This window comes from Diadema antillarum, unplaced genomic scaffold, assembly GCF_040938485.1.
Source record: "Diadema antillarum isolate AM-2024a unplaced genomic scaffold, OU_Dant_1.0 scf00000143, whole genome shotgun sequence".
NCBI classification, from domain to species: domain Eukaryota; kingdom Metazoa; phylum Echinodermata; class Echinoidea; order Diadematoida; family Diadematidae; genus Diadema; species Diadema antillarum.
In genome coordinates, this window is record NW_027271032.1 from 1340291 (window position 1) to 1462186 (window position 121896).

The 121896-nt window shown below is 38.1% G+C and overlaps 2 protein-coding genes across 2 annotated transcripts; both read right to left on the reverse strand.

Annotated features, from left to right (window-relative positions):
- Positions 1-19692: 19692 nt before the first annotated feature.
- LOC139721417 (hyalin-like) lies at positions 19693-45678 on the reverse strand. Its single transcript, XM_071632732.1, has 19 exons — positions 45510-45678; positions 41908-42156; positions 39662-39910; positions 37665-37913; positions 37050-37298; positions 34697-34945; positions 33698-33946; positions 30280-30528; positions 28915-29169; positions 27802-28053; positions 27004-27252; positions 26166-26279; positions 24764-24886; positions 24178-24300; positions 23609-23731; positions 22008-22136; positions 20825-20950; positions 20301-20435; positions 19693-19880 (listed from the first exon to the last, which is right to left on the reverse strand). Exons 1-19 carry the CDS (start codon positions 45676-45678, stop codon positions 19693-19695), a joined length of 3729 nt encoding a protein of 1242 aa, XP_071488833.1.
- A 15891-nt stretch (positions 45679-61569) lies between these two features.
- LOC139721418 (hyalin-like) lies at positions 61570-112395 on the reverse strand. Its single transcript, XM_071632733.1, has 19 exons — positions 112371-112395; positions 110300-110548; positions 107679-107927; positions 104380-104628; positions 101592-101840; positions 99032-99280; positions 96845-97093; positions 94639-94887; positions 93054-93302; positions 92050-92298; positions 85480-85728; positions 79013-79261; positions 75856-75969; positions 72614-72862; positions 68678-68926; positions 66661-66909; positions 64301-64549; positions 62988-63226; positions 61570-61593 (listed from the first exon to the last, which is right to left on the reverse strand). The coding sequence occupies exons 1-19, from the start codon at positions 112393-112395 to the stop codon at positions 61570-61572; spliced, it is 4137 nt and encodes a 1378-aa protein (XP_071488834.1).
- Positions 112396-121896: the final 9501 nt, after the last annotated feature.

Genomic DNA, 121896 nt, shown 5'->3' on the forward strand with positions numbered 1-121896 from the left:
ACTAGCTAGCTTGGATCGAATAACAGAATTAGAATTTCGAAGCAATCTTTCTCAAAACTGTGTTGGACTAGATGCTGTCATTTTATCCACTCCTGTCATACTTTATTTATCAATTCTTTTGAGGGAGGTGTAGGGCTAGAATAAAGTGGAACTTGGTACACTATTGGGGAAAACAATTGAGAGTTTGTATATAAAAAATGCCAAAATCAATGAAAAAAAATATTTGTCAACTTTTTCAGTGTTTTGCTGTGTCATATATTAATTTTGAATAAAAAGTCAGCTCACACCTGTCAATCCACACGAACCTGCGAAGAAAAGAGGAGCTTTCAAGACATGACAAATATATAAAATACATCAACTCACGAGTGGTTCCCGAGCCGACAACAACCACATTGAAATTGCATTCTACCGCGTTGCCCTGCTCATCTAGGATGCTATAGCTGACCGGGGTTGTGCCAATACCAAAGCTGTCTCCAGGATTGTAGGTTGAGGTAAATATCAGATCACCACCAAAATTATCTGAGGCTGTTGGGACGGCCCAGGTGGCAGTTGCTGAGGATGCACCTGCAGCAGCAGTCACAGTGACGTCGCTCGGACACGTAAGAAGCGTCGGTGGAGTTGTGTCCTGGTTGTTTGGATCTAGAGGTAAGGAAAACAGGAATTTAAACGTGTTGCTCTTGCAGAGACATACACAGTACATCAAACAATGTTTAAGTTTTACATCAAAAGAACGAAGCGTCGGTGGAGTTGTGTCCTGGTTGTCTGCAGCTGAAGGTAAGGAAAATTGGAACTTAAACATGTTTTTCTTGCAGAGACGTGATAATTGCTTCTAGACAACAATGCATCAAATGATTCTTATGCTTTACATAAAAATTAACTTTGTATCAATCTGATGTGCATTTGTTGGACATGTGCTCAAGTCAGGAATTGTACATTTGAGAATAGTGCACGTATGCAACAAAGTCACTTAAATACTGATATTAATACATATATAGTGATTCAACATCAGTGTACCATGTAGCTTCATACATAGGATAATCAAGTGTCTTTTTCTAAGTGCCATTACATGTCCTTCATTAGACATATTTTTATCAGTATCAAAAACTTATACCAGTAACATGCCAATATTTATGATGGTAATGACAAATTGCAAAGGGTATTATATTCAATGAGTATACTAACCTATGACAAATACATATAATGTACATGTAGCAGCATTGTTGTTTGCATCAGTGAAGGTGTATGTGAATGGTCCTGTCACTCCCAGAGGAAATAAACCCTGAGTGAGTCCTACACTTGGTGTTACTACCACTCCATTGTCATCTGCTGTGGGCAAGTCCCACGAGACAAGGGTGAATTGTGCATTGGGATCGGCTGTACGGACGACTGATGGACACGACAAGACGATTGGTGGCATTCTGTCTTCGACTGGTCCAGTGTCTGTGCCATGAGATTAACAGAAATGATAGAGAAGATGTTTTAAGAGTTTTATGATTTTCTGTCAGCATATATGACACAATTTGAAGAAAAAAAAGTAAAATAGTGTTCCCTTCAACTTGAAATGATACCAGCAAACTTTGGCTAACATATTGGACAATAAGCTTTTAAGAGAGAGAAATGCAATTTAAAAACTGAAAAACAGTAAAAATAATGTCACCTGAAGTGCAGTGAAGTATAAAAGACATCAAAGTTTGCATAAAAGCTAGACTAAAGATATGGATGAGTAATATGAAAGAACTACAACAAAAGAAAAATTAGAGCAAGTCATACATTACATCCCATATTGTGTGACAGTATGCAAGACAAATCTAATATTCTTTTACATTATATAAATCGATTGAGCCATAATGTGGTTCAGCATGTTAGATGTATCAAACACACCTGAAGACGTCACAATGATGTTGAAGACACAGGTCTCTTGTAGACCAGCTTGGTCAGTAGCTGTGTAAACTACAACAGTGGTTCCCAGGGGGAAAGTATTGCCAGGGCTGTGGCCACTAGTTGCTGTGACAGAGGCTTGTCCCTGTGTGTCTGTTGCAGTTGGTATCTGCCACGTTGCAGCGGATGAGGTCACACCTGCAGCTACAGTTATTACCTGGGTCGACGGACAGTTCACAAACGTCGGTGGAGTTACATCTGTGATAGGGAAAAGTTATGTGGCAAAAATATGAGGATGGCAGCCTGTACATGATGAATGCCAGACAGTTTTAAGAGCCCACTTCCATTGTGGCCATATCTTTGGTTTGGTATAATCACTACTAAGAACATTAGAGATTATCAGTGCTCTTAATGTGCACCAGTCAAAAAATTTTCCAAGGATGGAGATGTTATTCCCAGTCCTTGTAATAAAAATACAACCGTATATTGCACGGTTCAATGACATTTGCTCCTGCAACTATTGCTCCCATGCAATATCTGCATGCACAGCCAAACAAAAATTCTACTCACAAACATAATTCTCCAGCCCTTATCCTAATCCTTACATCAAACTAAACCTAAAACCCTATCACAACCCTAACCCTAAGTCATCATAGAAAATAAGACCGCAGTATTTGTTGCAGGAGCAAATGCCATGTCACTGTATTGCACAGTTCACATTGCATTGCACAACTGCACAATGCACATTGCCTTCACTCTTAATGTGCCAGGCCCAAAACCCCTAACGTGCCAGAGGTTTTTACCTAACGCCAGAACGTTTCGAAACTGGACCGACAATGAAATTTAAAACTGCCATATCTCTGAAACTATTGACTGTTTTGAATTGAGTTCTACACAACATATATCAAGAAATGTTTGCTCTTTGGTGTCATGCAGTCAGTTTGCCACAATATCTATCTGAATCTGAAATATTGCAGAAATATCTGATACATCAAAAAAATTATTAGAAATTTTTGTGTAGTATGGAAAAAAAGAGTCAGTCTTGTTTTTTCTTCAATGGAACACTCCCTTGACTCTGTGAGAAAGTTTTAGAGCAACATTTCCTCTTTCAAATGATAACAAAATTGCCTTCTAGAATTGTATGATTCCAAAGATACTAGCAGTTTATTTTGTCTTAGCAATTTCTCTTTCTGCCTCAGTAATTCATTCCCAAATCTGAGTCCTTTAGTCCCAGATAATGTATTTGAAACTAAAGTAATTGTCCCGGGCCCTGGAATAGTGTCTTTTGTCCACCTGAGAAGGAAGAACCTGCTAATCCTCCTTTTGTCTACGCGGACCACGGGCGGGCGTACTCTATTGAAATCGGCAGGCCTTTGTCCACGTGCAATTCCTATGCTAGCGTGGGGACGATTAGTGACGTTCACCAAAACAAAAGGATGAAAGACTTGACCGACGAACGAAAGCTGACCCTCTTTGAGGGACAAAATCAAAGCAGCTTCCCGCAGGACAGCGTCCAAGCGGAACAATGCGAGTGGAACCGCATAGACAATACACGCAGAGTCAATAGCATACACACGCGTGGTTTACCTATGAGACTTTTGATCCATACACATCTCGCAGAGGGTGCGCCCGCTGCGGATTTTCCCGATGTGAAAAAAATACATCTAGCTGAAAAATCATGTATTTACTCAAAATTTTCCTATGTAAGCATGCTCATATTTTTAGTGGAAGCGATGGCTATGCTAATCAGCTACCAGTACATATCATTGGCAGTTGCTTGGTGTAACACATTACGGTACCACAAGAACTTAAATGATCAATGCTTTTCTCGCTGTTCTTAGTCGCCGATCGGCGACCATGGCACGTCAGGACTAAGGTCGCCGTTCGGCGACCATGGCACGTTAAGAGTTAAATTGCATACATATGATGCTGTGCTACCTAATTTCATATTTTTACTTCAGCATACATTATGCAACAGTAAGAAGATTGACAAAAATAAGAGAAAAGAAAAGAAACTGATAGAGAGACCCATCCCTATTGAGCTCTTAATTAAGCCCCCTATCAAAGCCAAGCATGTGCTGTATATGCCATAAATACACATCTGTGTATTGTTAAGACACAGTTCCAAGTTTAATTTAGTTCAGTTAAGTTCAATACAAGTTCAGTATGCATGACTATATTCTGTGATGAGAAAATGGCAATTCCAACCACAATGTTTGTACTTCAGTGGGCTTATAAACCCATGTTGAAACTTTGGAAGTATTCAATAGCTGTGCATGATCCTCAAGTGTCTTGTTCAAGAATCCTGTTTAAGGAGAATAGTGGACTATACAGATCCTCATGAACATCACTGACAATAAAATTTCAGCTGGCAATAGGAACAGTATTCACTCATTGAGGATGGGTTGATTTTGCTAAAACATGCATTTTTTTCCCACAGACACTTGCCCACGGATACTCAGGGATTAGTCTTCAACATGTTAAGACGAAGATGATAGGGGGTCAATACCTGTCACTGTCGAGGCTGTAACAGTCACTGTGAAAGAGCAAGTGGTCTGCAGACCAGCTCCATTAGTGGCAGTGTAGGTCACCACTGTTTGTCCGAGTGGAAACTGGGATCCAGGGAAGATGTTTGGAATAAGAGTGACCTGACCACTGTTGTCTGTTGCCGTGGGAACAGTCCAGCTGACTGGCACTGTGCTGGATCCCGCTGGCAACACCGCAGTCTGGTCACTTGGGCAGTTGTTGATGACCGGTGCTGCAGTGTCCCCTGTAGGATACAAAAATTACAAGTGAAACACAGATTTGATAAATCATAGCGATATCCTGTGGATATCAAAAGCTGAAGTGGTTGGTTGGGAGATCTGATTGTGGTGCGTCATTATAAGTAGGATTAAAGGTGATGAGCAACAGAATATTCCCTTCAGCTAGCATACATCTATTCACAATCAAAGCATGAGAGTATGTTAAAATTCAGCAATTTCTTCTTTTGTCAGTATCCTTTACCTTCCTTTGTTCATATGATCGTTTTCTCTTTTGCTTTATCAATATTTTCTAATTTGCTTACAAATATCTATGCTTGTCTTTGACATTGTGTCTTTTGATGATTTCCCTATATGTCAATGATGTGGGATTGTGTGTGTGCATGTAAGCATGTGTGTGTGTCTGTGAAAAAGTGTCTTAACACATACTGAGTAATCCTTGTTACGACATGGAACAGCTAACAAACTGCTTGGCAAAAATGATAAACCCTGCTATTGTGAGCCACAGCCTTCATCAGACTTCCTTCCTTTAACCTGGTCTTAATTGTACTTTCTTATTGTCATACACTAAATTAGTCATTGTTTTTGCTACTATCTGGTTTCACACTCAGAAAGCATACTCATAACTGTGGTGCTCATTGCATTGACCCCTTCTAAAATGCTGAAGAAAGTAAACAAACCTGTAACGATCACGTTAAAGGAACAAGTAGAGGTTGCTCCCAGGTTGTCCGTTGCCGTGTAAGTAACTAGGGTCGTGCCCACTCCAAACAGACTGCCAGGTTGACGAGAACCTGTGACTGTTGGCGTTATTCCAGAATCATCCGTAGCTGTCGGTGCAGTCCATGGTACAGAAATGGTTGTAGAAGTTGCTGGCAGAGTTACAGAGATGTCATTTGGGCAGTTCACTAGCTGAGGAGGTTGGTTGGTAGTTGTCCCTGAAGATATGGACACAAAAAAGAAACAAATAGAAACACAGGATGTTGAGGAAAATGAATTTCATTTTTTTTGTTTGACATTGTATAGAAAGCAGATGATACCATATTGTACATTTATATCTCTGCAAGTAGGACTATAGGACAATAAGAAATACGGCCAGCCACATCATCAAATTTTTTACCCCCACCTGTAAGGTGATCAACACACATGCACAGACACAGACAAACACACTGACACACAAACACATTTTCTTTCTCTCACACAAGCACATACACACACATGCACATACAGAGAGAGAGAGAGAGAGAGAGAGACAGAGAGAGAGAGAGATATGTCAATATGGAAACTGACCTAGTGCTATAATGTTGAAAGTGCAGAGGCTCAGCAGCCCACTGGTGTCAGTAGCAGTGTAGGTGACCACTAGCACTTGACCAGCTGTGAGGGTAACTGGAGGGGTGCTGTCCCCAGTCACAGTCGCCATGCCCTCTGCGTCTACTGCTGTGGGCACTGTCCAGGTTGCAGTGGCCACGTTGCTTCCAGCAGGGACAGTTACAGTAAAGGAGCTAGGACAGCCATTGATGGTTGGTGGATTCTGGTCCACAGCTGCATTGAAAAATCAGACAAAACCAAATTGAGTTTGATTGCCTATAATCTCCTGTGTGCTTTAGAGCATCAAAAGTCCAAAGCCATTTTAATTCGAATCTGTGTTTGGCTAAAGCTTGTCCTCCTAACAGTTTCTGCATCTTTGTGTGTGTGTGTGTGGGGGGGGGGGGGGAGGAATGGAAGGGAACAAAATCTATGTTTGATAACATCATTGGGGTTTTACTTCGCCAGGTTACATATTTTCATTTTGTTGTAGAACTGGAATATTTACAGGTTATTAATTCCCCATTAATGACAGCAATGCCATCTTTGTCATATCCCCAGTATTCTTCTGAAAATACTTGAAAAGCTCTGCATTGTACGACATCTCATTAGATCACCTATACTATTTAACACCTACATATCAGCAAAAACGATTCTTCAATCATAACAGCTAGTTTTTCATGATTGATCAGGCCACAACTGCCATTCCCAATGGAATTGCCAAGGAAAGAGAAGCTTCAAGATATGACAAACATCACAATAAAAAACAACAACTCACGAGTGGTTCCTGAGCCAACGACAATCACATTAAAGTTGCACTCTACCGCGTTGCCCTGCTCATCTAGGATGCTATAGCTGACCGGGGTTGTGCCAATACCAAAGATGTCTCCAGGATCGTAGGTCGAGGTAAATATCAGATTACCACCAGAATTATCTGTGGCTGTTGGGACGGCCCAGGTGGCAGTTGCTGAGGATGCACCTGCAGCAGCAGTCACAGTGACGTCGCTCGGACACGTAAGAAGCGTTGGTGGAGTTGTGTCCTGGTTGTTTGGATCTAGAGGTAAGGAAAACAGGAATTTAAACGTGTTGCTCTTGCAGAGACATACACAGTGCATCAAACAATGTTTAAGTTTTACATCAAAATTGACTTTTAGAATGTGATATGCATTTGGTGGACAATAGGTTACAATGCATTATATGTTTACGGTAGGAATTGTATAATAAAAAATAGTTCATGCATGCAACAAAGTTACTGAACTCTTTATGCACCACGGTGTAACCTCCTGTGTGCCACACTATTGTGAGACTATAGCACAGGCATGATTTGGGAAAACATTTCGTTTTTCAGATTCATGTAACTTTTTATAGCTGTTTGTTACACTGAGCACGCAATGTGTGAAGTTGTAGAGAAAATGTCAAGATTTGCTGTGATGTAAATTTCATCACAAATCTATGAATATCTTTCTTTCAAAATTCTGACCCATATTTTGTCCAGGCATGACTTTTATCCACAAAAGCAGTGACAGAAACTTTACTTGCAAATCCATTCAGGAACATGGCTTGATTGTAAATCACCACATAAAATGTAAGCCACACGTGACATGAATGGAATCTTGTGAAACGCTTCCATTGTACTGCAGTACTTGGTGATTTATTGATCTGCAAATGAGGCACATAAAAAGTTGAATACTGATATAAAACAAAGTATGGCAATTCAACATACTAAGTATGTGTGCAATGTACATTGTAGCTTCATACATGGGATAGCCAAGTGTCCTCCAGTGCCATATATGTCCTTAACCCATTTACGATGGACCCCGAGAATATTCGGGAAGGTGTCTATGGGAAATGCGTACGTGTTATAGTAAAATCAGTCCATCCTCAATGGGTTGCTTGGACATATATCATCATCATGGTAAGGTGCCACTCTTTATGATGATAATGAGAAATTGTAAAGGGCATTTATTCAATGAGTATACTTACCTATCACAAATACATATAATGTACATGTAGCAACATTGTTGTTTGCATCAGTAAAGGTGTATGTGAATGGTCCTGTCTCTCCCAGAGGAAAGAAACCCTGAGTGAGTCCTACACTTGGTGTTACTACAACTCCATTGTCGTCTGCTGTGGGCAAGTCCCACGAGACAAAGGTGAATTGTGAATTGGGATCGGCTGTTTGGACGACTGATGGACACGACAAGACAATTGGTGGCATTCTGTCTTCGACTGGTCCAGTGTCTGTGCCATGAGATTAACAAGAACGATAATTTTCTGTCAATCACGGTGCCTCAGTGGAATATATTCATGCATCACAATGGTCTAATCCATGGTTTTCTATTACTGTTTACGCAGAATATTTCGCAAGGTTTTTATTTTCGCTAATTTCGCGAGTCAGGTGCTATTCACAAAATTAAAGACACACGAAAATAATGACTCTGATCCCGATATGAATGTGACATATACACATGTACACTTCTCCATTCAGTCCAAGACTCCAGGATCGCAAACTTAACCACTCGCAATATCTTCGGGAATTCCTGATTCGCGAAAATTTAGACTCACAAAATATATGGCATATACAGTATGTGACACAATCAAGTTTAGTTCAAACTTGACTGTATCTTCAGAGACTCCAACCCTAAGCACCTTCTGATCTGGAGATTCTCTCGCCTGAAACCCCTAGCAAACGGGAGACTCCAACTTGATGTGCGCGAAGCGCATATCACGAGCGCAAAGTACCTTGCGGCCGGGGTCCAGGGCCCACTTGGGCCCTGCAGAAGCTCTAATAATTATGGTTTTTGACGGTCTCTCGTGCTATCTAAGGCTTACTTTTCAACATACAGGAGATTTTGCAAAAGTGGGCTTTCGGCGGGAGATCTCCCGTCGAAAGTGGGAGAGTTGGAGTCTCTGTATCTTTTAAAGGGAGAAGTTAAAATGAGAACATATGAAAATGGTGCAGTATAGGTGCCTGATAAAAAGTGATCACAATAGATTAATTAATTCCTACCCTTGGGAAAAGGCAAAACAGGCAACAAACGCGTACACTGCATATGACCACCCAAAAAATCAAATAAAATGACACCCAAACAGCAGTGCAGTAAAGACATTAAGGTTCACATAAAAGACAAGAGATATGCATGTACAATATCAGAGAAGAAAAAAGAAAAAAGAAAAAGAGGATTTTTACACATGTAACAGTAAATATCAAATTGTGTGACAATCCCTATGCAGGAGAATGTTGCGGTTCAGCATTAAAGTACATAAATCTAGAATGAGGTCTAAGATTGTACCTATTAGAAAGCCATGAAACACACCTGAAGTTGTGACAAGGATATTGAAGACACAGGTCTCTTGTAGACCAGCTTGGTCAGTAGCTGTGTAAACTACAGCAGTGGTTCCCAGGGGGAAAGCATCGCCAGGGTTGTGGCCACTGGTTGCTGCGACAGAGGCTTGTCCCTGTGTGTCTGTGGCAGTTGGTACCTGCCACGTTGCAATGGAGGAGGTCACACCTGCAGCTACAATTAATACCTGCGTCGTCGGACAGCTCACAAACGTAGGTGGAGTTACGTCTGAAATAAGGGAATGTTGTGAGGCAAAAATGTGAAGGAAGAGTATGTGATGATTGACTGCCAATAAGGTAAGAACTCATTCTGTTGTGTCTTCATCTTTGATTTAGTATCAGAAATAAACACATCACATTCCAGCACTGATGACTTGCCACACGTCTGCTTTAACTATCACACACATGACTGATTATCAGTGCTCTTAATGTGATAGGTGGTGTGATTTCACCATGGACATACCCATATTAATCCCAACATTTGTTCTAAGCTCAATTTGCATTAACACATCCAGCATGCATGATTAGTCCCCTCCAGTGTAAACATGCTACTTCCAACTACAACTTATTTCATGGTTTGGCAGAAGTGCTGTGATCTTGTTCAAGTGTCTTGCTCAATTGTCCTACCATGTAAATGAAGCGGGTGATTAAGGGTACAGTCATGCAACCTCGCTAACCTTAACTCAGTGTTGAAAATTATTTTTGTAATACCAATTGTGTGAATACATCTCACAGATGCAGATTCATCACAAATTGAATAAATAGAATGAAAATAGACCAACCATTTCTGTTCATGCATACATTATTTTTCAGGGGGAAAACTTGGAATTCCTTGGCAAACACAAGATCAGAAGAAGCTAAATACAAGAGTTACAGGCTAAGCAAGCTGCTGGATTCTGTGGGACTTCCGACTGACTAAAACAGGTGGGATATGGTTTTGAACTGGCGGAGATGGACCAAAAACTAGAAAAGCACTCTGAGAGTGCAGATCTCCGCCAAGCAGCAACTTTCCAACGATGATGTTACTCTTCCATAGAAGTCAGTGATTTTCCACCCATATGTATGCATGCTGAAAAATCGCCCGATTTCCCAGTATAGAAGTCTTTGTTACATCATAAACCCTCAGCTGCGCGGCTTGATTCGCCCTAGCAGAAACCAGAGTCCGCATTTTAGTGTGCGTATGAAAACATAAAAAATGTGCAGCTTGAACTCCAAATTCATTGACCCTACTTGCCAAAATATTGAAAATCCTTCATAAAATCCACACAAATTTCTGGATCACTACCAAAATTTAATCATCTGTTTCTTGAGTCATTCTCAACCTTTCCTGTAAGTTTCATCTGAATCTGCGCACAAGCTTTTGTGTTATTTTGCACATGGACAAACAAACAAACAAACAGTAATGAAAACATAACCTCCTACCTTGGCGGAGGTAACAAAGCTTACAAAGACGTCTTAACAACAGGTGAGACCCACGTTTTATTAGGACCACTTTGTTTTGCTTATATCTCAGTCATATCAAACGTGATTTTCATCAAATAAACTTTTAATTCCTCTTGAATTGTATGCACTTTAATAGTTCATATAAGTGATTTTTAATTATCTCACCAAAAATATATCAAGAAAACCTGAATACCCATATCGACCAAAACTTTACCGCCCCCTTTTGATGTAGATTTGACAGAGAATATCCTATTTAATTCATGTATGTCTTAAGTAGAGTTAAGTTTCAAGATAAGTGATTATTTGGCTAGTATCTCATCTCGAGAAATCTTTGACGAAAATGATGTCATGTCTGAACAAAGTGCAGTAACCAAAGAAGGCCTACAATGATAATACCTGTCACTGTCGTTGATGAGACAGTCACTGTGAAAGAGCAAGTGGTCTGCAGGCCAGCACCATCGGTGGCAGTGTAGATCACCTCAGTGGTTCCGAGTGTAAACGGTGATCCAGGGAAGATGTTTGGGATGAGAGTGACCTGTCCACTGTTGTCTGTTGCCGTGGGAGCAGTCCAGCTGACTGTCACTGCGTTGGTTCCCAAGGGAAGTATTGCAGGCCGGTCACTTGGGCAGTTGTTAATGACAGGTGGCACAGTGTCCCCTGTAGAAGGTTACAAACAATCACATTAATTGCAGACTGTGGAATTAAGACTGGATGGATGAAAAAAAAAAAATGGAGATGGATTTTATTTGGTCCAACTTTATATCAATAGTACATCACAAGGTATCAATGCTAAATGAGGCTACATTATCTTTTACGTTATTCTTGCTGCCATACACTTATGCATTTCTTTCTCAAACAACTGCACTTCCCCCTAAAATAAACACAAATGTATCTGCTAATCATTTAAAGAACAGAAGTAGAAACATCTACAACTGGGCTGGTGTTATGTTGTGGATGGTGTGTGTCATAAGGGGGAGCTTTAGATTTTCGCGGTGGGGACATTCAGAGGAAAAAAAAAATGTTCCAAGCAAGCGAGCATGCACACGAGCACGATCTATTTATAGCTTGGTCGTCCGAGTTTTTCACTACGTGTTCTGGTCTATCTTTATGTCCGCTCAATTCACGACGCAGAGAGCTACTTCATGCGGCCATCAAATGGGGGCGCCATTTTTTTTTATAGGTTGCGTCTCAGCGTAATCTAAAGCTACTTTCCAGCATGATGCAGGGAGAGAGGAGAACGTCCAATGCACTCGTCGTCTCAAACATCCGCGCCGCAAATCTAACGCTCCCTCATATTAACAATGAGGGAACCTAGGTACATTTAACCCGTTGACGACGAACTGATTTTGCTATCACACATTTCCCATCAACACCTGCAAGAGTATTCTCGGGACTCGTCCTCAACGGGTTAAATAGCTCCTGGAGACTTTATCAACCCGGTCATCTTTGTTGGGTTCTCTATACCTTTATGTACAACTACTTGTCTCACTTGTAGGTTAGTCTTTGTTCGAGTACCCAAGCGACATAGAAGGGGCAGAGGACTGTTTATGGTGGGTCACATTGAGGATTGTAGTGCATAGCTATTGCAAGCCACAGTATATGTATCAAAGATTCTAGAACTATACCTATAATGCGTGCACATGTTCCACAATCCATTTTTGTGCTGTCAATGGCATGCAGTGACATGTTTTGCTTCTCCGAGGGTGAAAAATAAATGAAGAAGGGAAAAAAAAAAGATGAAATGCAAGAAAACCATACCTCCATCAGTAACCACGAGGACATTAAATGTGCACACCGACTGCAGCCCCACTGCGTCTGTTGCCGTGTATGTGACCATGGTTGTCCCCGCAGGGAAGACAGATCCTGGTGGGAGGTTGACTGTCAGAGTAACTGGAGGACTGGCATCGGTGGCCTGTGGTGGAGTCCAGGTGACCGCCACGGTAGAGGAACCAGATGGCAGGGTGGCAGTCTGCGTACCGGGGCATCCAGTGATCACCGGTGGGGTGACATCACCTATGTATAATGACAGCAATAATTATGTACAACATGCACTAGTGGTCCAAACAAAACTGCACAGTCATAATTCTTTTAGTTTGTTTCTTTGGATCTAATCCACTCTTATTGTTGAGGATTCAGCCAGTTTTTCTCTAGCATAATAGACATTTACATAATATCCAGACTAAAATCCTACAAATTTTTAAAAGCACATGCTGAAAATAAATTAAAAATATAGAAAAAAACCTGTTCAAAGACTCGCCTCATATTGGCATTTGATTGACAAAAAATAAAAGTTAGCGGATGAACAAAACCTTTAAGTGAAATATTTTCAAAACAAATGCCACCTGATAATGTCACTTTAAAGGGTCCTACCAGCAACGTACTGCTTGATATGACAATCAAATCCAACTTTTGAAGCGAAAATGTTTTGGGAGAATACAAAGGTACTAGGTACCTGTTGACAGTATACTCTGGCAGTCATTAACCGAAAAATTTGTTAATCTGAACAGTGTCTTTAATTCTGTCCATCGAGTGACAAGAAACTTCCTTATCATGCACTTGATAAATCTTAAACTACTTTCACTAATATCATGAAGTATAATGACAGTGAGGATGATGTAGAGCATTGTGTTATTACAAAATCAAATAGTCTTGAACAGATTTTTTCCCCTTTTTCTCAATCCTAACAGTCCCTATATACTGTAAAACTAGAAACATTTGTAGCATGATTTTTTTTTTTCCTTTGCGATTTGGAGCCGACAGGCTTTTCGTGGCATGAAACTTGTATATGAATTGCCATCACTGGCTTTCAATGTATTGTGTAGACACATATTTTCATGTGCATTATACTTTGGGAAATCTTGACTCCTGGGTCCTGTTTCATAAAACATGTTATCAGTGACAACTGCCACATTTCTGTGACAAATTTGTTCTTAGCCAATCAGATACAATTCATTTTAATTCAAATGAATTTATTAGGAATTTTCTGCATCGAATATATATTACAAATGAAATACAGTCATTTCTTTTGTTTACAAGACAATAGAACATACAGTGTGTACATCCAAATATAAAACTGAGATAAAAACAAAACAAAACAAAACTAAGTGTACAGCTTAAAGAAAAGAATAAGAGAACACGTCAATTGGAAACCACTTGGGATAAAGTGAATCAAATAATCTGACTGAATTATGGCACATGTATTGGGAGTGTGAATGCAGAAGACTGTCGTCAAATAAGCATATAGCCTGAAAATATGACAGCCTTGAAAGAGAATGAAAAAAAAAATGGGCAAAACATAGATCCTGTTTACTTATCGAAAAGAACAGAAAAAGAAAGAAAGAAAAAAAACCACAGTGACATTCTGGCATGACATTGCAACAACAAAAATTGTGTAGACACTATTGAGGTGAGCGAGGTGAGAGCTGGTGCAAGTGAAAGAGCCCAGCAGGGGTGCCATACAAGGTGCCTTTTAAAATAGGAAAACTTCGATATGTTTATTGAACAGTTTGATGTAACGAGACTGGGGGGGTTGCCAAGAATTTCTGTAGCTTATAACAACTGTGACAACTTGTCACTGATAACAAGTTTTATGAAAAGGGACCCCAGTGAAATTCCCAAAAGTTTCATGTAGGCAAAATTTCTGGTTTTACAATAGATATAGATAAGATGAATACAGAAGGACCTGTGAGAACATCTCATAAATGGGAGCAAGGAGTTCACATCTTCACCTGATGTCGCGACAAAGACGCTGAATGTGCAAGTGGTCTCGAGTCCAGAGTTATCAGTGGCGGTGTACACAACTGATGTTTGTCCAGGGGGAAATTGGGCCCCAGGATTGAAGTTTGACTCCAGGTTTACGATACCACTGTTGTCTGTAGCCACCGGAGGAGTCCAAGTGATGCTGAGTGATGGTGAACCACTTGGCAAAGTTTCAAATATGTCATCAGGGCAGCCATTAATCACAGGCGGCACTGTGTCAACTGCAAAAATATACATGAGAGACAAAAAGGAATGCAGAGAAATGGATTTGTGAGGAATCCCTATGTAAATGGAGAACTAATGAAAGAAAAAAAATGCACTGTTACTGTAACATTTGTGACACTCTTCAGAAGAGTACTTGTGTTTTAACCCGTTGAGGACATACTGATTTTGCTACAACACGCATTTCCCACAGACATCTGCTTGAGTATACTCGGGACTCGTCCTCAACGGGTTAATAAAAATATTCTAATAGAAATATCAGATCACCTCTGCACTTTAAAAATGATAAATGTAAAATTGTATGTAAAATCTCACATGAGATGAAAAGACATTAAGAACATCATGGTTAGCTGAAGCATTTATGTTTTGCTGTATGCAAAAATCAGCAGCTGCATCCTTTATCAAAAAATGTTTCTACTTGCATCAATGAGGTATCCTTAAGTCAGCTTATACTTAATATCAACAAAGTTTTGAACTTTTTGGCATGAATTGCAAATTATTATAACATGACACCATTTGAACGCAAGTTTTGATTCAGCTTATGGTGGTGATTGTAGGGCCTGCTGCAAAAAGAACAAGCAAAATTCTCAAAAGCAAAATTTTACCTTTAAAAAAAAAAACCTTTTGAAAACTGAATGGAGCAAACATTACACAGAAGAATACACTTAGTCTCTTAAAAGGCACTCACTTGTTGATGTCACAATGACATCGAATGTACACGTAGTTGTCAGGCCTGCCTCATTGGTAGCCACATAGACAACTGGTGTCGTTCCGGTAGTGAACAGATCACCGGGTGACAGGCTGCTCTCTAGGGTTACAGTGCCTCCAGCATCTGCGTCAAAGGCCTGTGGTGGAGTCCAAGTGACGGGCAGGGAGTTGGAACCAGTCGGGAGGTTCAGAGTGATGTCCGACGGGCAGCCTGTGATGGTAGGGGGGTGTGTCGTCAACTCCCGCACCTATACGTAGGAGTTAAATAATACAAAGTCCAGACGATAGAATGTACCATGCAAACTTTCTCATGACTACTCACAAGGTTTCATCAAGGTCTCTTCTGGGTGATTTTTCTTTTTTGTTGGCTATTTTGATATGCCTTTGGTATACAACCTAATTTTAATGTTATTGCTTTGCTATAGAATCTTTGCCTAATTTTGCATGTACACATGGTATTGTTCTATGTCTGAAGTCAGCTTAGCATACATCATTTGCAATGTTGTATTATTTTTTAATCAAAATATTGCAAAATATATTATATATCATCTAAGCTACTACTCTCTGTTGAATTGCACTGATAAGACTTCGTGAATGGAAAGAAAGGAAACAAATGGAAGTGTCAGACTTTCACTCTTAAAGGAACATGAGATGGACAAGACTTGTGGTCCAAAGGAGTTAACACAAACAAACACATTTCTGGAACAGAATGGAGGTATGATTGACAGTGGATTCTGAATAACTGCATCTTCTCTTTATTACCATTGACAATAACATTGAAGGTACATGTGGCCCAGTTCTGAGCAGTATCCTCAAAGACATATGTCACTAGGGTGGTGCCCACATTGAAGAGTGTGTTTGGAACGTTAGACCGGTAGGTAAGGACGCCATCAGGTGAGGTCGGTTCTATCCAGGTCGCCAGGGCCTGTGTCTGACCGAACTGGACGTTGACGGTGACGTCATCAGGGCAGTTCAAAACAGTTGGAGGGGTGAAGTCAGCTATGGGATTAAAAAAAAAAAGCACAAGTTTTAGAGCACAGCAGACATTTTTTTTTTTTTTATTGTGGATGCAGGGAAAAAAAAAGAAAAGGAATTAAAAGGCAAACAATAGAGGCTACAGAACTACAAATATATATTCCCCCCTAGGAACTGGGCACAATTAATCACATTTTTTTTTTTTTTTTTGGGGGGGGTGCATATTGCTAACGAACTAGCTTGGCGAGGTATAATGAAGCACTGTTCCACATAATTGTTCATTGAGTGCTTTTACTGACTACATGTATGTTCATTTAATGCCCTGAAATCCAAATTAAACATACATTTTGCATTTTAATCCTGACTACAATGAAAGCAAAAAAGCAAAAAACAAAAACAAAAACAAAACACACACACACACACACACACACACACACACACACAAAAACACATGCCACCCTCCTCCAACCATCTCCCCCACACACATGCCCTAACTCATATCACACTATCATCCTCTGTCATGGCACATTGAGAAAAAAAAATAATGACACAGATCATTTGACTTACTGACAGTCTGACAGCGATCACCGCTAAAGCCCGTCTGACACTGACAGGTGTAGTAGGTGTCGAAGGAAGTGCAAATGCCGTTGTTCTCACAAGGATCACTGGTGCATGGGTCTGGCACTGAAATGTGGTTTGAAAAGTGGCATAAGACATGACAGCATGACGAATTGCCAATTTTACAACTTTAAACTCATGGGCATTCTACTCTAAAGTATTATCCTTTGTTACTGGGCAACTAAAATCAAATGTGATGTTGCCAATTTTTTACTGCACAACTGGAATAGTGCATAGTAACGCAGAAGAAACTAGAACAGTTTGGCACTAGCTCTTTGAAGTGCCTTTGAAAACAATTGACCATTCTCATAGTTCTTTCTCATCTTTCTTCAGAAAACCAGGAGTTACAGGCCTTGTGTCATATTTTGTTTTTGTTACTCACAAAGGTAGAGCTTACATACATCACCTTTAATAACTTCAAAGCAATTTAAAATGGAAATTTTATATTTCTGTCAAAGAACTGAACAACATAACTTCACAAAGAAAAATGAGATTCCATCTTGTCTGCTGCGATATAGTCAGGCGATTGTTCACCTTAAGAAAAATAAAAGACCCAAAATGACTGATTCATATAATTGTCTGAGATGGTAAAGACTTTTATTTCTCATTTCATTGATTTCATTTCCAACAATGAAATAATCATTTACATACACAAAATGACACAATATCAATACAATGTAGTAACGACTGTCAATAGAACAACCGGTGACTTGAAGCAGCAACAATTACAGGTAGGCCCTATACTTACTGATTGTCTCGCAGTTGTGTCCAATGAACGTTGGCAGGCAATCACAGATGTAATCCACATCGCCAGTTATACTCTCATACGAGTTGTGACAAGTGCCACCGTTCTGGCAGTCGGGTCTGTTGGGGTTGGTTGCCTGACAGATATCCAGGTTTGGGGCATTGGCTGTGACGTAGGGTAAGAGATGGGTACATGATACTAGGCATAGGAAACACAGGGCATTATGAGTTCGTAGTCCCACTAAGTCATCTCTATAAAGTGCTCTCTTCACAGAAGTAGTGATGAAGCACATAGGATGCAAGCAATGCACTGTCTGGTTTGTTTCACAGGAAATCTGTACCAAGTTTGTGATGGAAAACTGGATAATAATTAAGGCTTAGAACCATCTTACATACATTTATTGATGAATGCATGAGGAAGGTGACTTATGCTTATCTGATTAATCGTATAGGCTACTCTGTTATGGAATTTTACCTAAAATCCAAGCATGATAAACTAGATATATCGCTACGGCTACTGATATGCCTCCGCCATAATGCATGGTTCTCCTAATAGGTCTATAGTACAATGTCTTGACAATGTGTGATGACAGTTTCACACAATTGGCAAAATATTAAAATGACAGGTTTGACACAAATGTGCTGAATGGTCACTTTCCTAGAACTAGGTTCAATTGGATGAATGATTAAAATGTCAGAGTGCAGGTATTTGGGGAACTGATGATTTTTACTTGACTTTTGACCCTTTTATAAGTTTATGCATTGAGTAATTTTCAAGGTATTGAGAAAAAGTATAATTTCAGTATCAAATGGGAAAATAGCATCATCTAAACCTGGCCTTTGACTTTTGACCTCACAGTTCCAAAGAGAATCACTGTTAGGTTGAACATGCATAAATATGTAAGTTTCATGATGATACCTTGAGTTACTTTCAAGATATGGAGGAAAAAGTGCAATTTAGCACTTTCACTTGACCTTTTACCTTTTGACCTTTGACCTTTTGGCAAGAAACTTCCCCAAAAATATATATTGGGTAATACATGCCATACATCAAGTAAAAAAAAAAAACAACCTTCAGGCATATTGCATTTTAAGGAAAGTAGTGATATTTTGAGGAGTTGACCTTGACCTTTGACCCCCTGACCTTTGACCCATGACCCCCAATATCCCTAGATAATCACTGCCCATCCGTATAAGCATATATACTAAGTTCCATGAAGATACCTTGAACCATTTGCGAGATATGGAGAAAAACATGAAATTTCAAATTTTTTTTCACAAAATAACCTGTGACCTTTGACCTTTGACCCTGTGACCCTAAAATCCACACAAAGTATTATCCCCGAGGATATACCCTCATACCAAGTTTGATGTAAAACCACCACACGGTTCTTGAGATATCGACAAAAACAAAACGGGAACGACGTACGACGGGACGGACGGACGGACGGACGGATGACCCGAAAACATAATGCCTCCGGCCACTTTGTTGCGGAGGCATAAAAATAATACCTTTCATTTGATACTTGTTTGTCTATTATATTTATTCATCCATGTATCTATCTGTCTTTCTGTCTATTTATCTTGATATCTATCAATCTATCTATAAATTTGCGATCTATCTATATATGTCAATCTATCTATCTATCAATCTATCTATCTATCTATCTATCTATCTATCTATCTATCTATCTATCTATCTATCTATCTATCTATCTGTCTGTCTGTCTGTCTGTCTGTCTGTCTGTCTGTCTGTCTGTCTGTCTGTCTGTCTGTCTATATCTCTCTATTTTCCACCTACCTGCCCATCTATCAGTCCCTAACGTAAGTATTTTTCTTTCACTGAAATTCATCACAACAGATTACAATACGAGACAAGCACCATCTCACCAAAAGTTACTTAATATGATTCAAAGCTTTGATACAAAAGTATATATTCTACTCTGAGATCAGTCTCTTACCAGTAGGCAGCTGGCAATTTGCGCCAGTAAATCCTTGAGCACACATGCAGTAGTACTGAGGAGTGTACGAGGTAGGAGTGGGATCATTGCTGTGGTAGCTGTTGTAACAGGTAGCGCCATTCTGGCATGGATTAGCATTGCAGGAGTCGAAGCCTGGAACGGCAGCTGCAAGACGGAAATAGAATGTATAAAGATTCTTGTCAGGTCAAAGTAGTGTTATCTCCTATAATGACATCATCAGCGGTTTAATATTATTGATTGGTCATTTTCTACCTTAACTCTGAGAGTAAAATTTGTCTTAAAGGTTGGTAACAATTGGTTGCACGGCGACCCTACCCCCGGGGTCACCCATCCAAGCTTCATCGATTTTGTACGCATGAACAGTTTTGTGATTCAGGGCACTTCAATTGCAGCCAAGTTATCATTTTTTTTTGTGTGTGTATTTTTTATTATTTGGCTGTGTGTAAATGGTGCCAAAAAACAAACAAATTTGAGTTTTGCATCGTGATGCAAAAAATAATTTCTTCTGGAGGTGAACATGGCCACTGTAAAGAATGGGACATCCTGGATGGGAAGGACACTCACCCGTCAACTGCTGGCAGTTTACTCCAGCATAGCCGTCTCGGCAAAGACAAGTGTAGAATTGGCTGTCCAGGGTAAGGCACTCTCCACCATTGGCACACGGGAAAGAGTTGCAGGGATTTGCATTTTCCGAGATCACTGGAAAAATGAGACATAATCATATCAACGACGTCAAAATTTTCACATGGCTGACAAGATTTGATTGCATTAATTGCCTTCCAACATTTGTTGGGAAACTGATTAATAAAGAGCAAAACTTTTGCACCAGAACAGAACAGAGAGATGGATGAAAAAAATATATTCCAACTTTACAGGAATAATACATTAGAATCACTTGAAAAGCATCCAATCTTAACATTCACTATTTGATCATTCTGTGGTAATACACACCACACAGCAGACCATAATTATATTCACTGTACTTTGCTTTAATAGCATTGACAATCATATGAAAAAAAACAACAAAAACAGAAACAGAATAACCACAACAACACAAAGATGTAAAGATCTAGAGTTCCTTCACTCACCAATTTCACAGTTGACTCCCCCGAAGCCTGCGGGGCACACACACTGGTAGGCAGAGCACAAGCCGCTGATTTCTTGACAGACTCCCTGATTCTGGCATGGGTTCTGCAGACACGGTGATGGATCGGCTGCACATCCAAAATGCAAAGGTAATACAATGTCAAAAGGCTATACATGATAGAGATGTCGTGGATCAGAACACTCATCTTTGAATGACATAAACGTGGTATATGGTTTGTGAGTTTGAGCCCATGCCAAACCCGACACATTTGCTCTTCAGCAAGGCACTTTGTCCACATTGCTGCTCTCCACCCAGGAGTATAAATGGATACCCAGTAGGATGAGAAGGTTTACGTTGGTACGTTGATCAGCAAGTGTACACATGTATTTAAATTGGCTGCGACTGGATGGAATGCTCCCCAGGGAGTGTAGAGTGAGCACTGTCAGTGCTGGTTTGAAATAATGTATCCAGTGACCAGGGTAATAATAATTTGTAAAGTGCATTATATAAAGCTAGCTATGATTATATACATACAAGTAGTATTGTGGGAAACATGTTTTAAAAAGAATGTGGTGTTTTTGTTGCTACTTTATTTCTTTTCTTTTTTTTATGGCACTTCATAGGACCCAGAACAATATGTTATACTCATGATTGATCATTTTGATTTGCCACTATTGTAACTTCTCCATGGGAACTGTCATGGGAACTGTTATTACAAAAGAACTAAGATAGCAGAGCACTTCTGCATGCATGCAGAGAAATCCATAAGGAAGAATGGGTATCAAAATATAATTATGTAAAATGATGACTTGCACACACAAACATTTCCCTCTAGCAATGCTTGGTTTACATATCATTAGCTGAGAACAAGAAGGGCTTTACTACAATTTTGGAATGTATCAAGTTATTTGTATCATGTTGTTGAGCTTGCTCTCTACTACGTTATGGTGTCAATTTTAGATTATTTTCATTTGTACTAAAATATAACAATTTAAACCACAGGGGCACTGCATAACAATACTTATGAATCTACCCCATTTCATTACACAAACTTTTTATCACATCACAATTGATATCAGGGTTTTTTTTAATGCTCAAAATGCAATAGCACCCTTTTGATCTCAGTTGACGATATGTGAATGCAACATCAGGAAGGTCAAAACAATGTCACTGTAGCATCTCACCTATTTCACAGTTGTAGCCGGTGAAGCATCCCACACAATCACAGGTGTAGGAGAAGCAATTTGCGTCTGTCGTTATGGCAGAGCACTGGCCGTTGTTCTGACAGGGTGATCCAATGCACGGGTCTCGAGCTGCATGGAGAACACATTTATAGATGTAGTGAGGCTTTGAGGAGGGGCGAGGGAGGTGGGGGGGGGGGGTGGTTGGGATAGGAGGGAACAGTTGGGGAAAAAATCATGGCCTTTGCTAATCTCAGGGAAATGCAACTATGGTTGAATTCTAGGTGTCTACAATGCTGAAAGTAACATGACTGGTGGCAATTCCATAGAACTGATATTCTATCTTTACACCCCATCCCTTATCTCTCCAGTGCCCTCATAAAAAAAAAATATATATAAAAATATAAAAAGGAATGCAACGACGAATATTCAACTTCCCTTCGGTGTCTGCTTAACAGATACCACATATCACATGAGGGTGAAGATTGGTCTTGGCAAACAGGAAAAAAACAGGTTGGGATAAACCAAAAAAAAAACACCAAACATTGTATGCTTGACATCAGACTTATTTAATTCTCTATTTGTAATACTGCAGATGTAGAATATTTCACTATGTGGAAATCTTGCATAAAACTTAATAACAACACACAACTATTCTTTTCTTAACAGTAAAATATATAGTTCCCTCCATGACAAACTAAGAGTGAACTTCACTGATAATCACTTTTTTTTTTGCCCCGAGCAAAAAGAAAAAAAAAATACCACAAAAATGTCCACTTTCACAGTAGGTATGTCAATAATCTATGTAAGAATTCAAATTGTACCTTATTGCTATGTTCCTGTCTACAATGACTGCTCAAAGGACAAACAAAATGTGGTCATCATAGACAAGTGGTTATTAAAGGGACGCAGTCCTCACGAAATTAAAAAAAATATGTTGTTGTTGGTACCTCCAATGATCTACTTTCATCAAAAACAAACTTTCAAATCACCAAATAAGCTCGTACATTTCGGTTAAAAAAGTGTGACTCTGCAAATGAGCAAGTCTTGGCGGAGAGTCATACGTCATCGATGCATAACTCTTTCCAGCGGTGTTCTGCTCGTCATCCCTAGTTATTTATAAATACATGTTTACTATTTATTTTTATATTAATTGTATATATAAATAAGCTTGAAATATTTTGTTTGAAATAATAAAACCACATATTGTCACATTTTATGAAAAAATCAGATATGATCATTTTGAACACTTAAATTGGTTTTCTGAGGCACGGCTGTCAACTTGAGAGTAGGGCATCAATGACGTTGCACCTTTTGGCAGGCTCTTACACAATTGCTTGCAGGAATTATTTTTTAAAAATCGTGTATGGAGACAATTTTTGATGTCCACGCGTATAAATTGGTGAAAGGTTATATTTTTTACTCTTATTTATCAGTACAGTGAAAATCTCAGGACTGCTTCCCTTTAAAGAGAGATGGCTTAAAAAGAGCAGATTTGACTGGGTTTTTTTTATTGGGGGACAATATCCTCTTGCTTGCTATTCTGTGTCTAAAACAAAAGTCTGATCCTAGATGAGGTCCTAGATCCTAGATGAATAATTTACCGTCCTCGCAGTAAGCCCCTGTGAAGCAACCTGAGCAAGCACACTGGTACTCGGTGCAGACGGGGCCAACAGGGATGCACTGGGCACCATTTTGACACAGGTGATTGTCGCATGGATTGATGACTGTGAAAGAAAACAGCTCATTGTTAGAAGAAAGAAATATTGCATCGGCTGCATCAATCCAACAGAGTTTTGCTCCATGATAGGAAGTCAAGAATTCTTTTCTTTTCTTTTTTTTGCCAATCAAGTTTGTTAAATTTATCTATTTTTTCTCTCTCATTAGGATTCTTCTCAGTCTATATCATACATAAATATACATCTTAATATCTATATTATAACAAGGTGTTTTGGAAACATACAATGAACTACTGTATTATGTCTTCAATAGAACATTACATATCTCTATCTCTATCTCTATCTATCTATCTATCTATCTATATGTATATATAAATGTCCATCAAGGTTGACGGCATCTTTCTGAAACGCTTGAAGCGTACAATTATCCCTTGCAATAAATTTTGCATGGTTAAAACATTCCCTCATGCTGTCTTGCCACACATTGTACTTACAGACTTCACAGAATTGTCCGGTATAGCAGAGTGGACATGTGCAGGTGTAGGTTTCGCAGTCATTGGGGTCGATGGTACAGGCACCGCCGTTCTGGCACTGGTGGTTCTCGCAGGAGTCAATGGCTGAATGCGAAGAGGAATATTAATTATGCCACAAAGAGATGTACAAACAGAACAATACATATGATATTGCATGAAGAGTTTGATTGCAAAATGACTTAACTCCATTCTTGTCAATTTGAGGTATTTGCAATTAAACTTGCTATTAATGAACAAAAAGTGGTAAAACATAGAACATAATGAACTGATATGGGATATACAATTGTAGGCATATTCTGTTTTGGGGTTTTGTTTTGTTTTTTGTCTTTTGAAACTTTCCCAAAGACTCTGGATTTTATGTAATGATACTTAGTAGTTGATTTCTAATTCATTTCTCTTGATGAAGAATTTATTAAGAATGTGATTAAGTGTATATATGTCGGAATACATGTATCATGTTTCCCTTTCACTTCATCTACCAAGACTAGATAAAGTGTTGTAATATGATAATAAGGATAGATATTGTGAAATCATCAGTGTTGTATACCTTCAGTGCAGTATGGGCCAGTGAAGCATGCAGGGCACTGGCATGTATACGACACACAGGAGCCTGGTACTGGGATGCATGCGGCACCGTTTTCACACAGATCCTGAGCACAAGGATCAATTGCTGCAGAGGGTAAGAGATAATGATAATAAATATAGATTATCATTTATAAAGCGCTTATTACAATGTTTCTATGCGCTGAGCGTCTCAAAGAAACAATTAGAAGAAAGAAATCAAGTCATGGAGTAGATACAAATTGTAGTACGATGAAATGCAATACAAAATACATAGAATACACATTGTAAATTATAACTTATAGAACAAACGTAACATAAATATATAATAAATCCATACGAATTACATGTCATGTGAGAACAGATGAGTTTTCAGTAATGTTTTGAAGGAGTCTACTGTAGGAGCTTCACAGACGTGGATGGGTATTTGTTGTTCCATAGTGTGGGTGCAATAACACTGAAGGCACGATTGCCATAATGAGTACGGGTGCGCAGTGCCGATGTGAGTTGAAGATGTGCAGTGGAGTGAGAACGAAGGATTAAAGTAACCAGTGACACATGGGAATGAGATTTCCCAAATTTACATCCAGGCAGTGTGTTGATGGAGAAGATGTAGGGGCCGTGTCAAATTTAAACCATCCTCACAAGGTTAAATGATTTCATCACATCTTTCACTGTTTTTCTACGTAGTCTTCATTTCATCCTAATAACTGGCTTGGATACTGTAAAATGAGGAATAATCGTATATATTTTAATTTTGCGCATTTCGCATGAGCCAAGATTTGTGAATTTTATAAATGCATGCGAAAGTTCTTATCTTCACCATATGCAGCCAATGTTAGAGGCAACTCACAAAGATTTCTTGCCACAAAAAGATTGTCAGTTCCTATTCGCAAAAATTTCATGCTGCGAAAATACTGTGGTTTACAGTAACTCATGTCAGCTTGATATCCAATGTTCACAACCCGGCAGTGTGTTTATGGAGAAGATTTATGGGCTGTGTCAAATCAGGAGAAGATTTCTCTTTAGTTTGTGTGTTGTCTTCATTCTTATAATCCTAACAACTAATCATCATTATGCCTGGGAAATTGTTCACTGCATTTTAATTCTAATATAATTTTTAAAGAGGAGGGTGGGGCATGGAAAAGCCACAATGGGATGCTTTAAACATTTACAAGCGAGCAATTTTTCACGCTTGGCTGGGTAAGATGAATCTGGCATGTTATTACTTCCATGGAATCAGGACATCAAGTAATGAATCATATGACATGCAAAAATATTTGCATGCTTTCATATCTGCGCATACTAGCTTCTGGTTGCATGAAATACCGGTACGTGAAAATTTCTACACTGCGAAAATTTCCACTCTTACAGTAGCGATTACTTACGTGTGCCACAGGTCTGTCCTGTGAAGCAGTCAGTACATATACAGCGGAAACTATCCAGGCCCTCTCTCACACATTGTCCTCCATTCAGGCAGGGGTCGGGACTGCATGGATCACCTATTATGTACAGTGAAGACAAAATTATTTATTAAAGTGTTTATATGTGTGCGTGTTTGTGTGTCTGTGTGGGAATGTCATTGTGTGTATGTTATTGTGTGTAAGCGTGCAAGTAAGCATGTAATGTTTTGAAATTGGTACAAATGTCAGCCAGTTTATCCGTCATTGTCTAATTTTTGCTAAAAAACAACAAAAGTGTTTAATTATCTTGTCAAGATTCCTGGGGCCTGCTTCAATAAGCTCTAAAATCAATCCTATAAGTTCAGTGCAACTGATCTTTCCAAGGAACAATTTTGGGATCAATCAATCCTCAAAAGTTTTGTAGGAACTGTATCACCATTAAGGTAGTTGGGAACAATACAATGTATTTTGCACCCAGTGCTCTGTTCTCGAATACACCTTGAATGCCTATGGATCCTTCCCAACTAAACCTGACCTGAATCTGTCCTAACTTTGGTTCATTGTTTGACTGGATATAATTCTCATGTTTAATAGTGAAACAGGGCCCTGGACTTTGTATAACTCAAATAGACTCTCCGACCCTTTTTTTTTTACCTTTCTCTTGATAGAAAAACAAAACAAAACAGACATAGAAACAATAACAGCAACAGCAACAGCAACAGCGGCAGCAGCAACAGCAACAACAACAACTAGAAGCAACAACTACCTACAAGTAGTTCCTTTTTTTGTATAGGTGGAACCACTGGGCCTGACCAATGCTTACCGACATTGATAGTGACGGTGAAGGAGCACGAGTTTGCATTTCCTGATGGGTCTTGATAGTTGTAAATGACGGTGGTCCCTCCGATGGGGAAAAAGTCTCCAGGGTTTGCCGTCGATGAAACAAAGATGACTACCCCTGAATTATCCGAGACAGTTGGCAAATTCCATGTCACCACCTCACCGGCAGTTCCAGCAAGAACAATCGAGGTGATATCATTGGGGCACTGCACTTGTGGTGGAACATTGTCCTCTGAAGGGAAGAAAAAAAAAATACATTAGAAACACCTCAGCTCAACTCACTTGATTACTAAAAATGGTGCTTGCTTGTATAGATCAATGAAAAGAATCTCATAATCTCACAGAATCCTGGTATTATTTAAACCCTTTGTCCAATAGTGAAAGAGAAAGTGATGCAGTTGAATGCACATTAAATGGATTTTGAGATAAAATTATAATCTTTTCCACATATCATATACATTTGATTCTGTGTAAGACTAATCTTAGAGGTTTAAGCAATAAAACCGCAAAACAACATTTTGTTGCAGAACTAGACTATTCAAGAGAAATAAACCTTTAAATCAAAGTAGTGATGTTTCCAGAACTTGGTAACAATTGATTTAATGATATTACAGACTACTACTGCAATGCAACTCCAAAGAGCACTACCCTTGATAAAAACATTAGCTGACACTGTACTTCGAATGTTTATACTTCACACAATCAACTTATCACTGTAATTAATTATTAAAGGTAAATTACTGCCTGCTTTTTCGGGCATTTTTCATCTATACATCCACACCTCTTATCACGGTGATAGTGAACGTGCATTGCACAGAGTTGCCCGCCTCGTCTGCAACTGTGTAGACAACCCGCCACTCGCCGAGTCCAAAGCTATCACCCGGTGCGAAGTTGCTGGTTATGGTCGGGGTATTTCCGGAGTTGTCTGATGCCGTTGGGGCTGTCCAGAACACTTGGACGGTGTTCTGTTCCAGGGTCAGGGTCCTCGTAATGTCCGCTGGACAGCCAATGATCTCAGGTGCCGTGGAGTCCACTGAATGTCAGAAGAGCCAATAAATGATTCACCCTCAAAGTATATACAGAGATTTGTACACATAATCCAGAGGGATTTGAGGCACATGCAAAAGTACACAGACACTCAACTTGGGTCAGAAGCTGCATTCACCAGTCTGAAGAAAACTTAGAAGAATTTAAAAAGTGCAACACATTGACTATTTTTGTGCTAGCTACATATTGCGCTAAATGCGAAAAAAAGAAATACCGCACGACATGAATTTCCATCTTTAGATAAGAACACTGCGGTAGCATGATAAACGTGTATAGGATTATTCTGTTATTCTGAATACTTTTCGCAAATTTCACAAGAGCCAATTAACAACGACTCATATAAGTGAATTGAATTGTATGGAGGCTATCAAAGTCCTTTGGTAAAATGTGATAAAAGTCAGGAATATTTTCTTCCCTGCATTTCATATTGAAAACAAAAAATCAAAGCAGATATCTCACAACTCTGTCCTCTCATCATTACATGGGTAAACACTAGTTTATCTATCCAAAGCCCAAGTGGTACATGTGCTGCAATTGTTATGCTTGTTTTTGTTAGCTCCATACGAGATTTAGTATGCATTCAAGTACCAGACTGCGTCCTTGCTTTTACCCTTCACTTAACTTCTGCATCCAGCTTCCTATTTCTTGTCATGACGATGATTACAATGATGATGATTACTATGCCAATAATTATGATGATAATCTCAATAAGTACACAAGTAAAGACCCTCTTGAGTTCAAAATTAGCAGGAGGTTTCCAAATAGTGTTTTCTTCAATACCTAAGTATTCTCACCAATTTTCAAAAAAAAAAATCATGCAAAAGGGATTGGCTGTCTTTAAATTTACCTTGGTACACAACAACTTCAAAGACACACTGAGCAGTGTTGCCAGAAGAGTCAGCAAATGTGATGGTGACTGTTGTCGTGCCCACCGCGAAGACATCTCCACTACTGTGAGTCCTCTGTATCACACTCTGCGTGTTGGAGTTGTCAGTGGCCATTACGACTGGCCAGTTGACCACTGCTTGACCCTGGTTGAAGCTTACTGCCACGGCAATGGCCTCTTGCGGACAGTTGAGAATGGTTGGCGGTACGGTGTCAACTATACCAACAGACAGAGTGCAGGGGGGGGGGGGGAGGCGGAAATAAAGAATGAGAGAATGTACAAGTATTTCACAACAGAACCTCTGAACTATTGAAGGAAATGGGGTGTAAACTTCAAGGATATATAATCTGATGACGCTCTCAAAGCCCTCTGATCACATTTGGCAATTGATAGGTCCAAGAAACTGTGTAGGTTTTTTTTGTGTGTGTGGTTTAGTGCAAGCTGTAGTAGTCTTCTGATCCCGCAGTGACTGCACAGAAACTTTAAAATTTCACAACTTTTGAACAGATGCAATTGTCTGGTTTTCCTGAAACTTTGGCCGATGTGTTTTACGGTTATTATGACATTCACTCAATCCATATATATATATATATATATATACATTTGTATATATATATATTTATATCAAGGTGAATTTGTCTGTTAAAGGGGCAAACTTAACACACTATAAACAGAACTATCAATAAAAAATAAACACTTCATTCTTGCAATACAGAAGTATATGCAAAAAAACAAAGGAAGGCAAATAAAAACAATTCACAGTAATAAAATCCATCATGCTAATTAAAGGCACAAAAGCCTGTCTTTAAGAATTCATGTCTTTTCATTCCCAGTCTTATCCTTAATATCAATCAACACTTCTAATGTATACATTCTACCGCCACAGTAGTGTTGAGTCTTATGCAAGGCGGGAAACATTCATATCGACACAATACTGATGTTTTGGAGCAATAATGAACTGCACAGCAAACTGTGATATTGTAAAAGTCGTACTATTGCCATATACAACATAATTTTAGTGACGTGATATGTTTCAGTATACTTTATTTCATTGATTGCCTTCATGCTTTCATGTTTCATAGACAATCATCTACGGTAACTGAAAGTAGAACAGGAAAGTAAATTGCACTATCACATTGTACCTGTGCCAATTAATGTCATAGGAGTTGACCCTGATGGGATAGCATATTGCAGGGGAGCAAACCATCTTCCCATCAATTACACCATACCTCCCCTCCCCCTCTCCCCAAAGGAAATAAAGTGGCAAGAAAAGAACTTCAGTGATGCGTGAATGGATTCCCAGAATGTCACCAATGGATCCCATACCCTCCATGATGGTGACAGTGAAGGAACACTGGACCGAGTTGCTAGAGGCGTCGGTAGCTGTATACGTCACCACTGTGTCCCCCACAGGGAACGTATCACCGGACGCAAAGTTGGAGGTCACAACCACATTGTTGGAAACATCGGTTACAGTTGGCTCCACCCACGTGACAGTTATTCCAGCTGTGTTCCCCAGGAATGTAGTGTCTGTGATGCTGTTGGGGCAGACCAGCACGGGCGGAGTGGTGTCCACTGTAGGCAAACCATAATAAATTTATATTTTTAATAGAAAAAGAAGGACCAAGTTTCAGTTACTTGCCTCATCAGACGCTAATGGCCCATGAGAGAGAGAGAGAGAAAAAAAAGAGAGAGAGAGAGATCCGAGAGGGAGAGAGAGAGAGGAGAGTACATATAGTTGGGTGTATGGACAAATACTCTTCCCCTGAGGTATGCTGAGATGCAGAAATTGAAACTGCGGACCATTTTTCTATCAAAGTCAGATAAGTCAATCTGCATGTACATAGTGTAATTTGTGTTCATAAATACACTGTTTATGTGTGCATGACTATTCCAGATGTACAATGTAATACTGGCACTGTACGTGCATGTGCATGTGTTTGTGTATAAGATAAATGATCAGTGGAAGTACGATGTACACCATGAATATTCATGAACACAGTTACATAAATTAAGTGTTATATATACACTTGTACGCTCAATCTAAATCAGTGGTTTAATTACTTGTGATGTTGTGATCCCTAGAATATTAGGATAGGTATGCTGGCAAATCTTAAAGTTCTTCAAATATTTGCAAGGGTATTTTTGCATTTCAGTGTGGTACTGTGGACATCAACATCACATATTTCTAGGTAGAAGTATGACTAAAATCTGAGAACAAAACATTGTTCAACAGAATGCATCTTTACACTCTGAGATTCTGCAGTATACATATCAGTTTCCTGTTTTGGTAGCATATTCTATGCATGCGTAGCATCGCAAAGCTGGTTCTCAGATTCAATAATTGTGCTGTTTGACATTTCTTGAAAATCCTGCATCACAAAAAAAATCGAGAAAACTTCTCATCAAAAAGAGTACATATCATATGCCATTATATCTATCCAGAAAACTGTAATATTGACATACAAAATAACCATTTCTGATGTATAACAAAACATTCTTTAACAGTAATCATGAATAGTTCAACAGCATCGAAGTGATAACCTGTTGATTTTGAAAACTATGATCTGCACTTAACCCTTCAGCAACTGACAATTCCTTACATATTGGACTATTATTTCCAGGAAGACTGCTGTACATGTACAACAATATTACTCTTATTTCGACAACTTTTTGAATTATGCAAAATAGATCACTGCATGTTTATTTTTGTCTACTATAGAGAGTTATGTTTCTTTGAAAGCCAATTTAGACTCATATAAAAAGACTTGTGTGCCACAGAAATGATTCTGATATACTTTTGTTGACTTTTTACCTCTTTAAATTACATAAATATACATTATATATGAAAGCAATAAAAATAGTCAGGCATAAAACTAATAAAAAAAGTAGATGGGCGGTTTCAGGCGGTTCAGGGAGTAATCTGACAGGTGGTTTCGGGCAGTTCAGTTACCAATGGGTTGATATACAATGCATAGCCTTGGACTCTGTCCAACATTGTTTAAAAGACATGTTAGATATTATACAAGATAAATGTCAGAAAATAAAACCTGGAGCCCACATGACCCCATCCAAGAAAGCAATCCAAATTGAGTGTGGCAAAATGCCACCTGACCTTTGTCAACAATACTGGCAAACGAGGAATGTTCGCGTGCATTTTAATTTTGCGAATTTCACGAGAGCCAAGATTTGCGAAATTAAAATGCATATGAAAGTTCTTGTGTACACTATATGCATTGAATATTAGAAGCAACTCGCGAAAATGTTATGCCTCGAAAAAGGCCGTCAGCTCCAATTTGTAAAAATGTAAATGTTGTGTTTTACAGCACTCGATCAATTGATACAGTTCTCAAAACCCACATTATTGCTCACAGAACTACCAATCCATTGCCCTCAGCAGGCACTATTACATCCCTGCCAGCTATACCTGACAATTCAAAGTCCTCCCACATAGACATACAATTGTACAGATAAAGACAAACATATGGAGGCAAACAATAACAACAAACATAGAAGAAAAAGACAACATAGGTAAATGGAGGCAAACAATTGTACAGATAGAGGCAAAGAAACATTATATTACTGAATTGTACAGATAGATGCAAAGAAACATTATATTATTGAATTGTCGGGGCAATAGCTTTTCGCCATAGCGATACATCGCGCGGAACGTCGAGGGGGGGGGGGGGGGGGGGGGCTCGGAGACCGATTTTGACGGACTGATTTTGCTACAACATGCACTTCCCATAGACATTTTATTGCCAAGTATACTCGGGACTCGTCTTCAATGGGTTAACATGACGGCAAGGGAAACGAACTTCGAGTACAATAACAGTGATAAAAGAAGAATTACTATTTGAATTTTGAAGTTGAATGCAATATCCCTCACATAGTATACAATTCTTCAGGTGATACATGATAGTCCCATTCATGCACTTTGCAGTGCAAGTTCTAATTCATGATGCTTTACACCAGGGCCACACCTAGCTACATTTCCTAAGACATATATAAAATGCATATTGTACATGAAGAATCTCTGTTGAAGAAAGGAGCTCCAAAAGATTAACAAGCAGATGTCTTGTCATCTTCTTGTGATGTAAGCGTTTTTAAAATGGCCGGTAGCTCCCCTCCCCCCTCCACCCCTCTCCCCCCCCTCCCCCCCTCCCCCCCCCCTCCCCCCCCCCCCCCCCCCCTCATGCTGGCACAGACCCATAACATGAGTGTTTATGAATTAATTGTATGTCATCAGTCTAATTGTTATAATACACGGCTGCAACTCTAGGAAAATACAATTGTAGCTGACAAATAATAATATTCCACAGGATGAAAAGCATTCTGTTTTTTGTTTTCCTTTCTCTCTCTCCATTTTTTCCGTCTTTTTTGTCAAGTCGTGTCATGTCTTTTGTATTTCTCCTGTCTTGTTCCGTTCTGTCGTAAATTGTAGCTGAGATAAGTATTTGTAAATATGTAATTCATAAGTTTGTTCATTTTTTGAGTGGTTCACAACATACAAGCTTGCTTTTTAGTGGACCTCTCAGTTTTTTTTTTCTAACTAAAGCATAACTTTGTACTTTTTTGCCAGTATGCATTCTTTTGTTTATCTGTATCATTTATCTTTTGCAAAGTCGAATGTTTATGTTCATGATGTAATTCCAAACTCATTATGCGTTATGTTTTGTTGGAAAAAGAAGAATGAAAAGTAAATGAATTAAATTGAAAAAAAAACAAACAACTGAATTAATACCTGTATTAACTGTAACCGTGAAGGTACAGCTGGCACTGTTTTGGCTACCGTCAACGAAGGTGTAGATCACATCGGTTGTTCCCACAAAGAAAAAATCACCAGAATTACTGGTGCGTGACTGGATGCTAACCACACCAGAGATATCAGTAGCAGTTGGCTCAGTCCATGACACTTGGACCCCTGAAACCCCCAGCTCAACAGTTCTGGTTATATCTGGTGGACAAGTTGGCACTGGTGGTGTTGTATCGACTAAAAAGAGAGAAATGAAAATAAGAGCCATGATACAGTGTATATTATGATATATTTTATTACATGTATGCTCTCTCTTATCAGTGACTAATCTGTTTAAAAGTTGCGAGAATCACATTTGCACGAGATTTGGCATGCAAATCAGAAAACAAAATGCATTTCTGTCTATATCCCATGGACAAGTCTGCATTGATGGCATAGTATAAACTAGAAAAACACAAAATTTCACCCTGTTTTATTCAACTGTTGTAAGAATTGATTTTCAGTCAGTGTTTTCAATCCTGTCATCACATGTTTCCTGGTAGCATACATGACATACACATCTTGGAAGAGTCAATAGAAATATATTTCACTTCTTCATTTTTTTGTATGAGCAATTATAATGGAGGGATTTAACATTTGCTGGTTATAAAAACTATATAAAAAATTGAAGTAATGTTCTGTTTTCTTTCTTTTCCCTATTAATATATTTGCATATAACTTCTTGAGTTTGTGCAATGGAAGAAAATGACACCCCAGTGAAAACATAAAAAAACAAACAAAAATACAAACAAACAAACAACAGCAACAAAAAAAGGGCCCAACCTAGGGTGGTGACTGTTACCATATACATAACTGATCATAACACAGAATATAAAAATCAAGTAAAGTTCTTGACTAAAATATAATATGAAAGAGTATACATGTGTATGAATATCACATGTAGTTTGAAGGTAATTCTGATAGATGAACGAACAACATGTACTTTACCTGTACCAACTGTAACTGTGAAGGTGCAAGTGGCAGTGTTTCCGCTGCCATCAACAAAAGTGTAGATCACATTGGTTGCTCCTGGAGAAAAACTATCACCAGAATTACTGGTACGTGACTGGACAGTGGCCACACCAGAATTATCAGTAGCAGTTGGCTCAGTCCATGTCACTATGATGGATGGTGTACCCAGCTCAATAGTTCTGGTTATATCTGCTGGACAAGTTGGTACTGGTGGTATTGTATCCTCTGAAAGAAGAAAAATGAAATCTTATGATATCTCACCTGTTTTTTATCATGTTTGTCTGGAATGAACCCTTGTAACTCCTGTAGACAAAACATCAACGTTTATCAGTGTTTACAAAGCACTTACAACATAACCACACAATGCATAGAAATGGCCTTGAATGATACCTGACACATTATATACCAATGGAGACATGTACACCCAAATGGGACATACTCACATGAAGTGTTCTAGTTAATACCCCCATTTCACAGAATTTTCTTCTCATCTGCCACTCATTGGAAGCAAAGTTTGGTGCTTCTAGCCACCACATGTCTCAACCGAAGTAGAAAAATGTTTGGCTCTCTCTTTTAGTATTTCCTTATTATAAACATACAGCTGTAAATGGCACTTATCTGGGGGAAAAAAATTAATATGCATTTCTGCCTGAAAAATAGATAATGGAATGTTCTATGGCAAAATAGAAATGTCATTGTGACTGTATCTTCCTATGATGAATATAAAGAGTGCTTGTATTAACTGTATGTAATACTGAAAAGCAGAAATAAAAAGTGTGCCTGACTTCATTAGTTATCTCTGACAGTGACATTTTCTTAGTGCTATTCTGATCACATATAGGGTAAAACTGCATACAATGGTATGTAATACTGGCTTTGATCTTTGACTGTATTCTTTTATTAAAGTAATTATAACAATTTTGTGTTTTGCTTTGATAACAATTGATTTTCATGAAGGCAATCTTAAGCATTTCCATGGAAACACAGCAGATGTACTTGTAAATATCTTATTATGCACCTTTAGCCAAGTTTGACAGTTCACAGGCTGGAATCTTATTGCTTTTGAAAGTAACATTTAGAGTGCATGAAAAATGTGAGACATTCATAGAGTGAAGCATAAATACTTGTGGAAAATCAAGTGCAAAGTATGTAGACGTTATTATTTCCTATCTGGCATAAAGTACACGGTCGATCATTTCTGTCACAGCATGAACACTGCTGAATATTCATGAATAATGAATAATCAATTCATCACATTGATGCACAAACCTAATGCTGCGTTTATACATGTACTTTTTTCCCCAGCAGCCACAGCAGTCATGTTTCAGACCACCTTGGGCAATTAAAACGAAATGGACGCAACACAATACAATAAGACGGGATAAGCAACCATAACAAGCCGCGATCGCCATGGAAGCCGTGTCAGATTTTTAAACTGTCAAAAAATTGGCCAAGGCAGTCCCGGTACTAATGAGAAACTTTGTATGACGTAACAAAACAGGGTGAACTCAACAAAACATGGCGGCATGATAATAATAGGCATTAACAAAACTTGGAGGCATTAATAGTCTAGCCTGACCAGACGCAATGAGGATAGCATCTGGTAGATATGTGCTAACCCAGACGAGGACTGGAAGATGACAAGACTAGGAAAATGAACAGGACAGGAGAATGTACCATCTACCCACAGCACATGATGTTGCAGTCTAATGGGACTGCTGTGGCCATCGGGAACATATGGTGTAAATGCAGTAGAATACTACCTGCACAAATTCACAATAAACACTTTTGTACAGATTGGTGATGTATCTGTTGCAAATAAAATGTTGAAAATGAGGGCAGATTTCAAAAGTTGAAAAAAGAGCAGGAATATTCAGACTGCATACACTTGATAAAGTCTATCCTATGCCTATCATTATATATATATATATATATATATATGTATAGTTTATTTCCAGGCAATAGGAATGGTAAATAAACTATATATGAGATTAAAACCTAAAATGGCATTAAGCGTTTTAATGCCATTTTAGGTTTTAATCTCATATATAGTTTATTTCCAGGCAATAGGAATGGTACTAAAAATGAGATTTTGGTGTCACTCTTCATCTTGAATGATGATCAGAGTTGACATAAATAGAAACAGGTAATTTGATGTGAAAGCTTACTGTAAAAGTGGTCTCTTTCGCGGTGGTTTTATTTTCGCGCTTTGAGGTTGAACTGCGAATTTAAACACACGCGAAAAAGTCGGCAACGATGGAAACCACAAAAGTTTCTGTATGCGAAAGAAACCACTTTTACAGTATTAGCAAAATTGATGAATACATACGTGTCTGTACTGTAACTGTGAAGGTGCAGCTGGCAGTATTCCCACTGCCGTCAGCAAAAGTGTAGATGACATCGGTTGTTCCTGGAGAAAAACTATCACCAGAATTACTGGTACGTGACACGATATTGGCCACACCAGAAATATCAGTAGCAGTTGGCTCAGTCCATGTCACTACGATGGATGGTGTACCCAGCTCAATAGTTCTGGTTATATCTGCTGGACAAGTTGGTACTGGTGGTATTGTATCCTCTGAAAGAAGAAAAAATGAGACGTTATGATATCTCACCTGTTTTTTATCATGTTTGTCTGGAATGAACCCATGTAGGCATATTTCAAAAGTTGAAAAAGAAGCAGGAATATTCAGGCTGCATGCACTTGAGAAAGTCTATCCTACAGTTATCATTATAATATTTATATATATATATATATATATATATATATATATATATATATATATATATATATATGTACATAGTTTATTTCCAGGCAATAAGAATGGTACTAAAAATCAGATTTTGGTGTTACTCTACATCTACAATGAGTGATCAGAGTTGACATGAATAGAAACAGGTAATTTGATATGAAAGCTTATTAGCAAAATCAATGCATACATACGTGTCTGGACTGTAACTGTGAAGGTGCAGGTGGCAGTATTCCCACTACCATCAACAAAGGTGTAGATGACATCAGTTGTTCCAATAGTGAATACATCACCAGAATTTCTGGTGCTTGACAGAATATTGGCCACACCAGAAATATCAGTAGCAGTTGGCTGAGTCCATGACACTTGGACCCCTGAATTACCCAGCTCAATAGTTCTGGTTATATCTGCTGGACAAGTTGGCACTGGTGGTGTTGTATCCTCTGAGAGAAGAAAAAAATAGAAATCTGTGTTTTTGTCTCATCTGTTGTATTTGTTTTAAATGTCACATAACAGTAACATTTAGATACACTATATGTAGTCCCTTCTCATCACCACTCACAAAGCACCTGCAAAATGCACATATCATGCATATGGCAAGTACACATACCCTTGAATCATGAGTGATGCATTATGAGACCTCCCAACCTTTTGAACTGGAAAAAATAATAATTTGGCTCAAAAGAAAGAAAGAGTAGTAAAATCATCAAGAAAAATAAGAAACTCCTATTTTCATAAACAAGACCTACATGTAGGAATGTTAGAAATTCAAATTTTTTCTTGCAAATTTAGCATGGCTGGGAGGTCTATATTTTACACTGAAATGCTAAAAAGGTATACATTGCCAGTTGAAAACCAAAACGGCACTATCTGGTTCTAAGATATGAATGTGAATACAAATGAAACAATACATTTTCATGAAATAAAAAGATTATTTACTCTAAGGTGGGTAGATTTATATATAAAGCATTGTTATGAATATGAGGTACAAGTCTGTATAGGTTTTTGATTTTTGACATATCAATGAAAAGGAAATAATTTTGAATTGACACCATGGAGGAGATTGAGCTCTTCAACATGATACCAATAATTTAGTACCCCTAAAAATTATGATAATGGACTTGTGGTTCTACATCTATGAAATTATGTGTGTGATACAAGAGTGCATTCTGGCTGTTTCTTTGATTATTGCTTGATCATTATACACACATTAACCTGTTCCCGTAATCATTACTAGTATGCTAATGTCAACAGTTTCTCTTCTTCCAAGCAGTAAATTTCTTGTGGTGTACCTCAAGGCAGCTTACATGTATACTTGGGACTCTCCTCATTTACATTCCTCATTTACATCAACAATATTTATATGTCCTCTGATATACTGCTGTTTATGCTATTTGCAGATGATTCCAATCTAAAACTCTTGTTCTGACCCTTTTGAACTTGTTACCAAATAAACAATGATCTTATTCATATTATTGATTGGATGAAAGTTAAAAAGTCATCCCTTAATTTTGAAAAAAGGTTGCATATACAAATGGTTTTCAGTAATACACGTACCTTTAACAACTGATCTTTCTACAGTGCAATCCAATATTATTAGATTGTATCCCCATAACAAATTAAGCTACTTCCACCAGTTTTTTTTAATGATTCTTTTCAAAACACATTTTCTCAGATTGTTCATATCGATAACATTTGTAAAGTGATTATTCGTAATATAGGGACAAAAATAGATTAAATGAAATGATCATATTTCATCAACAGAAAATCTATGAATGCTTTATTGTACTTTGATTTCTCTGTACTTAAACTATGGTATGGTATGGTATGGCAACGTTCAGTGATCGTCATCGCTGCATTCATCACTCATTCAGTCATAATAATGCACTAGTGTAAAGCTTTCTTCACTGTACACATGACTGTACACATTTGCAACAACGTGATAAACAGCAGCATATTGCTCAATGCATGAAGCACACGTGTGCATATATACACGTACATGTACAATGTAAGTACAACTGTACATTGTACTTATAGATGTATACAACAATGATGCTTGTACATGTAGGCAATGCATACAAAAGTTGGATAACCTGTCTATAGTGGCCACCTGTCTATAATGACCACTCTTTTCGTCTCCCTTGGTTGGCCACTATAAACAGGTTTGACTGTATAAATCATGATAACATACGTGTCTGTACTGTAACCGTGAAGGTGCAACTGCCAGTGTTTCCACTACCATCAGCATAGACATATGTCACATCAGTTACTCCAACGTTGAAAGTACTTCCAGGGGTATGGGTGGATGATTGAAAAACGGCCACACCAGAGAGATCAGTAGCAGTTGGCAGAGCCCATGTCACTGCAGTGGATGTTACACCCAGCTCAACAGTGCTGACTATATTTGGTGGACAAGTCACCACAGGTCCTGTTGTATCCTCTGAAATGATACAATATATGAAACCAGTTATCTTTCCTGTTTTATATTACAATAAAATCTAACATTCATATATATGCACATGCAAAGTACTAGGTGTTTCAAAAAAATTTCCCACTTTTGATTCTTGATAATTCAAAAACTATATATCAGATAACGCTGTCATTGAAATGAGTGATAGCTGAATAGTGTACAATTTTGTTGGAGGTGGTTTAAATATGAAAGCATAAATCAGTTTCATGAAATCCATGATTAATTTCACAGTTAGGTTCCAGATTTTGCTCTATTTTCAACCCTCTGTACAAAACTTTCACTTTGCACACGGGTCAGTGGGTGTGTATGGGAGTGTGTGGCTAACACCCTGACAATGGTCCTGAACAATGGCTAGGGTTTGAATGCTTCATTTATTCATGAAAAATTCCACGATCACAACTAGTCTTTATTCAGCCTCTAGCAGTGCTGTGTAAAGTCAAACGCGTGCCGTTACTGTCGTTGAGTCGTTGACAGAGTTCTCCCTACTTCTGAAAAACGAAATTACAATGAATACCATCTGTTCTGTCGTATGAACATGGTGACAGGAAGCAAAGAAAATCAATTATAGTATACACTTGTGTATATGGAGCCTTGAATAAATCTACTGTGAAACAAATGGCCCCAATGAAAAATGCTGCTGAACTCTTTACAAAAAATGATCTCTTTTTATCGAAAAAGCAACAAATTTGTCAGGCTATTAGTAGACAGTTGTATTAAAATGAAGAACTTTAGATCATTTATGAATATTCATATCCCAAATTTAGTGATATGTGAAGCGAAATTTGAAAATGATTGCCAGCTGGAATGAAATGTGGTGTTTGCAAGCACATGGAAACATGTGCTTACTTTTTCCATGTGCATGCATGTTATCCTTTACTGTGCATGAATTCAGACTAGCAGTGCCCAGGGCAATCCACATGAATTATTGATTAAGCATTCATGTGTCTGGGAGCGCCAGACTGACACCTAGTCAACAGGTGGTTCAGGCATGTCCATTGTTCAGGGCCATTGTCAGCACACACTCACATACACATCATTGGTTCCTGTGCAAAGTTTAATTTTTGTACAGAGGGTTAAAATTTGACTAAAATCTGAAACCTTACTTCAAAATCAATCTTAGATTTAATGAAACTGATTTATGCTTTCACATTCAAATTACCTTCAACAAAATTGTACGCTATTCAGCTATTACTCATATCAATGACAGTTTTATCGAATGAATAGTTTTTGAACTATTAATGATCAAAAGTGGGAAATGTTTTTTGAAACACCTAGTACCATCAGTGGCAACTGGCAGAGCCCATGACACTGCAGTGGATGTTACACCCAGCTCAACAGTGCTGACTATATTCTCTGGACAATTCACCACTGGTCCTGTTGAATCCCTGAAATTAATAAAAAGGATATGATCTGATTGAATTATCTTGCCTGTTGTACGCGAGTCAAGTATAGGGGTCATTTCACTAAAATTTACAATTTTGGCACTTTCAGCTTGTACGACACATCAGGCATGCACAGATGCTACTGAATCATACCTGACTCATCTTTCATGTACATTATAGTAAAGAAGACATGTAACACTTACAGGTATATCCATCCACTTGTTTCAGTGATTTTTATACATTATGTAAACTCTATCTACATGTTTGTATATTTTTTCAAATAAAGACATGTCATCCAGTTTGTATATTTAGGTGAGCTGAAAACATTGGCTCCCAGTTGAGATAGATTAATGGAACTAATTTTCTATACAATTTTAGTATTGACACAGAAAAAGAAGAGTTACTATTTTTATTACAATTTGGACAGCTTCTTTGCATTTACTATATTCTCATTTTCAGCAAAACCCATTTGTAATGAAAACAAAAACATGGTGCTATTCTAAAATTCCATGAGAATCATTTTCAAAGTGAATGGAAATGGCTGATATGATTTGAAGATAAGTAAAGTCATGATAATTCACATACGTGTCTGTACTGTGACTGTGAAGGTGCAGCTGCCGGTGTTTCCGCTACCATCAGCATAGACATATGTCACATCAGTTACTCCAACATTGAAAGTACTTCCAGGGGAATGGGTGGATGATTGAAAAATGGCCACACCAGAGACATCAGTAGCAGTTGGCAGGGCCCATGTCACTGCAGTGGATGTTACACCCAGCTCAACAGTGCTGACAATATTTGGTGGACAAGTCACCACAGGTCCTGTTGTATCCTCTGAAAGGATACAATATATGAAACCAGTTATCTTTCCTGCTTTATATTACAATATAATCTAACATTCACATACAGTGTATATGCACATGCAAAGTACCATTTACGTAGGGGCCATATCATTAGCGCTTACGACCAAGGCATACCTGCAACTATTGATCAGGCATGTACCAATTTCATATTGAATCACACCTGACACATTTCACATGTACACAGCAAAGATGACATGTGACACTTTCGTCGTATGGCCGATAAGACCTCGTATCTACAAAATGTCAAATGTTCAGGAGAGTTAAAAAAAAATAAAAATAAAATAAAATATGGTAGTCAAAGCACTTTATTAGATAGGATGGCCTTTCCTTTGACATGCCATGATGGCTTCATTTTGGGGATTAAACAGCTAGAGGATATGGACAGGACATGATTTTATTGATCTTCTAGACATGAATGAATAACATCTTAAAATTTGAGATACATATACAAGGCATGTCACCCCAGTGATATTATGGGAATTCCATTTTTTTTAATTTTTTTTTTGGTGGGGGGGGGGGGGGGGAGATACATGTATGAATGAATAACATCTTAAAATTTGAGATATGAGGCATGTCACCCCAGTGATATTATGGGAATTCCATTTCTTTTTTTTTTTTTTGGGGTGTGGGGGGGGGGGGGGGAAGGAGAGCATTATGGAAAATCCCTCTTTCTACTTTCATGATTTCCCAATTAAAGGGTCAGCTTAACCCATATCCGCCGGTTGTGTAATGCAGTTTAAAGACTGTTAATAGCATGCTGCTGGAGGCTACACTGTATTTCACATATGTTCACTAAACTGTGCCGTGTCAAATTCATGGTGATGTCACTGACACTTTCGAAAATAAAATTATGCAAAACTATATATCAATCAAAAAAGAAAGAAATGGTCTTTCAGATAAGATGTATATCAGTGTCATATGTCATGAGTTATGTGACATCATAAGATTTTAGTATTTTCACATGATTTACAGATTCACATATGAACAATCACATTGCTTATTTAAAAGAAACCACTAATGAAAAATATCCATAGCCTTTATGCAGGAAAACAACTCTCAATTTTGAAATCTTCATAATGTAAGCTTTCCGATGGTATGTAACTCATATGGTTTAATGCTTACAAATATGAAGAAATAGCGAATAATAACTCAAAGATCTGCACTCTGCAGACTAGTGTGCATGGTATATAAACTCATAGACTCTATGGGTGGGACTACAGTAAAGTAGGCCTATACGTACACATATTCAATCTCACATAGATGTAGACCTATTCTGTCAGCAGCCTACTGTAAATCTTTGAAGTGAATACAAATCCAAATGAAATCAATAACAGGAAGTGGTGCAATGGAATGTGGGATATCAGGTCAGAGTTTACAGGCTATAATGAGCTATATGACATCATCGTACAAGTCATTTCTGCTATGTATTATCCCATAGATCGGTGTTCACAGCATTTGGGCGAAGTACAGAATATCCAGTAAATCGGCGGATATGGGTTAATAATGTCAGTTTGTGTATTAAGATAGAGCTGAACACAATGGGTCTCTTTTCAGCTGAGACAGATTCAACCTCAAAATACAGAACTCACGAGGGCTCATAATTCATCTACCACCATGTGAAATGTATTTGCATTATCACCATGAGGTGAATATAGTTCTTGGATAATCTCCCACTGGTGATGTTGAATCAACTGAAAGAATACAAAATAAGACTTAGCCTGTCTTTCTTGTTTAAACAGTACAAAGTGTACATCACATTCTGACAAGTGCCTTAGTTTGTAGATCTACTTCCAAGGTGCAGCATATGTTTCACTGTGAAAAAAGAGACTTTGAAATGAGAATGTATTTTAATAACTGCATGATATTCAGTTGATAATTGTGTGTGTTACATCAGATTGTTATCAGATAATGATAACTACACAGATCATGGTTGATTGTCCTTCCTGATACGTTTTGCATGTACATGTAAAAATCAAAGACGACATGTGACAGTAATGCACATTCTCTTGTTTATTTGAATTCAATATGATATACATTGTAGAATCTCCCTCTATATCCTTGTATGTTTTCTCAAATATAAAGAAATGTCAGGTGGTGTACTGTAGTAAGAGAGAGCTAAACTTACTGGTTCTTCTTTCAGTTAAGATACATGACTAGTTGGAAAAACTTACTCGCTGGAGATTTCTAATTTTCAGTATTAAAACATACAACACAAGTTACAATTCTGTCTGCCAACTTGAGAGCTGTATATGATATACATAATTTTTTTTTTTCATTTTAAGGAAACACATTTTGAACTGGAAACAAGGCAAGTGCCCAATTGTGTCTCGCCCATTCGCGTAGAAGAAATTAAAGTTTTTCTAACTCCCGGAGGTTCATGCATTGACCCCGCCTATGACCATTGACCTTGTGGTGACCTTCAACTCCCCAAGGGACATTTGTCATCAAAGTTTGGTCACAAACGGACATAGGGATCAAAAGTTATGAGAAATAATCGAAATGCAACGTAAAACCTTAACATTGGGCCCTAAAAGTTTGTTGACCCCTGTCTGTGACCTTTGACCTTGTGATGAACTTCAACTCCCAAAGGGACATTTACTGTCCAAGTTTAGTCACAAATGGAGATAGTGATCAAAAGTTATGAGCCATAATCGAAACGCGCCGTAAAAACTCAACATTGGGCCCTAAAAGTTCATTGACCCTGTCTGTGACCTTTGACCTTATGATGACCGTCAAATCCCCAAGAGACATCTACCATCCAAGTTTGATCACAAATAGACATGTGGATCAAAAGTTTTGAGTCATAATCAAAATGTGCCATAAAAACTTATCATTGGCCCTAAAAGTTTGTTGACTCCTGTCTGTGACCTTTGACCTTGTGGAGACCTTCAACTCCCCAAAGGACATCTACCATCCAAGTTTTGTTACAAAGGGACTTATACATCAAAAGTTAAGAACCATAATCGAAATGCGCAGTAAAAACTTGACATTGGGCCTTAAAGTTCGTTGACCCCTGCCTGTGACCTTTGAACTTGAGGTAACCTTCAATTTGGTAAAATGTGTAACTTTGTATAACCACCCTCCCTCCAAGTTTGATTAAAATTGAAGTCCTCAGTAGAGAGTTATTCAAGTATTTGCAGCGTTGCGGACGGACGACTGACGGACAGACGCCGTAGGCAATCCCTAAGTCTCCCCACTGTACTCCTCCGGTGGGCTCCACAAAAATGGCACCATTCTCAAATTTCTCAATCAATGTTTAAGTAAATGGAAATACAAGCTTATAATAATCAAAGATGAGTGTACAAAATATATAAGAAGTCATACGTGTCTGTACTGTAACTGTGAAGGTGCAGCTGCCAGTGTTTCCGCTACCATCAGCATAGACATATGTCACATCAGTTACTCCAGCGTTGAAAGTACTTCCAGGGGAATGGGTGGATGACTGAAAAATGGTCACACCAGAGACATCAGTAGCAGTTGGCAGAGTCCACATCACTGCAGTGGATGTTACACCCAGCTCAACAGTGCTGACAATATTCGGTGGACAAGTCACCACAGGTCCTATTGTATCCTCTGAAAGGAGACAATATATGAAACCAGTTATCTTTCCTGCTTTATATTACAATAAAATCTAACATTCATATACATGCACATGCAAAGTACCATTTATATAGGGGCCATATCATCAGCACTTACGACTAAGGCATATCTGCAGCTATTGGTCAGGCATGTACCAATTTCATATTGATTCACACCTGACACATTTCACATGTACACAACAAAGATGACATGTGACACTTTCGTTGCTGGGGCGATGAGACCTCATACAGTATCTACAAAATGTCAAATGTTCAGGAGAGCACAAAAATAAAAAACTAGAAATGTTGCTATGGCGACTGGTATGCCTCCGCCATAATGTATGATTCTCCTAGTACGTGTAGGTTTATAGTACATAATGTGTGATAACAGCTTCATCTAATAATGTGTCGAGTGTTCACTTTCCTTGAACTACTGTTTAATTGGATGAATGACTACATTTTCTAAGAGATCATGCATTTGGGGATCTGAGGATTTATACTTGAATTTTGACCCTTTTATAAGTCTATGCACTAATTTTCAAGGTATGCCCTACAGAGAATAAGGGTAATTTATGTATTAAATAGTACGTAGTTAGCATTTTGACCTGGCCTTTAACACTTGACCTTTGACCCTATGACCTTAAGATTCCCAAGAGAATCACTGTCAGGGAGAACATGAATGAATATTAGTGTCGCGATGATACCTTGAGCCACTTCCAAGATATGGAGGAAGAAGTGAAATTTAGCACCTTCACTTGACAATTGACCTTTTGACCTCTGACCTTTTTGGCCCAAAAACTTCCCAGAGAATCTCTATTGGGTAATACATGTATCCACCAAGTTTCAAGAAAAATCCTGCAGGCATTGCATAAGTATGATTGAAAAGTGAAATTTAGGCAGTTGACCTTGACCTTTGACCCCCTGATCTTTGACCTCATCTCCCCAAAATTTCCTAGATAATCACTGCCAGTCAAGACATGCATATGTACTATGTTCCATGAAGATACAATGTACCTTGAAAAATTACTGAGATATGGAGAAAAAAGTTAGATTTTAACATTTTCACTTGACCTTTGACCTTTGAACTTTGACCTCATGACCCCAAACTCTCACTTGAGAATCCTCATTGGGTAATACCTGTATAGGCTAAGTTTCAAGAAAACACCTTTAGGAATGGCATAGTGTAGATATAGGGGAAATAGTGAAATTTTGAACATTTGACCTTGACCTTCGACCTTGAGCATCTGCACCCAAAAGTTAGTAGGCACAACTTTACCCCCTAATACATATACCTGCCAAGTTACATCAGGATACCTCATTGTTTAGTTATGCTGTCCACAAAATTGACTACGGACTGACGGACGGAAGGACGGACAATTAGAAAATATAATGCCTCCGGCAACACTTCGTTGTAGATCGTATTGAGGCATAAAAAAATATGGCAGTCAAAGCACTTTATTTGATGGGCTGGCCTTTCCTTCGACATGCCTCGATGACTTCATTCTGGGGGATTACACAGATAGAGGATTATCATGGGCATTCCATCATTAATTTTTTTATTTTTTGTTTGTTTTTGGTGGGGGGGGGGGGAAGGATAATGCAAAATCCCTCTTTCTGCTTTCATGATTTCCCAAATGAAAGTGTCAGCTTAACACATATCCGCCGCTTGTGTAATGCATTTTAAAGACTGTTAATAGCCTGCTGCTAGAGGTTATTTCACGTATGTTCACTAAACTGTGCCGTGTCAAATTCAAGGGGATGTCATAGACACTTTCGAAAAGAAAATTATGGAAAATCATATATCAATTGAAAGAGAAAAAAATGGTCTTTCAGATAAGATGTAAATCAGTGTCATATGTCATGAGTTATGTAACATCATAGGATTTTAGTATTTTCATATGATTTACAGATTTACATATGAATAATCACATTGCTCATTTAAAAGAAACCACTAACGAAAAGTATCCATAGCCTTTATGCAGGAAAACAACTATCAATTTTGAAATCTTCATAATGTAACCTTTCCGAAGGTATACAACTCATTTTGGTTTATTGCTTACAAATATGAAGAAATAGTGAATAATAACTCAAAGATCATGGGACTAGTGTGCATGGTATATAAACTCATAGACTCTATGGGTGGAGTAAAGTAGGCCTATACGTACACAACAGATGTACAACATTGTTTGATCTCAAATACATGTAGACCTATTCTGTCAGCAGCTTACTGGAAACCGCCAAAGTGAATACAAATCGAAATTAAATCAGTAATAGGAAGTGATGCATTGGAATGTGGGATATCAGGTCAGAGTTTACAGGCTATAATGAGCTATATGACATCATACTCCAAACCATTTCTGCTACGGACAATCCCGTATCTCGGCATTCACAGCACTTAGGCGATGTATGGGATATCCAGTAGATCGGCGGATATGGGTTAATAATGTCAGTTTCTGTATTAAGATAGAGCTGAACACAATGGGACTCTTTTCAGTTGAGACTGATTCAACCTCAAAATACAGAACTCATAAGGGCTCACAATTCATCTACAACCATGTGAAATTTATTTGCATTATCACCATGAGGTGAATATAGTTCGTGGACAATCTCCCACTGGTGCTGTTGAATCAACTGAAAGAATACAAAATAAGACCTTATATAGCCTGTCTTTCTCGTTAAACAGTACATCACATTCTGACAAGTGCCTTAGTTTGTAGATCTACTTCCAAGGTGTAGCATAATTATGTTTCACTTTGAAAAACAGAATTTCAAATGAGAATGTACATTAATAACTAGATGTTATTCAGTTGATAATTGTGTGTGTTACATCAGATTGTTTTCAGACAATGATAACTATACAGATCACGGTTGATAGTCCTTTTTTATACCTCCCTTCCTGATACCTGATACATTTTGCATGTACATGTACAAATCAAAGCTGACATGTGACAACAATGCACATTCCCTTGTTTATTTGAATTCAATATGATATACATTGTAGAATCTCCCTCTATATCCTTGTATGTTTTCTCAAATATAAAGAAATGTCAGGTGGTGTACTGTAGTAAGAGATACCTATACTTACTGGTTCTTCTTTCAGTTAAGATACAGTGTACATGACTAGTTGGGAAAACTTACTCGCTGGAGATTTCTAATTTTCAGTATTAAAACATACAACACAAGTTACAATTCTGTCCACAAACTTGAAAGCTATATTTAATATACATAACATTTTTTTCATTTTATGGAAACACATTTTGAACTGGAAAAAATGGCACCATTCTCAAATTTCTATGACCAATGTTGAAGTAAATAGAAATAGCCTATGATAATCAAAGATGAGCATAAGTATTGAAATCATACGTGTCTGGACTGTAACTGTGAAGGTGCAGCTGCCAGTGTTTCCGCTACTATCAGCATAGACATATGTCACATCAGTTACTCCAACATTGAAAGTACTTCCAGGGGTATGGGTGGATGATTGAAAAACGGCCACGCCAGAGACATCAGTAGCAGTTGGCAGGGTCCATGTCACTGCAGTGGATGTTACACCCAGCTCAACAGTGCTGACAATATTCGGTGGACAAGTCACCACAGGTCCTGTTGTATCCTCTGAAAGGATACAATATATGAAACTAGTTATCTTTCCTGCTTTATATTTCAATATAATCTAACATTCTTATCTATGCACATGCAAAGTACCATTTACAAAGGGGCCATGTCATCAGCACGTACGACTAAGGCTTGTCTGCAACTATTGATCAGGCATGTACCAATTTTATTCAATTACACCTGACACATTTCACATGTACACAGTAAGATGGCATGAGACACTTTCGTCGCTGGGGCGATAAGACCTTGTATTTAAAAAATGTTAAGTGTTCAGGAGAGGAAAAAATAAAGAAAATATGGCAGTCAAAGCACTTTACTAGATGGGATAACCTTTCCTTTGACATGCCTTGATGGCTTCATTTTAGGGGATTACACAGCTAGAGGATTTGGAGAGGACATGATTCTACTGATCTTCTGAATATCAATAAATAATAATTTTTCACCAAAATTTGAGATATGAGGCATGCCACCCCAGTGATATTATGGGAATTCCATTTTGTTTTTGTTGGGGGGGGGGGGGGGAGGGGGAGGATAGTGTAACAGACCAGTTATGTTAATCTCTGCAACTAAGCAATGTACAATTTGAATTGGCAATAGTGCCTTACTTGAGTCTAGTTTTGAGACTAATCTTGTGAGTCTGAGAGGTGTAGACTACGCTCTCACTTCTTCTTCTTTTTGCTGAGGTACAAAACCCTATTGTGTGTGTGGCTCACACACCCTATTGTTTTAGTGAAAGCATGCAGCATTGACCATACTGTGTTCAGGGTTGTGTGCAGTCATCAAAATGTGGCTGGGGGACCAGTGAAACATTCTGGAGCAGGATGATGGATGAAAGCTAGCATGTCTTAGCTCAAAGGTTCCAGAAGTTTCAACAAAGTTGTGGAGAAACAAGAGGCCTGAACTTGGTGAGAAACCTGGGTTACAATGCCTGGACTATGAAAATGACAACTTTGTTATTATATAGTTGTACAATAAGTGACAAGTGTGAGTTTGAAGCATGATTTGTCAAGTTGTGTAAAGAAAGGTTGTAGTCAGTGCTGCTGAGGGCAGCTGCATTACGCAGAGTTACTGCATAAGCTAAGGTATGGTACCGATGGTGCAGATAAATGTGTGTGTTATACCTGGCAAACTAGAGAGTAACTTGTCACAATGCTATGTCATATATGAAGAATACTGGTTGGCTTCATGATATTAGAGGGAGCTTGTGTGATTACTTTTGGGTGACACAGTAATGTATGCTCCAATGCAGGCAAGCCGTTCATGTTTATGCATAGTGTTTCCATTGGAAGTTTGATGCTATGCAAGTATAAATAGTCACTGTGTAATCACTGAAACTTTGAAAGGTGACTGATTATAGGTGATAAGTGATCCGGAGTGATTGTGTAGTAAGAAATAAGGGAGATGAAGGAAGACAGGGTATGCTGTTTCATTCCTTTCCCTAGGAATAAGGTTGTAGTTTTATGGCATAGGTTGCAGTGTGAGTGAGAATGCCATATTTCAAGAGTCACTTCATGCTGTGTTCATAGTTTAATGAGAATGATGGAAATAGAAGGTATGACAAGTATCCTGTATGAGGTACACCGTACGATGGAAACGGTATTAGCTTTACCATTCAGGCATTGAATGATGGTACGTCATAGCACTCTACATGGGGTATAAGGTAGCCTTAGATACATGGTATCGATCCATCACCCAGAGAGATGATGAACTAGTTGTATCTAGGTGTAGTGGTGCAGTGTACTAAAATTCGAGAAGTATGCTGTATCGGCTATAACATACACCTATGTTACTGTAGCATCAATGTGTTGTATATTCTTCTCTATGGAGAGTGTGCCAGATGGGATATGTTACCATACTCGCTGGAATGTATAATACGGATGACACTGGCTAGGTGTTTGATAGGAGTTATCTGTTATGACAAATAGAGTCTGTGACTCAAATTATAGTGCCGTTAGGTACAACAAGACACTAAGACATTCATGTTATTTTCATGTAATGTTGATACTACAGAGTTCAAGTTCACTGAGTGGCTTGGAAGTCACTGCACGGAGTCGAGTCTCGAGAGAGCTCAAGAGGGGTGAGTTGTAGTAGGGCAGTGATAAGAATATAGGCTAGCAAGCTCAACACTGCTTAATTTGTACATAGGTTGTTGTTGAAAGGAAACTTGTTTCAGGAAGTTTTTGGTCAGTTGAAATGTGCTTTGTTTAATACATTTCAGAGTTGATGTTGTACGATACAGTATATTGGTGTTGATAGTCCTACAAGCCTGTTTGCTGACAAGGTAATATCATTAAATTTGTGCTGTTTGTAGTACATATAGCAGGCTGTGAGTTATTTTGCATATTATGAAAGCAGATGTTGGGACATATACACTGAGTCCAAAACAATACAAAGCAAAATAAACAACAAAAAGGGGGGGGGGGGCAACTATATGCATGTGGTGGAAATAAATCAGAAGGGAGTACATTGTATATTGTGAACTTAAAGAATAAAGATGATTATCAGTGTAGATAATCTTCAGTGACAATGGTATAAAATCATATTTGTACAATGGTGTATGGTAATGAAAACGATATGGATGGAAAATCATAAAACGTGATATTGATGTTTCCATTACAGTTCACATGGATTGGAATGCTGAAAAGCATGAATGAACAAAACTTAAGCATCAGTTGTGAAGTATGTTACAACAATATGCAGTTTGTAGGTATGTTACATGGCCATTGTGTAAGTCATGGTTTGTTCTTTGTTGTTGTCGTTCTTTTCAGGGTTAAGCCACCCTCAATTAAAGTCTGCCACTATACTGAACAAATGATGGAGTCCAGTGTCATTTGTCTCAAACCTGCTGTGTTACATTTGGCGTAGTCGGCAGGATAGTGGTTTTGAGGGTGGATACCTGGTTTGTGCATTAGAACCCCCTCTTGAGGATGTTCGGCAGGAGACTGGAGGAGACTACCAAGGAGTGGAGCGTGGTGCCTGAACTGGACTAAGGGGAGTGTCAACTGCTGCCTGGGTTCTACTACTGGACCACGGGGATGAGCAGACTGTAGAGAACAGGACAACGGAGACAAAGCCTCTAACTTTGTGTTGATGTATCAGAACTGTCTCATTTTGCTAGGTTGTTGTTGTTTGAAGAAATAAAGCAATTACATGTGATTGTTGTTTCATTGCTATCAATAATTATCTTGGTAGGGGTCAGTATTGCTTTGTTTGTGTACCCTTAGCTATTGGTAGGCCATGTCTACAGAAAAGAAAGATGCAGGGAATGGAGAAGGAGATGGTGTGGATTCAGTGGAGACACTGAAAGGAGAACTACAGAAGCTCCAAGCTGAGCTTCAAAAGATGAAATGTGAAGATGGGTTCTCGGGCGCGAAGGAAAAAAGGGCCGCCAGTCGTGTATGTCGCAACAGACAGACAAATCCGACGCTTTAGTGGCGATGGTGGTCTAGAGGAGTGGATGTCAGATGTGCAAAGTCTTTTGGCAGATAGACCACACCAGAGTCCTAAGGAGAAACTGCAAACCGTTCTCAGGTACACAAATGGAGCGGCACGAATGGAGTTGACAAGTCGGGAGGATGTCACAACCGCAGCAGAAGCCTTCCAGGTCCTAAAAGCAGTGTTTGGTGATGTGGGGACGGAAGCGTCACAAAAGAGGAAATTCTTCAGCAGAGTGCAAAGGGGAGGAGAGAACCTCATTGAATACTCACATGAGTTAATCCGACTTCTGCAGACATGGAAAGGACTGGGTAGTCGAGATAAGGATGAGACTCTCATCTCCCAGTTCATTGAGGGAGTCAGTGATCCGGATCTGCGTAGAGAACTCCTCTGCCGATCAAATGAGCAGCCCTCCACCTTTGTCCAGCTGCGAGACTGGTCCGTGCAGTGGGAAAAGCAAGGAGGAAGTGTAAGGAGGAACGTCGCTGCCCAGAAAGCCGAAGTCAACGCCCAGGAAGCTGGAGCAGATAGCCTGACGAGGGTTTTGGAGGTTCTCCAGAAGCAAAGTCAGTTGGTATCAAACCTCCTGTGCCAACAAGAAGAGCACAACAGAGCACTCCATCAGCTCCTGGGGCAACAGAAACCACAGCAACAGCAAAGCCGCCCACGCTGGCCCCCAGGATGTTTTCATTGTGGAGAGATGGACCATATCAAGAAAAACTGCCCACACCTACAACAGCGTGATTTAAAAGGGTAGAGCCCGCTACTCACCAGGAAGTAGCGGGCAGAGTTTCAAACAGCAACCCAGAACACATCTTGAGCAAGACCATAGGAAAATGTCCTCAGACAAAGGTACACGTACAAGGTGTAGCAATGTTGTGCTTGTTGGATTCAGGGTCTGAAGTTTCAACTATCACAGAGAGTTTCTTTTGTCAGAATTTCCATGGACACACACTCCAAGATATCCCTTTCTTGAAGTTGACGGCAGCCAATGGATTGGCCATCCCATACTGTGGTTATGTGGAACTGGATGTCACAATAGGTGAACATACTCTACATGATATGGGATGGCTAGTTGTTAGAGACTCTGAGAACAATGAAACGCGCAATAGAAAGGCACAGCGTCCGGGAGTCATAGGAAGCAATATCCTCCGGATAATTCGCTCTTCCATCCCCTCAAAGGTCTTGGACGAGAACTTGGTTTCCACCCTGTCCTTGTATGCGGAAGCTAATGACATGTCAGCAACTACAGAGAGCGACCAACCACACGGATACACTAGAGTATTGGGGAAACAGCCGCTCCTTATTCCAGCAGAGAGTGTGAGAACAATCACAGCTTCAGCCCGAGGACATGGTGAGACAATGCTCATCGAAGAAGTAGAGGAGAGTTACTCCCATCTCCCACGTGGAATTAGTGTTCCCCCATCAGTTGTTCGCTCCTTGCATGGACAAATTCCAGTGACAGTTTACAATTTCTCCAGAGAGGACCAATACCTACATCCCCGCACACTTCTCGCAAAAGTGAGCTACCCTCAGGTAATCCAGAGCTACCCCAAACACAGAGTGGTGACAGTATCTGCAGAAGAAGTCCTTGTTCAACCAGGTCCCATGCCAGAAACTGGAAACTTGGAGGAGTCAGAAACTGATGTTTTCGCTAAACTGGATGTTGGAGACATCAGCCCAGAGGAGAGAGATAGGTTAAAGACTCTCATTGCTCAACATGATAAAGTGTTCAGTAGGGGAGATCATGATATGGGCTATTGTGACAAGGTGAAGCATTCCATCAAGACAGTAGATGACACACCAGTCAAGCTTCCATACAGACGTGTTCCACCCAGTCAATGGGAAGAGGCCAGGGAGTTTCTCGAAACACAGTGTTCCATTGGTGTGATTCGTCCCAGCACCTCCCCTTATGCTGCTGCAATGGTACTGGTTAGGAAACCGAATGGAAAGCTAAGAGTCTGTGGGGATTTTCGCATGCTGAATGCAAAGACAGTCAAGGATGCCCACCCCCTTCCAAGGGTAGATGAGGCTCTGGAGGTGCTGAAGGGAGCCAAGTACTTCGCAACCCTCGATCTGGCCCATGGATTCTGGCAGTGTGCAATTGAAGAGGACGACATACCCAAAACGGCATTTCGAGCTGGTCCTTGGGGCCTATACGAGTACACAAGAATGCCCATGGGCTTGTGTAATGCCCCAGCAACCTTTTCACGGTTGATGCAAGCTTGCCTAGGAGACGTTAACCTACAGAGCGTAGTTGTCTACCTTGATGATGTACTGGTATTTGGCAAATCCTTCGAAGAAACCCTGGAAAGGCTTGACATGGTTCTACACCGCTTACAGGAGTTTGGTTTGAAGATCAAGCCAGAAAAATGCCATCTCATGAAGAAGAAAGTCAAGTACCTAGGCCACATTGTTTCAGAAGCTGGAATCAGCACTGATCCCGACAAGGTAGCTGCTGTACAGTCATGGAAGATCCCAGAAACGGAGACAGAGCTGAGATCATTTCTGGGATTAGCCAGTTACTACAGGCGATTTATCCAGGGCTTTGCCTTGATTGCCAGACCTCTGCATGCCATCCTGGGTCCCACAACCAAGCAAAAGGCAAAGCGAAAGAAGTCTAGCACAACTCATGACAGCCGGCCTTTCAAGGAAAAGTGGACCAACGAATGTACTGCATCCTTTGCCAAATTGAAGCACTGCCTCACGTCCAGTCCTCTGCTAGGATATCCTGATTTCCAATCTCCCTTCATTGTTGAGACCGATGCCAGTTTCGAAGGACTGGGTGCCATACTGTCACAGAAACAGGATGAACGAACAGTAGTCATAGCGTACGCCAGCCGTACCCTCCGTCCAACTGAACGCAATGATGCCAATTACAGTGCCATGAAATTGGAACTGTTAGCGCTTAAATGGTCGATCACAGAAAAGTTTCGGGACTACCTTCTGGGAAATGCGTTCACAGTACTAACAGACAACAACCCCCTTGCCTACCTAGACACAGCCAAACTGGGAGCCACGGAAATGCGCTGGGTTGCACAACTGGCCCAGTTCAACTTCAAGGTGAAGTACCGGTCTGGGAAAACCAATCGCCATGCTGACGCTTTGAGTCGTAACCCGATCCCATTGGAGGACGATGTCACAGAAATGGACCAGACAGACGTCTTATCTGCCCTGACCATGACCAGTCGAGTCTCGAATGAATTGAAGTCTAGAGTCGAAGAGTTGATGACTGAAGCTACATCAGCCCAATTGGTATCAACAGTGACAATAGATGAGGTGAAGACGAGGTCAAGCATCATCAACCCTGTGGGATGTTCATCCTCTCTTCCAGGTTACAGTCAAGATGATATCCGGCGATTGCAGGAAACAGACCCCGATATCAGTCAGTTTCTTCAACTCAGGGGGTCTGGACACATGCAGAGTGCACATACCATGAAGTCCCTACAGAAGAATGTTAGGTGCTATGCTCGGGAAACTGACCGCATTGTTTCCGTTGGTGACGTGTGGTTCCGTGAAGTCACATTCCAAGGACGATTTGTTCGACAACTGCTGCTCCCGACTTCTCTTAAGGGCAGAGTCCTCGAGGAGTTACATGACAATCTCGGCCACCAAGGAGTAGACCGTACCCTGTCCCTGTGTAGGAGCCGCTTCTTCTGGCCAGGCATGCCGGTGGATGTGGAGCAGTACTGCAAACAATGCCATCGTTGTCTGGTTGCCAAAACCAAGCCAAAGATTCGCCCAGCCATGCAGAGCATCCTAGCCCGGAGACCTCAAGAAGTGATAGCCATCGACTTCACGGTCTTGGAAAAGTCATCAAGTGGACTTGAGAATATACTGGTGATAACCGATGTGTTCACTAAGTTCTCGCAGGCTCTACCTACCCGAGATCAGAAAGCACGGACAGTAGCAGAGGTCCTAGTCAAGGAGTGGTTTGTACGCTATGGGGTTCCAAGACGCATCCATAGTGATCAGGGGCGTTGCTTTGAGGCGGACATCATAAAGGAACTGAGCCACATGTACAGCATCAAGCGGAGCCGAACCACCCCATACCACCCAACTGGAAACGGGCAAGCCGAACGATTCAATAGGACAATGCACAATCTGCTCAGAACCCTGGGAGACGACCAGAAACGGAAGTGGCACCAGCATTTGCCTGAACTGGTCTTTGCATACAATGCGACACCCCATGCCACAACAGGATACACACCCTACTTTCTGTTCTTTGGTCGAGAACCTCAACTACCGATTGACCAGCTTTTCAGACCACATGAGGAAGATGTTACTGCCTCCAACCTAGATGACTGGGTATGTACTCATCAGAGACAACTAGAGGATGCCTTCGAACGTGCCTCTAAGAACTTTGAGAAGGAAGCACATCGCCGACAAGAGGCCCAAAAGACAAGTGGATCTGATGTTGACTTGGAAGTAGGCCAAAGAGTGTTGTTGCGTCAACAGGCCTGGAAAGGAAGGCACAAAATCCAGGATATCTGGCAAGGCAAGCCATATCGTATCAGAACTAGACTGGATCCAAGTGGACATGTATATGAAATTGAACGTGTTGATGGATCAGATGGCATCAAAGTGGTGAATCGCACTGACCTGCTGATGATACCAGAGTCCATGGAAATATTGCCGGGGTCCAAGGAAGGAACTCCTCCTGATGTTGCCCAAGAGCCGGTGCAACCTCCAGATCAGATCCCGAATGGGCAACCGAGTGACTATGACGTTGCCCAAGCTCTGAACAATTTAGGAGCTCAAGTTGTGTCTTGCCCACACACACAGAGAAACCCAGCACAAGATCTGGCCCAATCTACTGATGGACTTGCGGAGGACTTCAACTTCCGTCACCAAGGTGGCCAGACCAGGGACCAACCCCAGACGGATGGTGGGATTGAGGGTGAGACTGACTTCGAGACTGATGTTGTGACTGATGGTGAAACTGATAATTCAGATGTGGAATGCATGCATCAGCTTCCTATGCCCCGGAGATCATCACGATCCACAGCCGGAAAGAATCCCAATCCATACAATTTACCGAGATCGGTAATGAGTGAAGAAGTTGATATTTCCATGTTAAGTCCTCGAATCCTGAATGTATTCTGGTAATCATTCAGAGTAAATACCTGGAAATTTTTGTTGTCTTCCCTAGGCAATATATGGATTGTCTATTTAGCATGATGACCTTGTGTATATTCTGTGAAGATTGATTGGTTGCTGGGACAGCAACAGTTTAGCTGGGGAGAATGTAACAGACCAGTTATGTTAATCTCTGCAACTAAGCAATGTACAATTTGAATTGGCAATAGTGCCTTACTTGAGTCTAGTTTTGAGACTAATCTTGTGAGTCTGAGAGGTGTAGACTACGCTCTCACTTCTTCTTCTTTTTGTTGAGGTACAAAACCCTATTGTGTGTGTGGCTCACACACCCTATTGTTTTAGTGAAAGCATGCAGCATTGACCATACTGTGTTCAGGGTTGTGTGCAGTCATCAAAATGTGGCTGGGGGACCAGTGAAACATTCTGGAGCAGGATGATGGATGAAAGCTAGCATGTCTTAGCTCAAAGGTTCCAGAAGTTTCAACAAAGTTGTGGAGAAACAAGAGGCCTGAACTTGGTGAGAAACCTGGGTTACAATGCCTGGACTATGAAAATGACAACTTTGTTATTATATAGTTGTACAATAAGTGACAAGTGTGAGTTTGAAGCATGATTTGTCAAGTTGTGTAAAGAAAGGTTGTAGTCAGTGCTGCTGAGGGCAGCTGCATTACGCAGAGTTACTGCATAAGCTAAGGTATGGTACCGATGGTGCAGATAAATGTGTGTGTTATACCTGGCAAACTAGAGAGTAACTTGTCACAATGCTATGTCATATATGAAGAATACTGGTTGGCTTCATGATATTAGAGGGAGCTTGTGTGATTACTTTTGGGTGACACAGTAATGTATGCTCCAATGCAGGCAAGCCGTTCATGTTTATGCATAGTGTTTCCATTGGAAGTTTGATGCTATGCAAGTATAAATAGTCACTGTGTAATCACTGAAACTTTGAAAGGTGACTGATTATAGGTGATAAGTGATCCGGAGTGATTGTGTAGTAAGAAATAAGGGAGATGAAGGAAGACAGGGTATGCTGTTTCATTCCTTTCCCTAGGAATAAGGTTGTAGTTTTATGGCATAGGTTGCAGTGTGAGTGAGAATGCCATATTTCAAGAGTCACTTCATGCTGTGTTCATAGTTTAATGAGAATGATGGAAATAGAAGGTATGACAAGTATCCTGTATGAGGTACACCGTACGATGGAAACGGTATTAGCTTTACCATTCAGGCATTGAATGATGGTACGTCATAGCACTCTACATGGGGTATAAGGTAGCCTTAGATACATGGTATCGATCCATCACCCAGAGAGATGATGAACTAGTTGTATCTAGGTGTAGTGGTGCAGTGTACTAAAATTCGAGAAGTATGCTGTATCGGCTATAACATACACCTATGTTACTGTAGCATCAATGTGTTGTATATTCTTCTCTATGGAGAGTGTGCCAGATGGGATATGTTACCATACTCGCTGGAATGTATAATACGGATGACACTGGCTAGGTGTTTGATAGGAGTTATCTGTTATGACAAATAGAGTCTGTGACTCAAATTATAGTGCCGTTAGGTACAACAAGACACTAAGACATTCATGTTATTTTCATGTAATGTTGATACTACAGAGTTCAAGTTCACTGAGTGGCTTGGAAGTCACTGCACGGAGTCGAGTCTCGAGAGAGCTCAAGAGGGGTGAGTTGTAGTAGGGCAGTGATAAGAATATAGGCTAGCAAGCTCAACACTGCTTAATTTGTACATAGGTTGTTGTTGAAAGGAAACTTGTTTCAGGAAGTTTTTGGTCAGTTGAAATGTGCTTTGTTTAATACATTTCAGAGTTGATGTTGTACGATACAGTATATTGGTGTTGATAGTCCTACAAGCCTGTTTGCTGACAAGGTAATATCATTAAATTTGTGCTGTTTGTAGTACATATAGCAGGCTGTGAGTTATTTTGCATATTATGAAAGCAGATGTTGGGACATATACACTGAGTCCAAAACAATACAAAGCAAAATAAACAACAAAAAGGGGGGGGGGGCAACTATATGCATGTGGTGGAAATAAATCAGAAGGGAGTACATTGTATATTGTGAACTTAAAGAATAAAGATGATTATCAGTGTAGATAATCTTCAGTGACAATGGTATAAAATCATATTTGTACAATGGTGTATGGTAATGAAAACGATATGGATGGAAAATCATAAAACGTGATATTGATGTTTCCATTACAGTTCACATGGATTGGAATGCTGAAAAGCATGAATGAACAAAACTTAAGCATCAGTTGTGAAGTATGTTACAACAATATGCAGTTTGTAGGTATGTTACATGGCCATTGTGTAAGTCATGGTTTGTTCTTTGTTGTTGTCGTTCTTTTCAGGGTTAAGCCACCCTCAATTAAAGTCTGCCACTATACTGAACAAATGATGGAGTCCAGTGTCATTTGTCTCAAACCTGCTGTGTTACAATAGGATAATATAAAATCCCTCTTTATGCTTTCATGATTTCCCAAATGAAAGTGTCAGCTTAACCCATATCTGCTGGTTGTGTAATGCCGTTTAAAGACTGTCAATAGCCTGCTGCTGGAGGCTATTTCACGTATGTTCACTAAACTGTGCCATGTCAAATTCAAGGTGATGTCACAGACACTTTCAAAGAGAAAATTATGGAAAACTATATATCAATCGAAAGAGAGAGAAATAGTCGTTCAGATAAGATGTAAATCAGTGTCACAGATGTATGTCATGACTTATGTGATATCATATGATTTTAGTATTTTCACGTGATTTACAGATTTACTTCCAAGGTGTAGCATAATTATGTTTCACTGTGAAAAAAAGAGACTTTGACATGAGAATGTACATTAATAACTGCATGTTATTCAGTTGATAATTGTGTGCGTTATATCAGATTGTTTTCAGATAATGATAACTATACAGATCACTGTTGATAGTCATTTTTTAAACCTCCCTTCCTGATACCTGATACATTTTGCACATACATGTACAAATCAAAGACGACATGTGACAATAAGGCACATTCCATTTGTATATTTGAATTCCAAATTTCCCTCTATATCCTTGCATGTTTTCTCAAATATAAAGAAATGTCAGGTGGTGTACTTTAGTAAGAAAGAGCTAAACTCACTGGTTCTCGTTTCAGTTAAGATACATGACTAGTTGGGAAAACTTACATCCGTACTCGGTGGAGATTTCTAATTTCCAGGATTAAATCATAAAACACAAGTTATAATTCTGTCCACCAACTCAACAGCTATATACAATATACATAATATTTTTTCATTTTAACGAAACACATTTTGAACCGGAAAAAATGGCACCATTTCAAAATTTCTATGATCAATATTTAAGTAAATGGAAATAATTTATAATAATCAAAGATGAGTATACAAAATATAAAGTAATGAAATCATACGTGTCTGTACTGTAACTCTGAAGGTGCAGCTGCCAGTGTTTCCACTACCATCAGCATAGACATATGTCACATCAGTTACTCCAACATTGAAAGTACTTCCAAGGGAATGGGTGGATGATTGAAAAACGGCCACGCCAGAGACATCAGTAGCAGTTGGCAGGGCCCATGTCACTGCAGTGGATGTTACACCCAGCTCAACAGTGCTGACAATATTCGGTGGACAAGTCACCACAGGTCCTGTTGTATCCTCTGAAAGGACACAATATATATCAAACCAGTTATCTTTTCTGCTTTAGTATATTACAATAGAATCTAACATTCTTATATATATGCACATGCAACTTACCATTTACATAGGGGCCATATATTCAGCACTTACGACTAAGGCATTACCTGTAATTATTGATCGGGCATTTACCCATTTCATTCAATCAAGCCTGACACATTTCACATGTACACAGCAAAGTTGACATGTGACACTTTCGTCGCTGGGGCGATAAGACCTCGTTTCTAAAAAAATGTCAAATGTTCAGGAGAGCAAAAAAATCATGGTTGATAGTCCTTTTTTATGCCTCCCTTCCAGCTATACAGCGTGTCCCACAAAAAATGGTAATGGCACTCTAAAAGAATATGATTTCAAAATTACCAAATCATATTGTACGTAATTTTATAATCGTAAACTAGCATTCATTTTATACTACTGGTTTAAATTTTATGCAATATATGGTTCACTGAACACAGAGATATGAGCCTTTTTTCAGCACTCATCAGAAAACCTCTGAATCCAAGTTTCGTTATTACATTGAATAAAGTACGTAGTCCAATTATGTGTGGAACGTTGTTTCTCCTGCAACTTTGTTGGGTTCTTGAATGAGGCTTTACCTCACGTGGACCATGTCAATGTTTTCTTGTGTTCGAACTGTTACTCTTCTCCCTGATCCTGCCCTTGTTCAAGTTTCTGCTTATACCCATTTCCCTGTATTTAAGCACATTTCTGAGTATTGTCGCCTTGCATGGTGCTCATTGACTGAATTCTGCCTCGAATTCATCTTAATTGTACCCTGTTCAAATTTTGATCAGATTTCGTCTTGTTTCGCTGGACGCATCAGGGAGGGATGAATGAATAGGTCATCCCCAAGTCCTGAACAAAAGAAAATCCTTGCAGATTTACACCCGTGGCTGAACGTGAATAGATATTATTTGCCTCACTTGAATAGATAACAAATTTTGTTAGCTGAACCTGACTACACATACTACTTAATACAAAACTTTATAGATGGAGCAGTTTCCTGATGTGTAATGAAAAAATACTCATATCTTTGTGATTATTAGACCATATCTCATAAAATTTCATCCGTTTGCAAAAAATGAACTGTAGTTTACAGTTATGAAGATATAAACAATATCATGTTGAAATATTAATATTATACTAATCTAGAATGACATTAGCATTTTTTGTGGGACACGCTGTATGTAATATATATAATATTTTTTCATTTTACGAAAACACATTTTCAACTGGAAAAAATAGCACCATTCAAAAATTTCTCCATCAACCTTTAAGTAAATGGAAAAACAAGCTTATGATAATCAAAGATGAGTAAAACAAAATATGTAAGTAATGAGATCATACGTGTCTGTACTGTAACTGTGAAGGTGCAGCTGCCAGTGTTTCCACTACCATCAGCATAGACATATGTCACATCAGTTACTCCAACATTGAAAGTACTTCCAGGGGAATGGGTGGATGATTGAAAAACGGCCACACCAGAGACATCACTAGCAGTTGGCAGGCTCCACGTCACTGCAGTGGATGATACACCCAGCTCAACAGTGCTGACAATATTCGGTGGACAAGTCACCACAGGTCCTGTTGTATCCTCTGAAAGGAGACAATATATGAAACCAGTTATCTTTCCTGCTTTATATTACAATATAATCTAACATTCATATATATGCATATGGTACCATTTGTACATAGGGGACATGTCATCAGTACTTACAACTAAGGCTTGTCTACAACTGTTGATCAGGCATGTACCAATTTCATATTCAATCACACCTGACACATTTCACCATGTACACAGCAAAGATGATAAATGACCACTTTCCTCGCTGGGGCGATAAGACCTCGTATCTACAAAATATCAAATGTTCAGGAGAGCAAAACAATAAAAAAGAATATGGCAGTCAAAGCACTTTATCAGAATTTCTATGATCAATGTTTAAGTAAATGGAAATAGCCGAGATTAATCAAAGATGAGTATACAAAATATGTAAGTAATGAGATCATACGTGTCTGTACTGTAACTGTGAAGGTGCAGCTGCCAGTGTTTCCGCTACTATCAGCATAGACATATGTCACATCAGTTACTCCAACATTGAATGTACTTCCAGGGGAATGGGTGGATGATTGAAAAACGGTCACACCAGATGTATCAGTAGCAGTTGGCAGGCTCCATGTCACTGCAGTGGATGCTACACCCAGCTCAACAGTGCTGACAATATTCGGTGGACAAGTCACCACAGGTCCTATTGTATCCTCTGAAAGTATACAATATATGAAACCAGTTATCTTTCCTGCTTTATATTACAATATAATCTAACATTCATATACACGCATATGGAAAGTACCATTTAGATAGGGGCCATATATTCAGCACTTACGACTAAGGCTTATCTGCAACTATTGATCAGGCATGTACCAATTTCATTCAATCACACCTGACACATTTCACATGTACACAGCAAAGATGATACATGACCACTTTCGTCGCTGGGGCGATAAGACATCGTATCTACAAAATATCAAAGGTTCAGCAGAGGAAAACAATAAAAAAGAATATGGCAGTCAAAGCACTTTATCAGAATTTCTATGATCAATGTTTAAGTAAATGGAAATAGCCGAGATTAATCAAAGATGAGTATACAAGATATGTAAGTAATGAAATCATACGTGTCTGGACTGTAACTGTGAAGGTGCAGCTGCCAGTGTTTCCGCTACTATCAGCATAGACATATGTCACATCAGTTACTCCAACGTTGAAAGTACTTCCAGGGGTATGGGTGGATGATTGAATAACTGCCACACCAGAGACATCACTAGCAGTTGGCAGATTCCATGTCACTGCAGTGGATGCTACACCCAGTTCAACGGTGCTGACTATATTCGGTGGGCAAGTCACCACAGGTCCTGTTGTATCCTCTGAAAGGAGACAATATATGAAACTAGTTATCTTTCCTGCTTTATATTACAATAGAGGCTAACATTCATTTATGCACATGCAACTTACCATTTACTTAGGGGCCATATCATCAGCACTTGCAACTAAGGCTTATCTGCAACTATTGATCAGGTATGTATCAATTTCATTTAATCACATCTGACACATTTCACATGTACACAGCAAAGTTGACATGTGACACTTTCGTCGCTGGGGCGATAAGACCTCGTTTCTAAAAAAAATGTCAAATGTTCAGTAGAGCAAAAAAATCATGGTTGATAGTCCTTTTTTATACCTCCCTTCCAGCTATACGGCGTGTCCCACAAAAAATGGTAATAGCACTCTAAATGAATATGATTTCAAAGTAACCAAATCATATTGTACATAATTTCATAATCGTAAACTAGCATTCATTTCATACTACTGGTTTATACTACTGGTTTAACACAGAGATATGAGCCTTTTTTTCAGCACTCATCAGAAAACCTCTGAATCCAAGTTTCGTTATTACATTGAATATGTGCAGAACATTGTTTCTCCTGCAACTTTGTTGGGTTCTTGAATGAGGCTTTGCCTCACGTGGACCATGTCAATGTTTTCTTGTGTTCGAACTGTTACTCTTCTCCCTGATCCTGCCCTTGTTCAAGTTTCTGCTTATACCTGTTTCCCTGTATTTGAGCACATTTCTGAGTATTGTCGCCTTGCATGGTGCTCATTGACTGAATTCTGCCTCAAATTCATCTTAATTGTACCCTGTTCAAATTTTGATCAGATTTCATCATGTTTCGCTGAACGCATCAGGGAGGGATGAATGAATAGGTCATCCCCAAGTCCTGAACAAAAGAAAATCCTTGCAGATTTACACCCATGGCTGAATGTGAATAGATATTATTTGCCTCACTTGAATAGATAACAAATTTTGTTAGCTGAACCTGACTACACATACTACTTAATACAAAACTTAGATGGAGCAGTTTCCTGATGTGTAATGCAAAAATACTCATATCTTTGTGATTATTAGACCATATCTCATAAAATTTCATCCGTTTGTAAAAAATGAATTGCAGTTTATGGTTATGAAGATATAAACAATATCATGTTGCAATTTTAATATTATACTCATCCAGAGTGCCATTAGCATTTTTTTGTGGGACACGCTGTATGTAATATACATAATACTTTTTTCATTTTAACCCTAACTTACCTGGGGAGGGGGGGGGGGGGCATAATGGCCCCCCCTCAACGAATTCCGCGACCATTCCGCTGCGCAAAATTTTTTGACAGCGCCGTTCGTTGACTTTTTACTTTCAAATCTCTCACAACATTTGAGACCAAATTGGTCGCGCCCGGGCATACCGTTCCAAAGCCACGCCCCTTCAAAAAATTTTCGTCTACCCCAAAATTGCTCAAAAACGTGATTTTGTGTACAAAGTCAATACAAATTGTGTTTTTTCAATTAATTCATATAAAGATTCATGTTTTTAATTTTGATGGCCGAAATAAATTTATTTTAGTATAATTATGCTTCAAAAGATGTGTATGACAAATTCTGCTGAAAAAACAACGAAAACAAAAGTTTGAAAAACAAAGAAATACATAAAAAATGATAAAACAATAAAGAACATAAGAAATTAATCTTGATACTGAATTTTTTTACGCATAAATGTTTGGAAGAGTCACTAGGAATATTTACATTAAAAGTCAGCATTCCATAAGCTTTTATAAGCCAATTACAGACGAAAATGATGTTTTTTGCATATATTTGCATAATTAATTAATTTAAAATAGAAAATGCAAATTTTTTGAAAATCTAACTAAACACTCTTGTAGATTACATCTGGCTTTATGTTCATGCAAAATTTTGCGGCGATCGCGTGATGAACAGCTGAGATCTGAAGGGGGGCCATAATGGCCCCCCCAGGAATTCAAGCTTGCTAAATAGCCCAGGTAAGTTAGGGTTAAGGAAACACATTTTGAACTGGAAAAAATGGCACCATTCAAAAATTTCTCAATCAATCTTTAAGTAAATGGAAATACAAGCTTATAATAATCAAAGATGAGTAAACAAAATATGTAAGTAATGAAATCATACGTGTCTGTACTGTAACTGTGAAGGTGCAGCTGCCAGTGTTTCCACTACCATCAGCATAGACGTATGTCACATCAGTTACTCCAACATTGAAAGTAATTCCAGGGGAATGGGTGGATGACTGAAAAACGGTCACACCAGAGACATCAGTAGCAGTTGGCAGATTCCATGTCACTGCAGTGGATGTTACACCCAGCTCAACAGTGCTGACTATATTCGGTGGACAAGTCACCACAGGTCCTGTTGTATCCTCTGAAAGGATAAAATATATGAAACCAGTTATCTTTCCTGCTTTATATTACAATATAATCTAACATTCTTATCTATGCACATGGAAAGTACCATTTACATAGGGGCCATATCATCAGCACTTATGACTAAGGCATATCTGCAACTATTGATCAGGCATGTACCAATTTCATTCAATCACACCTGACACATTTCACATGTACAGAGCAAAGATGACATGTGACACTTTCGTCGCTGGGGCGATAAGACCTTGTATCTACAAAATGTCATATGTTCCGGAGAGCAAAAAAAAAAAAAAATTGGCAGTCAAAGCACTTTATTAGATGGGATGGCCTTTCCTTTGACATGCCATGATGTCTTCATTTTGGCAGATTACACAGCTAGAGGATTTAGACAGGACATGATTTTACTGATTTTCTGAATATCAATAAATAATGTTATTTTCACCAAAATTTGAGATACGAGGCATGTCACCCCAGTGATATCATAGCAATCCATTTTTTTTTTTTTTTTTTGATGTGGGGGTAGGGGGATAGGATAATGTACAACCGTAAACTCCCTCTTTATGCTTTCATGATTTCCCAAATGAAAAGGTCAGCTTAACCCATATCCGCCGGTTGTGTAATGCAGTTTAAAGACTGTTAATAGCCTGCTGCTGGAGGCTATTTCACGTATGTTCACCGAACTGTGCGTGTCAAATTCAAGGCGATGTCATAGACACTTTCCAAAAGAAAATTATGGAAAACCATATATCAATTGAAAGAGAAAAAAATGGTCTTTAAGATAAGATGTAAATCAGTGTCATATGTCATGAGTTGTGTGTAATCATACGATTTTAGTAATTTCATATACATGATTTACAGATTTACATATGAATAATCACACTGCTCATTTACAAGAAACCACTAATGAAAAATACCCATAGCCTTTATGCAGGAAAAAAACTATCAATTTTGAAATCTTCATAATGTAAGCTTTCCAATGGTATATAACACATACGGTTTAATTAAAGGGGATGGCTATTACCAGATCAGTGGGAATGCTGGGGGATGATTGTTCCAATCCTTGTGGATTCATTTAAGAGTACATTATATATCTATTGTTGTGTGAAAATTATTTGCTTCAGAATGGTCTCATATTCAAGTAATGTGCAGTTCAGTGTTTCCAGGTTAGCATGCCTATACAGTGACAGGGCAACCGTTAATGGTCCGTTAACGATTGCCCCAACACTGTACAGGCACATTTCATTCTAAAGATAATATAAAGTTTTGGTACCTCAAAAGTTTCCCTGAGTTTCCTTGTCTTAGTTTGTGGTTCAGGTTAAAGTACCTTTCATATAACTAACACTGTGAGACTTACTCGCCCCAAAGTGCTCTCGTAATCATGCAATAATGGTTTCGCAACCCCCTCTGAAAAATTCGAACGAGCCATTAGTTTGACTCGATGCGGTACCGCGACAATCAATATACATGTATTGAATTGTACGTAACCATTATTGCATGATCACAAAGACATGAGAGGACTTTGGGGCGAATAAGTCTCACAGTGTTAGTTATATGAAAGGTACTTTAACCTGAAACACAAACTAAGACAAGGAAACTCCGCGAAACTTTTGAGGTACCAAAACTTTATATTATCTTTAAGGAAACACATTTTGAAATGGAAAAAAATGGCACCATTCTAAAATTTCTATGATCACTGTTTAAGTAAATGGAAATAACTTATAATAATCAAAGATGAGTATACAAATATGTAAGTAATGAAATCATACGGGTCTGGACTGTAACTGTGAAGGTGCAGCTGCCAGTGTTTCCGCTACTATCAGCATAGACATATGTCACATCAGTTACTCCAACATTGAAAGTAATTCCAGGGGAATGGGTGGATGACTGAAAAACGGTCACACCAGAGACATCAGTAGCAGTTGGCAGATTCCATGTCACTGCAGTGGATGCTACACCCAGCTCAACAGTGCTGACAATATTCGGTGGACAAGTCACCACAGGTCCTATTGTATCCTCTGAAAGGAGACAATATATGAAACCAGTTATCTTTCCTCCTTTATATTTCAATATAATCTAACATTCATATATATGCACATGCAAAGTACCATTTACATAGGGGCCATATCATCAGCACTTATGACTAAGGCTTATCTGCAACTATTGATCAGGCATGTACCAATTTCATTCAGTCACACCTGACACATTTCACATGTAAACACAAAGATGACATGTGACACTTTCGTCGCTGGAAGGATAAGACCTCGTGTCTACAAAAGGTCAAATGTTCAGGAGAGCAAAAAAAAAAAAAAAAAAAAAAATATATATATATATAAGAATAAAAATATGGCAGTCAAAGCACTTGAGATTATTAGAGGGGATGGCCTTAATTCCTTTGACATGCCTTGATGACTTCATTTTGGGGGATTACACAGCTAAAGGATTTTGACAGGACATGATTTTACTGATTTTCTGAATATCAATAAATAACATATTTTTCACCAAAAGATTGAACTCCTAATTTCATGACCTTAGGCCTACACATATACATATGCCAAAAGATGAAAGAATCCTTCAAAAACTCATACAAGGCAAGTGCCAAATTGTGTCTCGCCCATTTGCGTACAAGAAATTAATATTTTTCTAACTCCCAGAAGTTCATTGACCCTCCTATGACCTTTGACCTTGTAGTGACCTTCAACTCCCCAAGGGACATTTACTTTCCAAGTTTGGTCACAAACGGACAAAGGGATCAAAAGTTACGAGCCATAATCGAAACACGCCATAAAAACTTAACAATGGGCCCTAAAAATTTGTTGACCCCTTTCTGTGACTTTTGACCTTGTGATGACCTTTAATTCCCCAAGGGACATCTACCGTCCAAGTTTGGTCACAAATGGACATATGGATCAAAAGTTATGAGCCATGATCGAAGTGCACCCTAAAAACTTAACATTGGGCCCTAAAATTTTTTTGACCCCTGTCTGTGACCTTTGACCTTGTGTTGACCTTCACCTCCCCAAGGGACATCTACCATCCAAGTTTGGTCATAAACGGACAAAGGGACCAAAAGTTATGAGTCATAATCAAAACGCACCATAAATACTTAACGGTGGGCCCTAAAAGTTTGTTGACCCCTGTCTGTGACCTTTAACCTTGTGGTAACCTTCACCTTCCCAAGGGACATCTACCATCTAAGTTTGGTCACAAACAGACAGATATATCAAAGGTTACGAGCCATAAACAAAACGCGCCCTAAAAACTTAACATTGGGCCCTAAAGTTCATTGTCCTCTGCCGCCAATTCCCCAATAGCTTTGATGGAGTTTCATGTGACAACATTAGACGGATCCTTCTCTTGCTTTGGCTGGAAAGCACTGGGTTACCTTTTCTCTCACTTCAGACTGCAACCCAGGCCAGATTAAGACAACTCTTTCTCTGTAGAAACATGCTTCTGTTCCCAGACAGATGCTGTGGATCCTGCTCAACATCAGTGGCCTCATTACTTGTGGGCACAAAGGCTTTCATTCCCTTGTACAGAATTCTGTTCTGCACACTTATTTCGTCTCTTGAACTGGTAGTTTTCCCAGACCAAAATGGGCACTTCCTCTTTACCAACCAGTCATGACAGTAGATGGCAATGTCTGAAGCAGGAGGTGCCAGAGGGGTTACGGTCACTGGTCATCCCTCTCCTTTTTTTGCTGCTTTGCATTTTTTACATTTTCCTGATCCCATTTATCTCTTTTATATACATATATTTTTTTTTGAGGGGGGGGGGGGGATGCAGCCCCCCAAGCCCCCCAAGTTCTGTGGCCACTGTCAGAGACTCCAACCCCAAGCACCTTCTGATCTGGAAACCCCTAGCAAACGGGAGACTCCAACTTGCACACATCCACAAGCGCAAAGTCCTTTGCGGTCTCGGGTTCTAGATGCTTTCTCGCGCTATTTAAGGCTTATTTTTCAAAATACAATGAAATTAAGTAAGAAATAATTTCAAGCGGGAGAACGTGAGATTCTGCAAAAATGGGCTTTCGGCGGGAGATCTCCCGTCGAAAGCGGGACAGTTGGAGTCTCTGCACTGTGGAGAGCTACAACTCTCTGTGTTTTCTTCTGTAATTGGAGTGATGAGGCATCACTGATCCTCACAATACTGATTCTGGTTAATTTGTTCCGGCTAACTGTAGATCCAGAACCCTGTTTTATGAAGAGTTAACATCGATTATAAAGTTGATTTCAACTGTAAGTCTATGGCAGCCTGTGTGGTAAGGAAATTTAAAATCGATCTTATCTTTCCTTCCCGCTGTCTGCCATAAACAGGTAGCCTCCACTGACTGAGTCAATTTGCAAGCAGAGCGCATATCATACGGTCTAATCCTTGCTTTGCTTGGCCTGACTGTTCAGTTGCCAAGAATTCTCCATTTTACACTACTGCCAATAACAGAATGTGTTGAAGGTTGCACCAGCATCAATCTGACAATCAACTGCACAGCTGCCAACCTTGAGTGAAATTTGGGAGTGTGACGCTGCGAGGAAGCCAGTAACTAAACCCCAATCAAAGCGACAGTGGTTGGGGGGGGGGGGGGGGGCGTGGCATTGGGGACGGTGTGAAAGGGGAGTGTCTCTAGTCTCCCCACCCCCCCCCCCCCCCCCCCCCCCCCCCCATCCATTGTAGGAAGCTTCGACAATTTTGCATTTTATACATGGTACACTCTACTGGTGCATACATGTACTTCGGTAAAGATTTCAACACATACATAGAGAGAGTATGCCTGTGAGAAAATCTCAAAAGTGTTGGTCTGGGCATATTCATGTTATGATTATCAAGGATTGGGGGACACTTATCTTTTGTGTTGTGGTAATGTGAATGTTTTTCACAAATCTTAACAAGATAATTTCATGAATGGTTGATTGATTTTGCCATCCAGGAGCACAAGTAACAGAATGACAAATGTGTTTTATCTCTCATAAAGAGAAAATGTTGGTTCTATCATGGTGAAGATATAATTGTGGGTTGCATTCATGTTTACTGGAAGCAATATATAGTGTGCTCTTCATTTCTACACCTATATCGGTACAGAACTCCTGAAATTTGTGTGGTGATATGAAATACATGAATATTCATCATCCCTATAAATATGTATGAATCCCAGGGTAGTCATACATAGGTGCAAATAAATGTACATATATCATGAAAATTAAGTTCTTTTGTTGTGTGTTCATAAGTTTGTATAAATATTGTTTTGTAAACAATGATTCATCTGTGTATAATAGTTGATTCATATTACAGAGTTTATATGAAGTAATGGAGTTTTAGAGTACAATGCAAAGAAATATAATTGTACAAGATAAAATGTTCACACAAGGAGAGAGCTCCAGTAGTAGCCAAGTACTGAGAGGTGGAACCTCCCAGGAGCTCAGGAGAGCTGAATTAAGTTTTTATCACGGTCTTTATCTAAGTTGTTGTGTTCCAAGTTTTGATCCAGATTTTGTTGTTATGAAATTGTAAATAAATTCAGCATATTCAGTTATATCCTACATGAGAGTGAAAGTGTAGTGGTTTTACTGTCCCACGTGAAAGCCGGACTATGACATTCACTGAAGAAAAAAAAAATGGCATCATTCTATAATTTCCATTAGGATCACTAAGGGGGCAAACAGAATTAGGTTCTTATGATTTGACGATAAGTAAAAGTCATTGATACATACGCGTCTGGACTGTAACTGTGAAGGTGCAGCTGCCAGTGTTTCCGCTACCATCAGCATAGACATACGTCACATCAGTTACTCCAACGTTGAAAGTACTTCCAGGGGAATGGGTGGATGATTGAAAAACGGCCACACCAGATGTATCAGTAGCAGTTGGCAGGGTCCACGTCACTGCAGTGGATGTTACACCCAGCTCAACAGTGCTGACAATATTCGGTGGACAAGTCACCACAGGTCCTGTTGTATCCTCTGAAAGGATACAATATATGAAACCAGTTACAATGTATCTTTCCTGCTTTATATTACAATAAAATCTAAAATTCATATATATATATATATATATATATATATATATATATATATATATATATATATATATATATATATATATATATAATGTATATGCACATGCAAAGTACCATCAGTGGCAACTGGCAGAGCCCATGACACTGCAGTGGATGTTATACCAAGTTCAACAGTGCTGACTATATTCTCTGGACATATAACATTCGTTCCTGTTGTATCCTCTAAAAAAAAAAAATAAATAAATAAAGGATAGGACCTGTGGTATCATTCATGTTGCATTTGATTTAAATATGAAATGTATTCAAAGTAGTATTTTCATGGACAGTTAGGTCTAATCCTAAGACATTAATGACTTGTACACAGCAAGCATAAACAAATTCCATTGATTCATATCTGATACATTTCTAATGCATGATAATAATAATAATAATTGATATGATTTATATAGCGCCAAATCCACTTTGCAGAGTGCTCTAGGCGCGGAAGGAATAGAAAGTGAAGGAGATAAAGGACATACAAATATCAAATACATGTAATGAGTCATCAAATGGAGGCCTTAAACAGGTGAGTTTTTAGACTGCTTTTAAAGGAGTATGATGAAGAACAATTAGACCAAAGAGACCAAAGAGGACATGTGACTGTAATGGACTTTCCTTTTGCTTTTCAATTTTATATCATATGTAATCTACCTCAATAATATTTTACATTTCCTCATCAAATAAAAATAAATAAATAAATAAACAAAAAAGATAATGCCAGGCTGTGAACTATTCACTCCTAACACATCTTACATGTACTTAATAGCAAAGAAGAAATGTGACACTTATATTATATGCATTCCACTTGTTTCAGTGATTTTGACGCAATGTGAAAATTCCCTCTCTACATTTGCATATTTTCTCAAATAACATTTCTGCATGTCACCAGATTGTGTATTAAAGACCTGTCGTGAACACATTGAGTCTCTTTCCAGTTGAGGTACTTGTATGTTGGTATATGTAGATTAAAACTTATAAAAACCAGGAAAACTTATTTTTTCTACATTCCTATTATTGAAATACAGTAGAAAAAAGAAAAGTTATTATCCTCATCACAAGCGTGACAGTTAATTTGCATTTATTAATTTTCATATTTCAGGGAATGCCAATTTGGAATGAAAAACATGGCATTTTTCTAAAATCATCATAAAGATCTCATTCAGTACCTGTCGGGGGGGGGGGGGGGGGGGGTTGGAAAGGGGGGCATGGTATCCCTTTGAACAAATTTGGATTCTATCCCCCTAGGGAAGCTACCTGCCAAGTTTGGTGAAAATCCACTATGGGATTTTAAGAAGAAGATAAAATTGTAACAAGTTTACACATCACAGCTCACGACAGACGCCGGATGGTGAGCAATCACAGTAATAGCTACTAGAGCCTTCAGCTCAGGTAAACTAATAGCATCTTTTTAGGGTGGCATTTAAATGGGGTCATTTCATCAATTACAATTAAAGGCACAAGGACCCAGTGATTTGGTCGAATGCATACGCGGGCGCACAGCACAAGTTTCCTACAGAGACCTATGCTCTTTAGCGCTTACGCTTTGACCCATTTCCATGGGTCCGAAGAAGTCTGATCCACTGTAGTCAGTGGTCCGATCACAGTTCGGCTCATGATTCGGCTCATGATGACAGCTTTGGCAAACTTCTTTTGTGACATCATACTGAGAAGCACATAAGCACGCACCCTGGCATCACTATACAGAATGTGTGATGCACAGAGAAGACAATGAAGACAAAGTTACCTAGCAACACCTACGCACTTTACTCTTGATAACAGCTCAACTTCGACAATCTTCATATCAATGCTAACGGTGATCGGCAGTATCATCCACCAGAGCCCCCACAACCACCGGGTCTATTTATATGCCTTTAACCAATTCCATACTGAGTTCTGAAATCCCCACAGACTTAATGCACAGGCTACCAGGTTCACGTACCTATGACATGTACATGTCAGGCACTCACAGATTCCATCGGACTAAGTTGACACATCTTATATGCACTTATCAAAGAAGACAAGTTATCATGCTAATGTACATTCTGCTTGTTTCTTTGATTTTAATACAATATACACAAACTCCCTCTTTCTTCTTGAATGTTTCTCAAATAAAAGCAGGTCAGATTATGTATCAAGATTGAGATAAACCCATTGGATCTCTTTTCAGTTGAGAGGGATTAAGAAAAACTTATATGCTGTAATTTCCTCTCAGTGAAACTGAAAAAGAAAAAATTGCAATCCTCATCAAACACTTGACAGCTAACCCAGGTATTTGCATTTAAAAAAAAATGAGACTTGATTTCGACTACAAATGAAAACTTGGCATGATTCTTAAATCCCCTTGAGGAGAAAATAGTTCCTGGACAATATCCCGCTGTTGTATCAACTGAAAGAATACAAAATACACGTAAGACTAAGCCTGTCTTTCTTTTAAAACAGTACATCACATTCTGACAAGTGCCTTTGTAAATCTACTTCCATGGTGAAGCATATGCTTCGCTGTGAACTTCGAAGAGACTTCGAAATGAGAATGTACATAATAACTGCGTGTTATATTCATCTGATGATTACGTATTCTATATCAGATTGTAACAATTCTGTCTACCAACTTGACAGCTATTGATATACACACTATTTTTTCATGAAGGAAATACATTTTGAATTGGAAAAAATGCACCATTAAACAATTTCTATGAAAATCAATGTTTAAGAGAATGGAATATATATAATAATCAAAGATGAGTATAAGTAATGAAATCATACGTGTTTGGACTGTAACTGTGAAGGTGCAGCTGCCAGTGTTTCCACTACCATCAGCATAGACATATGTCACATCAGTTACTCCAACATTGAAAGTAATTCCAGGGGAATGGGTGGATGATTGAAAAACTGCCACACCAGAGACATCAGTAGCAGTTGGCAGGGTCCATGTCACTGCAGTGGATGTTACACCCAGCTCAACAGTGCTGACTATATTTGGTGGACAAGTTACCACAGGTCCTGTTGTATCCTCTGAAAGGATGCAAAAAAAAATATATGAGACCAGTTATCTTTCCTGCTTTATATTACAATATAATCTAACATTCATATATATGCACATGCAAACTACCATTTTCTTAGGGGCCATACCATCAGCACTTATGACTAAGGCTTATCTACAACTATTGATCAGGCATGTACCAATTTCATTCAATCACACCTGACACATTTCACATGTAGGGGGAAGTGTGGGAGAGTTGAGCCACTGGGAGAGTTGATCCAGGCCACCTCACATCTTCATAGTGACTGACAGCAGTCAGCTGCTGCCATTTCTTGTTCATGCCTATGATTAACTATATATACCAGTGTATGAGGCAGCTTGGCAGCCATGTTGGATGAAGCATGACAAAATAGTCAAGGAAAAACAATTTTTGGTCACCAAAAGTGAATATCCACTTGTCAGATATGTGGTTTTCTCTCACACCCATGGTAGAGGATAATGGTGAATTAGTTAGAGTAGCAGATAGTCTGTATATCACTTGTTTCTTTCAGCAAATTTCAGCAGGTTTGGTGCTGTCACTTTCGTAGGCTTTGAGGGTTAGTTTAAATGGCAGCTGTGGGGAGAGTTGAGCCAACGTGATGAGGGAGAGTTGTGCCATGGCTAAACCCTGCATTCCAGTGGCTCAGCCCGCAAGTGGCTCCACCCTCCCTTCAAGAGGCTTAATGAGTGTCATTTTCTGGTCAAAGAAAGGGGTCTGCAATTAGATGAGGTAAGGAATATTGGAAAGGTATGTGGTGTTCTCGCCAGGGGTGAAGCCCTGCGGTTTCTTCTTCCTTACACCAACAGTTGACTTATCACGCAAATCCACTACAGTTGCATCTAGAAATCCTGATCATATGTGATCGTGGATGGACCACAACAACATCCACATTATCCCTCCGATGACCCGTAAGTCGAACAGATGCCCCGGCCCCCTGTTACCATTACACCATCCTTCCTTTATAGGTTTCCATAGTCATTTTCCTTCATAAGCCTGAACTTCTTAACCCGTTGAGGACGAGTCCCGAGAATACTTGGGCAAGCGTCTATGGGGAATGTGTGTTGTAGCAAAATCAAACCATCCTCAACGGGTCAATATGATATGTAGGGCCTATAGCATAATGGCTCAACTCTCCCAAGCCCGTGGCTCAACTCTCACCACATCCAGGGAGAGTTGAGCCACTTTGCAAAATATTTTTGTTGAAGTGTCATCCCCAAGTTGTTTGTGCTAGGTGTCTTATTGGGCTATCATATTATTCCTGACTAGTTGTAGTATATACCAGCGAATGAATAATCCATAAATTATGTATAGTTATTGAACATTATCACTAAATGTAAAAAGTGGCTCAACTCTCCCACATTTCCCCAACACAGCAAAGATGACACATGACACTTTCGTCGCTTGGAGGATAAGACCTCGTATCTACAAAATGTCAAAGGTTCAGGGAGCAAAACAAAAAAATAATAAATTCAAAAAAAATATGGCAGTCAAAGCACTTTATTAGATGGGATGGCCTTTCCTTTGAAATGCCATGATGTCTTCATTTTGGCAGATTACACAGCTAGAGGATATGGACAGGACATGATTTTATTGATTTTCTGAATATCAATAAATAATTAAATTTTCACCAAAACTTGTGATACGAGGCATGTCACCGCAGTGATATTATAGGCATTCCATTTTTTTTTGGGGTGTGTGTGTGTGTGTGTGGGGGGGGGGGGGATAGGATAAGGTAAAATCCCTCTTTATATGCTTTCATGATTTCCCAAATGAAATGGTCAGCTTAATCCATATCCGCCGGTTGTGTATTAAAATGCAGTTTAAAGGCTGTTAATAGCCTGCTGCTGAAGGCGTCATATTTCACGTATGTTCACTAAACTATGCCATGTCAAATTCAAGGTGATGTCACCAACACTTACAAAGAGAAACATATGAATAATCACATTGCTCATTTCAAAGAAACCAATAATGAAAAATATCCATAGCCGTTATGCAGGAAAACAATTATCAATTTTGAAATCTTCATAATGTAAGCTGTCTGATGGTATATAAACTCATATAGTTTAATGCTTACAAATATGAAGAAATAGTGAATAATAACTCAAAGATCATCGGACTAGTGTGCATAGTATATAAACTCATAAACTCTATGGGTGGGGCTACAGTAAAGTAGGCCTATACGTACACGTACAACAGTGTTCGATCTCACATAGATGTACGTGTAGACCTATTCTGTCATCAGCCTACTGTAAAACTCTGAAGTGAATACAAATCCAAATGAAATCAATAACAGGAAGTGATGCAAAAGAATGTGGGATATCAGGTCAGAGTTTACAGGCTATAATGAGCTATATGACACCATCGTCCAAGCCATTTCTGCTACGGATTATCCCCTAGATCGGCGTTCACAGCATTCGGGCGAAGTACAGGATATCCACTAGATTGGCGGATATGGGTTTATAATGTCAGTTTGTGTATTATGATAGAGCTGAACACAGTGCATGGGTCTCTTTTCAGCTGAGACAGATTCAACCTCAAAATACAGAACTCATATACAAAAGGGCTCACAATTCATCTACCACCATCATGTGAAATTTATTGGCATTATCACCATGAGGTGAATATAATTCTTGGACATTCTCCCACTGGTGATATTGAATCAACTGAAAGAACACAAAATAAGACTTTATAGCCTGTCTTTCTTTTTAAACAGTACATCACATTCTGACAAATGCCTTTGTAAATCTACTTCCATTGTGTAGCATATGCTTCACTGTGAAATGAAGAGACTTTAAAATGAGAATGTACATAATAACTGCGTGTTATTCATCTGATGATTACTTATTTTATATCAGATTGTTACAATTCTGTCCACCAACTTGAAGGCTATTAATATACACACTATCTTTTTCATGAACTAATTACATTTTGAATTGGAAAAATGCACCATTCAAAAATTTCCATGAAAATCAATGTCTAAGAGAATGGAATTAGCTTATGATAATCAAAGATGAGTATAAGTCATGAAATCATACGTGTTTGGACTGTAACTGTGAAGGTGCAGCTGCCAGTGTTTCCAAGACCATCAGCATAGACATATGTCACATCAGTTACTCCAACATTGAAAGTACTTCCAGGGGAATGGGTGGATGATTGAAAAACGGCCACACCAGAGACATCAGTAGCAGTTGGCAGGCTCCACGTCACTGCAGTGGATGTTACACCCAGCTCAACAGTCCTGACAATATTCGGTGGACAAGTCACCACAGGTCCTGTTGTATCCTCTGAAAGGAGACAATATATGAAACCAGTTATCATTCCTGCTTTATATAACAATATAATCTAACATTCATGTATAAGCTCATGCAAAGTACCATTTACATAGGGGCCATATGTCATCAAGCAGCACTTACAATACAACTAAGGCATATCTGCAACTATTGATCAGGCATGTACCAATTTCATTCAATCACACCTGACACATTTCACATGTACACAACAAAGTTGACATGTGACACTTTCGTCGCTGGGGCGATAAGACCTCGTATCTATAAAATGTCAAATGTTCGGGAGAGCAAAAAAAAAAAAAAAAAGAAATATGGCAGTCAAAGCACTTTATTAGATGGGATGGCCTTTCCTTTGACATGCCATGTAGTCCAAGAGCACTAGGTCAAAATAGGCCTAAACCTGGACATTTTTTGTAACAAGCTGATTTTTTTTCAGGATAGCTCCAGAAATATGTCTAGAATAACATACTTTATAAAAGTCCTCATAAATCCTCTTTGAGCATTTTCCGCAATCCAAGATGGCGTCCAAAATGGCCGCTATTTCCAGAAATTCTTATAACTTTTCAACCAGATAACCCAAATACAAAAATGAAATGTGTGTGTTTTTAAGGTTGAAGAACTCAATAAAAACCATATCAAGAGAGGCTGACGCACACAAGTAGGCCCTAAAAGAAAAGAAAAAGAAACCAGTGCTTAAACATTATAACAACTTTATTTACTGAGGATGGCATGTTTTTCAATTCCATGAGAGATATACTTAATGCTGAAAAATTATTTTTTGAAAAATTATATGCCACTGAAAACCCTCCCATTGTTGATTTAAATGGATTTGCATCATTAAATTAAGATAATTTAACTCCAAAATCATCAGATGATATCAATTAGAATGTGAAGGTGAATGCCCAATTTCTTTGCAGGAATGTATTGACGCACTTAAAACTATACCCAATAATAAGACCCCTGGAACTGATGGTTTTCCTTCTGAATTTTATATAGTTTTTTTATTCAAGACCTCGGTCATTGTTTGATTCATAGTTTTCATTATTCTTTTGTTCATAAGGAATTAGCACTTGATCAAAGGAGAGGTGTTATAAATCTCACTCCTAAAAAAAATAAAGATTTATCAAAGAATTGGCGACCGATATCAATTTCAAATACATATTCTAAAATTCTTCCGAAATGTTTGACTCTTCGCCTTAAAAAGGTTTTGCCAGTAATTATAAATCATGAACAAACTGGATTTCTTCCAGGGAGATAAATTAGTGAAAATATTCGATTAACACTAGAAATGATTGATTATACAAATAAGAAGAATACTCCAGGGCTTATGTTTTTGGCTTATTTTGAAAAAGCATTTGATAAATTAGAATGGAATTTTATTTTTCAAACATTGCATTTTTTAACTTTGGACAAGAGTTTACAACATGGATTGAAATATTATACACAGATATGATGTCTTGCATTGTAAATAACAGTCATGCTTCTGAATTTTTTCATTTACAACATGGTGTCCATCCAGGGTGCCCTTTATTAAAGTCTGTTACTGTATATTTTATGTAGTGAAAAACTTGCAATATGGGTTAGAAATGATCATAACGTAAGAGGTATCAATGTCTGTGGCCGCGAAATTCTTATTAGCACTTATGCCGATGACACTACTTTCTTTTTGAAAAACCCAATTTCGCTATTTAGGTTATTACAAATATTGGACCAATTTAAATTTTTTCAGGTTTAGCAATGAACTGTAGTAAGAGTGAAATTGTGGCTCTTGGCTATTACAAAGCATATCCACCAGATACATAAGCAACTCCGGTTTTAGTTTTTCTAGTGGATCGTTTAAGGTACTAGTACCCGGAATCACATTCACTACAACTTCAAAGTTGAATTATATACCTATTAAAAAAAAGAGGAAATTATTGGAGATTTTGAACATTTGGTTGAGAAGACATTTAACTCCCATCAGGATAACTGTTATATGAAAATCTTTGGCTTTATTTCTCAATTAATTTCTCTCCTTTAGGGATTACCTTCTCCATCAGCACAGTTTATAAAAAAATAGAACAAATAGTATTTTATTTTATCTGGGATGATAAACCTAGTAAAATTAGTCGGTGCACAATAATTAGAGATTACTGTCAGGGAGGTATAAAGATGTTTCATTTTTCATCTGTAATTTCTGGACTTAAAATCACCTGGGTGAAAAGATTATTGAATGACCAAAATAGAGGAAAATGGAATTTTTTTTAAAATCATTATTTAGATAATTTAGGGGGCAATATAATTTGGTATTGCAATATGGCCGTAACAGAAAAGAAAGTCAATTTGATTTATAGCAGTTTTATATGTGGAATTGTGAAGGCTTGGTGTGAATATACCTTTCCCTTAAGTTATCTGTAGAGCAAGTGAAAAACCAGGTAATCTGCTTTAATTCATTAATTCATATAAATAATGAGACTATTCTAAGAAAACAATTTTTCAAAGGGGCATATCAAAGATTAAACAATTATTGGGCGATAATGGTTCATCTTTTTAAAGTTTTGAACAGTTTTGGGCCTAAATACGGTGCTTGTTGCAATTTTTAGATTATTTTTCAGTTATTCACGCAATCCCTGTACAGTGGAAAAAAATATATTGAAAAGAAATCAGTAAATGATAATGAAATAAAGACGCAACAAGAAGACAAGATATATAATTTGTTCAAAAGAATTAAGATACGTCGATATATACACCAAACATTGGTGATGGAATATTTCAACCACCTAAATCAGAAAGGAAATGGGAAGAAATATTAAAAAAAAAAACTAGATTGGACTAAGATATATCATGTTCCTTATACATCTACTCTGAATCAAAGACTTCGTTATTTTCAGTATAAAATTCTGCATAGAAATATTGGTGTTAACAAATTACTTTTTACAATGGGACTATCTGACACACACCTCTGTACGTTTTCTTTGAGCTCCACAGAAACAATTGCACATCTATTTTGGGAATGTGATGTTACCCAAAGGTTTATTTCTCAAATACAAGAAATTATGTTACAGAATGAAACTCAAATTACTAGAAATTCCTTTATACTTGGTTCTACAGTAAATCCAAAATGTTGTGGTTTATTTGTATGCAAAATACTTTACATTTTCTGTAAGAAATGAAAAGAAATCATTACATTTTAACCAATTTACCAGGTTGTCAATTTTTAAAGCAAGCGAAGAAAGTAGATGAATATCTGTCTGAGAAAACTAAAGGTTTTGTATCTAATATCAAATGGAATCGCATTTACATTATTCAGTTGATTCTCAGTTGCCTGTAAAATTTGGATCATTTGTCTTTATGTATTGTATGGGACATTAATTTTGTACCTAAATCTTTACATGAATACAATTTCTTTGTGAAAAAAAAGGAAAAAGTAGGCCCTACCGAAATCCAAGATGGCGTCCAAATTGGCCCCCATTTCCTGATTTTTTTTTTAACCTCTCAACTAGGCAACCCAATACAGAATTTAAGTGTCTACGTTTCAAAACAAGAAGAACTTCAATAATATACATATGAAGACATATTGAAGTACTGATTAAACCGCTCGAGCTCTCCCTAAAATGCAAAATGGCATGCAAAAATCTCACAATTATGTAAATAAAGTAATTATAGTTTATAAGAAACTTTTTTATTTATAAAAAAAATAGTTCTCATGTATGAAGTATACACATAAAACATTTGGATTTATTCAAAATAAAGAGTGTGTCCTTGTTACGAGAGAAACATTTTATCCTCAGATTTTTTGCTCAACACAGAGCCTACTAGAAGGAAATATTTTTATTCTTTACCACTTGGTCTATTTTCGTCACTTTAAGCACACATGAGATAAACATTCCGTGCTAGCCTTCTGTTTTTTTATTAGCAATGTTTTAGATATCTACCATGGGGTGAGTTCCATTTGAAATAGCAAATAATAGCTCAAAGATCTGCACTCTGCGGACTAGTGTGCATGGTATATAAACTCATAGACTCTATGGGTGGGGCTACAATAAAGTAGGCCTATACGTATACGTATTCAATCTCACATAGATGTAGACCTATTCTGTCAGCAGCCTACTGTAAACCTCCGAAGTGAATACAAATCCAAATGAAATCAATAACAGGAAGTGACGCAAAGGAATGTGGGATATCAGGTCAGAGTTTACAGGCTATAATGAGCTATATGACACCATCGTCCAAGCCATTTCTGCTACGGATTATCCCCTAGATGGCGTTCACAGCATTGGGGCGAAGGATGGGATATCCAGTAGATCGGTGGATATGAGTTAATAATGTCAGTTTGTGTATTAAGATAGAGCTGAACACGATGGGTCTCTTTTCAGCTGAGACTGATTCAACCTCAAAATACAGAACTCATAGAAAAGGGCTCACAATTCATCTACCACTGTGTGAAACTATTTGCATTATCACCATGAGGAGAATATAGTTCTTGGAGATTCTCCCACTGGTGATGTTGAATCAACTGAATAGAATACAAAATAAGAATTAGCCTGTCTTTCTTCTTAAACAGTACATCACATGCCGACAAGTGACGAGACGTACCATATGTTTAGTATATGGTGTATCATAAGGTGTAGCATACAGTTGTATGTCTCAATGTGAAACAAGGAAAAGTAGAAATTATGCAGTGCGTAATATATGTCCCCGCTGAAAGTAGCATTTAGTAGCAAAATGTACAATATAGGTCAAAAATCAAGGTCAAAGGTCAAAGAAGTCAAAGGTCAAAATTCTGTGCAGAACTTTTGAAGCCCTCACCTAGTGCCATCACATAAAGCAAACGGAATCGAAATCAGGTTAGAAATGGCAAAAGTAGCATTTTGTAGCCAATGTACAATATAGGTCAAAAATCAAGGTCAAAGGTCAAAGAAGTCAAAGGTCAAAATTCTGTGTTGAAGTTTTGAAGCCCTCACCTAGTGCCATCACATAAAGCAAACGGAATCGAAACTGGGTTAGAAATGGCGATGGAGTAGCATTTTGTAGCAAAATGTACAATACAGGTCAAAAATCAAGGTCAAGTGTCAAAGAAGTCAAAGGTCAAAATTCTGTGTACAGGTTTCGAAACTCTCACCTAGTGCCATCACATAAAGCAAACGCAATTGAAAGCGGGTTAGAAATGGCGAAGGAGTAGCATTTTGTAGCAAAATGTACAATATAGGTCTAAAATCAAGGTCAAAGGTCAAAGAAGTCAAAGGTCAAAATTCTGTGTTGAAGTTTTGAAGCCCTCACCTAGTGCCATCACATAAAGCAAACGAAATTGAAATCGGGTTAGAAATGGCGAAGGAGTAGCATTTTGTACAAAATGTACAATATAGGTAAAAGGTCAAGGTCAAGGTCATAATTGAAATTCTGTGTAGAAGTTTCAAAGCCCCCATGTAGTGCTATCATATAAAGCAAACAGAATCAAAATTGGCTCATAAATGACAGAGAAGTAGCAAATTGAACATTTTGATCACACACGGACGAACACACACACGGACACACACACGGACACACACACGTACGAAGCCCGTTTCATAGTCCCCTGCTCGAACTCGTTCGGTGGCGACAAAAAGAGACTTTGAAATGAGAATGTACATTAATAACTCTGTATCATCTAGTCAATAATTGTGTGTGTTATATCAAATTGTTATCATACAATGATAACTCTAGAGATCATGGTTGATAGTCCTTTTTTAACTCTAGAGATCATGGTTGATAGTCCTTTTTTATACCTCCCTTCCTGATACCTCATACATTTTGCATGTACATGTACCAATCAAAGACGACATGTGACAATAATACACATTTCATTTGTATATTTGAATTCCAAATTTCCCTCTATATCCTTGCATGTTTTCTCAAATATAAAGAAATGTTAGCTGGTGTAGTAGGAAAGAGCTAAACTCACTGGTTCTCGTTTCAGTTAAGATACATGACTCCTTGGGAAAACTTACATCCGTACTCGCTGGAGATTTCAAATTTTCAGCATGAATACGTACAAAGCAAGAAACAATTCTTTCCACCATCTTGACAGCTTTATATGATATACATAACATTTTTTTCCATTTTAAGGAAACACATTTTGAACTAAAAAAGAAAAATGGCACCATTCTAAAATATCTATGACCAATGTTTAAGTAAATGGAAATAGCTTATAATAATCAAAGATGTGTATATAAAATATGTAAGTAATGAAATCATACGTGTCTGTACTGTCACTGTGAAGGTGCAGCTGCCAGTGTTTCCAAGACCATCAGCATAGACATATGTGACATCTGTTACTCCAACGTTGAAAGTACTTCCAGGGGAATGGGTGGATGATTGAAAAACAGCCACGCCAGAGACATCAGTAGCAGTTGGCAGGGCCCATGTCACTGCAGTGGCTGTTACACCCAGCTCAACAGTGCTGACAATATTCGATGGACAAGTCACCACAGGTCCTGTTGTATCCTCTGAAAGGATACAATATATGAAACCAGTTATCTTTCCTGCTTTATATTACAATATAATCTAACATTCATATCTAAGCACTTGCAAAGTACCATTTACATAGGGGCCATGTCATCAGCACTTACGACTAAGGCTTATCTGCAACTATTGATCAGGCATGTACCAATTTCATTGAATCACACCTGACACATTTCACATGTACAAAGCAAAGATGACATGTGACCACATTCATTGCAGGGGCAATAAGACCTCGTATCTACAAAATGTCAAATATTCAGGAGAAAAAAATATATATATATACGCAGTCAAATCATATGGAATGTCCTTTTCTTTGACATGCCACGATGTCTTCATTTTGGCAGATTACACAGCTAGAGGATTTGGACAGGACATGATTTTATTGATTTTCTGAATATCAATAAATAATATAATTTTCACCAAAATTTGAGATACGAGGCATGTCACTGCAGTGATATCATGGGTATTCCATTTTTTTTTTTTTGGGTGTGTGTGTGCATGGGGGGGGGGGGGGGATAGGATAAGGTAAAATCTATCTTTCTGCTTTCATGATTTCCAAAATGAAAAAGTCAGCTTAACCGACATCCGCCGGTTGTGTAATGCAGTTTTAAGACTGTTAATAGCCTGCTACTTGAGGCTACACTGTATTTCACACATGATCACTATAAAATTGTGCCATGTCAAATTCAAGGTGATGTCACTCACACTTACGAAAAAAAAAAAAAAAAAAACCTATGGAAAACCATATATCAATCTAAAGAGAAATAAATGGTCTTTCAGATAAGATGTAAATTGTGACCCTGCACCTCAAAACAAACAAAAAGTCGCCAGACATGAATTTTCAGTTAAGACGATATTCTGAAAGAGCAGACTTTAAGCTTTAAAATGATGGTCCATAATTAATGCCAAATTTCAAAGCAGTAGCATTATCCTTACAAAAGTTATTAGAGTTGAAAGTGAAGAGTGTGGACAAGGTTTTTCAGAAATGAAAAAGGGATTCTAAAGACACACCTAATCACACTATTCTACCAAATATGTTGGAGATAAACTGCTAAAAAAACACACTTTCCTGCCCGTTTTATGATACCAAATTTAAGCATAATGTAAAAGAAGACCCGCTCTTTCAGAAAATATGAAAAAGTCAAGTTCGGCTAGGTTGACCCATCTCACTTATTTTCAGTCCTCACGCAAAATCAGTGTGTGCGACTTTATGTTCGTTTTGAGGTGCACCGTCACAATTAGTGTCATATGTCATGAGTTATATGATATCACATGATTTTAGTATTTTCATACGATTTACAGATTTACATATGAATAATCACATTGCTCATTTAAAAGAAACTACTAATCAAAAATATCCATAGCCTTTATGCAAGAAACCTATCAATTTTGAAATCTTCATAATAGCTTTTCCATGGTATAAACTCATATGGTTTAATGCTTACAAATATGAAAAAATAGCGAATAATAACTCAAAGATCTGCACTCTGCGGACTAGTGTGCATGGTATATTAACTCATACACTCTACGCGCATTGGTGGGGCTAGAGTAAAGTACATATATGTAGGCCTATACGTACACATACAGTAGTGTTCGATCTTACATAGATGTAGACCTATTCTGTCAGCAGCCTACTGTAAACCTCCGAAGTGAATACAAATCCAAATGAAATCAATAACAGGAAGTGATGCAAAGGAATGTGGGATATCAGGTCAGAGTTTACAGGCTATAATGAGCTATATGACACCATCGTCCAAGCCATTTCAGCTACAGATAATCCCCTAGATTGGCGTTCAAAGCATTTGGGCAAAGTATGGGATGTATTGGCGTCAATTGCACAAAAAGTGAGAGAGGAGTTCGATCCACAAGATTTTGCAACAGACGACCGCCCGACTGCCCACTCGACCGACCGACCGACCGGCCACCCAACCTCAGAGTGATTCCTATATACCCCCCCCCCCTACACACTATGTGTGGGTGGGGGCATGATAAGACTAAGTGTGTCTTTCTTGTTAAAACAGTACATCACATTCTGACAAGTGCCCTAGTTTGTAGATCTACTTCCAAGGTGTAGCATATGTTTCACTATGAAAAAAGAGACTTTGAAATGAGAATATACATATACATTCATAACTGTATGTTATTCAGTTGATAATTGTGTGTGTTATATCAGATTGTTATCAGATGATGATAACTATATAGATCATGGTTGATATTTTACATATTTTTTTCAAATATGAAGCAATGTCAGGTGGTGTCGGAAGAAAGAGCTAAACTCAATGGTTCTCATTTCAGTCAAAATACATGACTGGTTGGGAAAACTTACTTGCTGGAGATTTCTAATTTTCAGTATTTAGAATATAAAACACCAGTTAATACAACACTGTCCACCAACTTGACAGCTATATATAATGAACATAATATTTTTTTCATTTTCAGGAAGCACATTTTGAACCGGAAAAAAATGGCATCATTCTAAAATTTCTATGATCAATGTTGAAGTAAATGGAAATAGCTTATAATAATCAAAGATGAGTATTCAAAATATGTAAGTAATGAGATCATACGTGTCTGTACTGTAACTGTGAAGGTGCAGCTGCCAGTGTTTCCGAGACCATCAGCATAGACATATGTCACATCAGTTACTCCAACGTTGAAAGTACTTCCAGGGGAATGGGTGGATGATTGAAAAACAGCCACGCCAGAGACATCAGTAGCAGTTGGCAGGGCCCATGTCACTGCAGTGGATGTTACACCCAGCTCAACAGTGCTGACTATATTCGGTGGACAAGTCACCACAGGTCCTGTTGTATCCTCTGAAAGTATACAATATATGAAACCAGTTATCTTTCCTGCTTTATATTACAATATAATCTAACATTCATATACAGTGTATATGCACATAGTGTACAAAGTCCCACTTACATAGGGGCCGTATCATCAGCACTTACGACTAAGGCATATCTGCAACTATTGATCAGGCATGTACCAATTTCATTCAATCACACCTGACACATTTCAGATGTACACAGCAAAGATGACATGTGACACTTTCGTCACTGGGGCTATAAGACTTTGCATCTACAATATGTCAAATGTTCAGCTGAGCAAAAAAAAAAAATAAAATAAAAAATATGGCAGTCAAAGCTCTTCATCATCTAGGATGGCCTTTTCTTTGACATGACATGATATGTCTTCATTTTGGCGGATTACACAGCTAGAGGATTTGGACAGGACATGATTTTATTGATTTTCTGAATATCAATAAGTAACATAATTTTCACCAAAACTTTTGATATGAGTGAAGGGAGTTTTTGAATACTATATCTTAAAATTGGGCCATTTGGTGCATACAAAAGTAACTTTTCGGCATGGCAGTGCGGCTTAGAAATAAGGTATGGTATCAAAACTAAGTTACAAAATTTATGAGGTTTTCGACAATTTGCTGGAACACCACCTGTTCACTTTTTCTCCAGTTGTATATAGGGTGAAAAGCCCTCAAAAAACAAAAATGTCTTTGACAAAAAGTGGACCTTTTGAAAATTTGGTGGGGTCATACGACCCTCCTGACCCCCCCCCCTATTGCATACACCCATGGTTATATCAGATTGTTATCAGATAATAACTCTAGAGATCATGGTTGAAAGTCCTTTTTTATACCTCCCTTCCTGATACCTGATACATTTTGCATGTACATGTACAAATCAAAAACGACATGTGACAATAATTAACATTCCTTTTGTTTATTTGAATTCCAAATCTCCCTCTATATCCTTCTATGTTTTCTCAAATATAAAGCAATGCAGGTGGTGTAGTAAGAAAGAGCTTAATTAACTGGCTCTTGTTTCAAAGACACATGACAAGCTGGGAAAACTTACTTGTTGGAGATTTCTAATTTTCAGTATTACAACATAAAACACAAGTTACAATTCTTTCTACCAACTAGACAGCTATCAATAATATACATAACATTTTTTTTTTCATTTTAAGGAAACACATTTTGAACTGGAAAAATTGGCACCCTTCTAGATTTCAATGATCTACATGTATGTTTAAGTAAATGGAAATAGCTTACAATAATCAAAGATGAGTATACAAAACATGTAAGTAATGAAATCATACGTGTCTGTACTGTAACTGTGAAGGTGCAGCTGCCAGTGTTTCCGCTACCATCAGCATAGACGTATGTCACATCAGTTACTCCAACATTGAAAGTACTTCCAGGGGAATGGGTGGATGATTGAAAAACGGTCACACCAGATGTATCAGTAGCAGTTGGCAGAGACCATGTCACTGCAGTGGATGCTATACCCAGCTCAACAGTGCTGACAATATTCGGTGGACAAGTCACCACAGGTCCTATTGTATCCTCTGAAAGGATGCAATATATGAAACCAGTTATCTTTCTTGCTTTATATTACATTATAATTAAACATTCATATATATCCACATGGAAAGTCCCATTTACATAGGGGCCGGATCATCAGCACTTAAACTACGGCTTATCTGCAACTATTGATCAGGCACGTACCAATTTCATTCAATCACACTTGACACATTTCACATGTAAACACAAAGATGACATGTGACACCTTCGTCGCATATGGGCAATAAGACCTCGTATCTACAAAATGTCAAATGTTCAGGAGAACGAAAAAAAATATGTGTAGTCAAAGCACTTTATCATATGGAATGGCCTTTTCTTTGACATACTGTACATTGTACCATGATGTCTTGATTTTGGCAGATTACATACATGTAGCCAGAGGATTTGGACAGGACATGATTTTATTGATTTTCTGAATATCAATAAATAACATAATTTTCACCAAAACTTGTGATACAAACATGTCACCTCAGTGATATTATGGGCATTCCATTTTTTTTTTTTTGGGGGGGGGGAGGGGGGAGGATAGGATAAGGTAAAATCCCTCTTTATGCTTTCATGATTTCCCAAATGAAAGTGTCAGCTTAACCCATATCTGCCGGTTGTCTAATGCAGTTTAAAGACTGTTAAATAGGCTACTGCTGGAGGCTATTTCACGCATTCCACTTAGCGGACTATAGTGTGCATGGTGCACTAACTCAGAGGCTCTGTGGGTGGGGCTACAGTAAAGTATGTACAGGTACACATACAGCAGTGTTCGATCTCACATAGATGTACACCTACTCTGTCAGCAGCCTACTGCAAACCTCCGAAGTACAATTAATTCAAATCCAAATGAAATCAATGACAGGAAGTAATGCAAAGGAATGTGGGATATCAGGTCAGAGTTTACAGGCTATAATGAGCTACCAAGTATATCACACCATCGTTCAAGCCATTTCTGCTACAGATTATCCAGTGGATTGCCGCTCAGAGCATTTGGGCGAAGTACGGGATATCCAGTAGATCGGCGGATATGGGTTAATAATGGCAGTTTGCGTATTAAGATAGAGACAAACACAATGGGTTGCTTTTCAGCTGAGACTCATTCAACCTCAAAATATAGACCTCATAAGGGCTCACAATTCATCTACCACTGTGTGAAATTATTTGCATTATCACCATGAGGTGAATATAGTTCTTGAACATTCTCCCACTGGTGATGTTGAATCAACTGAATGGAATACAAAATAAGAATTAGCCTGTCTTTCTTGTTAAAACAGTACATCACATTCTGACAAGTGCCTTAGTTTGTAGATCTACTTCCAAGGTGTACATATATTCCACTGTGCAAAAAGAGACTTTGAAATGAGAATGTACATTAATAACTCCGTATCATTTAGTCAATAATTGTGTGTGTTATAGCAGATTGTTATCAGATAATGACAACTCTAGAGATCATGGTTGATAGTCCTTTTTTATACCTCCCTTCCTGATACCTGATACATTTTGCATGTCATGTACAAATCAAAGATGACATGTGACAATAATTAACATTCCTTTTGTTTATTTGAATTCCAAATCTCCCTCTACTAGTTTTGTATATCCTTGCATGTTTTCTCCAATCTAAAGCAATGTCAGGTGGTGTAGTAAGAAAGAGCTAAATTCACCGGTTCTTGTTTCAAAGATACATGACAAGTTGGGAAAACTTACTTGTTGGAGATTTCTAATTTTCAGTATTAAAACATACAACACAAGTTACAATTCTTTCCACCAACTAGAGAGCTATATAAAACATTTTTTCACTTTAGGGAAACACATTTTGGACTGGAAAAATTGGCACCCTTCTAAGATTTCAATGATCTATGTTTAAGTAAATGGAAAGAACTCACAATAATCAAAGATGAGTATACAAAATATGTAAGTAATGAAATCATACGTGTCTGTACTGTCACTGTGAAGGTGCAGCTGCCAGTGTTTCCGCTACTATCAGCATAGACGTATGTCACATCAGTTACTCCAACGTTGAAAGTACTTCCAGGGGTATGGGTGGATGATTGAATAACTGCCACACCAGATGTATCAGAAGCAGTTGGCAGGCTCCACGTCACTGCAGTGGATGCTACACCCAGCTCAACAGTGCTGACTATATTCGGTGGACAAGTCACCACAGGTCCTATTGTATCCTCTGAAAGGATACAATATATGAAACCAGTTATCTTTCCTGCTTTATATTACACTATGATTAAACATTCATATACATGTATATGGGTAATTCCATGAAGTTGGGGCACAAAGTGTGACATTTTTGAATAACTCAATACTAATCATGCTACACATATATTGTTTATAGCCTTTACATTTGTATTGAGACCATACATTTTCCAGGAAATTTTGTGCCATTCAGACTCAATTTTGATAAAGTTATTAAAACGATATGTAACAGTGTCCTGTAGCATTATGACTTGTCCATGTAGCATCGTGATAGTTAAAATCTGGTCCTAAAAGACAAATTAATGCAATTAGCTTGACCAAAATTTGATAATTATATGCATAATTACTAGATTAGTCAGATAGCTAAATATCTTAACTCTCCTTTCCACAGTTTTACTTTTACAAGAAAATTACACAATGTGTCACTATGCTATGCGGTGTCCACCAAATGTCACAAAAAAGAACACCGCATACATAAATTGGAAAACTTACTTGTTGGAGATTTCTAATTTTCAGTATCAAAACATACAACACAAGTTACAATTCTTTCCACCAACTAGAGAGCTATAAATGATATACATCAAACATTTTTTTCATTTCAGGGTAATGCATTTGGACTGGAACAATTGGCACCCTTCTAAGATTTCAATGATCTATGTTTAAGTAATTGGAAATAGCTTATAATAATCAAAGATGAGTATACAAAATATGTAAGTAATGAAATCATACGTGTCTGTACTGTAACCGTGAAGGTGCAGCTGCCAGTGTTTCCGCTACCATCAGCATAGATGTATGTCACATCAGTTACTCCAACGTTGAAAGTACTTCCAGGGGTATGGGTGGATGATTGAATAACTGCCACACCAGATGTATCAGTAGCAGTTGGCAGATTCCATGTCACTGCAGTGAATGCTACACCCAGCTCAACAGTGCTGACTATATTCGGTGGACAAGTCACCACAGGTCCTATTGTATCCTCTGAAAGGATACAATATATGAAACCAGTTATCTTCCCTGCTTTATATTACACTATGATTAAACATTCATTTACATGTATATGGGTAATTCCAAGAAGTTGGGGGACAAAGTGAGACATTTTAGAATAACTCAATACTATAATTATGCTATACATATATTGTTTATAGGCTTTACATTTGTATTGAGACCATACATTTTCCTGGAAATTTTGTGCCATTCAGACTCAATTTTGATGAAGTTATTTATATAAAACGATATGTAACGGTGTCCTGTAGCATCGTGACGTGTCCATTTAGCATCGTGATAGTTAAAATCTGGTCCTAAAAGACAAATCAATGTAATTAGCTTGACCAAAATTTGATATAATATGCATAATTACTAGATTAGTCAGATAGCTAAATATCTTAAAGGGAAGCAGTCCTGAGATTTTCACTGTACTGATAATTAAGAAGAGTAAAAAATATAGTAACCTTTCACCAATTTATACGCGTGGACATCAAACATTGTCTCCGTACGCAATTTTTAAAAAATAATTCCTGCAAGCGATCGTGTAAGAGCCTGCCAAAAGGTGCAACGTCATTGATACCCTACTCTCAAGTTGACAGCCGTGCCTCAGAAAACCAATTTAAGTGTTCAAAATGATCATATCTGATTTTTTCATAAAATGTGACAATATGTGGTTTTATTATTTCAAACAAAATATTTCAAGCTTATTTATATATACAATCAATATAAAAATAAATAGTAAACATGTATTTATAAATAACTAGGGATGACGAGCAGAACACCGCTGGAAAGAGTTGTGCATCGATGACGTATGACTCTCCGCCAAGACTTGCTCGTTTGCAGAGTCATACTTTTTTAACCGAAATGTACGAGCTTATTTGGTGATTTGAAAGTTTGTTTTTGATGAAAGTAGTTCATTGGAGGTACCAACAACAACATATTTTTTTTAAAATATCATGAAGACTGCATCCCTTTAACTCTCCTTTCCACAGTTTTACTTTTACAAGAAAATCACACAATGTGTCACTATGCTACGCGGTGTCCACCAAATGTCACAAAAAAGGACACCGCATACATAAATTGGAAAACTTACTTGTTGGAGATTTCTAATTTTCAGTATTAAAACATACAACACAAGTTACAATTCTTTCCATCAACTAGAGAGCTATAAATGATATACATCAAACATTTTTTTCATTTCAGGGTAATGCATTTGGACTGGAACAATTGGCACCCTTCTAAGATTTCAATGATCTATGTTTAAGTAATTGGAAATAGCTTATAATAATCAAAGATGAGTATACAAAATATGTAAGTAATGAAATCATACCTGTCTGTACTGTAACTGTGAAGGTGCAGCTGCCAGTGTTTCCGCTACTATCAGCATAGATGTATGTCACATCAGTTACTCCAACGTTGAAAATAATTCCAGGGGAATGGGTGGATGATTGAAAAACGGCCACACCAGATGTATCAGTAGCAGTTGGCAGATTCCATGTCACTGCAGTGGATGCTACACCCAGCTCAACAGTGCTGACTATATTCGGTGGACAAGTCACCACAGGTCCTATTGTATCCTCTGAAAGGATACAATATATGAAACCAGTTATCTTTCCTGCTTTATATTACATTATGATTACACATTCATATACATGTATATGCACATGCAAAGTCCCACTTAAATAGGGGCCGTATCATCAGCACTTACGACTAAGGCTTATCTGCAACTATTGATCAGGCATGTACCAATTTCATTCAATCACACCTGACACATTTCACATGTACACAGCAAAGATGACATGTGACACCTTCGTTGCAGGGGCAATATAAGACTACGTATCTACAAAATGTCAAATGTTCAGAAGAACAAAAAAATATATATGTAGTCAAAGCACTTTATTATATGGAATGGCCTTTTCTTTGACATGCCATGATGGCTTCATTTTGGTGGATTACACAGCTAGAGGATTTAGACAGGACATGATTTTATTGATTTTCTGAATATCATTAAATAATATAATTTTCACCAAAACTTGTGATACAAGGCATGTCACCTCAGTGATATTAAGGGCATTCCATTTTTTATTTATTTATGTGTGTGTGTGTGTGTGTGGGGGGGGGGGGGGGGTAGGCTAATGTAAAATCCCTTTTTATGTTTTCATGATTTCCCAAAGGAAAGTGTCAGCTTAACCCATATCTGCCGGTTGTGTAATGCAGTTTAAAGACTGTTAAATAGGCTACTGCTGGAGGCTATTTCACGCATTCCACTCTGCGGACTATAGTGTGCTTGGTGTATTAATTCAGAGGCTCTTTGGGTGGGGCTACAGTAAAGTATGTACAGGTACACATACAGCAGTGTTCGATCTCACATAGATGTACACCTACTCTGTCAGCAGCCTACTGCAAACCTCCGAAGTACAATTAATTCAAATCCAAATGAAATCAATAACAGGAAGTAATGCTAAGGAATGTGGGATATCAGGTCAGAGTTTACAGGCTATAATGAGCTACGATTGTACCAAGTATATCACACCATCGTCCAAGCCATTTCTTCTACAGATTATCCCGTAGATCGCCACTCAGAGCATTTGGGCGAAGTACGGGATATCCAGTAGATCGGCGGATATGGGTTAATAACGGCAGTTTGTGTATTAAGATAGAGATGAACACAATGGGTCGCTTTACAGCTGAGACCGATTCAACCTCAAAATACAGAACTCATAAGGGCTCACAATTCATCTACCACTATGTGAAATTATTTGCATTATCACCATGAGGTGAATATACGTAGTTCTTGGACATTCTCCCACTGGTGATGTTGAATCAACTGAATGGAATACAAAATAAGAATTAGCCTGTCTTTCTTGTTAAAACAGTACATTACATTCTGACTAGTGCCCTAGTTTGTAGATCTACTTCCAAAGTGTACATATGTTTCACTGTGCGAAAAGAGACTTTGAAATGAGAATGTACATTAATAACTCCAAGTCATTTAGTCAATAATTGTGTGTGTCTGTATATCAGATTGTAATTGGATATTGATAACTCTAGAGATCATGGTTGATAGTCCTTTTTTATACCTCCCTTCCTGATACCTGATACATTTTGCATGTACATGTACAAATCAAAGACGACTTGTGACAATAATTAACATTCCTTTTGTTTATTTGAATCCCAAATCTCCCTCTATATCCTTCTATGTTTTCTCAAATATAAAGCAATGTCAGGTGGTGTAGTAAGAAAGAGCTAAATTCACTGGTTTTCGTTTCAAAGATACATGACAAGTTGGGAAAACTTACTTGTTGGAGATTTCTAATTTTCAGTATTAAAACATACAACACAAGTTCCAATTCTTTCCACCAACTAGACAGCTATAAATGATATACAGAAAACATTTTTTCATTTTAGGGAAACACATTTTGGACTAGAACAATTGGCACCCTTCTAAGATTTCAATGATCTATGTTTAAGTAATTGGAAATAGCTTATAATAATCAAAGATGAGTATACAAAATATGTAAGTAATGAAATCATACGTGTCTGTACTGTAACCGTGAAGGTGCAGCTGCCAGTGTTTCCGCTACCATCAGCATAGATGTATGTCACATCAGTTACTCCAACGTTGAAAGTACTTCCAGGGGTATGGGTGGATGATTGAAAAACGGCCACACCAGATGTATCAGTAGCAGTTGGCAGGGTCCATGTCACTGCAGTAAATGTTACACCCAGCTCAACAGTGCTGACTATATTCGGTGGACAAGTCACCACAGGTCCTGTTGTATCCTCTGAAAGGAGACAATATATGAAACCAGTTATCCTTCCTGCTTTATACTGTATTACATTATGATTATATACATGTATATGCACATGCAAAGTCCCACTTACATAGGGGCTGTATCATCAGCACTTACGACTAAGGCTTGTCTGCAACTATTGATCAGGCATGCACCAATTTCATTCAATCACACCTGACACATATCACATGTACACAGCAGAAATGACATGTGACACCTTCGTTGCAGGGGCAATAAGACCTCGTATCTACAAAATGTCAAATGTTCGGAAGAACAAAAAAAAAATATTTGTAGTCAAAGCACTTTATTATATGGAATGGCCTTTTCTTTGACATGCCATGATGGCTTCATTTTGGTGGATTACACAGCTAGAGGATTTAGACAGGACATGATTTTACTGATTTTCTGAATATCAATAAATAATATAATTTTCACCAAAACTTGTGATACAAGGCATGTCACCTCAGTGATATTAAGGGCATTCCATTTTTTATTTATTTATGTGTGTGTGTGTGTGTGTGGGGGGGGGGGGTAGGCTAATGTAAAATCCCTTTTTATGTTTTCATGATTTCCCAAAGGAAAGTGTCAGCTTAACCCATATCTGCCGGTTGTGTAATGCAGTTTAAAGACTGTTAAATAGGCTACTGCTGGAGGCTATTTCACGCATTCCACTCAGCGGACTATAGTGTGCATGGTGTATTAACTCAGAGGCTCTGTGGGTGGGGCTACAGTAAAGTATGTACAGGTACACATACAGCAGTCTTCGATCTCACATAGAGGTACACCTACCGGTCTTCTGTCAGCAGCCTACTGCAAACCTCCAAAGTGCAATGAATACAAATCCAAATGAAATCAATGACAGGAAGTAATGCAAAGGAATGTGGGATATCAGGTCAGAGTTTACAGACTATAATGAGCTACCAAGTATATCACACCATCGTTCAAGCCATTTCTGCTATGGATTATCCCGTGGATTGCCGCTCAGAGCTTTTGGGCGAAGTACAGGATATCCAGTAGATCGGCGGATATGGGTTAATAACGGCAGTTTGTGTATTAAAGATAGAGATGAACACAATGGGTCGCTTTTCAGCTGAGACTCATTCAACCTCAAAATACAGAACTCATAAGGGCTCACAATTCATCTACCACTATGTGAAATTATTTGCATTATCACCATGAGGTGAATATACGTAGTTCTTGGACATTCTCCCACTGGTGATGTTGAATCAACTGAATGGAATACAAAATAAGAATTAGCCTGTCTTTCTTGTTAAAACAGTACATTACATTCTGACTAGTGCCCTAGTTTGTAGATCTACTTCCAAAGTGTACATATGTTTCACTGTGCGAAAAGAGACTTTGAAATGAGAATGTCCATTAATAACTCCATGTTATTTAGTCAATAATTGTGTGTGTCATATCAGATTGTAATCGGATATTGATAACTCTAGAGATCATGGTTGATAGTCCTTTTTTATACCTCCCTTCCTGATACCTGATACATTTTGCATGTACATGTACAAATCAAAGACGACATGTGACAATAATTAACATTCCTTTTGTTTAATTGAATTCCAAATCTCCCTCTATATCCTATGTTTTCTCAAATATAAAGCAATGTCAGGTGGTGTAGTAAGAAAGAGCTAAATTCACTGGTTTTCGTTTCAAAGATACATGACAAGTTGGGAAAACTTACTTGTTGGAGATTTCTAATTTTCAGTATTAAAACATACAATACAAGTTACAATTCTTTCCACCAACTAGACAGCTATAAATGATATACAGAAAACATTTTTTCATTTTAGGGAAACACATTTTGGACTAGAACAATTGGCACCCTTCTAAGATTTCAATGATCTATGTTTAAGTAAATGGAAATAGCTTACAATAAATGAGTATACACAAAATATGTAAGTAATGATATCATACGTGTCTGTACTGTAACTCTGAAGGTGCAGCTGCCAGTGTTTCCGAGACCATCAGCATAGACATATGTCACATCAGTTACTCCAACGTTGAAAGTACTTCCAGGGGAATGGGTGGATGATTGAAAAACGGCCACACCAGATGTATCAGTAGCAGTTGGCAGATTCCATGTCACTGCAGTAAATGTTACACCCAGCTCAACAGTGCTGACTATATTCGGTGGACAAGTCACCACAGGTCCTATTGTATCCTCTGAAAGGAAACAATGTATATATGAAACCAGTTATCTTTCCTGCTTTATATTACAATATAATCTAACATTCATATATAATATGCACATGCAAAATACCATTTACATAGGAGCCATATCATCAGCACTTACGACTAAGGCATATCTGCAACTATTGATCAGGCATGTTTTAATTTCATTGAATCACACCTGACACATTTCACATGTACACGGCAAAGATGACATGTGACACTTTTGTCGTATGGGCGATAAGACCTTGTATCTACAATATGTCCAATGTTCAGGAGAGCAAAAACTAGAAAAAAAATATGGCAGTCAAAGCACTTTATTAGATGGGATGACCTTTCCTTTGACATGCCATGATGGCTTCATTTTGGGGATTACACAGCAAGAGGATTTGGAGAGGACATGATTCTACTGATCTTCTGAATATCAATAAATAACATAATTTTCACCAAAACTTGTGATATGAGGCATGTCACGGCACCAATATTATGGGCATTCCATTTTCTTTTTTTTTTGTGGGGGGGGGGGGGGGGGGAACGATAGGATAATGTAAAATCCCTCTATTATATGCTTTCATGATTTCCCAAATGAAAAGGTCAGCTTAACCCATACCCGCCGGTTGTGTAATGCATTTTAAAGACTGTTAATAGTCTGCTGCTGGAGGGTATTTTACAGATGTTCACTAAACTGTGCCGTGTCAAATTCAATGTGTTGTCACCAACACTTATGAAAAGAAAACTACATTTGTATGGAAAACTATATATCAATCCAAAGAGAAAGAAATGGTCTTTTAGATTTGAAGATGTAAATTAGTGTCATATGTCATGAGTTATGTGACATCATAGGATTTTAGTATTTTCATATGATTTACAGATTTACATATGATAATCACACTGCTCATTTAAAAGAAACAACTAATGAAACATATCCATAGCCCTTATGCAGGAAAACAACTATCAATTTTGAAATCTTCATAAAGTAAGCTTTCCAGTGTAGCTCATATGGTTTAATGGTTGCAAATATGAAGAAATAGCGAATAATAACTCAAAGATCTGCACTCTGAGGACTAGTGTGCATGGTATACTAATTCATAGACTCTATGGGTGGGGCTAGAGTAAAGTAGGCCGAGATGACGTACACGTATAGCAGTCTTTGATCTCACATAGATGTACACCTATTCTGTCAGCAGTCTAGTATTAACATCCAAAGTGAATACAAATCCAAATGAAATCAGTGACAGGAAGTGATGCAAGGGAATATGGGATATCAGGTCAGAGTGTTACAGGCTATAATGAGCTATAGATGACACCATCGTCCAAGCAATTTCTGCTACGGATTATCCCATATGTAGATCTGCATTCACAGCATTTGGGCGAAGTACAGGATATCCAGTAAATCGGCGTATATGGATTTACGATGTCAGTTTGTGTATTAAGATAGAGCTGGACACAATGGGTCTCTTTTCAGCTGAGACAGATTCAACCTCAAAATACAGAACTCATAATTGCTCATAATTCATCTACAACCATGTGAAATTTATTTGCATTATCACCATGAGGTGAATATAGTTCTTGGATAATCTCCCATCGGTGCTGTTGAATCAACTGAAAGAATACAAAATAAGACTTAGCCTGTCTTTCTTGTTAAAAAGTACATCACATTCTGACAAGTGCCTTAGTTTGTAGATCTACACAATGTACTTCCAAGGTGTAGCATATGTTTCACTGTGAAATAAGAGACTGTAAAATGAGAATGTACATTAATAACTGCATGTTTATTCAGTTGATAATTGTGTGTGTTATAGCAGATTGTTATCAGATATTCTAGAGATCATGGTTGATAGTCCTTTTTTATACCTCCCTTCCTGATACCTGATACATTTTTTCATGTACATGTACAAATCAAAGACGACATGTGACAATAATCAACATTCCTTTTGTTTATATGAATTCCAAATCTCCCTTTCTATCCTTGCATGCTTTCTCAAATCTAAAGCAATGTCAGCTGGTGTAGTAAGAAAGAGCTAAACTCACTGGTTCTCGCGTCAGTTGAGATACATGACTAGTTGGGAAAATGTACTCGCTGGATATTTCTAATTTTCAGTACTAAAACATAGAACACAAGTGACAAGTTTGTCCACCAACTTGACAGCTATATCTAATAGTACTTTTCATTTTAAGGAAACACATTTTCAACTGGAAAAAATGGCACCATTCTAAAATTTCAATGATCTATGTTTAAGTAAATGGAAATAACTTATAATAATCAAAGATGAGTATACCAAATTTGTAAGTAATGATATCATACGTGTCTGTACTGTAACTGTGAAGGTGCAGCTGCCAGTGTTTCCGAGACCATCAGCATAGACGTATGTCACATCAGTTACTCCAACGTTGAAAGTACTTCCAGGGGAATGGGTGGATGATTGAAAAACTGCCACACCAGAGACATCAGTAGCAGTTGGCAGGGTCCATGTCACTGCAGTGGATGTTACACCCAGCTCAACAGTGCTGACAATATTCGGTGGACAAGTCACCACAGGTCCTGTTGTATCCTCTGAAAGGATACAATATATATGAAGCCAGTTATCTTTCCTGCTTTGAATATATAACAATATAATTTAACATTCATATATAATATGCATATGCAAAATAACATTTACATAGGGGCCATATCATCAGCACTTACGACTATTAAAAGGCATATCTGCAACTATTGATCAGGCATGTTTTAATTTCATTGAATCACACCTGACACATTTGACATGTACACGGCAAAGATGACATGTGACACTTTTGTCGTATGGGCGATAAGACCTTGTATCTACAATATGTCCAATGTTCAGGAGAGCGAAAACTAAAAAAAAAAATATGGCTGTCAAAGCACTTTATTAGATGGGATAACCTTTCCTTTGACATGCCTTGATGGCTTCATTTTAGGGGATTACACAGCTAGAGGATATGGACAGGGCATGACTTTATTGATTTTCTGGATATTAATAAATAACATAATTTTCACCAAAACTTGTGATATGAGGCATGTCACAGCAGCAAATATTATGGGCATTCCATTTTTTTTTTGTGGGGGGGGGGGGGGGGGGGGGGGGAGAACGATAGGATAACGTAAAATCCCTCTATTATATGCTTTCATGATTTCCCAAATGAAAAGGTCAGCTTAACACATATCTGCCGGTTGGGTATTGAATGCATTTTAAAGACTGTTGATAGCCTGCTGCTAGAGGCTATTTCACGCATGTTCACTAAACTGTGCCGTGTCAAATTCAAGGTGATGTCAGTCACCAACACTTATGAAAAGAAAACTACATTTGTATGGAAAACTATATATCAATCCAAAGAGAAAGAAATGGTCTTTTAGATTTGAAGATGTAAATTAGTGTCATATGTCATGAGTTACGTGACATCATAGGATTTTAGTATTTTCATATGATTTACAGATTTACATATGAATAATCACATTGCTCATTTAAAAGAAACCACTAATGAAACATATCCATAGCCCTTATGCAGGAAAACAACTACTGTAAAAGTGAATATTTTCGCGTGACTAATTTTTCGCGCTTGGCCTGGTCGGAAGAGTTTCGCGTGTTTTTAATTCCGCGGAATCAAGACATCACGCACAGGCACATATGGCAAGCAAAAACATTCGCGTGCTTTTATTTTCGCGCTTGTTTCTGGTTGCGCGAAATGCGCGAAAATTTTAACACCGCGAAAATTTCCACTTTTACAGTATCAATTTTGAAATCTTCATAAAGTAAGCTTTCCGGTGTAACTCATATGGTTTAATGGTTGCAAATATGAAGAAATAGCGAATAATAACTCAAAGATCTGCACTCTGAGGACTTGTGTGCATGGTATACTAATTCATAGACTCTATGGGTGGGGCTAGAGTAAAGTAGGCCGAGATGACGTACACGTATAGCAGTCTTTGATCTCACATAGATGTACACCTATTCTGTCAGCAGTCTAGTATTAACATCCAAAGTGAATACAAATCCAAATGAAATCAATGACAGGAAGTGATGCAAGGGAATATGGGATATCAGGTCAGAGTTTACAGGCTATAATGAGCTATAGATGACACCATCGTCCAAGCAATTTCTGCTACGGATTATCCCATAGATCGGCATTCACAGCATTTGGGCGAAGTACACGATATCCAGTAAATCGGCGTATATGGGTTTACGATGTCAGTTTGTGTATTAAGATAGAGCTGGACACAATGGGTCTCTTTTCAGCTGAGACAGATTCAACCTCAAAATACAGAACTCAATGTTGCTCATAATTCATCTACAACCATGTGAAATTTATTTGCATTATCACCATGAGGTGAATATAGTTCTTGGATAATCTCCCACCGGTGCTCTTGAATCAACTGAAAGAATACAAAATAAGACTTAGCCTGTCTTTCTTGTTAAAACACTACATCACATTCTGACAAGTGCCTTAGTTTGTAGATCTACTTCCAAGGTGTAGCAAAAGCTTCACCGTGAAATAAGAGACTTGGAAATGAGAATGTACATTAATAACTGCATGTTATTCAGTTGATAATTGTGTGTGTTATATCAGATTGTTATCATACAATGATAACTCTAGAGATCATGGTTGATAGTCCTTTTTTATACCTCCCTTCCTGATACCTGATACATTTTGCATACAGGTACAAATCAAAGACGACATGTGACAATAATGCACATTCCATTAGTTTATTTGAATTCCAAATCTCTATATCCTTGCATGCTTTCTCAAATATAAAGCAATATCAGCTGGTGTGATAAGAAAGAGCTAAACTCACTGGTTCTCGTTTCAGTTACGATACATGACTAGTTGGGAAAATGTACTCACTGGAGATTTCTAATTTTCAGTACTAAAACATACAACACAAGTTTACAAATCTGTCCACCAACTTGACAGCTATATCTAATAATATCTTTCATTTTAAGGAAACAAAGGAAACACATTTTCAACTGGAAAAAATGGCACCATTCTTAATTTCTATGACCTATGGTTAAGTAAATGGAAATAACTTATAATAATCAAAGATGAGTATACAAAATATGTAAGTAATGAAATCATACGTGTCTGTACTGTAACTGTGAAGGTGCAGCTGCCAGTGTTTCCGAGACCATCAGCATAGACATATGTCACATCAGTTACTCCAATGTTGAAAGTACTTCCAGGGGAATGGGTGGATGATTGAAAAACGGCCACACCAGAGACATCAGTAGCAGTTGGCAGGGTCCACGTCACTGCAGGGGATGTTACACCCAGCTCAACAGTGCTGACTATATTCGGTGGACAAGTCACAACAGGTCCTGTTGTATCCTCTGAAAGGATAAAATATATGAAACCAGTTATCTTTCCTGCTTTATATTACAATAAAATTTAACATTCATATCTAAGCACATGCAAAGTACCATTTACATAGGAGCCATGTCATCAGCACTTCTGACTATTAAAGGCATATCTGCAACTATTGATCAGGCATGAACCAATTTCGTTGAATCACACCTGACACATTTCACATGTACACAGCAAATATGACATGCGACGCTTTCATCGTATGGGTGATAAGACCTCATTCCTACAAAATGTCAAATGTTCAGGAGAAAAAAAAAATATGTAAAATGATTATATACATACATATATATATATATATATATATATATATATATATATATATAGATATATATATATATATATATATAGTGAAACTTTGAGCAAAGAAAATGGGTTTTTATCAGGATTCGAACCCGAGACCTCCGGATTACTAGACCGGTGCTCTACCGACTGAGCTATTGAAAGCCCTAGATCGGTGTTCGTCCCAAACCCTTAACTCTCTTTGCTCGTGTGGTCAGAAGCTATAGTGTGTATACAGTGTATGTGTGCCGCACACACACACATTAACCTGACATAAACCCAAAGGATGTAAATCAACTTTGGAATAAATGCGAGGGATTGCCGAAGCAATGCAGCTTTTTTTGTAATATATTTTGAAACAAGAAAGGGAAACTGACCAGAAGTAAATAATAGATAGTGAAAAGTTTGAGCAAAGAAAATGGGTTTTGATGGGGATTCGAACCCGAAGACCTCCAGATTACTAGACAGGTGCTCTATCGACTGAGCTATTGAAAGCCCTAAATCGGTGTTCGTCCCAAACCCTTAACTCTCTTTGCTCATGTGGTCAGAAGCTATAGTGGGTGTATGTGTGCCGCACACACACACATTAACCTGACATAAACCCAAAGGATGTAAATCAACTTTGGAATAAATGCGAGGGATCGCCGAAGCGATGAAGCTTTCTTTGTAATATATTTTGAAACAAGAATGGGAAACTGACCAGAAATAAATAATAGATAGTGAAAACTTTGAGCAAAGAAAATGGGTTTTCATCGGGATTCGAACCCGAGACCTCCAGATTACTAGACCGGTGCTCTAACGACTGAGCTATTGAAAGCCCTAGATCGGTGTTCGTCCCAAACCCTTAACTCTCTTTGCTCGTGTGGTCAGAAGCTATAGTGTGTGTATGTGTGCCACACACACACACATTAACCTGACATAATTAAGTCAGGTTAATGTTTCTGGTCAGTTTTCCCTTTCTTGTTTCAAAATATATATACATGTATATATATATATACACCATGTATATATATGGCAGTCAAAGCACTTTAATAGGTGGGATGGTCTTTCCTTTGACATGCCATGATGGTTTCATTTTTGGGGATTACACAGCTAGAAAATTTGGACAGGATATGATTTCATTGAATTTCTGAATATCCATAAATAATGTAGTTTTCACCAAAACTTGTGATTTGAGGCATGTCACCCTAGTGATATTATGGGCATTCCATTTTTTTTTTTTTTTGGTGGGGGTGTGGGGGGATAGGATAATATGAAATCTCTCTCTCTGCTTTCATGATTTCCCAAATGAAAAGGTCAGCTTAACCGACATCCGCTGGTTGTGTAATGCAGTTCAAAGACTGTTAATAGCCTGCTGCTGGAGGTTACAACAATGTATTTCACATATGTTCACTAAACTGTGCCATGTCAAATTCAAGGTGATGTCACCGACACTTACGAAAAGAAAACTATTGAAAACTATATATCAATTGAAAGAGAAAGAAATGGTCTTTCAGATAGGATGTAAATTAGTGTCATCTGTCATGATGTGACATCATATGATTTTCGGATTTTCATATGATTTACAGATGTCCGAATAGCTTTATTGATATATATTTTACCTGTCTAACCTCTCTCATGAATTTAAGTTAAAAAATTGATTTCTGAGGAGCAAAATATCAGTTTAAACTGTATGAACATGCTGGCGACACGAAAATCACAGTTTTGCACACTTTTTGGGAGAATGGACCAGATGTAGACCTATTTTGTCAGCAAGCTGTGTAAATCACCATTCACAGCATTTGGGCGAGGTACGGGATATCCAGTAGATCGGCGGATATGGGTTGATAATGTCAGTTTATGTATTAAGATAGAGCTGGACACAATGGGTCTCTTTTCAGCTGAGACAGATTCAACCTCAAAATACAGAACTCATAAGGGCTCACAATTCATCTACCACTACTGTATGTGAAATGTATTTGCATTTTCACCATGAGGTGAATATAGTTCTTGGAGATTCTCCAACTGGTGATATTGAATCAACTGAAAGAATACAAAAAAAAACAACAACAACACTTAGCCTGTCCTTCTTGTTAAACAATACATCACATTCTGACAAGTGCCTTAGTTTGTAGATCTACTTCCAAGGTGTAGCATATGTTTCACCGTGAAAAAGAGAGACTTGGAAATGAGAATGTACATTAATAACTACATGTTATTCAGTTGATAATTGTGTGTGTTATAGCAGATTGTTATCAGATAATGGTAACTATACAGATCATGGTTGATAGTCATTTTGTATACCTCCCTTACTGATACCTGATACATTTTGCATGTACATGTACAAATCAAAGATGACATGTGACAATAGTGCACATTCCTTTTGTTTATTTGAATTCCATATGATATACATTGTAGAATCTCCCTCTATATCCTTGTAGGTTTTCTCAAATATAAAGCAATGTCAGGTGGTGTAGTAAGAAAGAGCTAAACTCACTGGTTCTCAGATCATTTGAGATACATGACTAGTTGGGAAAACTTACTTGCTGGAGATTTCTAATTTTCAATATGAAAACATACAAAACAACTTGACAGCTATATCTAATATACATAACATTTTTTCATTTTAAGAAAACACAATCTGAACTGGAAAAAATGGCACCATTCTAAAATTTCTATGAGCAATGTTGAAGTAAATGGAAATAACTTACAATAATCAAAGATGAGTATACAAAATATGTAAGCAATGAAATCATACGTGTCTGTACTGTAACTCTGAAGGTGCAGCTGCCAGTGTTTCCGAGACCATCAGCATAGACGTATGTCACATCAGTTACTCCAGTGTTGAAAGTACTTCCAGGGGAATGGGTGGATGATTGAAAAACGGCCACACCAGATGTATCAGTAGCAGTTGGCAGGCTCCACGTCACTGCAGTGGATGTTACACCCAGCTCAACAGTGCGGACAATATTCGGTGGACAAGTCACCACAGGTCCTGTTGTATCCTCTGAAAGGATACAATATATGAAACCAGTTATCTTTCCTGCTTTATATCACAATATAATCTAACATTCATATATATGCATATGCAAGGTACCATTTGTACATAGGGGCCATGTCATCAGTACTTACAACTAAGGCTTATCTACAACTATTGATCAGGCATGTACCAATTTCATATTCAATCACACCTGACACATTTCACCATGTACAAAGCAAAGATGACATGTGACACTTTCGTCACTGGGGCGATTAGACCTCGTATTTACAAAATATCAAATGTTCAGGAGAACAAAAAAAAAAAAAAAAAATTGGCAGTCAAAGCACTTTATTAGATGGGATGGCCTTTCCTTTGACATGCCATGATGGCTTCATTTTGGGGATTAAACAGCAAGAGGATTTAGACAGGACATGATTTTATTAATTTTCTGAATATCAATGAATATCATAATTTTCACCAAAACTTGTGATATGAGGCATGTCACCCCAGTGATATTATGGGCATTCCATTTTCTATTTATTTATTTGTCTGTGTGTGTGTGTGTGGGGGGGGGGGGGGGGGATAGGATAATATAAACTCCCTCTTTATGCTTTCATGATTTCCCAAATGAAAGTGTCAGCTTAACCCATATCCGCCGGCTGTGTAATGCAGTTTAAAGACTGTTAAATAGGCTACTGCGGGAGACTATTTCACATATGTTCACTAAACTGTGCCGTGTCAAATTCAAGGTGACGTTACCCACACTTACGAAAAGAAAATTATGGAAAACTAAATATCAGCTGAAAGATAAAGAAATGGTCTTTCAGATAAGATGCAAATCAGTGTCACAGGTCATGAGTTATGTGACAACATATAATTTGAGTATTTCACATGATTTACAGATTTACATATGAATAATCACATTGCTCATTTAAAAGAAACCACTAATGAAACATATCCATAGCCCTTATGCAGGAAAACAACTATCAATTTTGAAATTTTCATAATGTAAGTTTCCTGATGGTTATAACTCATATGGTTTAATGCAGACAAATATGAAGAAATAGCAAATAATAACTCAAAGATCTCCACTCTGCAGACTAGTGTGCATGGTATATTAACTCATAGACTCTATGAGTGGGGCTAGAGTAAAGTAGGTCTATACGTACACATACAGCAAGTGTTATGATCTTACATAGATGTAGACCTATTCTGTCAGCAGCCTACTGTAATCCTTCGAAGCGCAATGAATACAAATCCACATGAAATCAATAACAGGAAGTGATGCAAAGGAATGTGGGATATCAGGTCAGAGTTTACAGGCTATAATGACTAGTTGGGAAAACTTACTCACTGGAGATTTCTAATTTTCAGTATGAAAACATACAACACAAGTTACAATTCTGTCCGCCAACTTGACAGCTATATATAATATACATAATATTTTTTCATTTCAAGGAAACACATTTTGAACTGGAAAAAATGGCACCATTCCAAAATTTCTATGAGGAATGTTCAAGTAAATGGAAATAACTTATAATAATCAAATATGAGTATACAAAATAAGTAAGTGATAAAATCATATGTGTCTGTACTGTCTTGCACAACTACACATTTCATTGACCACATGGACCAAATTTCAATTGAATTGTTTAAGAACTGAGGGTTAGAGAAGTTCGCTCCACAACATTATCATTAATTTTCAGGAAAAGTTGCAGTTACCAGGTTGGTAATGCAGTTACTCAATAGTGATGAAATTAAGTTTCTAGCACATCTACCTATGATACAGTCACACATGCCCAAACTTACTGTAAAAGTGGAAATTTTCGTGGTGCTGAAATTTTCACGCATTTTGTGCAACCAGAACCGAGCGCAAAAATAAAAGCACACGAATATTTTTACCTGCCGCATGTCCCAGTAGTGGTTGTCTTGATTCCGCGGATTTAAACACACACGAAACTCTTCCTGCCCGGCCGAGCGCGAAAAATTAGTCGCGCGAAAATATCCACTTTTACAGTACGTCATACAATCCAGAGATACAAAACATTGAGGGAGTAATTTGATCCACAAAATTTTGCAACAGAAAATTCAACAAACGGTCTTCCCCACCTCATCTTGGAGGCCCAACTGAACAGCCAAATGCTCAGTGGCTATCTAGCTGACCTGAGAGTGATCCCTGAATGAACAATACCCTAGTAGACACGTGTGGATGAGGATTCACTGTACAATCAGAATTTTCAATACTTATCTTCTTTCATTTTAAGACAAGTATGGCACAGTAATAAAGTATATAAAGTCAGGGTTCATTCTGGCATCAGTATCGTCAGGATCAGCTATAACATGAACAGAAAGTGTTTTCACATGTGATGGGAAGTTCAGGAAAATTAATGAATACATACGTGTCTGTACTGTAATTGTGAACGTGCAGGTGGCAGTGTTTCCGCTGCCGTCAGCAAAAGTGTAGATCACATCAGTTGTTCCAGGAGAAAAGCTATCACCAGAATTACTGGTACGTGACACGATATTGACCACACCAGAGATATCAGTAGCAGTTGGCTCAGTCCATGTCACTACGATGGATGTTTGACCCAGCTCAATAGTTCTGGTTATATCTGCTGGACAAGTTGGAACTGGCGGTGTTGTGTCCACTGAAAGAAATTCAGAAAACAATGCTCATTTTACCCATTTTTAATGTGTCAATATCTCTTCAAATATCTACATGAATATCTACATGAAAATCATTGAGGATGTGATATATCAAATGACTTCAAATGACTTCATTAGTATGATCAACTTGCTACTTTTCTAAGCATTGATACCCTAAGTTTAATCCATAAGTTTAATCACAAACATTACACAATACTTCGTACATTCCGTAAACTTTATATGGCCTACTATTCTTGATATTTTTGCATGTTACGTCACTTTTGACATTGATATACTGTACTAAAAGCCTATATTATATTTTTGGAACCCACATCCTGCAAGCTGTATATCAAATGTGTGTTAAATTATCTGTGTGGACTTATAAAGGAGAGGAACGATAGAATCTGAGCATAGCCGAAAGGTAGCTGACAATATGTGTAAGTGTGGTCCATGCATACGATTTATAGCATAGTATATCAAATGCTATTAACACTGAATATGAACATGCTGTGGGGAAAAATTTGATATGGATAATTATAGATTGACAATGCTGTTGCGTGGCTCCGATGTACAGTCATATTCATTGATTTTTTTCTTGACTTTTTCTACTATGTATAACACTCTTCATGGGATAAAACATTGTAATTGCTCTGCATATTGGCAGTACTAGAAATAGCAGTAATAATGTCACAATAGAGGAATGCATTAAATGCCAATTGCCCCTTGATTTTAATTCAATATCCAAATTTTTGGGGGCCTCCGCCTCAGTCAGGGCTATGAATTAAAATCAAGGCAATTGGCATTTAATGCATTCCTCTATTGTGACATTATTATTACTCTTCATGGTATGATTTTGATGACTAAATCTTTGAAAAAAAAAAGACAAGCAGGGAACGGTACTGCCACATCTGCTTGTGTTGATATACACCTATATGAAAGTAAAATATGTTCTAACAATGATTTGTCTGTATGAATCCATGACTTCTGTCAAAATGCTCTCTTCACAAAACGGGACGAAATAAGCCAAAATAACTGGCTTTGGTGTTCTGGGCATCTCTGCTGTGTACTACTTCCATTGGAAAAGCAATTTTATAGTCATGATTCCTATCAGCTTACTCAACACAAAAGCCTATTGAAGGCACTCGTGGACTACTGTATAGGGCCCCATACAGGATAAAATAACTGACTTTGAACTTTTCAAACAAATTAAATGAATTTTTTTTTAGCGTTTGCTCATAGAGGATCAATTGAAAAATGAATTCTATTCTATGCATCCTACAAAACATATCATAACACTGATTGATAAAAAATGCAAATGTATAGATCAGATTGAGGCTCAATCGAAAATTGAATTTTATTCCACGCACCCTACAAAACATATTATAACACTGATTAATTAAAAATGCAAATGTAATTTTAAAAAAAGCAACCTCAAAACCCTTAAATCTGATTTCTTTGACCAAATGAATTGAAAAAAAGAAAGATATGAAAGCCTGACTACATGCAGTTTGATGCATGAAATTTAATGGAAATTCAACTTTTATGCTACAGATTATTAAAGATGGAGTAAAATATACATGAGATGGCACACAATGGCATTTTAACACAAAGCTTTGTTTTAAAATTCAGGATTCACATAATTTCGTAAACCTGAAATGTTTCTGATGTCAAACTACTACTTATAAAAGCCATCAGGTTTCTTAAAAACAAGCAAACCATTGGACCCTGTTTATGTATAGCAAGCTTAATGGCAGCTGGTGGTAACAAGATAAAAGAATTAATCACGATTTGGTAATGAAACATTATTTCATTCATAACACTTACCTGTGAAAACAGTAACTTCAAACATACAAGTAGCTTGGTTTCCACTTGGATCTTGAAAAATGTATGTCACTTGCGTTGAGCCAACTGGAAAAGTATTGCCTGGACTGTGACTTTGAAAGGCTATGCTGACTACGTTTGAGTCGTCTGTCGCCGTTGGAGCCGCAAAAAATACTGCAGTAGATGTGAGACCTAACTCAATGCCAACTGTTGTATCGGCTGGACAGTCTACAGTAGGTATAGTAGTATCCACTGCAGACAAGAATGATTAACAACAGACTCAACTCAATGACAAGTCACATATTTCATCGACACTCTATACAGTGAAACCTACTGTTAGAAAGAACAAAACACAGTACAAAGTTGTTATTAAAGGGATTGTATAGTTTTGGTTGAGACCAAAATTTCAGGTTTCTAACATTTTTGGTGAGATAATGAGAAACCTCACATGGAATATGAAAAAACATGTAATTCCCAGAGTAATTCAATGTTTATTTGATGAAAATTAGTTATGAAACGGCTGAGTTATAAAAAAAAAAGAATAATCCTAATAAAAGGTGGAACCCAACTTTTATTACAATTGGAATGTTTTACTTTGTTGTTGTTTTTTTTTTCTGGATATCTCAGTGATTCCAATATTGATTTTCATCAAAACTTTGAATTCCTCTTAGAATGGTGTGCTCTGTACTATTTCATAAGTGGTTTCTTGATATCTGGCAAAAAATTACTCCCTCTTGGAATATCATGATTTTTCATATTTCATGAGAAATTTTCATTATCTCATCAAGAAAGTTAGAAACCTGGAAGTTAGGTGCCCACGAAATCTATATGATCCCTAAGTGGTGTTTACTTGACCATTTACACATATATCATTCTAACCCACTGCATGGGCCACGGGACATTTTTTGAGGGTGGAAGGGCCGATGGAAATCGAGGTCAATGTCCCCCCCCCCCCCCCCCTTTATACAAGAAGAAGAGGAAATACATGCTTGTTGTGATTTTTCCCCTTTTTAAAGATATTTTCTTTTCTTTTAACAAGCAATAATAATACAATAATAACTTTGGGAGGGGGCTGCAGCCCCATGTCCCTCCCCCCACCTTTCACCTCAGTTCCTGCATTACATTGTAAGTTATATTTTGTTTGAGACAAACGCTGATTACCAAATCAACACTGATGACAGTATAAAATACTGACATTCAGAAAAATTTTTAGAGAGAGAAAAATAGAGTGCCATGGAGAATGCTGTGGAGAATTTCAGTTTTTTAACTAATGGCTTATGTGAAAACATTGAATTTAAAGTGTATCTTTGCACAGAAATTTAGTTTACTGACATTGTAGGTTATTGTACTGGTGTAAACACTGATGATCTGGCTACTATTGCAACGCGCACTAGTGCGTACTGATTTATTAAAATTAATACTTAAGTTTTGGGCATTTTTGTGATGGGATAGAATTTCCTCTAGAGTTCTTAGAACATGCTCTCACACCTCTCAAATTTAGATTTTAGGAGAGAGATTCCCTTTAATCATTTTGACATTGATTATTGCAAATGTGGTGTGAGAACCAAAGTGTCCCTTTCCTTCAGAAAAAACCCCACAAACAACAATATCATGAAGTACAGCAGTAGCAATACATTAAATATCTGTACACATCTTCATATCTGAAATCATAATCATAATATGGGCCTGCATATCTTCGCTGGGGCGACAAGACCTCGTATTTGCAAACTGTCTAATGTTCAGGAGAGCCAAAAAAATATGGCAGCCAAAGCACTATAGCAAATGGGATAGCCTTTCCTTTAACATGCCGTGGTGGCTTCATTTTGGGGGTATTGTTAAAGACAGTTAGGATCTGGACAAGACATCACTTAACCCATTATTTGACCATTAATTTTTAAAAAGTCATTTTTTACCAAAATTTCAGATACAAGGTCTTGTTATTCCAGTGATGATATGTTTTTTAGATTCAATTTTCAAAATCATAATACAGTTGATATAAATGCGTGAAAGAAAATAATGTGCTCTGTGACACAAATTAGGGAAATTCTAAAATTGTGATGTTTTGCTAATTTCTACAGAATAGTTTTCATACAGTGGAATTAAATATGCTAATGAGTGAGCTGATGATGTCACCATCTTGTAATTGTCCATTGATCTTTCCAAAAAAAGAAAGAAGAAATGAATGTCTTTGTTATGAAAATGTAAAACATGATGTTATACGAGGTGGAATAACTTCAGGTTTATCGGGATTTGAGACTGAAGCATAATTGCGCTCGAATGAAAACCTGGAAATTTCAAGATTTACTGGACATACTATGTGGCCACTTGTGAGAGGATGACATCATCACTTCAAATGTTGCATATTCCTATTGATTGTTCAACAACTGACTCCTGAAAATCTAGCAGAACTTAAAAACATCATGACCTCCTTATTTTTTCTCTGATTTTGATCAAATTATCATAGTGCCAAAAAATAGTTTCCTCCTTCTTGACAGACTGTCAACTGGAGGACTGGAATTCATCTTTAAAGCCAAATGAATGAACAATGAATTTTCATCATTTTTTTTTTCACATGATCAATGAAAAATTGCAAGGTAATGACGCCATGAGGTCCCTCATTTGCGTATCCATATTAACTATACTAGAAATGTACTGCAGAAATAAGCAAAACTCCATAATTTCATAACTTCCCTAATTTTTCATTCACTTTTGATCTAATGGTTACTATTGTAGTTGTAAGATTTTATTCTTTTCACCAGAATAACTTTAACTGTTCAAATTCATAAAATTCTTGCGTCAAGATTTTTTCTTTTCTTAATCATGAATACTACTAAAACACTGATCAATTCAGTGCTTATTTACATCGATGTAGGACAATTTGTCAATCATTTGCAACTTGTAACTGGACTTGAATTCATTTTAAAGTTGCAAACATAAGGAGAGTGGCACTCAATCCATTGCCCCCTGGAAACCGCAGCCTTTAATATGGTGAATAACATATTTCACACGGAATTGGTTTCATTCAAAGGAATGAGACAGGCCTGTAGTCACACTGTAAGGAACACAGTAGACCAGGAATTGAAAACAAAACAAAACAAAACAAAACAAATCAAAATTGTAGAAGCACCAGCATCGTTAAGAACAACAACAAGCCCCCCCCCCCCCCAAAAAAAAAAAAAAAAAAAAATGGGGGGAAATCCTTACCCATGGTCACTGTCACTGTGAATGTACACTGCTGTTGATTGCCATACGCATCAGTTGCAGTGTACACGATGGTAGTTGAAGAACCTGTTGAAAAGAAGGTGCCACTGGGAAAGTTTGGCGCAGAGATTGTGGGAACAATGCCAGAATTATCGGTCGCAGTTGGTTGCTGCCAGGTTACTGCTTGCCCCGTGACTAAAGGACCAACATTTCTCTGTATATTGGTTGGACAGAAAGTAAACACTGGAGGTGTACTGTCCACTGGGAGATAAAATATAGAAAGAGAACAGGCGACAAATTATAAAAGATCAGAAATTACATGCAACCTAATAGAAAGTATTTCTCTTGAGTGGCAATGGCCGATAGATGATACAAATAACTTTATGCTGTAAATATCAATTTTTCTTTACAAACTGAATAGAATTGTTGGGTTGCTCTATCCACTTGTAGTTATTATTTAGTCTGAGGTTTGTTTGTTTTTATACTGAACTAGAAATGTCACTATAGCGACTGGTATGCCTCCGCCATAATGCATTGATTCTCCTGAAAGGTCTACAGTACATGTGGACAATGTGTGATTACATTTTCACAAAATTGGCTAAATATTAGAATGACATGTTTGTCACAAATGTGTTGAATGTTCACCTTTCTTGACCTAGGTTTAAATGGATGAATAGGAGCACATGTATTTGGGGATTTTAGGACTCTTACATGACTTTGACCCTTCAATAAGTTTATGCATTAAGAAATTTTCAAGGTACAGAGAAAAGTGCAATTTCTGTATTGAACAGTAAATTGTTACCATTTTCAACTGGCCTTTGACCCTCAAATTTATAAGAGAATCACTGTCAGCCAGAACATGCATACATACATGTATGTACTAAGTTTCAAGATAACTTAAGCCACTTTTAAGATATGGATGAAGAAGTAAAGTTCAGCACTTTCACTTGATCTTTCACCTTTTGACCTTTGACCTTTTTGGCAAAAAAAAAAAAATCCCAGAGAATCTCTGTTGTGTTATACATGCATACACCAAGTTAAAAAAAGAAAATAACAATCCTGCAGGCATTGCATAAACATATGAGGGAAATAGTGAAATTTTGAAGTGTTGCCCTTGACCTTTGACCCCTGGCCTTTGACCCCATGAACCAAAAATTCCCTAGATAATCACTGCCAGTCAGTACATGCATATATACTATGTTCCATGAGGATACCTTGAACCACTACATTTCCAAGATATGGAGAAACAAGAGACCCGCGGGTCTAGTGCTCAAATGAGTATCGCAAGTTCACCTTTCACGCAGTCACTAATCTAAATTATTCACAGCTCTACCAAAATTTGACCAGGCATTCTCAAGTAGAAGATGAAAATGTACAATAAGGGCCCACATTTTTTTAAGATTCCTTAATTTGGGGGGATGGGGCCCCCTGGGGCCCTCTGGGTGGGGCATGGTGCCCATTTTGATAAATTGAGATCCTAACCCCCTAGGGATGCTTCCTGCTAAGTTTGATGAAAATCCATCATGAGGTTTTCAGGAAGAAGATGAAAATGTACAATTTAGGCCCCATTTGGACCTCTCCATCCCTCCCCTCTGCCCCCAAGAGGGGCACCCCTGAATGTGCTATGAACAAACTTGAAACTACAGTCATTAATGTACTAACTCATAGTATGATCTTAGCTCTATTACTTCTGATTCTAGAGAACATCTTTAAAGATTCCTTCATTTGGGGGGAATTGGGCCCCTTGGGGCCCTCCAAGTGGGTTGCGGTGCCCATTTGAATAGATTGAGATCCTCTACCCCTAGGGATACTACCTGCCAAGTTTGGTGAAAATCGATTATGGAGTTCTCAAGAAGAAGGTGAAAATGTACAATTTAGGCCCCATTAGGACCCCTCCCCACCCCCCTCCCCTGGGTCCCAAGGGGGCACCCCTGATTCCGCCACGAACAAACTTGAAACTACAGGCATCACTGTACTAACTCATAGTATCAACTTAGCTCTATCACTCCTGGTTCTTGAGAAGATTTTAAAAGATTCCTTAATTTTGAGGGGTTTGGGCCCCCCTGGGGGCCCCCAAGGTGGGGCGTGGTGCCCATCTTAACAAATTGAATTCCTAACTCCCTACGGATGCTACCTGCCAAGTTTGGTGAGAATCGGCCTTGGGGTTTTCAAAAAGAAGATGAAAATGTAAAAAGTTTACGCACGACGCACGATGGACGATGCACGACGGACGACGCACGAATTTTTTTTTTTTTGGGGGGGGGGTTTGGGGCCTCTTTGGGGGCCCCCTGGGGTGGGGTATGGTGCCCACTTGAACAAATTTAGATCCTAACCCCCTAGGGATGCTACCTGCCAAGTTTGGTGAAAATGGGTCATAGGGTTATCAAGAAGAAGATGAAAATGTACAATTAAGGCCCCATTAGGACCCCTCCCCACCTCTCCCCTGGGTCCCAAGGGGGCACCCCTGATTCTGCCATGAACAGACTTGAAACTACAGTCATCAATGTACTAACTCATAGTATTAACTTAGCTCTATCACTTCTGGTTCTAGAGAAGATTCCTTAATTTTGAGGGGTTTGGGCCCCCCTGGGGGCCCCCAGGGTGGGGCGTGGTGCCCATCTTAACAAATTGAATTCCTAACTCCCTACGGATGCTACCTGCCAAGTTTGGTGAAAATCGGTCTTGGGGTTTTCAAGAAGAAGATGAAAATGTAAAAAGTTTACGCACGACGGACGATGCACGACGGACGATGCACGACGGACGACGCACGACGGACGCCGGACGAAGAATGATCGCAATAGCTCACCTGAGCCTTTAGGTGAGCTAAAAAGTGAAATTTTAACATTTTTACTTGACCTTTTGACCTTTGACCTCATAAACAAAAATTTTCACCAGAGAATCTTAATTGGGTTATACATATAGGCCCTATACACTAAGTTTCAAGAAAATATCTTTCAGCATTGCAAAGATATGGGGGAAATAGTGAAATTTTGAGCATTTGACCTTGACCTTTTGACCTTGAGCATGTGCACCAAAAAGATAATAGGCACAACTTCACCCCTAATACACATAAATACCAAGTTTCATTAGGATACCTCAAAAGGCTTTTTATCTATGCTTTCCAAAAAAAAAAAATCATTACGGACGGACAGACGGAAGGACAGACAACCCGAAAAAATAATGCCTCGAGCACTACTTCGTGGCGGAGGCATAAATATAAATTGTCTTTCCGTGTTGTAAATTTTGATGATAAGCATTGCTTGTCATGTTCTAATACTGATCTCATTCATGAAAGTAACTATACACAGCCCAGTCGCTGTAAAAACGCGATAAGCTAGGTATAGATTCACCCTGTTACAGTGGGGAATTTTAACGGTAACACAATTGCTCCTAGCTGTGACAGTTACTCCGGTCTCATTTTCGCCAAGGACTTTTGTTTTGTTTTGTTTGTTTTTTTGCTTGTCAGCTGGTAAAACCCGGAAGTGGCATGAGAAACAAACCCCCCCCCCCCAAAAAAAAAAAAAAAAAAAAATGCACGGACAGGGGAGCCTTTTTTTTTTCACCTCCCATAAAAATCCTAGGTACGGGCCTGAATATATCAGAGGTAATTTTCTACTTTTTTTTTTTTAATTTTGGGTGATTTTAGGCCAAGTTTTATACATTCATACAGCTGAATTATGAGATTTTTGTCATTTCTGTGTATGAAATAAATAAGAAATTGTGAGACCATGACATCATCAACTCACTGATTTGAATATTCACAATGACTGGTCAAGAAGTGTTTTCTGAAAAAAAAAAAAATCCAAAGTCATAACTTCTTTATTTCTTATCTGATTATGATCATTTTTGCACTGTTCTGCAGGGTATTTTTTTTTCTTTTTCTTATGAAATTTAATACAATCTTGGAGTAGAATTCTCTTCTTTCCAAGGATTCTTCAGAATCGTAAGTACCAACTGATGTGTCAGAAAAGTACCTCAGAGCTATTTATCCCCCCCAAAAAATGACATGAAACCATCACACACCTAAGACTCGTACTTGTACTTGGAAAAAAACAAAACAGATTGAAGAAACGAACACACAGTTGAGGGCAGAAGGAGTGTCAAATTGCGGCAGTAAGTTTGCTCTTTTCACGGGATTTACAAGTTTAGGAATTCTTTAGAATCGTAACTCCTGCTCTGTCATCAGACTTATTCACCAAAAATAACTAGAACTATCACTCAATGTGATTAATACCCCCACCTAACACTGAGGGATTTAGCTCAACTAGCAATCACTTCATGCTTTTCATTGAAAAAAATAATATCATGGCAATGTATTGTTCAACATTGAATAAATGTATGTTTTGCTCACTGATAGTCACATGTGCCATATCTACAGTCAAGTGCTCAAAACCTGATGGAACAAGATAAGTAAATTGGCAATTTCTATGATTTTCATTAAAAATGCTGTTACCATGGCAACACAATGTTTGACGTACATTAACAAAAAACGAAGTTTGCACAGCTTTTTACCATAGCCGTCACATGCGCCAAATTTCAAGCCAAATGCTCAAAAGCAGAGGGAGTTAGTTGAAATCACATCATCGCATGATTTTCAGTCAAAATATGTTGTTACCATGGCAGCACATTTTTCAACAATGACAAAAGATAAAGTTTGCACATCTTCGTACTACAGTAGTCACATGTGCCAAATTTCAAGCGAAATGCTCAAAGACTTAGGGAGTTAACCAAATCCATAGTATTTTTGTATGATTTTAAATCAAAATATGCTGTCCCCATGGCAACACATTGTTCAACAATGATGAAAGATTAAGTTTACATAGCTATGTACTATATAGCAGTCAAATGTCCCAAATTTCAAGCTAAATGCTCAAAGACTGAGGGAGTTAACTGAATCCACAATACTTTTGTATGATTTCACACAGAATATGCTGTTACCATGGCAACACATCATTCAAAAATGACGAAAAAATACATTTGCATATTTACAATGCATGTTCTACAGCAGACACGTGCGCCAAATTTCAAGCCAAATGCTCAAAGACTGAGGGAGTAGGCTTAAACTGAATCCACAGTATTTCTGTTTGATTTTCATTCAAAAATATGCTGTTACCATGGCAACACATTTCTCAAAAATGACAAAAGATAAAGTTTGCACATCTCCATAATACAGCGTCACACATGTACTGAATTTCAAGCCAAATGCTCAAAGACTGAGGGAGTTAACTGAATCCACAATATTTTTGTACGATTTTCAATCAAAATGTGCTGTTACCATGGCAACACATTGTTCAACAATGATGAAAGATTAAGATTACTCATCTATGTACTATATATAGCGGTCAAATGTGCCAAATTTCAAGCCAAATGCTCAAAGACCGAGGGAGCTAATTGAATCCATAGTATATTTGTTTGATTTTCATGCAGAATATACTGTTACCCTGGCAATGCATTATTCAACAATGACGAAAGATTAAGTTTACACATCAGTCACATGTGAGCCAAATTTCATGCCAAATACTCAAAGACTGAGAGAGTAAACTGAATCCATGGTATTTGTGTTTGGTTTTCATTCAAAATATGCTGTAACCATGGCAACACAATGCTTAACAATGACGAAAGATTAGGTTTGCACATCTAGGTACTATAGTGGTTACATGTGCCAAATTTCAAGCCAAATATTCAAAGACTGAGGGAGTTAACTGAATCCACAGTATTTTTGTATGATTTTCATTAAAAATACGCTGATACCATGGCAACACATTGTTCAACAATGATGAAAGATTAAGATTACTCATCTATGTACTATAGCGGTCAAATGTGCCAAATTTCAAGCCAAATGCTCAAAGACCGAGGGAGCTAATTGAATCCATAGTATATTTGTTTGATTTTCATGCAGAATATACTGTTACCCTGGCAATGCATTATTCAACAATGACGAAAGATTAAGTTTACACATCAGTCACAATTCATGTGTGCCAAATTTCATGCCAAATACTCAAAGACTGAGAGAGTAAACTGAATACATGGTATTTGTGTTTGGTTTTCATTCAAAATATGCTGTAACCATGGCAACACAATGCTTAACAATGACGAAAGATTAGGTTTGCACATCTAGGTACTATAGTGGTTACATGTGCCAAATTTCAAGCCAAATATTCAAAGACTGAGGGAGTTAACTGAATCCACAGTATTTTTGTATGATTTTCATTAAAAATACGCTGATACCATGGCAGCGTAGTGTTTAACAATGACGAAAGATTAAGTTTGCACATCTATGTACTATAGCGGTCACATGTGCCAAATTTCACGCCAAATTCTTACACAC

Bases quoted from the DNA above. Each gene is read 5' to 3' on its own strand.
- LOC139721418 (XM_071632733.1), bottom strand. From the start codon at position 112,395: ATGTTTGAAGTTACTGTTTTCACAG. The intron at 104,629-107,678 runs GTATGATTTCAT...TTATCCTTTCAG, and splicing joins CAGAGTTACAGTACAGACAC to AGGATACAACAGGACCTGTT. The intron at 94,888-96,844 runs GTATGATTTCAT...GTATCCTTTCAG, and splicing joins CACGGTTACAGTACAGACAC to AGGATACAATAGGACCTGTG.
- LOC139721417 (XM_071632732.1), bottom strand. From the start codon at position 45,678: ATGTGGACTCTGCCAACTGCTACTGATGTCTCTGGTGTGACCATTTTT. The intron at 39,911-41,907 runs GTATGTGAATTA...GTATCATTTCAG, and splicing joins CACAGTCACAGTACAGACAC to AGGATACAACAGGACCTGTG. The intron at 27,253-27,801 runs GTGTGGATGTAT...TCTTCCCTTCAG, and splicing joins CACTATCACCGTGATAAGAG to AGGACAATGTTCCACCACAA.